Raw genomic sequence first — 121,896 nt, forward strand, 5'->3', positions numbered from 1 at the left:
GGGGGGAAACACAATTCATCGCGCCTCGAGACGGTCGGCAAAGAAATGTTGTCATAGCCGACGGGAGTGACGAACACTGTGGTAACACACGGATCGTGGTTTAGAAAGTGTCCTATTCCATCCATGCATCCGGACTGCAGTGCAGTCACGTTCAGAAGTAATCAACACCGTGACCCAACTAACGAGGAGACGATATTGTGCGGCTGCCTGATCCCTGAAGCTCCTTTCCCTGACAGATGGATATCTTTTGGTAATTAAGCCGGTAAAAAGCATGCAAACACACACACACACACAAACTGACACGCTAGTTTGATATGTGACGGAGATGTGAATGAGATGAGGATGTGGAAGACGGGGAGGGAGAGTAAGGTCAGCTGTCCTATGGGGGAAAACATAACCGAACACATACACAACTGCACCCACAGTGGCGTGCGCGCAGTGCAAAACACACACACACACACACACACACACACACACACACACACAGCTTCTTTCGTTTCTTAATTAGCTCAAAGCCCTGATGCCTCTCAGTGTGGTGCCACCGCTTGTGTTACTTAAGATTTCAGCTCAACATCTTCCACTGCTCTTATCTCTCTCTCAACACACACACACACACACACACACACACACACACACACACACACACACACACACACACACACACACACACACACACACACACACACCCTTGCTCTCATCTCCGTATGCCTTTCTTAATTCATCACTTCTCCGCCTCTTGCTCTGGATCATCTTCCAGCTCTACTTTCACCGGCAGTTTTATCTTTTAGGTTTCGCTTTCTCTTTTCGACACGCCCCCTTTTTCTCCATCTGCCGTTTCGATTGGCTCCGGGAGGCCTCGCCGCCCGCCTCCCGCCTTTGTGATGATCGCCTGGCTGCCTCGCAGTGCATCGGGCCTGTCCTCCCTTTCTCACCCCCGCGTGAGAGCGATAGCAGCGTTCACTGGAGCACGCCCGATGCTATCTATCCGGCGGCGGCGTGACATCCACTCTCCGTGTGACGCATTAACGAGCCCCGGGGGACGTCACGCCCTCCAAAAAAAAACCCACAGCATCCGATACACTCCCGTAAAAGCGCACAGAAAAGTGCATGGAGCATCCTATCAATTTCATTTTTACATCTTTTTTGTTTTTTGTTTGAAGGATCAAACGCCCAAGCTGCACGTGGCTGGAAGTCCGTGTCGGAGCGTTGCCATGGCTACGCGATCGTTGATGATGAGCTGGCGGCGCACCTGCCGGGAGGGAGAAGCGCGGTATCCCGGGTCGATGGGCGAGCATCATCATTTGTGTGTGAGTGTAGATAAAGGCAGACAGGCAGATGTTGCTGGTGGGGGCAAAAAGAGAGAGAGAGGTGGAGCTGTTAGCGAGCAGAACCTTGATCCTCTTGAGTGCCCAATTCTCTCTCAGTATTTTAAAGCTCCCATGTTGTTTACCCCCGCAGCAACCCTTATCATCATCAAAGCCTGTAAGTGACACTCTCCAAACCAAAGTATTTGTGCAAAACAGACACCCTCAACCCCACCTCCTCCTCCTCCTCCTCCTCCTCCTCCTCCTGCCGCTGCGCCTCCTCCTTCAACATCACCATGGTAACTGATTGCCACATTCTCCTCCGGCTTGGATTCCTTAGAAACACAAACACCCGTTGGTCCTGTTGTTCCACCGATGTAGTTTTTTCTCGTTTTGGCTTAATTTTTTTTTTGGACTGCTTTGAAACCAGAAGCTTCTCTAGTAAACATTGTGGGCTATTCGTCCATATGCTTTTCTTTACAAATGTTTCCTATCCAATCATCCCCTTCAACGGGCTTTTCACTGTAAAGATATCCCTGCCCCAAAATGTGTCTGACACCATTTGATGTATTTGAATGTTCGGATCTGATGAGCCGACCAATTGAATAAAATGTGTCTGCAGATCAGTTGAATGATGTAACGGTGTGATTTTGAGAATTATGGGGTAAAAATGGTTAGATTGATTATAAAAACAGCATTAGACAAAATTCTGTTTTTCAGCTACCGGTTCCATCATATCGCAATCTCTTCCTCTGTCACATTTTTTTGTAATATCTTGAAACTACCCCTCTTGTGTTCCGTTATTTTCTGTTGCTGGTAAAGTCTGCGATGTGACTCATTCAGCCAAAAAGATCCACATCAATGAACAACTGATTGCAGGAGAATAAATGCTACACACAAGTATGATGAAAACACACAAATACACACTGGAGGGTTTATAGTCTGCAGACACGAGGCTGCATTGCACGCACACAGAAACATGCGTGCGCCCACAGGTCGCTGCACGCTCCACAACACAGACACACACACACACAGTGATGAAACTTTTACTCCACTTAGTCTGAAGTATTACCCGGCTATTCAGCTGCTCTCCCACTCTCCATCCCTCCCACTCTCCATCCGCTCCATTTGATGTGTTCAAAATAAAGACACAGCAGAGTCATTTTTACAGCACGATCTGTGAAAAAAAAAAAAAAAAAAACAATAAAAGAATAAAAAAATATCTCCTGCTGCTCGTATTGATTTGGAAGATCTGCTCGGTTCACGTCCTCGATCTCTCCTGCTTTGCTTCTTTGTTTCACTCACACTGGCAAAAAATAAAACTACCGCCCTCACTGCTTTGTCTCAACTCGGCTGCGTCTCTCAAACAGTCTGGGGAACATCTGTCAGTCAGTGACAGCTCGGAGGATGTGGTGGGGCGTCAATGCCGATATGTGAAATATACCCCAATTACCCCCCCCCCTTTTTTAAATTTCATCATTAATGTGTGATTTGGAACTGTTTTGGAAACATGCCGTGCTTACAGCAACATTTATCTAAAGCTGAAGGACGTGTGTGTATTCTCATAACCTCCATGATGCTCCAGTCGATCAGAGTAAGGCTTCTTTAATTCAATCAATATTTTCATATCACACTTTCCATTCAAGCAGCGCAGAGCTGCTTTTATAGAATCACAGCCCAGAACAAAGAAAAAAGATTGGATCTATTAATAATTGTTACAATCAATCAAACGCTCCACCACCTGTGGGAGTTATACTCATGTGTCTCCAACGCAAGTCAACTCATTTCGGCGTTTTTTTTGGGGGGGGGATCAAGTGTCATTCTCCTGCTCGGGTTTGCAGTGATTGGCCTCATTCTGCCACGTTTCAACCTTTGAGAAGTACCTCACGCTGCTGGCAAAAATATTTTAAATGTTTAAAGAGAATCTAAAAGTTGAAGAATAGATTCAAAGTTAAATATTATAACTGAAGATGTCAAGAGTTTCAATGCGATTTCAATAATTCACAAAGACTCCGAATGTCAGTCACAGAGAAATCGCTCTCAGGTTTGGTGTTAAACTCAAACATTATTAAGACTCATGTATCCATTTATTTATGATACCACATACAAACTTCTATCTCGGGACGCGACTGGCAGGCTGCGCCTCGCCTCACACATTGCATCCAAAATGATTTCACACTAATAGCCCCCCCCCCCCCCCCCCCATAAGCAGTAACTCTGCTGAACTATGCACAACAGCAATTGCTTGTGTTTCACTGAGCACGACGAAGAGGCAGCAGCTAAACCCTGCAGAACTACCGACAGGACAAACGTCATTTCAGGCAGCAGTCGTGCAGAGCCCCCCCCTCCCCTTCCCCCTCCGGGTGCTCCACAAAGAGGGTCCACGCGCCAGCACAAAATGCATAAAATCTGCTTTCAATCACAAAAACGCCTCCACGGCAAACAAGCCCATTCCCTAAATGAAATACAAGCACAGCAATATGCCAGTCTGCAGCCCCAGTCAATAAAGCGTGGCAGATCTACACTCTGAATAAACCAGCCGAGCTATTAGACGGACAACGTGGGATTCTCCTGCAAGCCAAATACAATAAACAATAGTGGGTCCTGGGTGTTTGTATCATGCACGAGGACGCGGATCAAAATGCGTTTTATGCTCTGAATGTGAACAAGAACGTCTCCTTAATACCCCACGACTTCTAAGTCTAATCCTACGCAATGAGTCCACTACTCAATCTCACAGGCTGCGTTTGTGCACACATATAAAATCCTCTAATGTAAGTGCAGTAACCTTTTTTCACGGGGGACAGCATGTAATCATTGACCATTTATGAAAACGCTAAAGATACGAGAAAAACGACACAGGTAAAGGAAACAAATATGGCCTCGGAGGGTGAGTGATTTCAGCCTGTTGACGAGTTGGAAGGCGTGTGAGGGATTTTTCCTTCATGTTTCCTCGTCTCTTCCTCCTCACGCTGCAGACTCCGCAGAGGACTCGTAGGCGCCAGTTCAATGCCTTGTTTCAAAGGCGAGAGGGTTCGTAAGATCCCGCCTCTCTCTCTCTCTCCGCTGCCTTCCCCTCCCCCCTCTCTCACCTTCTGGCTGGATGGCAACGATGGGTCACGCTGCCTCCACCGAGAGCTTCGTCTGACAGATCTACACAAACAAAACGAAAAAGGAACGCCGACACTTGGCGGTTTGTGGCGCGTTGTTTACCAAACCCCGGCAGGATGGGAGGTAGACAACATTCTCCCAGTTACTTGCAGTGTATCTGTGCTAACAAGCGTACCCTGGAGGACACTGTGACACGTGTAAAATGTTTGAAATGGTACACAGAGAGAAAACGGATTCAAGGGAGATCGTCTCAATAGTCAAAAACATCAGGAAGAACAAAACACTGCAATTCTCCTCATCAATCTTCTCCATGACTCAGCAGTGTGACGTTCAGTATCAAATTACAGTATCAGTATTCAGAGCAAAAGGAACTGTGAAGAGGAGAATTTGTGTTTATGCCGTGTGTGTGTCGATCGTGTTCAGCTCTACGTGAAAGAGAAACGTGTTAGTAAAGAGGTTTGACTCCGATGCTCAGTCAAGGTGACTTCAGCGTGTTTCAGCTTGGTTTGAAACGGTGGTGCAGGCTGAGATCTCAACGTGCGCTCAAATGCTCAGCTATCAAAAGCAAGAATATTCTGCAGGACGCAATGGAGTTTCTGCAGGAAACGCAGGTTTTAATATTCATGAGATGCTCACAGGTCGCTCGTGATGACGGCGCGAAAGGCCACTTTGAAGAACGTTTTGGTCCAAAAAATATTTCAAAAGCGTAAGTAAATGACACACATGGACAGCCGGTAGGAGCAAAAAGAGAAACATTTTCAATTCTGGTAAGAGACAAGGAAGATGTGATTATAAAATGACCAAAGAGTGGCCTCCCTGGCAAATGTTAAATCTCCTCTCAGCTGCCGTTTGGTGCTTTGGCGTTAAAGGTTAAAGTGATAAGACAGTAAAGACACAGGCGGGAAATTCTCAACAACAAGCTTAAAAAAATGTCCTCCCTTGTAAACATGAAACGTATTGATCGCCGAGCAAAGTACGTTTCGCCAGACAGCAGCGGGAGGAGGAAAAAAAAAGTGAACGAAGACAACTTTTCACATTGAATGGTTTCCCTGTGTGTCCGCGCTGGAGGAACGCTGTGAAATAAGCTACAGGGCGGCGAGGACGCGACTGAGAGGCTGTTGGCGGTTTCAGGTGTCCAGAGGGGCCTTGGGGGTGGGGTGGGGCTTCCAGACAGGTCAAAAAACTACTGCAGTGCTAATCTACTTGGTGCCCGTTTCCACTCTGCACTTGTCCTTTTTTTAATATTTATCTTTTTTTAAGCCGCTCTCATCTCGTTCTCTCTTTCTGTTCATCAAAATGCTCCACCAGCCTCACCGATTTCCGCTTATTTTTCCTCATTTTATTTAGCTGAATGACGGCTCAGGCTCGACACAGATGAATAATTACTCACCTCAAGGGCAGAATCTTCAATCAGACTTTGAGGGTGTGTGTGTGTGTGTGTGTGTGTGTGGGTGTGTGTGAGTGTGTGATTCCTTCGGCAACACATGTCAAACGTCATGCCAATAAAGCCGATTAAGTGAATAGAAAAAAAAACAAAACGTATCGAGCGAGTAAGTGTTGAGACTTACTCGCTCGATGCGTTTTGTTTTACTGTGTGTGTGTCCTGTGTACAAACAGACACACATAAAAAGCTGTTTGTTTGTTTCTTTGGTGGTAATTCTGCCTCTGCTCCTCTAAAGGTAATTAAACACAGTTTGAGTTTGAACCTCCATCGGCGGAGGTGTGAGATTCCCCTCTTCTGCAATGTTTTTTTTTGCTCAAACAACGATCTGAGACGTACCACTTTGGCGCAGAGCTAAAAAAAAAAAAAAGCAACCAGAAAGGTCGGCGCTCGCTTTGGTGCTGATTCGATCAACCTTTATGACTGGAGCGTTAAACAGTTGGGATTGATTACGAGGCTCCGCGTTAATCTCGTTAACGCAACACAGAGGGTTGATTTCACGCCGGCCAGCAGTAAAAAAAGAAAAAAACAACTCTGCTGTAGCTGAAAGGTGCAAACAAACCTCAATTCCTCTCTGAGACCAATCTGGTTTGTGTTGCAAGGTCGAACAGAAGACAACCAGCACCAGTGTGTGTTGTGGTTGATGACTAGCAGCGTGTGGCACTGGCTCAGAATGCTACCAAATGGCCAAAAACTGTGAGTGAAGGAGTGGAAGGCTGTGAAATTGAGCCATTAATCTCCGGACTATTATTTCCTCCTGTGATATAATGCCGACACTTCCTTGCAGCCCCGCCTGCAATAAACCAATCGGATAGTGTTTTGTCGAGCTGTATTTTCATGTGGCCCGACACTGACACAAGCGCTCTCTCATTTTCCTCCGGTCCTCCACAGGTGGAGGGGGGGGATTTATTACTTTCTTGTTTGATATATAGACCACCCACCGAAGCCCATCTCCTCTATATGCGCCTGAAACACAGCAATATCGCTGTCAGGGTAAATACCTCCAAGCCTCAGCCTTGCATTCAATTTCTGGCGCGATACGAGCTACTCTGCTCCAGCAGCTTTTTTTAATATTTCCTGCCTGAGTGAATGAATGTTAAACATCTCAGGAATGGTAAATACTCCTATTCCGGCGTGCCAAGAAGTAATGCCAATGACAGAGGAGTTAGGCAGGCAAATACAACTGTGCATGTACGGAACAAAAAGATAAGGGGGGGGGCGCAAACAAAATGAATTAAGCACAAACGTAATCATTGGGGGAATTAAAAGGAATTAACTTCTATTTAGAAGTGTGGAGGCAAAAAGCAGAGTATTCATAGAAAAGACATGCTGGAATCATTGAGAAGTTTAATTGATAAAATGACAGGGTTGCGAACAGCAGGAGAAAGTTAAAGAGCAAATATGAAAACATGGTGTGTTTTTCACTGCCTGAACAGGTAGAACCGTTAGCGATACTTTACAAGGAGCTTCGCCTTGGTGCTTCACTGAAGCACATTGCACACATTAGTGCATCAACTTCTGAAACAAATCGTCACGTTTATCGTTTCACTTGGGGCAAACAAGTTCTCCTTTGGTCAGCTCGTTTCCTCGGTTGGGGGTGTAAGATTTGGTTATGTAAACGTTACACCCCCAGTTATGTTGAAGTCAGTTTTAAAGAGATGAGGTCTGGTTTCCTCGCTCTGCTCGTGCAACGAAGCTTCATGCAACTCTGTGCACGATAATGTCGCCCCTATGCAAATGAGAGTACGATGTCACCGGGCAACTTTTAGCTACTTTTGGAACTAGTGCTGCAGCTACCAATGCAAAAAGACATACATCTCGTACCAGGTGGCAGACCGGCAATCACATGAGAATGATTATTATGTGGTTATAACATTGTCTAATCAACATCTTCCTCAAAGAGGTCCGCTGAAGCACCAAATACTGTGTGGTAGACCTAAAATATCTCTAAGAGAAAATATTGTTCATACCCCATTGGAAAAAGGACTTTTTAAATTTTGATAGGGCAGGTTTATTGTTTACAGCACATACAAAAGTAAACTGCTGTGAGGAACGTCAGTCGACACAACTGCATTATTTTAAGTTTTGAACTCAGCTGAAAAACACTTGAATGCATTCATTATAAAGAAGAATCAAATGAAATGTTTTTTGCCTTTAACTCAAAAGAAAACAACCAAACACCAAAGACGTTTATTGAAATAAATGCAAAAACCTAGATGTTACCCAGTTGTGTACTTTTCAAATTATAATAAATATATACATTATATTTTTTTAAAATAGCAAACAAACTCATTGTCATGATTTATTCTTTATTTCAGATCTTAAAAGGTGTGACACAATAAAACATGCACACAAACACTGTGCTGACAGCAGCAATGAGTATATAAACACATGTGCATGTTTATTCCTCATCATCATTAGCCATAATTTAGATCGCCGCAGCCTGCATACATTTGCACGTGCACATAGAAATGCACAAACACAGACAAACACACAGCGCGGGGCAGCTGAGGGGCTAATTTGTTGAGGAAGAATTAATTAGACATTATTAGGGGGGGAAAACAATGGAGCGGAGGCAGGGTGTTTAACGGGGGGACGTCAAAGAGGCAAACCTGTCACGGAACAATAGGCTAATATCCACCCACTGCTTCCCTGCTACTGCTCAATTAATTCACCACACAATAGGACACACACACACACAAACGCAGCCAGAAAGTGCCTTTTCTGATTAGCCCCCAGGCATGTCGCTGTATTCATGTGTGTGCGCGCGTTTCTAATCGAGCAGATTATTTGGAATTGAAAGGCATCCGTTCTTCACGGCAGAGACAGCAGCTGCTGTGGACCATTTGATGAGTTACAGGACGAAACGCACGGATCTGACTTGACTAACATTCTCACGTCGAAGAGTCCGAACTCCTCTTTGAACACTTCAACCCGACTCGCGCTCCCTAAACCCCCCCCCCCCCCCTCCCTCCTCCCTCCCCCTTCCTCACAGCCACTTCTTGAGCACGGCCAGGGCGGTGTTGAAGGTGAACTGGGCCGGGTGGGTGCCGCGGTGCGCCAGCAGCAGGGAGCCGGCCTCGGGCCCGTGGCCCGCCGCCAGCAGCTCGGCGGCGGCTTTCCCGACGTCCCAGCCCCCCTCCTGCTGGTGGGCCAGCATGTGGGCGCTCAGCGGGGGGTAGAGCGCCGAGGAGACGCAGCCCACCAGGAGCCCGGCGTCCAGCAGCAGCGAGAGGAGTTCGCCGTCGCAGGAGGCGGCCGTCGCCTGGAGCAACACAAAAGGGGGGAGGGAGAAAAGTGTGAGCGCGCATGTGGTGAGATGTGATTGCGATTTTTCTTCTTTCGTCCCTGCGGAAAGATGCCAAGAGGAACAGCCGCGACTGCACAACCGGTCCATCTGCCGGATAAGCAGCTCTCATTGGTCGGGCCTTTCTCCAAACACCCTCTGGCTGTTAAAACACTCGACGTGTCGGGTAGATTTGGAGATTCACCAGCCGAACATTGTTCCGTAGTGATTCCAGGCTGTGCGTGATTACAATGTTACACGCATGAGGACAACCTGACCAGTTCAGAGGTCAAATCCCGCGTTGACCCCGGGGGACTCACCCCGGCGCCCACAAAACAAAAAAAATGCTTTGAGAAAAACATCTTTGTTTACCCGCAACAATCATGTGCGGCAGCGAACCTTTACGTAATGTTTGAATCCCATTTTCCGCCTGTTTACATCAATAAAATGCATGCAAATTCAAAACGCTAAAATGCTGCCGGGGCTGCTGGGAGAAGTTCACAGGCGGCGTGCCGGCGGGGGGGGGGGGAGGCTCCCCGGGACTCTGCCCATCTCTTCTGCATCCTCTCACCTGTTTGCTGCGCTCCATTATTGAGCCGGCACTTGTCTAAACTATACACGCTCGCACGCACGCACAACAGCCAATGCCTGTCAGGGTATTTCTGGAAGTGAGGCCGATCAATTATGAATGTGGAGCTCATGTCTTCCCTTCTGTAGTTGAGAAGGGGAGCCGGGACAGGGTGGATTTCTCTCCCTCACCTCTAAAATCTCATGTTTCAAAAACAAAAGATCACCGTACATATACGGTATATATATATGTTTTCTCATTGCACGTACGAGTTGTTCCTTCTGCTACTGCGAGCAAATCTGACATAGACAATTAACACTTAAATTTCATCATTTCGTTGGAAACATTCCTGGATGTGATTCAGCATTTAAATACAATACGAGTTCATGGTTCCTTTGGCTCCAAAGGGAGACAGAGGTTTGACAGTTATAGAGATCCAGTACAGTCGTGCATGACTAATCCCTTAATTTCTCCCTTCCATTCAGAGATGGGACTAGATGAATCACGACAAGCTGTCGGAGGGAGGGAGGGGAGAGGGGAGAGGGGGGGGGGGGGGGGGGGGCACGACGGACAAGACAGACGGAGGCATTTTTGTTTTAAATGAGAAATAAGTGAGAGACTCCACAGGAGACGGGCGGACATTCATATTAAAGGTCTCCGAGGGAATCTGAATGCACTGCAGAGCCAACGGGAGGCACAAACAACTCAACACTTCAAACTTTTGGAGCTGCAGTCGACATTGACCTATTTTGAAGCTCAATATCTTACGAAGATAATGGGTGTGATCGTATTGTTCAGAATCAGTAGTCAGCACAACAGAAAAGTACGTCAAGGCAAGAAATCGATTGGCTGCAGGAAATGAGGTAAAGTCGTTGAACCAAAATGTTGATAAAAGGTCAATTTGTATATATTTGTATATGTTATTTTATTCAGGTAGAGCCTTTCATACAGGTGAGTGCAGATCAATGTGAAGCTCAGAGAAGCGACAGCCGGAAATAAGAGCAAGTGGAGGAAAAAAACATTTCAGACAAGTTTGCTAACAAGGAGACAGTTAGGACAGGCGGTTACTTTACAAAATAAAAGGATAAATGATGAATGAAAGTGATTGTGAACAGCTAATTGCTTAAGTCATTCAAGTCATTTATCTTGAATAAAAGCCTCCCGTCTCCACGTGAGGAAAAGCTCAGTTGTTGACGCGCTAAAACGTGACGAAGCGAATCGTCTCGAAAGAACTGCTGCATCCATCATTTAAACAACTGAAAACTTTTATACTATAAAAAGTTTGTCTAACCCACAAATATGCTGAATATAAGTCTTTTCACTGACTCACACCTCACAACCCGGAGCACAAAGTCGAGCTGCAGTACAGCATTTGGTCATGAAGTATTGTCAAGCGAAAAAAGAAATGACGTTACGCTGCAATCTTTTCTGTTATATTATATAATGAATTAACAATTAATGCTGAGGGAGACAATTTCATTGCAGTCCATCCAATAGCGGAGGTACGAGCATGTCTACAAATAAGACCTAAAAGGTAACTAAGCCCAATCCTTCTTCAATGTTTTAATTGGTGCCCTTTGAAGCTTTTATTCTGAGTAAATGATGCACAAATTACTTTGACTTGATTGGACTGGAGTGGGTGCTAATGACTGAAATCACCTTCTGTGGTGTTTGGCTGTAACGAGGACTCACACCTACGGAGCACACATGGCTCCGTGTGACGCGCGCACACACACACAGACTCACTCTCTCACACACACACGCACACACACACACACGGACTATTATTCCAGGCTATTACTGTTTTGAGTCTCAGAGTCAGTTGGATTGACAGTGGAGCTGAAAATAGATGTGAAGGAGCAGACAATTGCATGTCCTTTCTACAGCACGAACGGCTCAGTCCACACCTTTTCAGGGCCGATGGTACGCAGCACATGGGGGGTGGGGAGGTTGAAATGACCCCCACTATCCATTTCTACCGTGGTATTCTGGACTCGAGTCACAATTATTAAATCTGCCAGAGCTAAGAAATGGCAAACCGGTCTCTAAGTCGAATACAGGTCACAGTCCAGTCTACTGTACCGCTGACAGACCTGTTCCCTCCCCCTCTCTCCTCCTGTGAGGCTTCTCTCCTCAGCCTCTTTTCCACTCCCCCCGGGTCTCGCCTGCACAAACAGTTCATCGCAAACAGAATCTGACTGAGGAGGGGATCCGTCCATCATGCCTCCCTTTCTTCCTCCAAAGGTCAGCAGCTTTAAGAACATGAAAACCTGTCCCGCGGCGTATGTTTATTTTGCGGTAAAGGGGTGTGTGTGTGTGTGTGTGTGTGTGTGTGTGTGTGTGTGTGTGTGTGTGTGTGTGTGTGTGTGTCAGGTTAAAAGCCCCCCCGGAACCACCTCTAAAAGGTTCAAACAACACTTTGTCTCTCTAGTGAAGCGATAACAGGAGGCATCTCCTGTCTCCAGTGAGAGTGTGTGTGTGTGTGTGTGTGTCTTCCACCATGCCGTTGCCGTGCGCAGTGAGTGAATGAACAAACACTCAGCATGACAAGACACCTGACACATCAAACGGTAGCAATAACATGCCGGCGCCCCCCCCCCTCCCCCCCGTCCCCCCCGTACTGACTTCTTGCCCTGTGAAAGACAGCCAAGTTGTCTCTCCCACTTGTCTTCAGGGGACGCTAAATATTGACTGATTGGTCTGGTCAATTTTGAACACCCTTGTTTTCTACTCCTGCCCGGCACGTCTCTGGTGTCCTGCGTGCGTCCGTCTCCTGCTCCAATCTCTGAGAGCTTGATTGGAATTAGGATCCACGCACATCGCCTGATACATAATGTACGGCCTCCGTCGATCATTTCTATCATAAAGCATCTTTGGCAAGCCGGGCCAGTGTCTTCTTCCCTTCTCCTCTCTTCCTTCTCTCTGCTCTGCTTCCTGTCCCTCCGTCCTCGCTGTCACCGGGCTTTAGGGGGGCAACCGAGCGTGCACAAACAACACACACACACACACACACCAACCTGCCCTTGCTTGCAGCACGGCATGATTGAAAGTGACAGAAAAGCTTGTGAAGCCAAAAGAATAAAAATGAAAGTGGTAAGTGACGCACATGAGCAAACAAAACCACGGTGAGCAAACACAGCAATGCCTGAACATTTTGCTGTTGAGTCCAGCTGTGTGTGCCTGAGTGTGTGTGTGTGTGTGTGCTTGTGAGTGTGTTCCATCAGCCTGGTGTTAACCTCTGGCTCCCTGCTCATCCGCGGGCCATACATCACCAGGAGGAGCAGGGGGGGAAGTAGAGGAGAGGAGGAAATAATGGGGAGGGGCTACATGTGCTTTTTGCTCACAGTGAAGGGAAATAATAGCCTGCGTGGTATTTCCCTGCATCACGGAGAACAATAGAACCTCTTCTTCATTACCGGCTCCATCTACTACGCCTTTGTCTCCCTTTCGAGTCATCTACTCTACTCCCACTCCTTCTCCTCCACCCGTGCTGGTCTCCTCTGCAGCGAACAAGAAGCTAAATAAAAAAGGAGCTCACGCCACAGCTACACAAATTACTTTTACTCCCTTACTTTTTTTCCGCCAAGTGTTTTTCTATAACAGGATTTTAATTAAAAACTAATCTTCAGAATGAATCTTGTTTTTTTTTTGGCAATCCAGGGCCATCGCTCTTATGGGAGAAAAAAAATTGTGTCAATACTGGGGAGGGGGAAACAATGTGCACCGTAATCTATGACATCAGACACAGAGCAGAGTGCGAGGGAACACACAGCGGTGGAAGAAGTGCTGGAGATAAGGCCTGTCAATCACTCAGAGTGGCACGACATTTTTATGTATTTAATTAAGGGCGCGTTGTTTTGCGTTTGATAAATATGTGATGCATTGTGGCCAAAATCTGCCTCAGGCGTGATAATGTAGACATGAAGGTAAATAAAACCACATGGTTGTCTGTGATAAATGTGTTTTATAGAAATGTGGGGGGGGGGGAACAAAAGAAACGCCAAAAGTAATTTAATAATAACAACAGTTAATTAATAGTTAAGCTCCTGTGGGGCTCTCAGAGTTTCTGACCGAATAAGCCACACTTAAATAAAGAACAAGGACCTGTGATCTGCTAATAGCCGGCTGCTGAAGAGTCCATTTGCAGATCTGACATAACGTGTTTGGACATTATGGTGAAAAAGGGTATAATTTAAATAAACAAAAAAATAAATAAAAGTTTAGAAAAAGAGCACAACGTTGTGATCTCGTGTGGCGAGTTGCTGTTGTGGTTAATCGCACTCACTCACATTCCCAGCAAGTTGCTCTGTACAAGCACTTTACCTCCAGGGTCGCAACAGAAGACAAAATTACAGATCTCGTAAAGCCTTTTTCCATGAGTGTTACAAACCCGCATGCAGTGTTTTTCTATCTCACAAGTCTTAAAACTAATTGGACGTTGCTCGGAAAGGACTTCCGTGTTTCAGGTCCAATCGGCCATGACTGTCCCTCGCCAGCAGAGCCTCCTTGGTTTTTAAAGCCCTGGCCTCCCCAATTACATATTTTTCCATTATTAAAACGGATATCCTGAACCCCCTTCTAATTTAATTGGAATGAACAGATTCCCTTTAAAATAGTTTTAGGCCGTCGGAAACAAGGAAACAAGTAGCAAAAAGAGAGAGAGAAGGGGTCTGCACGGACACTGCGAGCTGTGATCAGATTCTCTCGGTCGTGCGCTGATGTTATCTTCAGATGAACTCCGCTCGGCTCTTCTCAGAACACGGCCCACGTTCGCTCGGGGAGCGGCGAGATAATGTCTCAGAGCAACCCCCCCCCCCCCCTCCCTTCCCTCGGCGCCGTTCCCTCGCCCCTCGCTTGCTTGCTTCCCGTCTTTGTACGTCTGCGATCTCCCTTCTCGCTCTGAACAGCGATTCCACCTCCGTCTGCCTTCCTCGTCCTCACATCTAAATCACACATCTTCTCTCCGTTTCAGACTTCAACGCGCCGCCCCTCCTTTCCCCCGCGGGATAAAAGCGGCGTGTGGCTCAGGTGGGCCGACTTATACGCCGACGTTAACGTTTCATTTGATGGGGCGGCTCGGCCGTTTAACAGAGAGGCTTTCTCCTATCTGATGCAGGAACAAAGAGCGGGTCTGCTGGGTCTGAGACGCCTTCTTTGGGACAACTGCTTATCTGATGGGGGAACAGTGGAGGGCGGCCCACACAGTCTTAAACCATCACTCTCTGATCCAACGGTGGATTACCACAAGTACAGGCAGCAGGCCGATGAGCACGTGCTTATTCGAATGTGGAGACACACACGGCCGTGTTACCTACTCGTTTTCAAAATCATGCAAAAGCCGGACTACCAGAGCCAACAGCGCCCGTTACCTTCTGGGGACACAAACAAAGAGACGGCAAACAATGATGGCATCTCCCGTGGACTCTGGCTTCGTCTGCATCTGGACAAGGACAATGCCGACCGCCACAATGTAACTTACTGCATCCATGCTGTTGATCTGATCCAGAGTCTGCTGCAGGAGTTGCTCATCGCCGCTCTCGGCCATCAGCTTGAGTGCAGGCTGCAGGAGGCTCTGCCGGTCTTGGAGCAGCAGGGTGGCTATATATCTGATGCACTGGAGGGGAAAAAAGCCATGGGGAGGGGAGGGGGGATTAATGGAAAGATTGTGTTGATGAATGGATAAATGGAGGCCGGGTAGGGATAAAGGCAAACGAGAGAAAATATATGAGGGAGGCGAAAAGAGGAGATCAGGAGACAGTGGGAGGAAAGGAAAGGTAAAGGTTAATCGATGTTCCTATACTGTACATGCGGGAGCGTAATACTTTTCAAAAGGCCTACACACAAAAAACACACACACGCACCAGGCACACAGTGCTATCCAGTAATATATGGATATCACAATGCAATCTGACTTCCCCGTGCTCCGGCGGTTTCATTCCAGCAGATTTAAATTAAAGCGGTTGAGAACAGAGTAAAAGGCCTCCTTCTGCACCTCCCACCCCTCTTCCCACACTGATATTAGACAGACAGGCAGACACGAGCCTATTCACACTAAATAGCATTAGTGCTAAACTAATATCACAGTCAGCCGGAGCTGGGCACACAGAATGGCATTAGGCTCACAGCTTCCATGGTGCTCAGTATGGCATGAATAGCATTAGAAGCAGTCAGACATCAAAGAGCGGCGAACGGCCTACAACACGTTGCGAGACGCACTGAACTGATGCGAACACGTTGCAGTGGGTAACGTGCTTAAAAGCTTCAGGCTCCTGTGTTAAGATATGCGGTGAAATGCTGGCACTGCAGGGAGATATTCATAATAATGTTTATAGGAGGGGAATCGAAAATGTGTTGGGGACGGGGATTTCTTTCTGTGGCTTTTCACCGTCCTCAATGTAATCTTTGAGGTTTGAATGTGCATAAAAGGTCAGTTGAGTTGAGTCACTCTTCAAACCGATTGGTCTTTGGTTTTCAACTCTCAGTCTCAGTCGGTCCTTATTGACCCGAGGCAAAACATAAAAATCACAAATTACCCCCCAAAATAAAAATATGTTTCTATCTGAAACTCTGCACTCATTTACATGAAAAACAATGAGAGATTATTATCTGCTGCTTACCTGCGCAGGCAGCTGGTGTTTGGTGTTGTAGATGGACCGCACCATGCCGACGACCTGCTGACCCGGGTCTAATTTGCACTCTGGCGCCTGGCGGTGGGTCAGCAGGGCCGAGGTCAGCGCCACCCAGGGGTTACGCTCCGACTCTGCCCTGGAAACGGAGAGCGAGACGCAGCCGTGAATGAGGAGCGTGTCTGCGTGCAGTCCTCCGCTGAGCTCCTCGGGGCAACGTGGGCCGGTGAATGCATTCGCGGTATTAGTGAGCGTGCTCAGCACAACCGCACTGGGCATTAAAATAAAATATATGGTAAGACTTAAACCAATACTCTCCCGATGGAGATCCTGCAGAAATTACCGGGTCACACCAGACGACTGCTGTGCGTCATTGTGAATAATATAAATACAACCGCCACGTAACAGTAACAGCATCAAATCGCAGGCTGACGTGAGCTCAGACAGAACTATCGAGAGGTTTGCAGTCGATCTAATGAATGCTGACGTTGACATGCCAGCGAGGAGGAAAGATGTTTGACCACTTTACTCCTGCGGTTAATATTAAACACCTACACGCTGCATTCTCTCTCACTCTCCCTCTCTCTTTCTCTCAGGGAACGCCAGGGGGGGACCAGCCGCCGGCGCTGACAGGCGTGGCTTTGTTGACACGCTCCTTTATGAGGTCTTCAAGACCTTTGCTAATGCCTCCAGAGTAACCGATTAGCTCCCAGCGAGGCCAGCAAATGCCATCGACATTAAGGCAGTGCGACCTTCACCGATCTTTATTAATATCAGTCATAGGAGGGAGAAAATACACCTTTGGGAAGCACAGAGCGACTCATTATCTGTTAATTAGATCTCGGTTGACGGATGGATCCTGGTGAAAGTATTAATTGTATTAATATTAGCATTAGCATGGCCTGGAGTCAATGCGATAGTTATAGATGCTGCGGTTGCGCCAAAACATGTGCCTGTACATCCATCCGCCCATCTAGCAACCTTCTTATCTACTTGCCCGTGCCGAGCGCCATCATTTGGTGTGAACCGTCTCGCTGAGACAATCTGCATCGTCACATTGCCGCCACCTCGAGGGAGGTTGGTATTCCTTATTTTATCTATATCTATCCATCCATCGCCAGAGCCTCATCATCCGGTCTTTAACCTTAGAATAGATTAATCACTCACCTATCAGACAACCAATGCACCACTGTTAAACAAGTGATGAAACCGGCCAGCGCTGCTCAAAGTCGTGTGTGTGATTAACATGACGAGCAGCACATTAAATGCCTGGAAGGGAAAAGTAGGGGATTGGAGATGACAGGATGAATCCGGTGCAAACGAGGGCTTTGTTTCACTCCGGGTGTTTTCACACGCTTAAGGGAAGAAAGTAACGTGCTGATAAATCTCTAGCTATATGAGGAGAAGCAAAAAAGAAAAACACAAAAGGCTGGAACCCTGATGTCAGATTAGCCGCCCGAAGGGTGTCTTAAGACTTGTTAGAGGAGAGAGACCCCGTGATACAAGTGTGTGTGTGTGTGTGTATTTATGCCAAAGTAGATGGTGTGTGTGATCGGAAGAGCTTTGAAAGGAGGAAGACGGAGACAGCAGCGAGGACAGCAGGGCTCCTGTGTGTGACCATCGCCATCAAAGCCGGCCCTCTATCCGGCTACCGGGGGATGGGGGGGGGGGGGCTTCTCCTTCGGATGATGATGCGACCACGGGAGCACGCTCGTGTGCCGTTTGGCACGCGGCTGCTTCCTGTGCTTTACCAGGCGGGGCGCCGGGAGGCTCTGCTGCACGAGACTCCGCCAATTCCGTCACAGGGTGCAGCGTGAGTCACAGCCAGCTCTCCATCCGTGCTTAGAATCATGACTCAGTTTTGGGGATAAGCTTTCAGATCCAACTCATATAGCTCCCAGAACCGCCCCGCGCAGTCTCACTGGAACACATTTCTACAGATCCACGCAGTAAACGGTGCAGATTGAAAGTCTGACCGAAAGCCAAGGTTAACGATGTGTCTCGGAAAGCTCAGATCTAAAGCGGAACATTTGAAGGTTACTCTGAGTTTTGGTTCCTAAAGGATGACTGCTGGATGCAGCGTCCGTAACACATAAAATGCACTCTGAATACAGATCAGCCCGAAATTTCCGGCTCTTAAGCTTCAAAGAGGAACACTACATCACAGCACGCTGGTCGCAGCAAATTAACTCCAGCGGTTTAAAATGAGGCGGACTGAAGCGGCGAGCCAAAAGAAAATCCATAATCGGAAGCTCAGTTCGTATTCAGTGTCGTATTTGAATTTAAATCAGAATTGCAGAACAACGGTCCAGCTGAAAGAAGCGATCGCGGCAGGCGATGTCCCAGCAGTGGCGATTTGACTACAGCTGTTCTGCACTGTCAAAGTCAGAGAAGTTGCGTAGTCCCGGCACCTAATCCCATCTCTCCTCCTGCTTCTCAGTGGAAACGACGCTGGCTTTACACAAGCTCGATACAAACTCTGCAGTCGCTAATGGACTGACGACTTCGAAAGCGCTTCTCGCACGTGCTGCGCATTCTTTTCACTGTGTTTTGTTACACGCGATCCGGGAAGACGGCCTCCAGCCCCGCCGGACACATCAGAGGCAGGTCGGGAAGTCACTGCAGGAACGTGGTCCCCTTATCTGACAAAGGACAGTTCATTTAGTGTCCATCATGCTGACACACACACACACTTATAAATAGCTTTGTGAGTTTCTTACAACGACTGGAGAAGAACTCTTTAAATTGCTGATGGACACGGTTTTAAACACCGTCTGCCTGCGCCGGAAGGAATAAACTCCCGACACCACTCGCTTTTAATCAAGAACAACGGAGAGGAGGAGAGCAGTCAAAGCATTAGGCACTAGCCAGCACCGGATGAGGCTCATGAGGCGCCAGCTGGTGCAAGAAGCCCAGAACCCGAAGCTTTGCGAAGACGCCCGTTTCTATTTCCGACCAGTCTCTGTCTCCAATTCCCACTGTCGGGGAAAATGACAACACATTGCAGAGAGGCCTATCGTTATGGCGACGTCTTCAGTGCTAAAGAGATAAAATCACGTGTCTTACACTTCCTCGTTCAACATCGGTGGCCATGCTTGTAACAGGAGGGCGAGCGGCTGAAGGTCCTCCCACTTTTCCGCAGCTTCCAGCAGCTCCAGGAAGAGGGCGTAGCGTTTCTCCTCGTTCTCCACAGCTTCTATCTGGACCTGGGAGGAAGGGTGGAGAAAAGGGGAAGAGGGTGAGAAAGGGAGTTAAAAGAGCAGAGGCCCCCTGTGAGGCTGCTAATTATAACATGACACCAGTTCATTGAGCACAAAGCGCAAATTAGGTAAATGAAGAGTTGACTAACTAGAGTGGCCATCTGTTTCTTTCAAATCCTGCAGCTCGAGCGATGTTGTGGATAAATATGTTGATAGATGGCGGCGTCAAGTGGATTTCGGTTATTTTTAATATCTTGGATACTTCCACCAGACTCGATCCAAAACGAACGCTCCACAGAAACGGGGAGGCAGCTTCCATCGATTTCAAATGAAACTCTCGATTGGGATGACAACCTAATGATTGCGCCACAGTTTATGGGAAAAGGCATCCTGCCAGAAACAAGAGCCCAAATGAACTGAGCGAATCACAAACACTCAAACAAGACGAGCATCAAAGCAAACTTTACACCAGCGCCAGCCAGGAGGGAACCCGGGCGGCGCGCCTCGTGGCACGTTTCACCGCTCGCTTCAAAACAACGTCACCTGTGGCCAAACTTATTTTATTTCATTTCGAGGAAGAGAGAGATCGCGAAGGGGAGTGTAAGAGTGAAAAGGAATGAGGGGGGTGGGGGGGGTTAATATGGGGAAGAAAAAAAAAAAAAAGAAAGGAGGAGGAGGCGGAGGGAAAGTAATTAATTTTCTTCTCAAAGGTTGGCTTCTAGTGTGATTTAACAGTTCAGAGCGCGGCTGATTTCTGAGGGGAAAACTACAACCTGCCAAAGCGTGGCTGCTGCAAAGACGGGCTCTGTCTCACTCACTCTCACACACACACACACACACACACACACACACACACACACACACACACACACACACACACACACACACACACACACACACACACACACACACACACACACACACACACACACACAAATATCACCCGCAGACAGGCTCATAAAACATAGTTTCAGCCTCAGTGGTGGGATGAAATTTATAAGACCGGATATCCATGTAATGCCCGGCGCTATTTCACTGGCTTAAAAGGTCTATACACAGTCTAATTTAAACATTTTAAGACACTAGCAACAGTCTGCGGATGAACCTGTTAACACGGGCAGTTATTACGGCGGTTTGATAATGAAGCTGGGTTAGTACAGGAACTACTACTACTACTGCACTTCTATCAGCGCTGGTTTCGATCTACAGCAGCTCCAAATGACTCACATTTGAGTTTCTCAAATTAAGACGTCCCATTGAAGATAATTTAATGAAATGCCTTTGGAGGCAGTAAAACACTTTTTCTTAGAGCGGATGAATACGTACATTAAGATGGCAAAGAGAACCAGGGGCCATTCTAATTCTTAATAAAATGACGACAACCTTTCTGTTTCAAACAGTTATCGATTGATTATTGATAATGCTGGAAAGATTCTGTGGCTTGGAGCTCCTGTGGCTGCATGTCGCATCTGCAAAACGGCACACCTCTGCAAGCTTCTGAACGAAACATATAGCCGAGACATTTGTTAAAAAGCCCCAGTGGAGCTCTGCGGTGAGTCCCTTTACCACGTGGATCTTCGTGCAGAAGTGGAGGAAGCCTCACGTAATTTATTTTCTGGTAACTACTGGAGGCAAACAGATGTAACTGATTGAGTGTTAATGAGAAATATAAAACATAAAAAGCACTCATTTTAGTGATTTAAATTAGCCACAAACATCCACTCATCACAATTTTAGCAAATATGCATCTAATTGCAAAACCCTAATAGCCATTTTACATTGGAATTATAAATTGCAGTCTTTAACAAAGAGACAAATAAAGATGTATATGGAAAATATAAAGAATCTTCACTCTTAAATTAGAAAGTTACAAACCTTTACAAGATCCATAATCCTGTATTTAAAAAGCACCACCAACCTTTATTATTTCTATAGGATTAATTATTAAAGAACGCTGAAGATCGGCTGATGTCCTTAATAAAGTACTGATACCGGTTTTAAGACATCGGTGGTGTTGAACCTCTAATTCACAAGTAAATGCTTATGCAAATAAGCAGCAGCACCGCAGGTCCTTGCACAGTGGTGTAGTGAAGCGTCTCACGTGGGGGGATGGAGCAATAAATGAGCAAAGCTGGAGCTCGGGACCCTCTGGAAATGGAGGTCATTTGGGAAACAGAAATGGAATCTTAACTACCTGTAAAAAGCCCTCGCTGCAATCTAAAGCTCTCAAATCCATCACTGAATGTAAACCGCAACCCAAAGCCTGTTCATCATTGTTATTGCCGTACTCTGTTATGAATGCTGAATACTGAACACTCTCTAGCTGTTGAGGCATTTCATAAAGTTTTATGGCCACATTTATTAATCTTTTTGATATGTAAGGGAGAATGCTTTGTGAAGACGCCGGTTTCTGTTTCCGACCAGTCTCTGTCTCTGTTCCCACCGTAACAATCAACACTCGCCTACAGTGGGTCACAAATGAATGGCTGAAAATGACTACGTGGCTGCGGGGCTTTCATTGACTTAACAGTGAGGGATGGTAATCAATTAAATCCAGTGATTAAAATCAGCGTTTCCTCTGTGGTGCAGAAAGGGCAGGAGGGCAGAGCGAGGAGGGAGGAGACAAGACCGTCAGCTAAAACCACGACACGAAGCTGGCAAATTGGATCGGACAAGTCGGTCAGTCAGTCATTGTATATTTTTCCCCTTCCGCATCCATCGAGGACTTTAAAACACTTTCCAACGTTCCCATTGTTGTCCATCTGTCCATAAAAGATCAGCTACAGAAGTGGACAGCAGGGTAATTGCCAAACTGTGAACAAATACTATACATTTGTCTTTTTTGGCCCATTCCCACTTCCCCATTTGGAGGAAAAGTGTTTAAACATTTACACCGAATAAAGCTCCAATAATATTTTACTACATTGGATAACTGGCCACTACAGACCTGTCCAGCCATAGACTTCTCTTCTCTCTCGCCAGAGTGCTGTTGTCTTTATTTACTCTGATGGAAGCTGCAAGCGCTACTCACCAGCTAACAGAAGTTTCTTTCTGGGCCAGGGAGCGGTTATTCTTAACCAGCTGCATCCGTGTGTGGGCTTAAATCGGTTACATTTCTTTAAAATCTCTGTTCAGAGCTGCTGTAGTCCATCGACTCTGTCCAATGAGCTGCTGTTAGCTTATTTGGCTAGCTACGAGAGCTATGAACGGTAGCGGTCCCTGAAGAATGTCGTTGCAGCCATTGAAATCGCTGTTGTCTTTAATCATTAGTCTGACTGTCGTCATTGTTTCAAAATGGTCAACTACCCCTGTTACTGCTTTTGAGTAATAGTATTAAAACAGACTTTGGTCGTATTATTTACAAAACTTGGACAGTTTGATTAATCAATAATGAAAAAAATGTATATTCATCACAATCGACATCACAACAGGTTACAAGCTTGAAACCACTCAGCTTCAAGAGCAAAAAAATAACAAGTACAACATGTTAAAAAGCAGATGTTTACATGCGCGCGCACACACACACACAGGCAGGGTTGACACTAGGTGTTTTCAGGAAGGAAGCAGCGCTAATAAAATAATGCCACCCCTGTGCAACACACTGGCTTGCTGTGATTGGAAGCAGGCATGCTTTCAGGCAAAATAATGCCAAAAGAAAACATGGAAATGAAGTAAGCAGTCGGGGAGGCTGGAGTAAATTAATCTTGACAAGTGTAGCGGTTACCAGCAGCTAAATTATTACTTTGACACCCCCTTCAACTGAGTGAAAAATGAAAACATCAAAGTGTGTCGATTGACTTTCCGAAGCGAAGAAGACTGACTAAAATGTCATTACTTCTAAAGTTTAAAGTAGTATAAACTCACATGTCACATGTACATTTTTGGACCAAAACGCAATTACAGAAGTTTGTCTGAAAATCTCCACTGATTAAAAACTGCAGTGCAGTCCGTTGTTCAGCGTGTGAAAAAAACAGAAACAGAGTTTGAGAGTACGTGTGTGTGTAAGACAGACGGGAGCCGCTTCGGGGCAAATCGATAGGCAGAGCAGAACACACACACACACACACACACACACGGTTTCACCAAAGGATAAAAATGGAGATGAAGTAAAAAAAAGACTGTGTGTGAGAGAGAGAGAGAGAGATGAAAGAGGAGTCACCTCTTCCTCTTGGGAATGACGAGCATGAGATACTCGTCATTCAGATACACACACACACACACACACACACACACACACACACACACACACACACACACACACACACACACACACACACACACACACACACACACACACACACACACACACACACACACACACACACACACACCATGCAAACAAAGCATGTGTGCACACAATCAAAAACAATGTCCTGAATACCACTAATACCGAGCTTCAATAAGCTGCTGTGAAATGATTTCCTTTATATGTCACCGTCTTTCCCACGGAAATAAACTCTCACCCTGTAAATATTTCAGCATCAAAATGCTTTACTGTCGTCTTTTGAATTTAAAGTCACACTTTAATATCGTGGATAATTTTAGACACACACACACAGCTTAAAGGATGTGGGTTTTGCCCAGAAGACAGAGACGTGGTGCCCTTTACAGTGATCTTTTGAAATTACCATTTTGTCATTTACTTCGTGTACTGACACACACGAAACAAAACAAGTATAATGTGTATGTGCAATCCTCAGAGTTGTTTTTCGGCAAGCAGCATTTTGGTCTGGCCTCTGATGAACAGTAGCATTACGCAATCAAGATCATAGATGAGAAAGCTGGGATAAAATAGTCAGTCAGAAAGAGACAATTAGGGGTCTGCCTGGCGAACTCCCCCCCGCCCCTCCATGTCCAAGAACCTCCACAACTGATTAGACCCACTTGGGTTCAGTCTGTGTCAAAGCAAATAAAGAAAAATTGCCAATTTGTTGAGAGAGATAATACAACAGTGGTCATTTATTTCTCTTTTATTTCATCTAAAATGCAATGCATGCAATGCATAAGAAATTATAATTATAAAATAAATATTTCATTAAATTGTATTCTGTTGTTACTTTTTCATCGCTGACACGCGTGCAACATTACTGATAACATAAATTAACATATCGGTGTGCGAGTGGGTTTTTTTGGCGGTGTTTTTGGTACAGTAGATTTTTTCACACAAATATTCAGTGACACAGGAGCTAAAACCTTTTAGCATTCAGTAATAGTTTGGTAACTAAATAATCGGGGACTCAAAACCAATTTCAACCTCCAATAACAACAAGTTTTCAGAGAAACTAATGCTCAAGCATATTAATATTCATTATCTATGGCTTACTTCCGTCAGGAGGAAAGAAAGCGTCGGCGGTGATTGTTGTGGTGAGGTTGAGATGTTTCATGAATCTCAAGCGTTTGATCCATTTATCACAGCGGTGTTGAACGAGGCGTTGAAGGGGCAGTGGGTGTCCCGAAGCCACAGAGCACAGAATTAAATCTTACTTTTGACGGATCTGTGAATCCACCAGCAGAAGGGAAATAGGCCCTTTGTTACAGCACACCATGCCCAGGGTTTCCCCACAGCTGTTTATAGTGGCCCAACGCCACTAAGTTATTGACGCCCACCGGCAGGGCGTTAAAGCGGCTTTCCGACGTAACGCCCACAGCGAGACAGACAGGGGCCCACAGTGAAAATGATACATTCAACAAGCGAGGCAATTGTTTATACAGTGATCTACAGAGTAAATAAATAGCAGTGAATCGATTACGGAGAGGGACCCGTCAGCCTCACAGACAGTTTGTGCGCGTTCCCGTCATTAATCAAAACACTGTGTTGGATTAAAAAGAGTTATTTGTAGTGGGGATGTGTTGAAGACAAACGGCTCGATCCCTCACTCTGCCGGGGACGTCGCAACTCCCAGCGCCTTCTGAGACACAACGATCCGTGGTGCTGGTCGAGCGCAGAGTTGAAGTTTGTTCAAGGTTGGATGATTTTCTCCTGAAGCTTTAATGTCAAAACTTCCTATCGGAGGTTCAGTTTGGAGACAGTCAGAGCTGAGCCCCTCCGCCTGTGCGAACAAAACATCCGCTGGCTGGAAAAGTCTGATTGAGGACGGCTACTGGCTGAAGCGTGTATGCACCGTATGTTCAGAAAAGTCACCAAAGGCCTCAAAACCACACTTTGAGAACCACGGATATCTGCCAATCTAATGGTTATTCATCCAACCGCTTGTTGAGACAAATCCGTCTGGGCCCAAGACCAACAGACATCCATACAGCACCACTGCTTGACCTTCGACCTCACATTACACTACTGTAATTGCATGCGATATCAGGAAATCCTCTTCAAACAGACAGTAGCTGCTAGGACAATTAGATGGAAACTGGAGGCCAACAGGAGTGTTTACTGCAGCTTGGATTACTTCAAAACAACCCAGTAATGGGAATTGATATGAGAAACCAAAGTAACGGAAAAGGATTCTGATGCCACCACTGTCACCCACTCATACTGTCAGTACAGAACAAGCCCAGCAGACGCCCAATTTGCACACCAGTTGTCATGTACGGAGAATACAGGCCATGTCGGTGCGACCATCAGCGGTCGCCATGGACGCGTCTCCCGCTCGCCATGATGGCGGGCGCCATAATTTGCACCTTTCTATCAGATTACTATCAGGATAAATGGAGGATAGCATGTTTTATTTAATGCCATGGTGTAGAAAATCTTTCAATGGTGTCAGATTCCCCTTTTCATCTTCAGGTAGCTGTTTTCTGGCAGTTTAACCATTTTTTTTTGTGGATTACATGATGGTCAAAAAACAGCTGTGATATGATTTTTATGCCTAATTTAATTTCTGGACCCAAACGGCAACAGCAATCTTTGAGAGGCCCCGGGATTACTTGACCCACAATTTGTCCCTACGGCTCTAAGTGACCGATTATTTAATACGGTTTTAATTTGTTTATTCATTTCATCACATTAAGGCCGATTATTTCATCCAATGAAGCATTACCCTTGAACCTGCACAAAACATAAAACTCTTACTTTTGCTGATATGCTTACTTAATAAACTTTGTTTCGAATTTATTCTGACTTGTGAAACAGAATAAATCACAAAGTGGGATGCCAACAAAAACACAAAACAACAAAGAAGCACTGGCCATATCTTTGAATGCATATTTTCAATTTGAGAAACCCCGTCTCTTTCTAAATATCTGCAGCTCAGGCGACACTGCGCCGCGTAGCTGATGAGGTTGTTGGCCTCTCTGAGTCAAGTCAAAGATGCTTTCTATCCGCCTGAATTCGTATGAGCTGTTAATAAAAGCCTCGTCAACTTTTGCCCCCATCAACAAAACTGCCCGCCGATCTCCTCTGTGACTTGGCAATTATCTCAAGTTCTTGACCTGAGCAGGAGCGCGGGGTGGGTGGGGTGGTGGGGGTGGTGGGGGTGGTGGAGGGGAGACGGGGGACGGGTATGTATCGGCGTCGGCGTGTGGGACTGGGAGTGCTGGTGGAGCCGTGGGATCCACGTATCTGCGGGTCTGGCCTCTACCAGAGTGCGGCTCATCAATATTCATCGACCCGCTCCGGCAGAATGAAGTCGCACACTTGGGGGGGAGCAAGCGACTTGGAGAGAGGGAGGGGGGGGGGCGATGATGACAGAGTCCAGGTTTCAGTGCAAAATTAGAGCAAAGAGAAGCAAACACCAAAAGGACGATGCCTCGGGGGGGGCCGGGGAGTTTATTACGGCTTGAAAGTGAAACACACAAAAAAACATGCAGAGGAAACACAAGCGTAAAGATAAAGACAGGCACGCCCGTAGAGAACAAACAAATGTGCGCACACACACACACACACACACACACACTATTGTGCATGCAAATGCATGACATGACAAGGGGAGTGCAATGACAAACAAATGCGGCTCTCTAACCCCCCCCCCCCTCCCCCCCATCTATTTGTTATGCTTTTACTCTCTCTCTCTCTCTCTGTAGTCTGAGAGTGGCGCCACGTTGTATAACATGACACCTGAGTATACATAATGGTACACGCCTCAGGAGTGGAAGTAGAAGAGGATAAGAGACGGGGGGGGGGGGGCTCATAAGACAAAATACAGGAGGGGAAGAGCAGATAAAGGGACGAGAGGAAAGAACAAGCAGACACACAAGCTCGACGTCGCGACTGTGACAAGCTCTCGTGCAAAAGCCGCCACTATGTGTGAATATTAAACCCCTCCTTAATCACGGGCTATTTTCAAGATGGGTCAAGGCCAAGGAGACGGGGGGGGTGAGGGGGGGGATGCTAAATGATGTAACACACAACAAGCAGCAAGTTTCTTAGTGCTCAAGTGCTTAAAGAGCAGTGGAATTAGTTTGGCTGCATCCCACCCGTTGAAGTGAAGCCTTTATTAGGTGCTTAGTAGCGGCGAGCTCGCCAAAAAAACCCAGAGTGCCCCTCCCCCCCCGTCTTCTCAGATTGCGCCATCTTTCTCCCTCCTCCTCGTCCCAGCTGCCCTCTCCTCCTCTCACTTCAGCGGTCCTCGGGCTCTCTTCTCCTCGTCTCCCTCTTTCCTTGTTTACTTTACACTGCCTCCTGTCTGGGGTTTTCTGACTGCATCGGCAGCCATCCCACCGAGAGGACGGAGCGTTGAGACTTGTGCTCTCCCCTCCCGGTTTCAAATTGTAAAAGTAAGAAAGAAAGGGAGCGTGAATAAACTTTTTTCTGGGATGAGGGGGACAGATAAACGCCGGTAAAACCCGTGGATTCATGGCTGGGGCTCGGCTATCACGCCACTGACCCATGACCTGTTGCATTAGAGAGTGGCTATTAGATAACGTGCTCGACCCTGTCACATTTATTATTTATCTACTTGGAAACAGACTCGTCTCTCTCTCTCTCTCTCGTCTCGCACAGCCCTCCCCCTCCAGTCCAGGCTCATTTACTTTCATCAAACGAACCAGCTTCTCTTTTCCACTCGGCTTTCACCTCGGCTCTGAGCTCTGTCTATTTTTCTAGCGTTTTCTTCACTTTTTTTTTTTTTTTAAATCTCCCCGACAATCCCTGGCGGGACAAATCCTAAAGTTCTGCGACATTTTTCCAGTTTTGAACACCGTTCACACTTTTGACAGACAGGCCATCCAGCCGTTTGTCAATATGTAATATTTGAGTCTGACAATTATCAACTGCAGACAAAACAAATGATTCTATCAACCTTCAACACTCCTGCTTACGTTTGTATTCCAGTCGTATGATAGAAATACAGCAGCTACTGTGCAGCTCTCCTTGTCTTCTTCCACTTATATTCTTGAACACGTGTCAGGGCTCAGGCTTATCTGCTCACTGGGGAGTTTCCTTTTATTCAAACAGGGGCCTTACAACCTCATCGCACAACCAGTGGAGAAACAAGGACTGACCTACAGTCATATAAATGCTTCCCTAGCCTATTGTTACCTCCATGTGGACTATATACCAATGCACATTGTTGGCCTCTCTGTGTGCATGCATGCAAACAATTCACGTTAATACATTGCGACCAGAAATGGTGAAATTCTGTAATTTTCTGCTTAATTGGTGGTTGCAGTGTAAGACAAGAGAACGCAAAAAAACAGAGAAAGACCATTAAGGGTGCAATGAGAATCGAGGAAAGGCGTTTGAAAGTACTTAATGCTATACGTATACAGACAACAATCCGTCCAAAGCAGCGATAAGATTCCCAAATGGAAAATAGTCCAGACATACAAGAAGAAACAGAATGTGTTTGTCAAACTCAGAATCTCAGCCGTGATCAAATCAAACTGTCAACAACATTTGAAATCTAAAGAAGAGAAAAATAAATGAAAACGTGCATCAGCGGGAGCTCCGTCGGGATGCGGGAGCTGCAGGCTGAGTGCAACTCCACGGCTCTGCTCATCCATATTAGACCGACGGCGCTCGGCAAGGCCAAACAGCACAGCACCAAAACAAGGGTGTCACAGCAAACGATCCGTGACACTGACAGGGGGGCGTGGGGCATGTAGCATGAATCAGCTCTCATCGTTGATGAGCTTAGATGACTTTTCATCCACACAAACGAGCGCGCACACACACACACACACACACACACCGGGATGAATCTTCTCGCTACCTTCCCATCCGCCCCGGGACATTCAGAGCGCACACAGGTGTGGAGACCTTGATGCAACGGCCCGGCTGCCTGGACACGTGCGCGTCGTAACCCCCGATGAGGGCACTGACACGGCATTCAGCACGACGATTACTATCGTCACACTAAAACATCGAGGATTCATCGAGCAGCAGCTATGCAAGTAGTGGTACTCACCCGTTTGTCTCAGAGACGCAACAAATGACCTAAAGCATATTGATATTTGTAACATTAAGGCCAAATGCAACACACACACGGACACACACACACACGGACAAAAAAAGCCGCTTCACTGTTGACAGTGGTGACATTTGGATGCCCTGCTGTTATGACTAATCATTCAAAATGAGGGCAAAAAAATCTATCCCGGGCTTCACCTCCAACAGCCTCCCTCCATCTCCTTACTACCTAAATGTCAGCGTTTCTATTGGGCTCATTACTTCCTCCTTTTTATGCGTCTTCATCTGTGCCGGAGTAGTGTGTCTCTTGTACTATTTTTCGGTGCCGATATCATCTCAAAATCTTCCCCTCTCTTTGTGTACGTTTGGGATCCATCATCATTCCCCCCCCCTCTCTAATTCTTTTTCTAGTTGTTTACCTCTGATCCATCATTGCTGGGTGCGTGCGAGGCAGCGGCTTTGCATCATCCAGTGGCCTTTTCCACCGACACGGCCCGGCTTGACCCAGTCTGGGCTGAAAAAGCACCCGCCATAATGACATTTGTTTGGTCTTTTCCCAAGCCCAGCGTGCTGGTTGTGCACGCACATTGGTCTATGAGGGTGTGTTGTTTAAATAAGGCACTGTATATGGATGAGGGTGCACGGACAGCAACATGAAGAAGGGGCGAGGATGCGATGTGAGGAGAACACAAGACTTCTCGTATCCTAACAGGCTGTGAGGATCTGAGGGTTTTCTTGAGTCAAAGCGTCAAAGACGTGTGTGCACAAGGCAATATGGCGAGGATGGAGGATTCCACCGTAAGTGAATCAGTTCTGTAAGAATACACAACGCAGCCTAGAGACACCGCCAAGTAAGTCGTCAGTAGACTGGCAAGCCAAGAGAAAGAGCTTGAGAACCGATGAGCTTTGAACTGAATCACCTGTGATTATCGGAGATGCCGGACAGAAAAATCTGGATGGCTCACGTAACGCCGATGTGTTATGTATGTGAGCTTTTGGCAAAATACTGTGATTGTCCATGGTGTGACCTCTGGGCTCCAGCCCACTGATACCCTTCGAAAAGGACCAGCAGTTCAAGGCCGTGGATGGACGGGTGCATTGTAAGGCGATACTTAAAGAGGCTGCATCATACTTTCTCAGATGTAATGTGAAAGTGGTCATTTTGCTACTCTGCAGTTCACCACCAAAAGCTCTGCACGCAGTGGAGAATTCAGCAGCAAGGCGAGAACATTGCCAGAGACATGACTTATAATGGATGGATGACGATGCCGCTTTGTGAAGCTGGAGGCAACTGTTTGCCGACAGGAGCTCAAACTGCGTGAGTTTTCGCCTCCTTCTCCGCGGTGGCCCAAAAGTCTGCAGGTTTACATAAGGTGGTTTAAATGAGTCCGCGCTGTTTGTGACTCACAGGCGGCAGACGAGGCCGCGAGCCCCGTTGTGAGAGATGCGAGGGCCTGCTGGCAGCTGATCAGACAGCTTATTAACAGCAACAAATCGGGGACAGACATATTTAGCGCGTTATTTACAGTCCACACTGCACCAAGCTGGGACTTATTAACGTGATAATGGAGGACGCACGGTCTTTAAGGTAATTCACTTTCCAATCAAAGAAACAGTTGCACATCTCTGAAATATGCTTATGAACTTGTTGTCGGGAGTTAGACAAGGACACGAATGCCACTCTTGTGTCTGTGAGGTTAACATGATGCTACAGCCGGCGTTGGTTCATTTGAGCTAATAATAATAATAATAATAATAATAGTAACCAAAACTAGTCTTACTGTGTTTTAGTCGAGTTTCCTTCATTCTTGTCTCCTCTATGAGTGAAAGTCAACATCAATTCACTTTTGGAATCAAATTCATTCGGATACTGCTGCAATGGCACAATGTGAAAGCGCCATTATTTGTCTCCACGCACACTACTTCCCCCGAGAATCCCTGGTTAGTATTCATCTTCTGCAATTTCGTGATCCACATTTGATTCATTCATTTTTTGCACGTATCCCCACGTCTACATCAATATTTTTCCTGTTTTCAAGAACCAAAGAAATCTATATAATGCAAACCTAGCATATTGTCTGTCATTTATCAATGACAATTAACCAGGCTGATTTGGAGCAGATTAAAAAAGATGAATGAGAGCAATTTCTGCTCTGCATAATTTGTCTATCCATTCAAAACATTAAAGAAGGACAACCTTTAATTATTAAACCGTATACATCGTTTTTCTCTTAACTGGCCAGAGAGAGAGAAGATGGGGGGGAAAAAACGAGTTAAGACATTTAGACATTGCGAGTGTCTGCACATGTATCTTAACGCATGAAAACGACTTTACATTATTCAAGTGTGTGTGTGTGTGCGTGTGTGTGTGCAGCTGCCTTTGGGTGTGGAGCATATAAAAAGTTTTAAACTTTCACTCACCTCACCTGGTTCATAAAGTTTGGTTCAATTGCAGTAAGTAAGATGTAAGATGTTGATTGAGCCACTTTACCGAGCAACGTCTAAAATTTAGTAAATCGACATTCTTCAGGATGGCAGAGGCCCTGTCGGGTGCTAGTTAGGCGTGAGGTACTGGTGAGGATCTCTGATACAACGGTTAACGTGTGCGTGTCCCTCTCAGGCAGCCAGTGTATCCTTTTCCTTCTCCCACATGTTGTTGTCCGACTTCACCACCACCTCTTCTTCATTTTCTGCTTCAAAGCCAGTCAGACCGGAGCACCGCAGAGTCTCGGCCGCGGCCTCGGGGCTCCGACGCCGGTGCCAGCACCGCTTGCGGGTGGTGCCGTCCGAGCCAACATGATCACTGTGCCACCAGCAGGGCTGCAGCCGGCGGAGACGAGTGTCACTCCAATTAGGGAGCACAAAAAAAAAAAAAAGCATTGAATTCGTGCTTCGGCGCACATGTGGACGCGTAAAAGCTATGCAACTACCAAAAAATTAGACTAATCAAATGTAATGAGGGATTTGGCTAGAAAAACCCTGTTCACACGTCGTGGGGCCTTTTGGTTGCCCGGGGGAGAAACAAGAGAAAGTGGCACTTCATCTGAAACAAGTCTCGCTGGGAGAGCAAGAGACTAATTTAGGACGAGTTCAATTCATCTTTAACAAGATGAATTAACTGATCCCTGGGATGTACATAGCCTCAAGAGCGCACGTTTGCACCCGCCTTTGTGTGTGTGTGTGTGTGTGTGTGTGTGCGGAGTGCACCCAATTAGTTAAAGAGCCCGCACCCACACACACACACACACACACACACACACACACACACACACACACACACACACCTGTCTACCTGCACTGACAATGGCCCTGCGGCTGCGCGCATGCATTTACACATTAATTGACCAGCTTGGGCCTTTAATTAGTCAGTCAAGAAACTTAATGACGCTGGATGGTTGGTGACACCGGGGAGACGGGTGGTCGGCAGGCAGAGCCACCACCTCCTTTACAGCTCAGAGCCCATGATGTTACATGATGGGAATGTATATGTCATTACATTACTGCGTCTAGATGGAGTGTGGGCCACTTATCCATCCTCTTACAAAATAATCACCTCTACGCTTCTACCCGTTTCTCCGTCCACTTGTCTCTTCCCTTTAGCCTCAATCTTGAGTATCTCTTCAAAACCTACGGCCCAGCGTTTGATGTTACGGCCTCGGAGAGAAGAAAACGAGAAAAAAAAAAAAGATCCATCTCTGGCTCCCATCGAATCAAGTGGCAGTGTTGTAAAGTTGTTTCTCAAGTAACGCATGCCGGCCGACTCTTCGAGTGGGGCTGATGAGCCGCGGCCGCCTGAGCGTTTTCGAGCGCAGCGGGTTACCTCTCTGCCTTTGAGCACCGCCTGAGTTCTGTAGAGCAGCAGAAGACGCACGTCACTGTCCCGGAGGCTGAAGTTACTCTCCAGGATCTGCAGCACGTCAATGCGGGGCCGAACGGGGAGCGCCGCATCGCCGCAGAACGGATGCAACCACGCCAGGAGGTCATCCGAGGTCACCGCGCTGTCACTGAGGGAGAGGACGAGGAGGACAGCGGTCAGACCGGCACGAAGTGAGACAGAGGGACAGAGGTTTCTTCATACTAGCATCGCCTCTTTGCTTGACATTTTCTATTTGGGCCACCATCTTTTTGCCTGTCATGGTTCTTTTACCATCCGGAGGATGTTTGCCCTCATGCTGTGTGCGGATGATCTCATCAGAGCTCAATGTGACAGCCGAGGATGTGGTGCGTGTTGAGTCTGAGAAGATAACGCGGTGAATATCGTTGCCTCGTCCAAGAGCGACAGTGTAGTGCGGTTCCAGGCACGTTCATGCATTCACGTGCAGTGGTTAACAGAGCACTGTGCATTTAAATCTCCTGCTTAATTGGTATTTCTTTCTGGCAGCACACGGTGGAAGTGGAAAGAAAGACAACAAAAAACACTGTTGCTTTTCCTAATGCATTAACACTGTTCTAGCTAGAAACTATTTGTGAATCAATCAATCGATGAATTGGCAAAAACAAATCAAAAGATTTTGTCAAATAATCGCTCAATCATTTTGTCATTTTATTTCCTATTAAATGCCATGAACTTCCCTGGTTTCAGCTTCTTAAATGTTTGGATCTACGGCTCTTTTTTAGGATTACTAAATTTGAAAAAGTCCTGAAAAACAGTGACTGGCATTTCCCATAATTTATAGACAAAACGTTGACAGGGTTTATCAATGATAGATATAATTCTTATTTGCACCACTAATCCACACAAAGCAAAAAAAAAACAACTGAAAGGAAATCTCTCACTGACAATGAGGAATCATTTTGTCAGAGATGCATTTATTTCACTTTGTTCTCATCGAAGAAAGTTTGCTGCTGCTTTTGTTGTTCAACTAGCAGACAGACACTTTACTGGCATTTGACACACAGCAGGTGTTTCAGGCTTTGAATAGAAGCTGAGAGAGAATAAATAGAGCGACAGAGGAAGAGAAACATTTTGGAAGAACGTTCAATCAATGTGGGACAAAGTGTGTGTGTCTGTCTGTGTGTGTATGTGTGTGAGAGTGGATTACCTACCCACTCTGCACATTATTGTGCACCGCGGTCACCATGGCCTCCAGGACCCTGAGGGGTTGTGGGTAATTTGTCAGGGCGTCCGGGTCTCCACTGTTAAACAAACCACAGCTCAAAAATCTCGCAAAATATGCTAATCAAGATACAATTTTCAAATGTCCGCAGCAAAGAGGGAGAAGAACTGAGGGAAAGAAACAAATCAAAGGCTTTCATCTCCAGAACGTTAAAAACGTATCTGCCAGCAATTAAACGTTTTATGCAAATACAGCTCTGTAAAAAGAGTGCGAGAGACATGAAGCAGGAGAAATAATTTAAAATCGTCGACATCGTTACAGCTCAACGGGCATGTTGGTTGAATTCAGCAAAAAATGCTTTAACACTTTAATTATTTAAGGATGATTAAAGAGGGTTGTACTTCAACAGCACAAAATACTAGCTGAGCTTAAACGAGGTAATGTGGGATCTGGTCATTGGTGGTATTTCCTGTTGTGACTGTAGGTTCTGCTGCACTATGCGCGTGTGTGTGTGTGTGTTTGCGCTGTGTCGCAAAAGGAGAGCGATTTTTCACAAAGACAGAAAGTGAAAAAAACGGTAATTTCCCCAGACTCCACTCTGCTTTGCAGCCGTTTTAATGTAGGTACACATATACACAAAGGCACCAGGCACACACACACACACATACATACATATAAATTGATATATTTTCAAGACAAGACAAATACATGCACACAACATACCACTGGTCTAGAAAAGGGCGGAATGACGACGCAGCATTTCCTTTATAGCATTTTACTACTTACGGCCAACACACACACACACACACACACACACACACACACACACACACTCTCAAGTTATGACAGATACAAAAGATGGCCATTAGTGTGAGGCCTGCTGCGCCAGACTGAAGGCTTTGTGAGAGCCAAAAACAAGACCGGCTCATTCATACCTGCCAAGCACAATGCTTTGAGAAAGCCCTGCAACGACAAGACACGCGCACGCACACACACACACACACACGCACACGCACACGCACACACGCACTCATGCACGCACACAGTCCTACATGAATGCACAAAGGGATATTCATTATGCACAAACAGAGTGACATGTTCAAGGTAACAGCAGCCTTTGGTGAATACATAAGGCTGTGTGTGCATTTTGCACCTGACACACAGAACACACACACGCGTGCGCACACACACACACACACACACACACACACACACACACACACACACACACACACACACACACACACACGCATGCATGCACACACACAGGCTGAGTGTGTACTGTATTTGTGTGTTGGTGGAGGAGCAGAGTGAGATCTGGAGGGGAACAGCTGTATCAGGCTGCATTAATTATTAGAAGATAATGACTCAGAGAAAGGAGAAAAGTGCGTGAGCTAAAAAACAGTCTTTTGTCCGTCAGGGATAGTGGCCACGTGTCTGCGTAACTGCATATGTTTGAGTGTCTGGGCCCGTGCATGAGATTCTTCCGGTGTGTAGGAGTGTGTGTGTGTGTGTGTTTGCCATCTATCTGCACCACGCGTCATTGAGCACCCATAAAGAAGCGGGAAATGAGGCAGGAATATTTAATCGAGGTGATTGGCATTAATTCATCAGGCCAATCAGATGGCCCAGAGAGATGTCAGGTCCTGTCAGTAAAACAAAGGCTCGCATCGGTCCGTCAGCGAGCGCAGTAAGGGCATTGAGAAAAAAAACAATAAAAGAATAAACTCTGAAGTTAAGGCTTCCATTTCAGCTCACGTAACATTGCTTACATTCTGTGGTTTTTGTCTGCGAAGAACAACAAGACCCAAGTATTTTCCATTGCCCTGAACTCTTGCATTTTCCGAAACATGTCGGCCTGAATCATCGCTGCCTTCCTTTTGAATGCAGCCAACAACAAGACACCGATAAAATGCCGCCAGTCCAACTCCCACAGGCAGCTACTGTAAAATCAATTCAACCCTTCGGGCATTTGTTATGACAGTGGCTTCCCTGCAAACCCGCTGAGCTCGGAGTGGACCAACACACAGAACATTTTGCGATAACAACCAGCAGAGATCAGGTCGGGTGGGGTGTTCGGGCAACCTTCAATAATTTGAAAATGTTACATCATAAAGCCCTCTTAAGGGGTGGACAAAGGTATTTGTGTTAATCATACCAGACAGGTGTGAAAGGGCTGCAAGTAGAGGATAATGTTTGAAAAGGCGCCGTAGCAAATGTAGAAGACATTTGTATAAGGCAAAAAGGGAAATGCTTGTAAAACTTGATTTTCCTCCCGCTTTCGTTAGCTTTGTCACGCTGTGGGTTATCTTCGGTAGCACACAGTGCACAAGCCTACAGCAGTGTAATTTTCTCAGTGCTTTACTATTATTAACGACTGAACAACTCAGGGCTAGCAGTGGGCCTATCAGTGTGCAACACCATTTATGATTTATAACCCAGTGAAAACACCAGCGATGCCCACAGAAAGGACAAAAAGAACCGTGTTCTGACTCAAGAAGCAGAGGGTGAGATTTTATCTGAATGGTGGCAGACGCAGAACGTGTTAGTGGCGCATTAAGTTTGTTATTGAACTGAAGAGAAAGCCAGGAGAGCGCTTTCCTTTCGCTTCCACTCTTTACGCTAAGCTACGCTAAACTACGCTAATCTCCGGGCTCCAGCGCCACATGTATGGCTCAGACGTGACGCGGCCGATCTAAATTGCGGGCCAAGCAAGCAATGAAGTGTAATTAGAAAAATGGCGTGTCCTTAATTGTGTCACTGTGCGCGTTCTCAAAGGGCTGATGTTTTTAAGGAAGCAGAGATATATTACCTGAGTGCAGCCACTACTCGCTCCATGGCGTCACCGAGCACCGTTTTCACAGACAGCTCCATGGGTCCAACAGCCACACGCAGAAGCTCTCCAACGCGATCCAGGGGCTGTCCATCAGTTGCCATGGTGACTGCCAGCTCATGTACTTTTGACCTCTCGGATCGGGACAAATCATAAAGTTGATCGTACCTCTGGAATGAAGGGGGGGGGGGGGGTTATGGTGTGAGAGATATTTTTGACCTTTAAAATATATTAAATAATAAATATATTAAATATATTAAAAGTGAAAGGGCGAGACTAATTTATACTAATTTAGAATTTTCAGACTTGTTAAAAACATTTAGAAAATACAAATGGGAAAAAAATAGTAATGTGAAATGGCAAAAGAAACGGAAGCAAAGAAGGGCAGAAGAGCAGCGTTGAGTGAGTGGAGTCGGTTGTCGAGTGCTCGGCTCTCTAAAGGTATTAACCCAGACCTCAACCTTCTCACTCTCCCCGCGGTCCTTCTCCTCTTTGCTTGTTTTTCTCCCTTCCAATAAAAAATTTCCTTGATTTAAAACATTTTCAGCACAAATCCTCATTCTGTTTTCCTTCATTGTTGCCTTTCTATATTCCTAACATATTGTCCTCGTCTGTGGGCAGAACTCTCCTCTTTGGGTTGACATTTGCATGTAACAGTCAGAGCAGCTACAAGGCGCTTTGGTCTGGTGGGTTGCTCGTCACTGCAGCGACCCAAGAACACGTCTGTAGAGGATAATGTCCGCTCTGGAGGTTAATACTTAATACTGGACGGGCTTTGCTGGGTAAATGCGGCCGTGCAGATACTGTGAAAACCAGGGGTTGTAAAATTAGATGCAGCGCGCTGCTGCTGGTACTGCACGTCCCTCTTGTTTGCCAGGAGAGAGACAAGCGACGGGGACAGATGTTGCCGTCTCCAGTTACCTCAAGATGGCAAACTTTTAGAAAGCAATTCAGAGAGCACTCGTCTTTGGGAAAACAATCACCGAAGAAGAGCTTGCGTTGATTCCTCGGAGACGTCGACAGTCGAGTCAAAGCAGGCTATTGATATTCATGCTATATGGACATCATTCATGATATATGACAGTCATATTATATTCATAAGTGGGTTGTCCTGGCCGAATACTGATGAGTTTTTTTTTTTTTTAGATAATCTTCACAAGCCAATTGTGATTCAGTTTGGGACCATGTTCATCTATTTGATAGATATAGATCTCTTGAAACAGGCATAGAGGAAGTGCAGGACAGAGCTGCACGATAAAACACCGCTCTCAAAGCGGTGCTCGGGTGTGTTTAGGGATATTGACACTGACATAAAGGACACAGGTGGTAGATGCGAGGCTTCTTCCCAAGAGGTCACGTTTAGAGAAAAATAAGAAGATGGAAAAGCAAATTTCGGAAAAACGGAAATTATTATTGGTGGCAATTTTGGTACCAACCAAACACCTGAATGTCCCCAGTTTGCCCTCAGTGGAGGATACTTTCTGCCTTTCACTTCCCATCCCTCGCTCCTCTCGCTTACATTGGTGAGCTGCTGCTCTTTTCACATACAGGTTGAAAATGGCCTGAATTACTTCTAAATGTGATGGGAATTCGGCACGCTCCATTACCGAGAAGGATAATCAGCACGGCCATGGGTTTTATACACTATTTGATCCATTGAGCCTAATACCAAAGGAAAACGAGAAGGTTATTTTAAAATCTCTACTTACTTCTACACAATAACCGCAGCGTGTAATTTGCTGTCTGTCTTTGTGGCAGTTTAAGCGCTGGGGCACATTCCTCTACGATCCACTATTATTCCCAGCAGCTGGTCACGTACACTTGATAAATGACCACGTTGTAGCAAACAGAGCCTACACGGCTCCTTCTATCTATCTTTCTCTACCCATCTGCCCTTTTGTGGTACTTCTATCCTTTGTATCTATCTCTAAGGATATAATCACTTCCTGCACTAGAAGAAGGGGAGATTTTGCAAACTGGTGTGTGTGTGTGTGTGTGTGTCTGCATATGTAGATTTAGCATTGGCTGTGTCTCGTAATGCCTGTATCTTCTCCACCATTATGGAGGGTAAATGCTTCTAAGCACCGATGAATCACTGGGTAAATATCGTAAACATGCACAGTGTGGGGGTCAGAAAACGATCAGTTCTCTCGGGTGTCTCATAGTCGCCTAGCAACACTGAGCTCCCCAAATAACAAGCTCCTCTCTCTAGCCCCACATTGATTTTGTGTGTACACACACACACAGCTACAGGGAGGTGACGGTGGGGCAAGTCAGCACGACTTTGCTGAGTGACATATAGCATGGTGTGGATACTTTACACAGGGCTCATTTCAAACAGATTTACATTAATACATAGCTTAATGTAACCCAGGAATACGCACACACAGTCTGAATATCCCACGTTTTTCAAAACATTTTTTAACCCAGCATATTTAGACTTTTTTCCCCAAAGAAATTTAAAACAAATATTTTTTGACTTTTTTTCATGACATCTTTCAACCCAACATCTTTTAACTTTTTTAAAGCAACATTTTATGACTTGATAGTTGATTTTTATGGGGGGGGAAATGTATTTTTTCTATTGGGTCATTAACGTGTAAATCAACAAGATGAAAGACACAAAAACTAAGCATCAAATTTAATCTGATCACTATGTATATAGCGTATGCTAAATGTTGGGTCAAATGTACAAGAAGAGATCTTCTCCCCAAATAACGTTGGAAGTGTCTGGCAGATGGGGCGTACCTGCTGGCAGTCTTTGAGGGACAGAATGAAGGGGTGGCTCAGGGTGTCCAGGTGGGCCTGCGACTGCCGCAGGTGCGTCAGAGCCTCATCAAAAGTCATCTCGGCTGGGTCCTTCCGTAGAAGCTCCCCGCTGCCATCGCCGCCTCTCTTCCTGCTCTTCTCGCCCAGCTGGCGCAGGGCTTTGGTGGCTCGCTTTATCACCTCCGACCTCGCCTGGATGCTCAGCTGCAGACAGAATAGGATGGATGGGAGGCACACCGGGACGGAGAGGAAGGACGGGATAAGGAGAGCCAATTGGGGTAAGGGTGTGGGTCAAATTGAGGGTAGAGGGGAAAAGAGAGGCGCACAAGTTATGTACCGTGCATTCATTTCCAACTTAACGAGTTGACGAGCCTTAATCTATTCACAAGAATATCAACAGGAATTGGGGTGGCATCTGTGCGAGGAGTGTGTGAGAGAGATAGCTCAGCTCACAGCACGGTGTGATTGATTATATTCAGTAGGGCAGAGTGGGGGGCTTTGGCTGTGGGAGGGTTTTACTCTCTTCCATGGAAGCATGCACATTCACACCAGTGAAGACACTTACAAATCCCCCACCCTCACATTACCACCTACGTCAGCCACACACTCAGACACATGCAACTCATACGTCTGCCTTGGATAGATATCACAACTGAGACGGACAGGATGATCACTCAAATAGAGTTTCCTGACAAACCGGCACCATTTCTCTCAGGGGAAAGTTTGTAGAAGTTTTTTTTCTCTCTTTTGTTATGTGTGTGTGTGTGTGTGTGTGTGTGTGTGTGTGTGTGTGTGTGTGGAGGGGGGGGGGGGAGAAGTAGATATAAAAGCTTACAACCAACATCAGTCAAGGCCTTCGGGCAAGAATGAAAACCGGCTGGAGGTTGAGTTTCCACTAAAGAGGCTATCTGATATCAATGCTTCAGAGGGGAAAGTGCCATCGCTGCTTCAGGTGAAATAAGTCAGAGTCCTCCATCTCGCCCTTTGGCCATGCAGGAATTATCCCATCCATTGTGGGTGGGGGGGGGGGGGGCATGGAGGTGTGAAAGGTCAAATACATTCCTCCAACAGTGAGAGGGGAGGGAAGTTGGGGGGGGCATTTTACTTTGAGGGTTCAAAGGGGAGAGAAAAAAAGGAAAGGCAGTGGGTTTCTGAAGGTTAATCTGCATGTTTAAAAGCAGCAGTGGGAAAATAGTGCCCGCTGGGAATTTGAGTTTAATTGGCGCTGAAGTGGAGTGGGATCAATTAGCTCCCTTGGAGTGTCTGCGAAAAGAGACAAAAGTGGAAGAAAAGAACGGTCTGGGGCTGGCAGTGTGCCAGTATGAACAAGAAGAAGAGGGGAAAAAAGCAATGGGCTGCTATTGATAAGGTGCTCTGAGTGACTTCCCCCCTGCAATACACCTTTTCAGATAAGATTTTTTAAATCACGACTGCAATCTGTGCTTTAAGTGAAGTGTGGATGTGAACAGAATAATGCTTTTGAAATTAGAAAAAAATCAAGCCGAGGGGCACGAGAAAGGAGTGTGCGGACGATGAAGATGACAGTGATTGGATATCCCCCACGATCCCTCCTCTCAAGACAATATTAACCTTGTCTGGGTCCCTGCCGGGGAACACACTACCTTGTGCTGCAATTATGAATCGCAAACCTCACACCGGTTCCTGTCTGAACCTCCTTCACAGTTTTCCCTCTTTGGTGACGAGCGTACGGTGATTCACGTGAAAAAAAGACATTGCATCTCATGGCTAAGGTCGATGGACTGAAATTGGAATTTCACAAGGTCTCGGCAGGATTTGACTAAATTTAGGCCTACCTGTTCGGCTGCATCGGGTGAGAAGGTGACGTTGTCCAGGAAGTCGACGGTGTCAGCCGGGACCAGCCTGTCCAGGTATTTGGCGCAGGTGTCGTACGCGTGGAGGTAGTCTTGTTCGTTCTGAGGGGCTCTCTTCAGCAAGTGCGGGTCTCCTTTCCAAAACAGCTTCTGCAGCCACGCCGCGTGGACTGCACTGGGGGACACTGTGGCCCCCCCACCTCCAGGCACAGGCAGCCGATTAGCAAGTTTGGAGATGGACAGTACGTTCTGACTGGTCAGAACTGGTTGTAGAGTCACCAGTGGATCCGACGTTTCATCGGTCAGCTTCCGGTAGTTCAAACCTACGGGGAAAAAATAGTTTACCATTTAGAAAAAAGTCTGCACTAGACAATTCTATGAGATTTTTATTTAAAATGACACTGAACACATCCTGATTGTGTTTTTCAATGCATTTAACTGACTTGTAGAATCTGTGTTAGTACATATGTATTTACTTAGCAAGGCAGAACAAAAAAGGTGCATTGTGGCGGAAGAATTAGCATTCAAACTACTAGAGCACGCCCAACAAAACACTGCTCAAAAGTGGCCTTTTTCCTGCTGCAATTACATGCGACATGTGCAAAGCATACAGCACTTGCAGGATAATTACTGTGATTTGATAGGCAGATGTTGTTGAATTTTCCATTACATGACAGAAATGTGCAAAGAGAAATGCACGGGAGAGAATAAAAGGTTTATGTGAACAATAAAGAGCGTGTGGGAATGGCAGTGCCATCTGCATGTAAAGGTGCACAGCTTGTGGATCGGTCTGAAAACGCCACATTGTCTGCCACTGCAGTACTGCTGTGTTTGTGAGAGAGAGAGAGAGAGAGAGAGCAAGTGGCGTTCTCTTGGTCTCAAGCATCAGACAGACACATTACTGTGGCAACACCACAGGCTGTCTGGGCCTTAAATATTTAACACATGTCTGCCTGTTGGAGGCAGTATGGGAGGACTCCGTCAACGCTGCTCGGAAAGCCTCACATGTTCTCTCACACACACACACACACACACACAAAACTGTGAGAGCGCACACACACACACAATACTTTCAGACAAGCCCAGACGGACACTTAAACCGCAGATAAGAGTTACATGCACTTACACTTGTACACCCTCTCTATGTGTGCCTGTCTCTCCCCCTGCCCCAGGTCATCCTCTTCCTCGGGGGAGCCCTGCTCAGACAGTCACCCGCTACTGTGTCTGAAACTGTGTGATGAATATTGGACACACAGCACCTGTCTCTACATTGTCTGCATGCTTTTTCAGCCGGTGCAAATGAGTCACTTTTAAGTGGATTTTGCTGCAGTGTTCATGTGTGGATACACAGACTGGTGCTAGTTTGCATGTGTTGTGTATGTGCCAGCACACAGTATCATATGTATATTTGTGTGAGGGTTAATGTGTATATTGTGGGCTTTCTTTTGCTGCAGTTGGGCAGAAGTGAAGAGTGAGCAACTAGAGCATGGCACTGCAGCCCTGATGACCTTGGGATTCCTCCTCATTTTGAAGCAGTGTGTACGGAGCTCGAGTAGGAGCGAAGCCTTCATGTTGCATTTCTGCCGTTTCTGCTGCTGGCTCAAAGAAGGAGATGCCACCATTAAAGTTATTAATTAGTGATTGCCGCGTTGCATTTAGGCGAGCCATTGCCAAGGTTATTTTATCATCAGCCATCCAGGGCAGATATACAATTCTGTGTGATAATTTATTATATTTAAAAAACATGTACTGTGATTCATTCATATATTGTTATCACATTATCACAATTAAGTTGTGTAAACGATTAAATACCAACGATCAGAAAATACCTGGTGGAGCCAAATCAAACTGTAGCAAATAGCTGGAAATATTCATCTTCTTTTTCCTGTTCAGTTTTACTTTTAGAAATCTGCAATCCTGTACTTTTGTCTTGAAATTAAAGAATCATTCAAAAACTAGTAATTCGAAAACATCAAGTCAAAATAAGCCATAACAATCAGTTTCTATTGTAGAGATATGATAGTAGTGACGGTAGTTGTGTGAATAAAACTGAAATGAAGTAGATGCAGCGCAATCTTAGAGTAAAGCACTTTTTTCGTAGTTAATGTAGAAATGGATGACTCGAGGCGCACACGTGTGTGCGATAAACAGAGACACGTGTCACCGGTAAAATCCGCGGCGTTATCTGGGGCCGGGGGAGGAGGTGAGGCGTGAAAACACAGCTGACACCTGGCTGACCTTTACTGAACTTCCGCGACAGGTGACACCACCTCCACCCGCACACACGGGCGAGCCGGTGCACTGTAGCCGGACCGCTGAACCAGCGACACGCTCCAGCCTGGAAACACAACGTCCTTGGAGAGGGCGCCGCTGCCACGGGAAACCGCCTGTCGCTGTTTCACCAGCCCGGGCTGTTGGGTGGATCGACACTTTATCCAGAGGTGGATTGCTCCCCTTGTGCGAGTAGTTTTGTTTGTGTCAATCCTGATGCTTTTCTATTTTGGAAATTGGCGGAGCAAAAGAGAATTTCAGTAAGAATTAGTGGAACGACCGGCGAGGAGAAGCGTCAACATGCATTCATCCGTCATCCATCGCGCCGAGAAGGATTTTGCTCACTCGGGTAGATTTTTTGACATTAAAGGCTTCCAGCTTAATTTCCCCGTATGATATCAATGCATTAAGCCGGGCCCAATCTAAGGCTCCTCTTTTTTTTATGCGTCTGTTTTCTCCATTAAAAAGCATACATTCTTTGGCAAATGGGTGATTTTGTTGATTGAGATATTCTAAGCGGTGGCTTTGTCGCGCCAAAGAAAATCAATTCCTTTCTTTACAATGCATACATCTTGCATAGATGATTGCGTAAGCAAAATGCGGATGAATTTGTGGCGGAGGGATTTGTAGTTGCTCATACAATTTCAAAGAATAGACTTAATCAGGTTTTCGTTGCGAACCGCATCCGTCGGTTGAAGAGGTTGCATTTTTATGAGCTCAAGCAGCGCGTTATTGCTTCCTTTTGTTCTGACTGTGAACCACCTACTGGTCGTGTGGTCGTGGCTCCATCTGCATGAAAGAGGAAAAAAAAAAAAAAAAAAAGAGGAAAAAAAAGGCTCTTACCGTTGGCGACAGTTCGAAGCTTCTTGAGCAGTTTGACGTGGGAGTCCGGCTTGATGGTGGTGGTGACGTAGGGCTCGCAGCCGGCAGCCTCCAGTAAGGTGTAGTAGTAGAGCAGTCGGCCCTGGTCGCTTCCCTCCACGGTGGGCAGAACGTACTTGGTCATGTGGCCGTAAAAGGCCTCCGGGTCGCGCTTCAGAGTGTCAAACAGGCCGAGGGACTTGCTCCGGGATTCAATGGCATCGGTGGAAAGACTAAAGGGCATGAGGGGAAGGGGGGGGGGGGGGGGGGGGTGAAAGAGAACAAAGCAATGTTACGTGTTTCCACAAGGAACATGTTATTTCATAGCCATACAAACACATTTTTGACACGTAAACACCTGTTGTGTGAGATATTATCCACCGTGTCCACAGGATGTAGAACACTTGGCAGTAAGCTTCTGGCATCATAAACAGCGGCTTGTTTGAAAAAGAAAAAACTAATTAAGATCCAAGTTGTTCACATAAGCAGCGATAACCGCCGCGCCGGAAAAAGATAAGAGAAAGCGTAATGACGAAAATATCATCCAAAAAAAAGAGAAGAGGGAGATATCCAGCACTGTAAAGTGCTCGTACAGAAACAGGACAGATCCGTGGGCCTTATCTCCAAAGACACAGTCCCTCGAAAAAGAGATGAGGCCTATAGATTGCTACTGAGAATAGTGAAAAAGGAAATGACGAAGAGCGAGACAGAAAACAGAGGGTGAAGATGTGACGTGGACATGCTCCGAGAGCGGAAAACGTCCGCGACAGAGAAATAGACAACAGCAGGAGGTGGTGTGAAGGATGAACGGACGAGTGAACGGAACGCGGGAAAAACACCGGCGAGAGGAGAGGAGAACCGCAGGCAAGAGGTTGAACAAGGGAAGAAGCAAAAAAACACGAGAAAGCAAAAAGGAAAGCAGGTGGCGGTTTGTCACCGAGAGGCTCTGAGCCATCGGTGTCTGTGTGCGTGTTTCTGTTAGAACCAAACGACATCGACGAGGACAACTGCTCCTCGGGGCGCTCCATCAGAGCTCCCCGGGAGGCTCTCAGGCCCAATCCAGAACAGAGAGAGCCAACAACAAGCTCCATAATGCAAACAACACCGATCGTCCTCGTCACAGTGGCTCCACAGAAGCACCAACGATCTGAGCGAAGACTCTCACTCCCAAAGCCCAATCGGAGCCTGGCGTTTCATTATTTAATCACATTAGCGCATAAGTGACTGAAAGCACCACGGCGTGAGAACGGCGGCGACAGCGCGTACCGGGAGGACTGTTTGAGTGGTGTTAAAAGAATGAGGGGGTCGGGCCCTCATGTCATGTCAAGACTCTGCTTTCACTTTGGCCCCTCCTCCTCTGTCCAGGTACAAAGAGCACCGATGCTCGCATCTCTCTCAGTAAACGGCCCAGCTCCCCTACTCGCACGCACGCACGCACGCACACGCACACGCACAGTGGAGCTTTAAAAAATAAATAAAAAATCCGGAGCCTCTCATTACGACTTCTTGTTGTTCGTTCTGAAAAGCCACGGCGGATAAAGAACCGATTCAATGGGGCGGAGTAGTCTCACCACGTCTGGCATTAGCATATTCCGTCTCCTGTCACTTCCACCGTGTTTAAAGAAAATTAGGCTCTCTGTGTTCTTAAACTCAGGAGCATATTTAATTGCCGTGTTAATCAGAAAGACAGAATGAAACTCGGTGGGGGCTTTGGCTGAGCAGTGAGGAGTAATCAGCAGTGTTGTTTGAATATATCCAAACTGTATTTATTTATTTTTGTTTGATTTGTGCCGCTAATATGTGTACAAAAGACGGTCCAGCAGGGGGTAATAAAAGGTTGTTTTTTTTTGCTGCACAGTACAATAACTCGACAATAGCAATCGACAATTTGACTTGATTACGTGTTTCTTTGTGAAGCAGTGCTTCTGTGCTTATTACACATTTGCACACACAAACACACCTGCAAACACACAAGTTTCATCGTTTCATTAGGAAAAGAGCCACCCACTTTTGTGAAAAATCCTTACATATTATATTGGAAGGGTGACGTCTGTGCGATGAGGTCAACTTCTTAAATACAGTCCAGCGTGAATGTCCAAAATGTTCTCTCCCCTTTTAACTGAATTTAGGCAACAACCCATTATGGATTAATATATCTGGCACTTTAACTGCGAAATGCCGTTTTTTGCTGCCAGGTATTGTACAGTGAGCTCATAAGAGTTTTTCTTTTTTATAATAAATAGCCACCTTGTGCCCAAGGAAGTCATTACTTTTACCGTCATTTGGTCATTAACCAAAAGCACAAAACAAATTAAAAATGTTGACTTTACGATGTCTAGAGAAAACTGGCGGACGAACGAGCTCCTGAAGCTGCCATCCATCGAGGCCTGCTGCTACCAGAAAAACATTTCTTTTAATAAAACGTAATTACCACAAAAAAAAAAGCATGCACATGTCACATGGCAGCGGATCACATGCTGAGCTCACGGCGTTAATTCACTGACTGCTTTCCTTTCAACCGTCCGACTTCACAGCCCGGGCGCCGTGCATTTGTATCTGTTCATTCAACTCTGTCGACCGGGCGTTTTTGCCGTTTTCTTTTACCTACTATACCATATGCAGTGGCATTCTTCAGACTGAGAACTGCTTCCCTGGTCCCCCCCCCCCCCCCAAATGGCTCAAAGAATCGTGCTCAGAATCGTGCTCCAAGTCACGCTTCAGGCTTAAACCTTGCACAGCATCGAAAATCCCTACAGTAAGTATCAGAACCAACGGCAGCTGCGCAGAAGAATTTACAGTACTTTTCCTAACCCGTGTGCAGCGCCAGTATGCGGCCCTCATTCCGCATGAACGACACAAATATTCCAGGAAAGAAAGCTCATCGGCGTGCTGAGCTCACGCGCATGAGCACGCAGCGAGACGCCTGCTCGCCGTAACTTCATTTGAGATAATCAAATATATGTCTACAACAGTGTGATGCAAACAGGGTGTACTATTCCTACAAAGCGGGTGGCGCGTCAACAGCCTCACGCGTATGAGGAGAGTCTCATTTGCAGGAATGACTAGTCATTCATTTGCTGATGATTCATGTTTCGCTAAAAAAACTAAAATCCAAATATGCAACATGGCCGTAAGGAGGAAGCACGCGGAGAAGAAAGCAATCAGAGATTTGTGAGGACAGGTGTGAATGCAGAATGCAGTCCTTTAAGGCCGCAAGGTCGCTGAAAGGTGAAGGTCGCTGGTTTAGACCAGAAGTGCAAAGCAGAGATATGTGTGAAGAGGAATTGGCTGAAGTGAATTAAGGGGATTCAGGTATCGCAAGTCAATACCTTCAAGCCTTCTTGCGGGGGGGCCTTACATGGATCTGGGACACACTCAACTAAAGAGTTATTCATATACACCATTTGTCATGAAGCTATGACATGTACGGTGTGTAACACCGCAAATGTGCGACGTGACTTGAACTCGTCTTCACCGGCTGTGCCGTCTTAATGGAGCCGGTAAAGAACTCAAAAAGGTGTCCTCGCCGTCCCTGAGGAGTCCTCATTAGGCTCAAAGCAAAACACCTCTTCTGGATGAGTCGGGCGGGAAGCTGCCGCAAAAGACTGTTTATTTCTCATCACGGGCAAACGCCGCTCGGCGGTAAAAGTAGAGCGAGCGGTCAGCTGCTGCTGTGGCTGCGTGTTAGCAAACTGAAGCGGGGAGCTCGCCGTTTGGAATCTGTGATGTTTGTTTGGGTACTCATTATTTGATGAAAGTGTCGTTCCCCGGACATATTCGTGGACTAACTGTGGACCTGAGGGGGGGGGGCGGGGGTCCGATCCGCTGGGACGTTAAGGGACCAGCTGTGAGACAGAGTAAAAAGTCAACACCCCCCCTTTCTGTGTAACAGCTGTCATTAAAATGTCAATAAACCCAGGTGGAATGTTCCTAAACGGCCCCCACGCACATCCACAAAGCCCTCCATGCAGAGAGGGGCATCGATTCCTCCCGAGCGTTTACTCTGTGTTAATAGGACTGTCTCAGAGACACTCCGGCTCCATCATCCATCTCTTCTTCCTCCATCAATCCATCCAACCCCTCCACCCCTCCCAGCCTGCACACACCGATTCGGTGGGTATTTCTCTAGATGCAGCGTTTTGTAACACTTAACGGCGACGGCTCCGCAGCACTTTCTACGGATTTCACCTCGAGTACATTTGTGCATTTCTCCATTTGTCACCTTTGATCGTATTACTATTAATACATGCGCCGGTTTCATTTCAGGAGCTGCAGATCTCTACAGTGTCACCAGGACTTCAGTAAACAGCCCACTGACGTCAGAGGACTCGTTCATCTCTGCTTGCAGCTTAAATGTCCGACATCATTTCATCTTCTTTTTAAATGACAAATCAATGCAACTTAAGATTCTGAATCACCATTTCATTTTTCTGAAGATGAAGATGATTCCTCGTGCACAACATCAGGAGGATTGGTGAAGCAGCCCGTCAGGTGTTCATCCAACAACCTGGACTCTCTTCTGGATGGAGCCTGTGCGTCTCCCGTTGGACCTCCAGCCTACGTCTAGACCACGACACTGGACAGGATTTGTTCTGCACTTTTCGCATATTTAGTTATTTGTTAGTTTGAATGCACTTATTGCGAGCCGCTGAGAACAAAATCAATGTCAAATGAATGTAATGCAATAGGAGGGCACGTCTTGATTCCAAGTACCGGTTTCAGAGCTGGACAGAATGAGTGAAAGGAAGCACTTGCCTACAGGAATCAATACCAGTTTAAATTCCATCTCACACCCCTGCTTCTGTCTGCGTGCATCTTTTCCTTTAACTTTCCCCTCTTCTGCTCTATTTATATCAGTCGCTGTGTCCATCCATCCGTCAAATCAATACACATATTGCAGATGCCTCTCGCCAAGATTATAGTATGAATATTCTTCACACATTTGTCATGATCTTGAGATTTTGGTGGAAACTCACACACACAGCAGCCGTGGTGGGTTCGGAGGAGGAATAGGTTGTAATTTATCGTTAAGTGGAGCCCATAAACCATTTCCTTTATATCAGAATGCGACAGCAGGGTTATTTATCACAGACGCAAACACGTGCAGGCACATCTGCTGAAAAGGCATTCTATTAAAACAAGAAAAAGGTGCAGAGCTAGTCAGATCCTTAGCGATAAAGTCAGATAGGAAATAGATTATGGAAATAGACCGTGACACACTCGAGCGCACACATACAAACACATATTCACAACATGCTTGATTAACTCACGCGGTGCTTTGAGTAGGCTTTAAGGTAGGAGGTGTCACTCAGAACTCGGTGGCTGTGTTGTTCCTTAAGTTATTAGCTTTGCAATTCAATTTTTTATGATTTGTAAATAGACGACTATGAAGACTAAAATGACACAAGAATAAACCAGAGCAGCTTTATAGCTTTAAAGAGCATTTCTAGTGTGCATTGACTGACGTAATATCGCAAACTGATGAGATGAGGAACGCTCAGGGAGGCTCATGTGAGCGTGTTTTTATTTTCGGTTTGCGTGTTTTTGTTTGTGCGCGTGTACCCGCTGTCTGTAAAGAGGAACTCAAGGTGAGTCATGTAGACCTCCCACAGAGGAACGCTGTAGCGCTTAGCCAGAGACAGAGCGATCCTGTACACGTCCTCCTCCAGCGTCCTGGAAACACACACACATGGAGAGGAGAAAACCGTAATCAGACTCAATCTGCAATGAAGCAGAATCACACCCACTCGTATGCATAAAAAAACATGCATGTAAGATCATTTACTCAAAGTGAAGTCAATCAGTCGGAGGAACGTGGTACGTATTATTCCTTTCAAGTCCACTCGCTACTTACTCCGAGAGGCCGAGGATGGTCTCCTTCTTGTAGTCGGCGTCGGAGCTGAAGCGCTGGACGTCCACTCCGCGGCCGAGCCCCTGGAGCACCTGGGCCTGGGTGAAGTCCCTCAGGCGCTCGTTGTACACGTGCAGCTGGCCGATCATCTTCTGCAGCTCCTCCGGCCAATCCGAGTAGGCGGACACGTGCAGTGTGACCAATCGAATCAGCTCCTTCGGGTCAGCCTTCGAAAGGAGGAATAGTAAATAGTTTACTCGCAAACTGCTGATGAATGTGTCATTTCATGCCGGTAGCCTCACGCGGGAAAATTTGATGGAGCGGACATTTGTGCTGACGCTCAGTTTAGTAATCCTGACAATTATTAGACTGTATTACGATGTCCTCTGAATGAAAGCAAATGCAAACTGGATTTGCAAATCCCATGTACTTTGCTGTAGGGGGAAAACTTACCAGTTGTCAATTTAGATTTTTCTTCCAGTCAAATTCCATTTAAACCTCAAACATCGTTTTCGATATAATTAGATAATAATAAGATGTTCTAAAGAGTTTTTATGGATTGGCAAAAGTGTGACGTTCACCTGCTTTGTAAAGAATAAAATCAGGTTTGGTCTCACGTACAAAGGTTGTGTCCGTCAGAAATAAGATTGCAACTGTCCCCCTTCCCTTCAATTTAGGGAAACGCCTACTTTAAGCACCCCTGACCCTGGATTAACATTAACATTAAAATATGCTGAAAAGGGAATTGTTAATATTACAGATCTATGGAGTGGCTCCAAACATTTAAGGAATTAAAACAATACTCCCCAAATTCAAAGAAAAAAGAAATGTAAGCACAAATAAATCAAGCGAATCCCAAGAAGGCAGAAGAGTATTTTGAGGTAACACTATTGGAGATTTAACTATAATGTGTCATGAAACCACTGCAGAGGAAGAGGCTGCAGCGAGACGACGGGACGGAAACTGCGGCCACCTCAAAAGACACATGATTTAGTTCCAGCACAGAGAACAACAGAAGCTGTTGTTCGCTTTCTTTTTTTCTCAACCTTTTGTTTGCTCGCAGCGACTTACTTGTGGAGCGATCCAGGAGGTGCACCACAGTGCACGAGCCATCAATTAACTGCCCTTAAGGCTCCTCATTATGGGATTCAAACAAGCAACCCTGCGCGGCATCTGAAACTGCACACGTCTTCTGTTCCTTTGCAGTGGCAAACTAGTACTAGTTGGCAAACTATTTTGTTAAATGGCTTTAATTCTCTGCAAAAAAAGAAATACTCTGCAATAAAAGAGAAAAGATCCTGGACCTTCTACTATAACTTGTCAAATGTGCCTTCTAGGGAGACATTGACTCAGTCACCCCATTTAAAACCGGGCAACTCTTGACTTGCCTTTTCTCCCTTCGCGCCTGGAAAATATGGGAAAACGTACCAGGAACCATAATTGCAACTGTGATTCAGGCCTATGGGGAATTGGACGGCGGATACACATTTACGCAGGCGGCGGTAGGTGAATGTTGCCTCTCTCTCTCATCACCTCTGTTCTAATTAAATGTGCCCCTGAATTTGGTTTTTGGCATCTTCAGAGTTGTCGCCCAGCAGGATGAGATGGCTTATTTGCTGATATTATTTGCATAAGGTAATTACGCCGGCTGGAGACATTTTTTGTGTGTCTATAATTGTGTCCCTTCCTCCTCTCAGCATGTGTGTGTGTGTGTGGGTCTGTCCTATGTCATGGTGGCAGTTCAAAAGCAGGACAGGAGAAGAGTTAGAAAGAGCAGAATATTAAACGTCTCAATAGTCAGTGGGGGAGGAAATAAACCGGGAGATTGGAGCAGGAAATCAATGGGCGGCAGGAGGGGAAAAGTCGGGTGTTTTTTGTTAATGCGGGTATAATTTAAAGAATTCAGATGAGGAAAAATGACACACAAAGGAGAACATAGAGAGAGAGAGAGAGAAGAAAGTCTGCTGTGATGGACGGGCCGATGTTTGAAGAGCTTTATTGAAATAAGTCTTTCATGACGAAATTCTGTTTGCAGTCTCTTTCTCACTCTGTCAATCATCTGCAGTACTTTGTCCTCCGGGCGAGCTGGATTAAACCTTCCATAACCTCTCCGAGCATTGTTTTGCCGTGCATATTTCAAAATCGCCCTGAACTCTTTTGAATAAATATTCTTTTCAATTCTATCAAGTCTTCAAATTAAGCAAAAACAACACTTGTACTGCTCACTGTCTATTCATCTTATAATTACTTGCTCATCTCGTTTCAATGCATCTTAAAAAGCCACTTGTAGTCTTTGGTGCGAGGGACCGACGTTTAAAACGCATGTCCAGTTGCATAAGGCGGCATGTGATGATGCGCAGCTTGGAGGAAGCCGGCTCTCTCCAGCTCCCTCTTAGCGGTTCCAGCGCTGCCTCGGGCTCTTTTCTCCAGCCTTCCTCCTTCCTGTGATACCGCTCGAGAGGCAGGAGTGTAAAAATAAAAAAGTCCCAAATCTTTTCATCCACGCTTGCTGTCTTGTTGAAACTCTTAATGTGCCGCGTTACCTTTTTCCAGTCTCGACCTTGCAGACATCGGCCTTTTCCAAATGCTGTCTGCTTAAACATTTAAGTGACTCTAATGAAACTATTTGTCAATGTAATCATAGAAATCAACTAAATTGTATTACTCATTATTCCTTTTTACCAACTACTGTTCCGCTTGTGATTGTGGATAATATGTTAATATTTTTGACCAAAATATACATTGATATCTACATGTTATTTATGTATTGACACATTATACTCTCCTCATTTCAGTCACTGTTGTTATTTTTTAAAATAAAAACAAAATCTTCGCAGGTTATAGAGCTAAATTATTAACATGGGAGATCTCCGTCCGAGCTAGTAGAATAAATTAATATTAATTGCTGTTAAAATCAAAACACTTCATTTGCTTTCAATTAATTTCCTAAAAAGGGGTTTGAGGGTTAAAAGGCGGAACTCTGTTGCACTCTCAGTATAATTATCATTCCGCGTGCGAGTTTCCCTGACATCATCAAACTCCATAGCACATACATAGTTTTTAACACCGGTTTGTGTGGCGAGGAACACACAAACACAGCATAGAGGCTCCCTACCTCGCGGGTTAGCTAGTAATGATCTTAATGAGATACGTTTGTATCGTGCTTAACACTTTGCTATACAGTCAGTGGCGTCATTAGCACTAATTCTGTAAGTGAAATACGCAGTATGTGCACATTATTAGGCATGTCAGACTCTAAGGGGGAGAGAAACAAACTTGCATTGTCACAAACAGGAGGAACTTAGCACAGCCAACCCCAGTGCATCTAATCCAAAGGTCCAGAGTTGTCCACTGCGTAGCGCAGCTCCACCGGGCTCCCGCGGGTCAAATCTAGGCCGCTAATGACTGTGGTACGAGCGTTCAATTGGCACCAGTGCACACATTTGCAGAGAAAGAGGAAAGTAAGTCATTGAGTTGGCGGTGATTTTCTATGACGTGGCGGCCGTTCGGTCTTCACTCATCATCCCAATCAATTTGACAACGGGGAGTCGGCACAGGCAAGGTCGACCTCGGCCGTCGCAGCTTTCAACAAAAAGCATCCGCGCTGACCGCCGGAAACGTGTCGCTAGATGAGTGAGCAAAGTGCGGTTTTGCTGAGAGGGAAACACTTCATTCATCTTTGCTCCCCTAAACGATTTGTCTCTGCTGAGTGCTTTGCTAAACGTCGCGTCTTATTTTTCCGGTCAGAAAAAAAACAAAACACCGTTTACAGTTACCTTCAGATGCAAAAGACAAACTGATATACTTAATAAAAGCTGCGCATTCTATTTCCAATTCACTGACTCCATCGGAGCGCTTTTATTACTAAAGGAACTGTCATAATGAGATGTTCAGCGAGCTGGGCGGACTGTCTACGTGATGCCGGGCGTGCCTGGCACAGGTGCGCATGCTTTTAATATATGAGGCCCCGAGAGCGCCGAGTGATCAATACTCGGCCACTGCACGGGGAGAGATAAATGGTTTCAGTGAAAAAGCTCAACGTCTTTACTCCGCATACGAGTGCAGGTAGACGTGCCTCGACACTTGCATAAGCTTGGGCTACTGCGCGTTACTAAGAGCCCATCTGTGTTGGAAAAGAGCAGCTGAGGCGAAAAGATGAAAACTTCCGCCGCGAGCAGGTGGAAATCAGCTCATTAAGCTTCGGGGGGAATAATGGAAAGCTGGCATCCGTGTCATTGAGGCCCGGCGCGCCTCCGTTGTGCCTCGGAGCCGCTGTCGTCTGGTTGGGCTTGGAAGTCGATAGTGGGCAGAACAGAATCTTCTAGAGGCGCAAAGCTGTCTGATGCAGTCCTCCGGAACCAGGGGCGCCAATCTATGCGCTTAAGGTCCCCGTGTGTTGTTGACTTCAGACGTTGATACGCGCGCACGCTCGAATATCATTTGAGACGTCTCGCTCCGGCGGTTCGCAATTTGATTTGCAGAGATTGGCCTTTGTAATCTCAGAAATGATCCTGGAAACATACAGTAAGACCGACCCTGGGAAAGACTATTACAAAACAAGACTATAAGGACAGTATCTTAGTTCACCTGCTTGAAAAATAGATACAAAATGAAATGATGCATAAGGGCATAGAGGCAACTAAGGGCTATTAATGTAATGTTGTGACAGCTGAGATATTAGACTGACGCAGGGAACATTGGCTTGTTTTTCCAGGGTCTGAATAAAAATACTAAATGTGACAAAATCAGCCTCAAATTAATCACCAATTTTGGCAAATGTACTAGGTAAATATGAAAATATATTAAATTGGCATTTAAGGGATTGAAGGGAAAGTAGGAAGAGAGGTTGAATAAAAAGAACGGCAGGGTTTCAAATTAAAAGATCACTTTCAATTTGTCACAACGCGGTTCATTTTCATAGCCTTTGGCTCTATTGGCTTTGACAACAAAGTCACCAGAGCATTACTCGCGTCTGGGAATGAGGCAATTTTACAAAAAAAGAAAAAAGGTCTGACAAAGCAAAATTACACGAATAGTCAGAAGATCAGGGAAACTCGCTAAGAAGTGAGGTATTTTCCATAATCATTCAATTTGGAGGCAAGAATCAGTGATTCATTGGTGATGATTTACAGCAATAAGGCAAACGTTCCCACAGGGATTAATGAAGCACAACAAATGCATTTCTTATATTGGAATATAGTTTTGTCAATTTAATTGGGATGCATCAGTAGAACTAATGCATCCCAAATAAAAACAAACAATGAACAAAAAAAGTCAAAAAAGTAAAGAGGATTGTCATTGATGTCTCACAGCTGTCAGTCACAAAAGATGTTTTCGGGCAGCGTGAGCTCCCAACAGCTTCACATCTACAGAGCGGTGAGGGAACAGGCTGCTGATAGAGGCTTTGGAAAAACGCCAAAGACCTGAAAAAAAAGGAGCCCTCAGAGGGCTGTGTTCCCATTTGCAACTGAATTACTTTTGCGTCTCAAGTGTTTGGTCCTGTTGCTCGGATATGAAATTCACGTGATGGCGACGAGAGAACGGAAAAAGTGTGAGAGCGTCGGAGGCAGCGTTGCTGCTCCTCAAGTGGAGGGTGGGAAAGCACTCGGAGAGAGCTCGACACGCCACAACGCAGACGCAAGTACAGGCCCAACACACACACACACACACACACACACACACTACGAACGAAGGGTTGCACAAAAACAATTCCAAATGTGCGCACATGAAGAAAAAATATTAAAATAAACACATGCTCGTGTGGTACAACATGGTATTCTCCCCCAAACCTATCATAGCAAAGCAATATATATATATATATATATATATATATTGTTAATATATTCTTTTGCAAGCACTATGTCATGCATATCTGAGATAAATAAAAATAAAAAAATCACACGCCGTACAAATTGTGCCCTTAAAAAAGATAAGAGAAAGCGCTAGAGCTCAAGAAAACTCTGTAAAGTCAAGATAGCATTGTGGCTCCGAGAGCGAGACGCGCATCTGTTGGGGGGAATAATCTGAACGCTGTAGGAGGAGGAGCGATAAAACATAAAACGCAACAGAGAAAAACCGACGAGGAAACACAAGGAGTACACGCTAAGGGGGGTCGGTGGGACAGGGCGATGGAAAAAAAAAACGGGATTGAAAAAAAACAACAACAAAAAAACGACGGTGGATGTGGAGGAAAAGACCAGCGTAAAAGCGTAGGAAAGGTTTTCTCTTCTCGGTTTTTGAGGTGAAAGTTGCCGCAGCCTCGTCAAAAAGACGGCGACAACCACAACAATAACAAGCATTCTGGTGGAGCACACCAAAGAGGAAGGGGGGAAAAAAGGGGGACAGGTACACAAAAAGGTGACGGTACAAAGTGCAGAGCGGAGGAGGGGAAGCGGTATATATATTATTAAGTTAATGGACGTGAACTTCACTTTAGCAAGCGGGGTTGGGGAGTGATTACTGCCATTAGGTGGCAGGGAGGATGTGTGTGTCTGTGGGTGTGTGAGGGTGACTCATGTCTGAGTGTGTGAGCTTGAGTTTTTTTTTTCGTGCCCAGGTTCTGACCTTGAATGTCAACTAGGATACACTTATCCACTTTCTCTGCTGGCCTCTTTGCCTCTTTCCTTTTATTATTACAGCATTTTACGTCCACCTGGGCCAAAGTCAGTGAGAGCCGCGGTCCACTCGAGGAAAAGGTCAGAACCATTTCTTCTTTTATTCTCCATAACCCCCCCCCTGCTGCTCCTCCCCTCTTCTTCCACTTCCCGCTCGTATGTTCTCCTGCTCTTTTCTTGTTTGCATACCAATTTTCACTCACTCACTCACTCAGTTTGTTAAAAGAAACATCTTCTGGTTACTTATTGCTCACTTTGTCGAGGGAAAAAAAACACGTGGCGTTAGCGTGTCCCCATGTACGGCAAATACATCTAATTAATCAGTATGTGTGTATAGACACATATTCCAGAGGTGACTTAGAGCATAAGTAATTGCATTACTATGCCAATGAGTAAAAGGATCATTATAGTCATTTCCCAGTTTGATCCATTATGAGGCCAAAATGCAGTGATTAAAATGTATTTGAGATAAAATCAATGTTCAATACTACAGTCCCAATGGCATGATTACCATAGAAAAGACATTCATCCAACGTATGTGGGGGTGTTTTCTTTAAAAAAAAAAAAAATCCACTGGAGAAGTTTAAGATACTGTCAGACAATAAGATGACCGTGCCGACCTTAATTTTACTTGAAGGAAAGCATTAAGCAAAATGGATAATGTATTCCCCTCATCTCCGTGTTATTGTCGTGTTTGCAAGTGAGCAACATTGAAAATTTATGTTAAAACAAGTTATCCACAGGCTCTTTAGTCACCTGCTGTTGCTTAAGTGGAGATGATACAACACATTGTGGGGAAATGCATTTACATCTACACCATATTACCACAAACTAGAAATGAACACACATCAAAATGATCTAACCTCCTGTTTAGACAACAAACGGGACGTCTCGCGCCTCACAAGCGCTCTCATTCTGGTCACGCGAAGGTTCCGTGCTTGCGGCACATTGTGCTGCACTTTGTCTCTATCCAGAGACCGCTTAGTAAACCCACAGACTCTCCCTTCACGGGGAAGCAAGGGAAGCAGGAAACGGGAGCATCCTGGTTATGGCGGAGCCGCAGTGTGCGTTCATGGGCCAAATGTAACCTAAACATACATTAACTTCCACTCAAGTGCCAGCGCAACAGCCATCTCTCTCTTGCTCCCTTTTGCACACACACACAATAGAGCACAAAATAGAAAAGGGACCTCACTCCTGGTCACTCTGACATTGACTTTCAAAGCACCTGCTCTGCCAGCTCGTCCAGAAGCAACGGAAACGGACTTGGAACGGCAAAGCGTCCGGTCCCCAGCTGTGAAACGCTCCGACTAAAAAGGCCAAAATAGCACCGAGCCTCCATCGCCCGTGAATGTGCGTTGGGCACAGAATTTTTGGTAAAGAAAAGTATCTGGTGTGCAGAACCTCCATTTCAAGCATCATTCATACCCATGTCAAATTGGAGAATTTGTCACTTGCCATCTTGTGCATTCCGCCCAATACCTCCACTCACACACATGATTGGTATTCCATGCGAACCTGGTAGAGAGTGTGCTTCTTGTCCTTGAAGCAAGGTGTGAGGAGAGAGTAGATCTGCAGGGAGTAGTAGTAGGCAGCCAGCTGGAGCGACAGGGCAGAAGGACACTGTTTCTCAAAGCACCTGTTGGCATCCAGTACCTGCATAGACGAGGGGGGAGGGAGCGTGGGGGGGTGGGTGATGGAAGGAAACAAATAATCTTAATTTAGTCCACAGAGACACAACACAATCCACTGTCGTAGCCTCCGTCTCACATTTCATCGGAGCCATCAGAAGACATTTACTGCTCCTCCGACAGCCGGGACAAAATGGACAGGGGGCCACATATCGATGGCGTGGGAATGTTTTATAGTGTGCGTGCGTCGTGTGAGATACGACGTGCGCTGTGTGACCGACGTCGCCATGTCACGCCTTTGATGAAGTGCCACTGTTGTCATGTTAGTCGGCGGCATTGCGCCGGTGTCTTTTAAGTGCGACTTTGATTGACACGCTGATGACGACAACTGTACAACACAATAGCTCGTCTAGAAGGGCAAGGAATGTGGACTCCTTCAGTCTCTATGAAATACAGTCACACTTGTATCAGCAGAGCCTGATATAATGTGCCGAAAATAGCTGTGTGTGTGTGTGTGTGTGTGTGTGTGTGTGTGTGCGCGTGTGTGCGCGTGCAACTTGTGTCCACCAACCTGAGGCAGGGCCAGTAAGTAGGACAGTGCTAGCATCATGTCCCTGGGAAATGCATCGTTGGCCAGCTGCAGCAAAACTGGAAAAGGTTGGAGATTGAGCGAGAGAAAGAGAGAGAGAGAGAGAAAAGACTTTAACTCAAGCACTGAGGATTAACCACTAACCCTCCCCCCACGACAAGTTTCATTGCACGTTTGTTGACTTCAGACGACAATGCCTGTCAGCACACACCTCTCTGTGGGCCAGACAAAAGAGAGGGAAGGTAAAAATAGAGAGGAGAAGAACAGGGGGAAACAAAGTCGAGAAGCGTCATTAAAAATCCCCCCCGGAGTTCTGTCCATCTTCTTTGTGGGCGGATGTATGCATGCCTGTGTTTGCATGTGCTGTGTATAAATGCTGTTTGGTTGTGTGTGCACGTGCATAAGTGCGCATGTGCGCATCCACGGCTTCCTGTAAAGGGAGCTTTTCATTATTCAAAGAGTAAGTACATGCCCACTTCTAATAAGTGCTCTTCAGATGAGTCCAAACTTCATCGGAGTGCACTTTAAAGTCGAATCCCCTGAATGACAAATAAACCTATGCATATTGACTGACATTTAATCATAAGGATCCAAAAAATGTTCTTTAACTGGTTCGGACGTGTCCATTTGAACCGCTGATCTGGCAGAGCAAAGGAAAGTCGACTGTGAATAAGCAATTTGTGATTAAAGGTCATACTGCCGTAGTGTACTTCCACTCACGTACGTGACTGCTTTGTACAAACAACAAACTTTGGAATGCTACCGTCCATTAAGCTCAGCACTGCTAAGCATTAAGCCTCACAGACAGAACAATAACTGCAGGTCCTCGAGCTGCATCACACACCTCTTGCAATGAGCTTTAATGTCGCACAGCTGTGGACTGGAATTCCATTTACTTTTTGTATTGCATTGTGGGGCATGGTATGCATCAACACGCTCACAACAGCTCAAACAGACCAGCGCACTTGATGTAAAGCCCTATTTGTGGGGGACTGGTATTTCCAGGGGGCATAATGGGATATGACCCCCTCTGTACAGGGTAAGGGAAGCATTTTAATAGAATCTACAGACATTATCCTCCAGGTATGATTTCAAAGTTTTTGTGTAAATATCCGCTTATATCAAAAATATTATGCTATATGATTTAATATTATTAGACTGTTTAATTATTTAAGGCTATTTATGTGTATATAATACTAATTTTATCAGAAAACCTTTGTGTTCAAATATGGTATGTCAGTAGTTTTGTACTTGACAAACGCACAAATGACAAATGACTGATGCAACCCAGGTCACATGCAAAAAGGCATGATACATACAGGAAAACTCCTTAGAGTTAGTGTGTGGGATGGAATTGGGACACAACCCGTGCATTCGATGTCCCTGAGGCTCAAGGGATTTGGGGTTGAGATGACACTTTGGGCTCAGCAATGGACTTTTGTCCAACTGCCGGTGGCTCGAGGCCACAACAGGCTAACGCAGGGATGCACGAACCCACCAACACACTCACACAAGAGCAGATAAACGGCAAAATGCTGTAAACACACGGACTCCCCGAGTTATTCGAGGGAAGGGGGGGGGGGCAGAGAGTAGGGAGGAGCGGAGGCAGACAGAATCACTTTGTAGTCTCAGACCCAACGAGAACAAAAGCCTGTGCTGGTGATAAGAGCCGCAGACAAAATAGAACGGAGAGGAGAAAAGTGGAGGAAGCCGGGGGGAGGAGGGGAGTGGGGGGGGGGCGCACACCGCAGTATAGAGAAATGCACACATGAATTCACACATGCACATACGGCACACAGGCCGATACCCACCGTATACAGTTGCCGGTTTGGAGTCTGCTCGTGTGAGCCGAGGGCGCACCGATGCGCCATAACAGCTCTCTTAAGCGGAGTGCCCCCCCCCCCCCCCACACACCTCCTGCAGGGTTTCAATGAGCTACACCGCAGAATGAGCTGATTACACGCCTCTCTAAAGCCACTGATACCATCGGGACAGGAATTACCAGAGGGGTAAACACACACACACACACACAGAATAGATAACATAGACTTAAAAGCATACTGTGAGAGAGGAAAACAGACAATGTGTGTGTGTGTGTTTGTGTGGCCCCACAAACATGCACGCACCCCCAAAAAAGACACAAACACTCCTGCGTCAGCGAAATCAGGCACATTGTTAGCGTGAGACAGTGACTTATTACTATTTCACCGGTGCGTGCCGTGTAACAAACAAATGATTATAGCCTGGTCAACATGCGGCCAATGGCAGTACTTATTGCTCTGTGTGCGTGTGCTTGTGTGTGTTTGTGTGTGTGTGTGTGTGTGTGTGTGTGTGTGACTCCCACTGCTTCCCCTCACACAAACTGCCCGTTTCTTACTCCGCTCAATACCATTGGGTCACTTTCCACTGGTGTCATCATTAATTACCTCCACCTTATCTGGGCCAGGTGAAAAATCTATATATATATATTCTTAAAGGCCATCTCCTGGTCTGTTTTTGAGGACAACCGGCGTGGTCATTATTCGAAGGTTGTTATTGGACGCCACAGCGCTTTCTTTCTCGACGCGCCGCCGCTCAGGGAAGGTGACTTTTTAAGAAGTGACATATTCCTTTAAAGGACAACAGCAGAGACAGCTTGAATTTGGTTGAATGGTGTGTGTGTGTGTGTGTGTGTGTGTGTGTGCATATCGACGCATAAGCACTCTATGTTCAAAGTGTGTGTCTTGCATTCTTTATTGTCAGCGTATTAGTATTCAAACACACACACACACACACACACACACACACTTGCTGTTTATTTTCGTCGTGGCATTGATTTTGGCGAGCAGCTGTGATCCATCACGCAGCGTGGCCTTGATGTTTTCACTTCATACTATCTCTCTGATATCGCCGTGGTGACGTGTCGTTATTTACTTTTGCCGCAGGCTACAAGGGCATATATTAATTAATCGATGTGAGGCTATTCTTGCCATGTTGTCCCCCTGTCCACCACATACTGTCTCCGTGTGATTGTTGATCATGTGATGCGTTGACACACGGGTGAGCAGGAGGCGGGATCCTCACTGATCATAGCCTAGCACCCCACAATGCATTGCGTCTCTTCAGTCAGACCTCGTAGGTTAATTAACAACAATAATAACCTCCGATTGGAGCTGACCAACGAATCCACTCGCTTCTAACTGCTCCAATATTATTCATTAAGAATCTGGTCTGACGACCGACTAGGCAGAATTTTGGATTCAAATGTTATAATTCACTTGAGAATTGCCACTCTATACTTTCTTTATCTGCGTAAGCATCTGTGTGTGTTTGGCTATTTTGCCGCATGCTCACCCTCCGTAGCAGGAAACAGCGTTTTCCCTTCCGTTTTGGCCTCTGCCAATTTGCCGGTTCTCAGCAGAACCTCGGCAAAGTTCTCCTGAGGCACGTCTTTGAATGACGAATACACATCTTGACTCTAGGAGAAAAGGACAAACGAGGGTGATGAGTGGATTCCATAAAGTCATCATTGTGCCGAGGGAAACACCGGGGAGAACAGGTCAGGACACCAACACCTGTCGGATTAACGTGTTTAAGGATTCTTAAACACGTTACTTCTCGTGTGTCTGAGTGGTTAACAAATTCTCGCGTCTATCTCTGCCGCTCTTTTGTTCTTGTTTCTCTCCTCCCTCCACCACTTCACCCTCATCGTAAGTGTTGAGCTAAAAAAAAAAAACAACCCCACTGATCAGCCGATTGGTAGACAGATGGACGCGGGGAGCCATTATTGGTGGCCGGATGATGGAAGGCGGATGAGCGCTGGGGATGGAGCGGAGGAAGGGATTTGGAGAGGCACATTAACTTGCCATGAGACGAGATGTATCGGTGTTCTGTTTGCCCTCGCGTCCACTCTTTAAGCTATCCACATGATTTGTGTCTCTGAATAAGAAGCACAGTCATCGCCCGGGGCGACCATTTTCTAGGCATAAAGGTCGAGCTACTCTTCCGCTTACTTTTCTACTTTCATAACTCTGTTTTTCTTCCTTTTCTTTTTAGAGTTTTATGGTATTCATCGCCCGTCCTTCATCTAATATATACAGTACTTCTTCTTCTGTTATGGCTTTATTTTTTTAACAACATCTACGATTTTATTATCTTACCATTACTTTTGGTTTATTATTTTTGCTGTTAAGTACTATTAGTATTTCCAAAGGGCTTTCGGCATTAACACTACTGAGTCTGAAATCAATATTCATTTTGTTCAACATTGTTTTTGAAAAGCTTTATAAATCAAAAGGAAAAATCTAATCTGATTAAATGCCTTAAGCCGAGCATTTCTGCTGTTATTTAAGGAGGCCAGAGTAAAAACATAAAAATAAAAGGAGAAATAAGGACATCAGGGACACAAATGGAAGAAGAGAAAATAATGAGCCATGAAAGCTGGTCTTCAGCCACTCACCAGGTCCACACAGGCATCATCAATGAGTTCCTGATAAAAGGGGCTACAGCCTTGACGCTGCAGGTTGGAGTTCTCACACGCCCACTCCTGACTCGTGGCTCCTGTGCCGTGACCCTGAGGAGCCATCAAAACATCATTAAACTTTCACAACATGCCCACAGCTCTGTCATCTCCTTCTCTCTCCTTCTCTCTCTCACCCGAGGCTCATATCATCTTTTTTTTTTCTTCTTCTTCTCTTACTTGGTAACGTGCAACTGCGAGCCGCCCTCCCAAATCGCTGCCGGGACCAAAGACGCAGTCAATCCCCGGCCCGGCGACCGCCGAGCCAGTCCGGCCGCCGGTAACAAGCCAGATGGTAAAATATTCAATATGCGGCCCAATTAATTATGCAGGGGTGCGCTCTCGATTGGTTGTTTTCTTTAAAGGATGAGGTCTACGAAGGCTGTGAGCGAACTTATTTGAGATACAAAAGGCAGGGGCAGACATGCAGCTGGGCTTTTTCACACACACACACACACACACACACACACACACACACACACACACACACACACACACACACACACACACACGTTGTGCAGCCTGGGAACTAATGGAGTTAGAAACAAGTGGTTGGCCTGGAGTTGCTGGACCACGCACATTTAGATCCACAACTTAGTTTAATATTTAACTTATTAGACGCTCTATTGCGCCCCCCGACAGAGAGAAGCGCCTTTCGGCTTCCGGCAGGTCGCATCAATAAGAACATAACGTGTCCTCACATGCAGCGGCCGCAGGCAGTTGAGCGAGTCCTTCCACCAGCGGTGGTCGCCGACTTTGGTCAGCACGGCCTTGGTGGTCAGCCCGGTCGTGGTCAGCACCTTCATGGTCTTGGCTGTGGTCCTGTGCAGCAGGTCCCCTGCCGAGGCCACGGGGGGAGCGACGGCCTGGGGCCCGGCGAGCGACAGCGGCAGCAGGAGGGACAGAAAACATGACGGCCTCGTTAGTCCAGCGCGTCACTCGGGCGTCTCTGCAGTGGAGTGCAGTCTTTGGTTCTTCGTGCTCTTATTACTTGGCAATGAAAAAGTTCTCTGATTGCCACATCCGTGCTGGTGTGTTAGACCGAAGGACAAACGTGGAGCTCGAGGACTCTCGAGCATCTGAGAGGTATTAGACATGGTTGTGTTCTCTTTTTTTTTGATTAGGTACTTGAGAGGAGCGCTCGAATTAGAGCAGGGCTCTTTGTGACAGTTGGTTTGTTTGTGCAAAGTGGAAGAGGGAATTAGAAGTCTCTGCCTGAGAGAGCCACAGTGAGTTCTTGTGAGTCAATGCGCTGCAAGTCTCACAGGTAATGCATCATACGGCAGTGTGGGGCAGATTCATTACACAAAGATCTTTTTACCTCTTGTGAATCAAATTCCATCCAGCGATTAACTCCTCGACACAAACCCAATTGCTTGTTTGTTAAAGCACAAGTTCAACACTATGGGGAATGTGCTCGTTCAAGTACAAGGTAGTTGCTTGCCAATTCTTTTTGTTTTAATCTGGTTTCGTTTTTATTGTCGAGTGTTTGCATTTTATAAAGTTTATATGTGGTTTTCATCCTAGGTACTAATAAACCAAAGTTTTTTGAAAGTGCCATAACAACGTAGTTTATCTACTTACTTTTTTGCGCTCCAGCCTGGAGTTAGATGAGACAGATCCTTCTAAAGCCAGTTAGCTTAGCATAAAGACTGGAATCAGGGGATAAACAGCTAGTCTGGCTCTGTCTAAAGGTAACAACATCTACTTACACTCTGGTCTAATGTTTGATTTGTGAGTTTGAGGTGCTAGTAGGGTTTTTAATAACCTCTCGGGATAGCCAAGTGATTGTTGGCTGCAGCATCAGATTTGACAGATATGAGAACGGTGTCATTTTTCTCACCTAATTAGGTTTTAACTGTTTTTTTTGAATGAACAAAAATGAACAAATGAATAGTGCGTAGCACTGTGGATTGCATTCATGGGGTATTTTTGAAAATGTGCCACCAGTTTTTCATGGTTTGGTGGTTTCTGCACAATTGAATAGGGTTTTAAAAAACAAATTTAGAGAGCCTGTGGGCCGAGGCCCAATCGCTTAGTGCCTTTCATCAATACTTTATTTAGCAAGGGATTGACGGTCGGGGAATGAAAAGAAACTAAACATGCATATAGTCGAGATGTTTGTTAAAAAATAAATAACAATTTAAAAATCACCTCTAGAGTGCACGTGCACATATCCATCTAGGGCCTAAATATACACGGGCAAGGACGAGGGACATCAATACAACAACAAAAAATGACAACAGACAGCTCCAAATGAGCTCCCGTCCCCACACAAAGGGGATGCAAGTCATGAAACATTAACAGCCACTCAGGGCATCATAAAGCTGGCGGTGCTGATGGGGAAGAGAAGGCATAAATAAACCAAGCGAGCTGAGCAACCTTAACACTAGATTTACACCTCATCAAATATGAAGCAATGGGAAAACACACAAACAGTACTAAAGCCCACACCCACTCAGGAGGAGCAGACGATGCCGCTACAACTCAGGGACAAAGAGCAATCCCATTAACATGCGGGAAGGAAAAGCTACGGAGAAAAGCATGCGCAAACCTTGACTGAATCGGTCTCGTCGGCCTCTCGTCCACTCTGGGTAATAGCGGGATCCATTTGATAGTTGACAGCCTGGTACAAAACCTGGAGGACAGAGACGGGAGATGAGGACGGAAATCCAAGGATGACAACCAGCTATTTCATTGGAGAAATCTCATTCATTGAATTGTGAGTATAATTGGTATGATTTGAAAGGCGAAAATGTTGAAAGGAGGACGCTTTCAATGTGCCTCTCAGAAGAAAAAAATACATTACCATAATTTAACCTATTAGAAATGCAACTTCTGTTCCAATAGGACATGAATTTGTTTTGATTGATTGTTTGCCATGCATGAGCTGGATATAAAATGTTATATATGTATATTTTATTAATTATGGTCCAACAAAGAGAGACTGACTATTGAAGGAATACTTGTATCAGCTGCAGGTAAGACTAAATAATATAATAAAGATTGCACATTAGTTTCATAAAAATCCATATTGGTGAAACCACAACAGAAGGTGTAGAGGGACCTGGGTTTGCAGGTCGCTGGAGGCAGCCAGCAGGCCGTGGATGCTGTCGGGGGGACAGTGGGTGAGAGAGAAGGCTAAAAGCTCCTGTCGGGCCTCCAGGTCCTCGTAGCCCTCACACTGACCCAGCAGACTGCACACATCCCACGCTGGACTGTACCCTGCAGGAGGTGCAGAAGGAACCGGACAAGGGGAGGAGGTAAGGCGAAGTAAGAGGAAATAAGACAACTTTTACTCAATGGGGCCGAGGGCAGGATATAAGAGCACCTGAGAGAGGCCATTAAGCTATTGCGACGCAGGAGGTGATCAAAGTCACATAAAGATTGCTGCAGGGATAACGTTGTTTTCTGGGCCAAAATAGGATTATTTGGTTGAGTGAGGATGGACTAGTCGGCGCCACAACTTTATTTAGTCTCATTGCTCAACAAAATGTTTGAATATATATTAAGCTTATGTTCACCTTCTTTCAGACATCTAACCAAAAACCCATTTGGAAAAGCCATCAAGTTCGAGACAATCGAACCAGAGCAAAAATACAAACTCATTATTCCTGCACCGCTCAAACACGTCACCAAATAGCTGAACAAAAGTGTTTTTCATTATCCATCAGCCTCGTCACATGTCTGCTGAACCATCCTGAATCCTATCAGATAGAACACCAAGGCATATAAAGTGCACACACACACACACACACACACACACAAAACATAAGAATTCAAAGAATTTGTTGTAAAAAGCAAAAAGAAATGGAGAGGATATAATGCTGAGACACTGACACAATAACTTGCAACCTTCCTAATACACATTTCATCCCAGTCACAAAGCAACACTTCATTCCTCCAAACAGATCCAATTACTCCCACTGCGTTCGCAGGCAAGAGAACCTCGGTGCTTATCAGATTACACCTTCTCTTCCTACAGGACACCTTTTTCTCATCCACACATCGTCTACTGTTACCCCGCAACGTGGGAATACTCATCCAAGTCCTATTGGCTTTGATTCTTACGAAACGGGGTCAGACAAAACATAATTACCGCAGAGACTACTTGGAATCCCTGCAGGGAGACCCTGAGGAGCAGACCGTCTCAATAAGGATGTCATTGTTGTATTGCTGTTGTAATTATCGTTCTTTAACATGGACGAGCACAAAGCCACTCAACCTCAATTTGGGGATATCTAAGGGAGGAAGGAAGAAGCCCAAAGTGAGTGACCATAGCGGTCACCGCCTTAAAGACCACAAAGACCACAAAGTCTACCTCAGCCATGATTTTCACCTTGATTAAAGTTGACATGTTGTTAATTTCAAAGTTTTCTTTCAGGTTTATTTCTGTTTTTCTAGAAACCTGGATCAAGTTTTGATACAGGAACAGAACAATTTACTCAGGCGTGAACTTGCATTCCAGGGAATGATATTGCAATCTGAAGCTTGAGAACAGTCAACATCAGCTGGGAATTATGAACCTACGGGCAAAATACTGAAGATGAAAACAATGGCCTCAGGCGTAGTGTATCTTGATGATGTAATACCAGCCTTAAATGACATTGTGATGCCCCTTGGACAGAATGTGAGTGGATGATAGTCTATCATTTGTCCGTCAGGACTGCAGCATTTCCTTGGCATAAATAAGAGAACCCTGCTGACATACAGTAGTCCCCTCTATGATCCGAGGTCGTAAAACTGTTGCTGCTTCATTGTTCACAAGAAAAGCTAATGAAGGGTTGACAAAGAAAAGAGCTGGAAAAAATATAAACTTTTTACGACAGTTGACAAGCTTTGTGCTCATGTTCTGTTCGAAGCAAAGGAGGTGGAAAGGTAGACGGGCATGAGAGGGGGGGGGGTTCTCGTTATCTCTTCCACCGGCTTTTGTGCATTTCAGTGACGGGTCCCTCGTTCTCCGATGTCAGCCACGTACCTGCGGCCATGACGTCCTGACAGTGGATGGACGAGGCCTTGAAGTCCAGACACTGGAGAGCTTGCTCCGCCAGGAGGGTCAGCACTTGGCCTCTGCGCGTGTCCTTGTCATCACCTACATTCACAGGAAGGTATCTATTTTCAGAGCACATCAACACACAGAACTGACAAGATGTAGAGAGCTAAAACGCACGGAACAGCAAATCTCATCATCCTGCATATCACATCTGGCTTAATAACCGTCTTTATTAAATCTCTTTCTGACTGCACTCACAGAGAGGCTCAAGGTTGCAACATCGGGGCCTCTGACTTTATTAGACCGAGCCTGGGACCGCATATTAATCTGTCCGCCGTAAATTAGGTTATTGCAGTCTCAGACCTACGAGTATGAAATATTAAAATGGGGGGAAAAAAATGCTGTCTCGCTGAAAATGAAAGAATCTCAGTTTTATAATTTAGTATTGGTGGGATTGGTTGTGGTGTTAACATTCACGTGGCGTCTCAGGACAATCTCTGATCTCTGTCTGAGTTCAGTAAACAAAAGGGCGAGGACGGGGCGATGAAAAGAGGCAGAGGCAGGAGCAGGACATCTGAACAGACCTGCATGCTGCAGATCAAAGAACTCACGAGAAGAAGAATTCTGATGGCGCTGGATTGATCTGTGTGTGTGTGTGTGTGTGTGTGTGTGTGTGTGTGTGTGTGTGTGTGTGTGTGTGTGTGTGTGTGTGTGTGTGTGTGTGTGTGTGCGCGCGCGCGCGCGCGCGCGCGCATAAAGAGTGGCAGATAGGAACGCGAGGGGGAAAGCAGGGTTGGTCAAATATTTTCAGTGACCTGTGAAAGGTTTGTCTTCAAATGCTCTTAAGAACTCAATATAAAGGATGTGCATTTGTGTGTATGTGTTTATTTTGGACCGAATACTATTATCAAGACATGCTCTAGAAGGTATTTCAAGCCCTGCTAAATGAGGCATCTCGGGAATCCAATTGGAGCCTTCCCCTGTCATTCGCAAAAGGTAAGACATTTTTTTTTAAAGAACCAATTGGAAATAGTCAATTCGCTGCTACAACAACAACACAAGCTCCCGAAGCAATCCGTTCTGAGTCAGCACAATTCAATTCAATATCATAATTATTGATATATTTTAAAAAATGGCTCCCATGAGACAGAATGATTTACGAAGCATTTCTGTAGAACGAGACGGGAACCAAATCCAAAGGGTTTCTAACCGGTGTGCTGGTGATACCTGCATTAAATATGCAGCACGGAGCCCCCGAGCAATGCGCCCTTCAAAAGCCTTCCCCCCCCCTGCATTTATTTATTTAAAAATGTGTTTATTCCTCTTCTCATCTCCCTCTGTACTACACAGGAGCTGCCTGCCGACTGAGCAGCACATACAGAGGAACGCCACGAGGCCGGTAAGCAGGTTCCCTTTTGGCTGGTGACAGGCCTCAGAGAGAGAGAGAGAGAAGAAGACAGAGAGGACAGAAGAGACGAGGGGAAAAAAACCTCACACGGTGCGACAGACAGACGGAGAGGAGTCTGGCTTCTATTTTTCGGAAAAAAAGACAGAGAGACGGCGAGGTTCAAGTCATATTAAAGGTCACGGGACGGCACCTTTGGCTTTACCGCCGCAGCAACTTCATGTGGTGGCGGCGTTAAGAGGCGGCTGTGGAGGGCTGGGGCGGTGGCCCCAATATATTACGTAAATAAATATATATTTTTGGGAATTCATGAATTTTAAATAGGAATTTAAACTGAACCAAAACATAGCCTTGTGTGTTGAGTCATCAGCTAGCTGCAGTGTGCTTGCAGTGATACTGTAATCTCAAATGGGAGATATGAAGGCTTGCATAAGAAATAAAAAAAATATACTAAATATAAGAGAATCCCAGTTGGAACATGGTAAATAGACTGACGTTTCAAAAAACGCAGAGATGTGTAAATAACTTACAATAACTTAACAATAAGGAAATGAATATGAAGGGATAGAAAGAGTCCTCAACTTAAAGAACTGAAGTCTGTATACCAACACAAGACGGGGCTCATCACTCGCTTCCCTGGCGAGATGTGAGGCGATGTTGATTGAAAAAAGGTTCCAAATTGCAACAGAGAGAAATTTTACCGGGTCCATAGGTAGGTAGCTCACTCCAAGTTAACACAAGCAGAACAATTCTTATTTTCAGGTGACACTGGATTAAACCTATTTGATGATGTCACACTCAAAATGCTACATTTCACCGGCTGTTGAATCATCTTTTCGGTACAACATAAACAATTTTATATGTTTTTTTTATGCAGATGATGCAGCTTTCTCCAACCTCGTTCGTAAACATTACAAGCTTTGAAGAACAGTAATTTGGGGGCCTCATATAAATGTGCTGACATTCATAAAACAATGCATTAATCCTCTACAAATATCCTTACGAATACTCGTTTACACACTTGATTTAAAGGCTTAGAATAGAACCTGCCTCTGACTGTCGACTACATAGAAATTAGATAACAAAAAAAGAGCGAGGTTTAGAGAGCGCAGAGTGATGTGTCTGGGGAATAAAACGTGCTTGTTCCTTAAGTGAGGGTGTGCTTAAAGTATGGATTTTTGCTTGCAAGCCGTAACGCCGCTCATGATCCTGAGTTTCTCTCCTGCGCGAGAGCTGTCGGCGCGCTTGCTGAAGGAACCCACGCATGCACGGGGTACGTCTCTGCTCCCCGTGTGGGCGGTCCTTTTCTCACTTAATCTCATGGGCTGCATCGCGAAACCGCCACCAGAGCACAGACTTGATCAGCAAACGTTCACTGAACGCTTCCCTCATACAGCCGGTTAAACCCAGAAGAAAGATGATGGGATTAGTGCGGCGTGTGTGTGTGTGTCCGTCTGTAGATACCTGCCACTCGGAGAAGCGAGGCCAGATTCAGCAGGGTGGTGGACTGCTTGTAAGCCGTGGGGCAGTGGGCGATGCATTCTTCTATGAGAGACAGGCGGTTCGATCGCAGGCGCACTGGGAGGGAGAGAAGGAAGGCAGAGGGGGAGCGGTGCACGACATATTTGGCAAATTAGTGACTATTGAATCTGGAAAAAAAAGTTGCAGCGGACAAAAGAAATGATGGTGTGCAAATAATGCAGCTGCTGTCTGCAAAATATTAAAATGGTGTATATATCTCAAGCCGGATGATTATTGGCCTATGTTTGTAGTGATGACCATCGCTGTTGTCATTTGTTTATTTTTGCACATAATCAAATGGCATAACAAGAACAGGCCGTCCCAGACGAGGTTGAGGACATTTCTTTATTCCCTATTGCAGACATTTTATGGACCAATAAGAAAATACATTAATGATGTTATTGGCAGCCCTGCAGGATATATAAGTAAATATACATAACAAAAAACATTATGGTTGAATCCCGTACGATAGAAAACAAGATTTTTACGCAATTTCATTTCAGCCAAAATGTATATGATTTGATTTGTACATTTTATGAACTGTACTTCATTATTGAAGATTTTAGATGCAATGCATCTTCTTTGGCATTCACGCATTTTATTTGGCGTGGAGCATTGTGCAGTATTATACTGAATTTTTAGGAGGGTTTTAAACTTTTCCACAACTTGAATTCATGAAACAATAAACTTAACACAAAAATGCACTTTCATGTTTTCTTTCCTGAAAACCGGAGAAATAGCGTGTGGTGGTGCCTCCGCAGGCCTTTGAGCTTTCCCCCGCTGAGGATGTTGACGGCTCGGCATCACTTTGGGCGAGGCCAGGAGGAAATTCTGCGGAGGGTTTTAGTTACGAAGCGTTGCCTGAGGCGCTGTGGGGTGCTGCAGGAGGCAGCCTAAAATGGATTACATATGCTGCGATCCTTTCACTTTGTAGTGGCGCTTGTTAATCTGTGTGTGTGCAAAAGGGGTTATAACTCAAAAATAAATAGAATGTGTGGTTTTGTGTGTGCAGAGTACGTGTGCCTTTGGGTCAGTGCGTGCAGTCGAGGCGGTGATCGCTTACACAAAACTCATAGAATACAAAGAAAAGGATGATTGGACAGTTTTACTGCACCTCTTCGGCTTTCTTTGTTTGTGTCAATTCCTTCGCTTTTATTTCTCATACTGCACTTCCTTCCTAAACTCCCTCGTGTTCCCACTTTGTCTCTCAGGTAAGGATAAGTGGGCAGTGAAAAAATAATGCACGCAGACTGCAGGTAGAAAGAGTGGAAAAAGAAACAAAAATAAAGGGATGCAGAAAGAGAGCGGGGAGACAGCAGGGGAGGGTGAGAGAGATGGCAGTTGCTGGTTCTCTCTGTCAGTGGGTTTTATTCTGCCAGATCACTTTGATGAGGGCAAATGCGGGAAGAGCGCACAGGCCTGGGGGGCATAACAACACCTCGGTTCAGAGGTGAGGCAATGAGGGGCCAAGCTGGCTCATTCTGGCTCCACAGTTTCCTTTAACAGGGAGCCAGGCCTGGAAACCGCTGCGATAAAGGAACTTATGTTGAGCCAGAAAAGAAGGAAAAGAAGAGCGTGGAGGTGAATACTGATTGGTCAGGTTTGCAGATGGAGAGCAAGTGTAAAAAAATCATCATGTGAGTGTAGTAGAGAGTGCACGGGGCGAGCATTTTAATCCCATTTAGGCCCATCAGGCATATGTTATTTGCACAAAAGATGATCCATGAATAACCGTATATTTAGATACAGTGGCAAGAAGAAGCGCTATATAGGGGGACGAAGGGACGGAGAGCAGAAACATTCCAACACAGAGACAACAAATTCCGCACTCGTGCAGTACCTTGCAGAGGCAGGATGCTGACGCTGAAGTCTTCCAGTTGGACGAGGGCGCTGATGAGGTCCAGTTCCTCCTGGACGGCCGGAGGACAGTCGGTGATCAGCTGGAGACACGACCTGGCCAAGACAACAACTGCTTAAAACACGTGACTACCAATCAGATATATTAATCTGCACCACAAGAGGACGTCTGAAATTCTGACCTGTAGGTTTAAGGTTTAAAGTTCCACGATGTACGAGACATTGGTAGTATAGTTTTTATATTATTCAAAGTTATAAACTTTCAAAGTAGTCGTTACAAAATTCTTATTAGATCTGGAGTTTGTGAAGTTTCAACGTCAGGGGACTGCTCAAATGGATTTATTTACAAAGTCAGAACTCATTTGACGGAGCGCTTTACCCTTCTAACGCAATCCGTACTCATTATCTTTAATGGGATTATGTAGCACACCACTTAGCATATGTACCAGTGCACTGAACGTGCGAGTGTGTGTGTGGTGCCTGCTTGAGATGCAACTACATGCACTCATTTTCTGGCTTTCTAATCAAGCAATTATACAGCAAAAGCAAAATACTGCTTAGACAGATCAAAAAAATAATTTAAAAACAGAATGATTAATTTACGAATAAATAAATCCCCCATAAGAGCTTAGAGAGGAGCTCTGACGTCGGTGTCAGCTCAGTACAGAGGAGGAATCGTGTCCTTGGAGTGTGTAGTCAACAAAGCCACCAGCACGGGAGAAGAGGCCTCTCAGCATCCTTGTCGGCGTAATCAAAGCAAACCCAAGCATGCTTCTTCAAAACAGGTTGAATACACACACACACACACACACACGCGGCAAAACACTCGGCGGCTTCCCACTCTCAGAGCGCGGCTAACGTTGGTGCCAGGAACAAGAGGTTGGTCCTGGCGAACGAGAGCGGGGAACGAGTGGCTGGGCGAATGAGGGGCAGAAGGAGGCCCTGTTGATTACGTGCTGCGGAGTGTCTGCAGTGCCTGCCTGTGCTTTCTTGGAGCAGCACATCCAGCAGCAGTGTGCGGACGCAGTTATTCTTTCTTCCTTTCCGTCTCACTGCTGCTCTCTTCTAGCGAAACACATTTCTTTCGGAAGAGTTGTGTCTGATAAAAGAAGGAGCACCAGCAAAAAAATCACAAATCACCCCTCTTGGGCATATTGCTGATACTTTTCCATTTCTTGTTGAATAATAAGCATCAGCATGTTACTCACCAGAGTACCCCACTTTATTTTTTGCCATTTTCTACAAAAATCTAGAATGGAATTGAAAGTAATCGACTTGACGCTTAAACAGCAAAAAAGTTAAGAGTTAAAAGCTAAATTGAAACATTTATGCTTTTGCGATGCCTGGAAGTGATCCAGTTCTGATGGCGACATGAACATTGGCCCACCTTCCTAAAAGTACCATAACAAAACTTACAATGACAAATTGGTCTATTTTAGGTTATTGGAGAGAGCTGTGATATATTTCAGAATGTAACAATCCGAGAGCTCCTTTATAGTCGGATGATTGTAATCGATTTTCTCGCACAAGTTTTTTCTTTTTCTGCCGGCCTTTTGGTGCTCGGCAGGAAATGTAAAGTCTTCAACAAATTCCTTATACAAGTGGAAACAAAGTTGACAAAAGCAGACCGTATAAACTAAAGTCGTGGGCTATTAAAAACTAAATCATGAGCGAAACTGTGCTAAAGAAATAGAAAATTGTCACTGCACACAACACGTTTCATAATACACGTATCGCTTTAAACCCTTTTTCATGCAAGACGCTTGATTAGTTGCTGTTTGTGCGTCTTTCTTTGCCTGCCTCCACTGTGTCCATGTGAACGTCTCTTCTGCCTCATACTGCAGGATCACCTTCATATTTGGAGGGGTTTCCCGGGTTATTTTTAAAAGGGTCTTTCTGTCCTTGCCTGGCACCAATGGCCGCACGCTTTCAGGATAGATTGGGGGTGCAGTTTGTGTATGTTTTTGTCCTAGGTATTTAGTACACGGGACAAAATGTGTGTCTGTGGAGCAGTTATTTTAATCTAGAGGACACCAGCAGCCGGGTCTGTGGGGGCAACGAATTTCAGAGCGACATGCATAAGTTCAGACGTTAATTTCTGTCTCATGTCTCAAAAGCACGAGCAGCCAACACACACACACACACACACACACACACACACACACACACACACGGGACCGTTACAATAGATGATAATGTCCAAATGCTGCATGCGTTACTATAAATGAATGACGACCCAATTACTGCCCCACTTCCCCAATAGGAACAGACGGTATGCTTAGGCACCCAGCGCCCCCCATGGAGATGTGAGACCAGCAACTGGCATAAATTCACTCCCATTCAAACAAGTATTTGGTTTAAACTTCACGCAACGTTCCTATAGGAAGGAAATGAATGCAGCCACCGATATTTTACAGTCAGTCAGTAAAAGAAAACTGCATCAACAACCAGCAAGGTGAACACCTCGGATTTCATAACAACAGGTACAAGGGTGGTTAGAAGTTAAATCAAACCCATAAATGATTCAAATTATTATTGTTTGTTCATTCATATCATGCTATAGAGTAAATGTAAATGTGTGTGAAGTCAGGCTCCAAACTACTTTTTTACGAGGAGGATTCAGGACATTGAAAAAAAAAATATCAACCAGTCCTCATAAATAGGGAAATACTTTTCATTTTGCTCCTCACCTGGCGAGGCCCATGCAGGGGTCTGTAAGCGTTGTGGATGAGTTGAAGTACTCTCTAGCAGCAGCTAACACCAGTTCCAAGCTGTTGTCGTAGGCCACCTTCAGCGCGTAACCTTTACCCCGGAACGACAAACTGACAGGAACGTCCTGGCTGACCTGGAAACATGAATAGAACATTTAGAGATCAATGAGACTGCAGCACTAGGATTCATTGTGGGCAGTTTCATATATGTGGACCAGACTGTGCTCTGTGAATGTGAAGTGGTGTCATGAGTCATGTTTAATATACCTTGGAGCAGTGCATGAGCTGCCCCGCCAGGCGTAGGTTCTCCACACGGCTGGAACACAGCAGGGACTCCACAAAGACCTGCAGCAGTCAGCAAGGAGAGGGGATAGTGTGCAGGGAGAGAAGGTGTTTAACTGAACACTGCAGAAGTTGGTATTCGGTGCTTCTGGTGGAAATACACCGCTCAATGTGTCAATTATGGACAAAAGTGAGATATAGAGGAGCACAATGTGCACTTTGTCACCTTAAACTATAGCTTTTGCTCCTTTTTTTATAACGTAAATTTGGCTTGAAATTTGATTATTCCGTGTAATCTTCTCCTGTTGTTTTTACCTGGTGGCATGTCTCCGGCTTTAGACAGGTGTAGACATTCTGCTGCATGTCGAGCAGATCTTGCAGGAGACCTCTCCACGCGGTCTCGCTCACTGGAGGAACTCTGAACACATGCATGTGAACTTTAGCTCCGGTCAAGGGATCTCGACTGACATTTGTGATTTGACGCGTCTGTGTGGAGTCTTTTCAAAGTTCGTACTTGCGACCGGTGTGGCGGCACAGCTTCACCATCAACTGGTGCGCCTCCTCTTCACTGTTCTGGCTGTTCTTCACGTATAAAATGGGCTTCTGCAGGCCGTGTTTCTCCAGGACCTCCACCACACTAAAAAGCATCAGCACACACACACGCACACGTACAATCGTTGCTGTCACAGGGTAAGGTCACTGCTAATATCATCAAAAAAATCAGGGACATAAAAACCCTCTTCAATTCACATTCATCGACTCTCGCTTTCAGCAGAAGCAGAAACTGGGATAATTGGCAGTGATAGGTATCACAGTTGGAAATGCCAAAGGAAACTGGGGTAAAGAAGAAAAAAAAAATGAGATGATAAATCTAAGGGAAGGTTCAGGTGCAAAAGACAGCAGATGTGTACGCTCCAAGCCGTTCATTATTTTGGCAGTAGATAGTCATGTGTAAGACACAGTGCCGATTAGAGGGAGCAGAGCAAGATTGAAGAGCAACATGCTGAACCGCAAACGAACAAGACAGCGCCTCTTTGCAAGCGAGTGTTTGTCTGGGGGGATTTCAATGCTGGCAGTAACATATGACCAAGTGAGCGAGTGTGTGCGTGCGCGTGTGTTTGTTGCTATGGGATTAGCATGAAGCCCCTCAGAGTCTCAACAGGGTCGTCTTGCTACAGATGTTCGCTCTCTGCTGCAAGTCATTACCATGGTAAACAGGTGGATGTGTGTGTACGTGTGCAAAAGATAGAGGGAGACAACTGGCCTTGATATTAACATGTGTGCAAGTGTGTGTGTGTGTGTGTGTGTGTCTGTGTTCGCTGGTGTAAATGCATGTGTGGGAGTGTCTGCATGTTCCCTGTGCACATATTATATTTATATATGTGCCAGCAAGTGGTAGCGGCGGCAGCTGAAAACAGATTTTATTCTGGAGGCGCTCAATGAGCAGACACTTTGCATTTACTGCCTGATTCATCCGGGTAGGAGTGTGTGTACGTGTGGAAGTCACAATGCTTCAGCACAAAAAATATACATCAACACACTTTCCTGATTCCCCCGGGTGCGTTTGAATTTGGTGGCGTGCGCCTGCATGTAAATATGTGTGGATAGTTGTCTGCAATGGCCAACACAGGCTTTCCTGTTTTTGCCGCTTCCTCCTCCTCCTCCTCATCATCTATATTCACATCCCCTTCAGGCTCCCTCCCCTCCCCCCTGCCTTCATCCGTATCCTCCCTCCTTCCCCCTCATAACTTCTCTATGTTTGGAACTTCATCTTGAGGGGAGGGGTGGAGGAGGGAGGGAGGGTGAGAGAGGGGGATTTCAACCTGTAACAGAGAAAACGCCTCAGGCTGTTTGAATACCATGAGACAGACAGAGGTGCTTTGATATTGAGTGTTAGTGTGTGTCTGTGTGTGTGTGTCTGCCAGCTGACAGTATATCCATGTCTCCTCTCCTTGTTGGTGTTTGCATCAAGCTCATAACGGGAGAGGAAAGCAATAAGCATGACTACAGAGTGAACATTTCCCAAGCAACGCAGCACTAATCAACCAACGGAAGGGCTCCTCCTCCTTAACACCTTGCAAACAGAAGCAGCAGAGGAGCGTTTGTTCATTCCTGAGTGCACAACGCAAAAGTGTGTCCAGCTCCTGAGACTAGAGGAGAGGAGACGACCGCTGAAAGATGGAGTGAGCGCGTTGGAAGTACCTGAGATGCTTCTCGAGTTTGTCCACCTGATCGTGGAGGGAGGCGGTGACGTCTGTGTCTGGTCTGTGGGGCGACAAAACATACAAACAAAAACACGGTTATTTTGTTAAGGAAAAAGAACAAACATTTCGTTTTTTAATATGAAGTGTGTGTGTGTATGCCCTTGTGGGGTATTGAAACTGGTACAGCGAAGTGTATGTGTGGGTGTGTTGAAGTTGTACCGATTCCCCACTAAAAATAACACCCCATGATGCTTTGCCTTGAGGCAAAGGATTCTGGGTCATGCTGGACGGTCCCCCACTAGAGTACTGACCCTGATGAAACAACCTTCTCTGTGTGTGTTTTGTGAGAAAACCATTTCTCGCTTCTTTCACACAGACAAATCTCTTGACCTCCCAATGCATTTCTCGTCTTCTGCACTGACTGTCTCTGCTGCTCCCCCTCCAGCTCTCCCCCCATTCTAATATCCGTTTCTCCCTCACTCCACTTCCCTCCGCCCTCCCTATTCCTCTGCCCACTCCCCCACTCCCTCAGGGAGAATACACGTCACGTTCTTCTGAGCAAACCTAATTAAGCTGTCTCACAAAAAATAAAACAAAATCAGAAAATTGGGTTGAAACTATTAAGTTGTGGTTTCTCTCAGCGCAAATCTGCAATATTCTACACTGGGGTGGCAATTTAGCAGATTAGCAAATCAGAGAAATCCCTTCTGGGAGAAATGTGAAGCTGAAGGAATTGCATATACAGTGAAGGCTTGCAGCTAATCCAAACTGCAGAAGGGAAGCCTGTCTGGCAAAGTGAAATGCTACGAATGAAACGTGCTGATTTAGAGAGAAACATGAAGGATTTTATATACACTCAAATACTTGTACAGTAAAACCATATTTTGAGTAGTTAATACGCTAACTTGCTAGTTTGCATTTTTTTAAGGACTATTAAGAGAATATGCAAATATTTAGTGTATTCATAATAATAATCAACATTATTGTGTACTTTTGCATTTTGATGATTTGGCTACATTTGTTTTTTTTCCTTGCCAATAAAGTCATATTGGTAAGTCATATTATATACAGGATCCACCACCCAGGGAAGTATGTTTTGCATTGAAAAGACCACCAATTCAACTGTTTAGTACGACCCTGCTGCCAAGCCGAACCACAATACCTTGTTGCATTGCAGTTATCCCCTGCTGCGAGTGTGAAGGGGAAGCATAAGATCACAGCACACAGCAACAGCACAGCCAAAGTGAGCAATGTGAGTCCGTTGAACAGGGGCAAAGGACGCTATTGTTGAAAAGTATGCAATTAAGGTGCACACAGAGGGACACATTTATATAAGAAAACCATTTCCTTTCATTCAAAGTATTCAGACCCCTCTACCCGACCATTTTACCAACAATTGTCTCTTTTGTACTCTTGCTTCCTTCCTTTCACTTCCCATTACTACTGTATCACCCACACAGCCTCGTGGGAGACTTAAAGGACGTCTTTTCCAGGTGGAGAGAGAGAGATAGGTAGAGATGGATGGATACATAGATGGCTATAGTTGGAAAGTAATAGCACAGGTTGTCGCAGGGCTAACTGATCACTCTTTGGGGTGGGAGTTAAGCGAGAAAGAGAATGAAGAGAGGTAGAAGAGGAAAGGGTGAAAAGGAAGTGAGGCAGAAAAATAAGTGATAGTTAGGTTTATTGATGGGTCCTAGGAGAAAGGTGGAAGGAAGGAGGCAGTAGGGGTTGAACCGATGTATTGTTTTCCATTAGGCAATTGGGGACTGCTTTATTACGGTCATATCATGGTTTACAAAGAATAAATCTGTGCGTGGGTATTTGTAAACATGCACGGCTCCGTCGGCGTGTCTCACCCGTAGCCCCTCTGAGGCAGACACTCCAGGATGTCATAGCAGAGGCTGAGCTGGTCATCCCTCTCACAGCTGTAGATGCACTGCAGGGCGACGGCCATCAGCTCATCCGGGTCCCCAATGATCTTTTGCTGGCACTGGAGCGCAGGAGAGGAGAGGTCAGTGTGTGTGCGCGGTGCATATTTTCTAACGGCCACGGAGACATGTCCTTGCCTGTGCCCTTATGGGGTCATAAATACAACATTTACAGCACTGGGAGACAACACCGGCCCTGACATGGCACAAACAGCCACGCACGCTGTGTGTGTGTGTGTGTGTGTTTGTTTGGGATACTTGCGTCGGGTTTGGAGTGCTGGAAGATGATGAAGGGCAGGGTGAGGTCTTGCTCGGCCAGGCTGACCAGGTACTCTCTGAGCAGGGACTTAGCCGCGCCCTCTTTCTGCCCCTCGCATCGGTGCAGGAATGGCACCATCCACTGGGTGGCGTCTTTCACGTAGCGCTCGGGGGTGGACTGTTGACAGAAAAACATTACAGTGTTTAAAAGAACCTAAGACTGCATTTCCATTCCATCAAAGTTGTGCATTGCAATTAAACCAGAAGATGAACTATAAATGCGTCAGCGTGTGGGTGTTGAGATTTCTGCAGATGCATGTGGAGTTTGTGTAGGACCCCGCACCCACCCTGTGACAGCTCACGCCCAGGATACACCAATAAGAGGGACTGCACAAGAAAACCATTGATTTGAGAAACAGTCAGATGGTAAATGCTGGCGCGTACGTCCATAAATAAATACATCAGACGCAGGCATTTAATCTAGGAAGATGTGGTGGACACTCAAAGTCACGGACACACACACACACAGCGCCCAAAGGGAGTAGCCGGCGAACAGCATGTGTCAACTACATTCACTGGCTGCCTGCCTGTATGGAAGATCCTACTGGCAGTGGTCCTCACCGGCTAGAGCCGGCAGTTATTAGCTACAATTTAGAGCACAGCTCATATTATGTCCTCCAAGGGGACTTGTGACTGTAGTAGCTACTACACGCTCGTTTTCATAGCTCTCCCCCTGAGGTTGGATGCAGTTTGTGTTGTCCACTGTCAGAGATTTCAGAGGTTAAAACAACGGATTCACAGTGAGATGGTTAATAATAACATTTTCACATTACGCACGACTTCAATTCCACTCGTTGCCTATTCAAGGTTCAATTAGCGTACATCATATTCTTTTCAACTTGAGTGAATGATTACAGATTCCGCATCAAGGGACACCAAAGTGAAAAGTAATTTCAGGGAAATGGATTTTATTTTTATTTATTTATTTATTCCTATTTCTTCGCTGACAACAAATGATCCACACTCTGCCAGCTAGACAAAGCAGCATGTTGGAAAATGCACTTATCACACAAAGAAATATTGGGATTGACAGACTGCATTGTAAAAAAAAAAAATAGATGGTGAAATCTCAATTAAGAGTTTAGTGAATACTGTGGAAATACGTTAGACAAATTGGGTTTTGAATAAATGTGAAGAATAAAAAGTCTAATAATTAGATCTCCATGTCTGTCCTGTTTGGATCCAATAGATAAGTTCAGTTAATGTTTTTATAATGTATCTTTCGTGCCTATATAACCCAGACAGATAACGCTACATCAGCACATACCAAGTGAAAACGATTCAATCAGACTTAAATCATTAATGTCACGCTAGAAAGAACACAAATTATGGGGGAAAAAATCTGTCTAGCGAGAATGTGAAACGTGAAAGAGGCCACTTACATTTTTCATTAGCAGGTGGAGCTTGTCAATGTCTCTCAGCTGCTGCAAATCTTTAAGTGTCAGACTCAATTCACATGATGTCTCATACACGAGTGTTTCCATGGTGACCAAGTCGGCGGACAAGAGCTCCAGCCCCGGGATCTTCCGCTCCTTCGCCAGACGCACCAGCGACAGGGCACAGTCCACCTGATAGAGACAAAGAAAAGCAAATGAGGGAGGACAAAGAAAAACTAACTAAACAGTTAGTGTGCAGCATCTACATAATTTGCACAATTCTTCTTTTCTTATAAATCATAATTGTTTTCTATTAAGAGAAAACACCATGCACCTAATAACACCATGTACTTACTTTTTAGTGTGTTTTGTTGCTGAACTTTTATTTAGTATTTACTCTAATAGGTCAATATTGAAGCATCCATTGTATAAATGTACTCTGTGTGTCTAGGACTCCGTACTGACCCTGCAGTGCACCTCCCTTTTCTTTGGTGGTCACATTAAATAAACAGTGGTCGTGCAGCGTGATGAAACAATCCCTTTGAAATTCAAAGCCAACTCCGAAATGGGAGTTTCTATTTACAGCTACTCGTATTTCGTGCTATCCATTTCCCAGGCCTGTTAAAATCCAGTTAGCCCGGTCAAAGTAACGTGTGCAGCGGGCAAATAAAGACAGTTTGGAGCGTGTTGCCATGTCATTGAAAAACGGTTGCTGAGGTCGCTGAACTGGGACGCGAACAAAAACAACAACATCCCAACTAATCCGGGATGAAATAATACCAGTCAGTCATTACTAATATCCAATCATTAGTCTTGGACAATAAAACGGGGAAGAATTGGGCTTACTGCGACTCTGGGTCAATAAAATTCCCTCCAGAAGAGCAACCGGTCGATATGCTAGCACCCATACGGCGGGAAGCCAATCGATCCTCGGCCACCTGTGGATGCTGGCCAATCAATAGCAGATGCCGCCGGGCCCTGTAGCGATGATTGCTTTCTGCCCACCTTTTAGATCAGGAAAAGCCCTCCAGCACAGCGGTTAGTGCAGCTTCTAGCTTGACCCTCAGCACATGAACGCATGCACACACACACACACACACACACACATTGAATTAATAATCGTGCGCCTTCACTCGGGGGAAAAGGCACACAGGCACAGGAGGAGAGAGAACCCAAATCACCTGGAGTCAGAGTCTGAGCAATTAGATACAACAAGAGAGAGAAGTATATTGATCTAACTGTGAGTAAAGATGCTGCTCCTCCTCCTCCTCCTCCTCTTCCTCCTCCTCTGCCCTCCTGAGAGAGATCGCCAGCAAACCACAGACAATTCAGATGTGAGAATACCACACTTTTTAATTACAACCTCATCTCCAGGCTCAGGCCCTCACCATTCTCAGCGCTTTGTAACGCAACTTGTGTCCTCGGTCTCTTCAGTTTTTGTCCCTGTTGGTCTCCCCTGCCCGTCCTATATCTGCCCTTTTCTCTCAAACATCATTTTCTCCTCAGTCACCCCGACTGGCCTCCATTTGAACTCCACATCTGGCCCCTTTGCCGTCTGTGTTTGCCCGTCTCTCCACTCTGTCCTTTTGGGTCATTTCGGTACCAACCGTGTTTCAAACAACGCCCGTCTTTAATATCCTTTATTTGGTCCCTTTCACACAGGTCATTTTTGTTGTCTCATGGCCAGAGCATGAGATTACTTTTCCCTTTTACCTTACCATCCAGTCCCCCCCCCACCCCCTTTTTGTGTATGTAATACACTCTAACAAAACATGGGATGTCAGATTGCCCGAGCAATTATCCCTTTTTTTCTCCTCTGGTTGTGGTTCCATTCTCTGCTTTTTCAAACCCATCTCACAGTCTCTCTCAGTCTCTCTCTGTCTCGCTCGCTCTCTCTGCCACTGAATCATCTCGTCAATCTTCCCATTCAGCGCCTTTCTACTCGTCGCTCTGCGACTGTATTTAAAACACTCCAACTTCCTCTGATGTGGCTCCTTTTAATCAAACCCCATTTCCATCCATTAAAACGCTCTTCCAAGCATAAACGCGGCCAGATGAGGAATCGGCGGGGCTCTTCTTGCAAACAAGAGGGAACAAATGAGATGAAAAAGTAAAGAGGGCAGGAAGGAGGGGAAAAACACTGAGCAAATGGCAGCAGAGCTGCTCCAATGTCGCCCTCCGTTGACAGAGTTTGGGGCGCTCCCAAGAGGCCGATGGAGTAATGTGTCAGAGGGGGGAAAAAAAGGAGATAAGGTCAAATTGAAAAGGAACAAGTGAAGAAATGAAAGAGATGGTGTGATTTCTGAAGAGATAAACCAACACCCGATCAGTCTCTTTTTCTTTCCAAAGGAGTGGATGATGAAAGGCATAAGTCCCCCCCACTGTCTTCAAAATATGAGCAATGGACTCCCAAATCCCCCTGTCGACCGCCCTCCTTACACCCAGCGAAAAAGGATGAAACGGAGAAATGAGGGGGAAAGATATGACGGCACCCTAGTTAGTCCTTTCACAAAGACAAAGACAAGCGCCGTGGCAACCCTTGATCCATCACTGTGAAGGAGCTAGAGAGGGGACAGAGCTGCCATGTGGAGGGTGTGGGTGGAAAGAGTGGGCAGCTCCAGCGGCTACGTCCCATTACTCCACTAAACAAGTCCTATCGAGTCCTGTTTTTTCCATTGCAGCGGGAGAACGCGGATGACAGCAGCTTCGGGAACTCTTCATTAGAAGTCCATCTGGCACGTGTGATAATGACCGTCACGGATGGGATCAAAGTGACCTTGACTGATGGGGGTTGGCGACATCTCTTCCGCAGCCTGAATGCAAGCTCGTCACTTATTTCTGCCGTGACGGTGTAAGAGAGCGATGCGCGGCGGCAATTATCAAGGAGGAGGGAACCTGAAAAGGAATCTTTGCGTGGTGTGAAAATGCGTCACCTTAATGCTAAGTGCGATTCATTGAAAGCCAAGAAACTGCTTGAGTGGAGAGTCTTTGAATCCGCAGTCTGACTCTTGCTTGCTTTCTTTTTTCGCTAAAACAAGACGGAGTGCTGCTACCTGTCTGGAGCAGGAGTCAATGTCCTTGGCTCGGCTCTGGTACCAGTCGGTCAGTAGCTCGATGGAGGGCGAGGCCGTGCGGAACCTCTTCAGCTCTGGAGCGCCCTCGTACAGGAAACCGTCGTCCTCAAACAGGTTCTGGTCCAGCATTGCCCTGAGGAAGGCAATAGAGATGATAAAACAACTGCTGGAAAGGGGAGATGTCGGCCGGCGTGAACATTGTACTTTATCCCACATTTACTGTCCATACATTTGCGTTTAAGTAATGCGAGTAACATATTGATGCCGATGGGCTCGGGGGGGAGAGCCAACAGGACAGGGAAGGCGGAGAGAATTCAGAGGCAGAGATGATTTTATTGTTCTCGTGAGAATTGTGAAAATACGACAAATAATCCCAAAAAACTATAACCCTTATCGAAAAAGGATAACCCCCATCATTTTTTGAAGGGAAAAAAGCGCAGCAGAGGATAGAATACGGCAAAAAAAGGATGTGTGGGCGTCGTAAACGTCGCTGGTATCACACATCACAGTATCAAATTTTCACTCAGGGCCGAGCGCGCCACAACAGCCGACTGGTGTTATGGCTCGACACAAGCAATAAAACATTTTTTTTTTTTTTTAAAGCTTGCTAAATGAAATTGTAAATGAAGCTGGCCTCCCGAACGCAGCCAGCGAATGGCATAAATTGGCTGCTCAACAAGATTCTGTGTTAGTTTGTTGTGGTTCCGTTTCACGTTTAGACAAGAGGATGTCATGTTTCGTTTCACATAACGATGCCAGCACGAGCATCTGGCCCGTATGGAACATGAATTTTAACAATTCTACGCTTTGCTACCTTGGGTACGGAGCGATTTTGCAATTGGATCAGTGGATTTAAAGTGTTGGATTATCCGGACGCCAGGTGGACAACGCGATGAGGTCAGCGCTTCTCTCCACGGGGGGGGGGGGCTTCAGGTTACCTGCACTCCTCCGCCTCGCACCAGTCCATCTCTCTGTGTCTCTGCTCGTCCCATGGAATCAGCACCAGCTCGCCTCCGTCATCCATGCTGAGGATAAAAGAAAAAAAAAGTACAGAACAATAAGTCAAAAAGAGGCAAAGAGGCCGGAGAGAGGAATGGAAGAGGAGATACTAAATCAGAAGAAGGGTTTTAGGGAAAAGCAGCTTACTCTGGAACAAATACCCCAACAACGACCAGCGGCTAGCCAGGAGTCAAAAAGACCAAACACGCCCCCCCCAACCTATAATGGCACCTGGTAAATCAGCAAAGACATTTACTGTCTCAAACCAAACGTGGCCATAAATTACAGGGAAACTGTGGCGACAGGAGCAAGTTACGGGAAATGGGAACAGCGGAGCATAATGGGGAGAGGACCGGCGAGGAAATAACAGAACAAAAAGCACAGCGATAAACAATTCAAAGAACTTTCGGAATGACTGCGAGTCGTGCCCGGGGTTGTAAACAGTCTGGACTTTTATTTTTTCCAAACGCCATGTTGGAGCTCAGCTTTACTTCTTCCCCGTGTCTCCTTGAGTGCGACAGGTCTGAGGAAGATAAATGAGGAACACAGAGAAAAAGAAAACCGAAGTGAAGAACGACTCTGTAACCTCGCGCGTCAGCGCCAAAGGCGCTCAGAACTGGGAGACGGGCGCCCCGGACGCGGACCCTCGCACCGGGACGCCGGGAGACGAGCAGAAGCCGTCTTGTTCTCGGATTAATGCGTTTCTTCTGGTTATCCGTTTTTTCTGCAGATGGAAAAATATGCACGTTGGATGTAAAAACTCAAGTAGCTACAAATCATGCGTAGCTTTGGTGCAGTTAAAGGCCGAGCGCACGGGAGGCTGCTGCCGTCATTTAACGAGTCCATAAATTCCATCCAACCACAAAAAAAATAACACAACAACACGTGTCCGAGCAGCGGGGGAGGGGGGGGGGGGGGTGATTGATGTCAACGCGCGCAAGAAGGAAGAGGTTTTCTTCACCAACACTCACAAAACAGGTAAATCTACTCAGATTGGGAGTTTTAACAGCGAGGGCCCGGTTCGCCCTCTAAAAAGGCCCCCAGCAAGAGAACCTCCACCTCCCTCCTCCCCGTCGTTCCCCTACCCCACCGGCCCTCTTTCCTCATTACCGACAGCCCGGGTTAGAGGGTGGAGAGTAAATATTGGGTGCGCTCGGATATCGATGGAGAATGAATTATTCCGCACTCGCTCCCCCTGATCTACTTCACGTCTGCCGGAGCGAGGCGAGGAGGCGGGGCCGCGGAGGACGATGGAGATGCAAAGCAAATCTGGAGCCGGTGTTTTGGTTTATCTTTATTTCCCCCCGGGCCGACACTCTCTCAGGCTCGGGGCAAAGTTTTTCAACTAAACAGCACTGTTTCTGCATTCTTACGCGCACGTCGTACCCCTCGCATACAGGAGAATATTTTTTCCCTTTCCTCCCGCTCCGAACAGATGGCCTCCGCCTCTGCCGCAGTGGAGGAGCGGTCGGTGCACACAGGCCGGGGGAAAATAGGAAACTGCCCCACAGCGGCAGAGCCGTGATGGATGCTCACTGCAGAGCCACAACCACCTGACCTCCATACAAACATCCGACACGTCTAATGGAGGAGTGCAATGTGTGTGTGTGTGTGTGTGTGGCTGCAACGTCCTAAGAATACAAATGTTAATACATTCATGTTTTTGTTTTACTAAGCTTCAGGGGAGTCTTGTATTCATGTGCTTCCTGACAGAGATGTATATGTGGTGTATGAATAAGTTAAATATTGGCACAGGGTGTGTAGGAATAGTCGAGCATGGAGGAAGAGGGGAGAAGGGGCGAGGGAGACGAGCAAAGTGGAAATAACAAGTTGGAGGAAACGAAGAGGCTGAAATGGATGGCCGGCTGCACGCATCAGTCTGTCCCCTCAATGAGTGAACTGTACAGGTGAGGGATGAAGCGCTCCTCCATCACCTACTCCTCACATATCTTCTCCTCTCCGATCCCAGAGCAAAAAGTTAAAAACTAGAACGATACAACCACAAGCATTTTTAAGTATTAAGCGTTGTTTTCATGTAAATTTAGAATCGTCTCTCTACCCTTTTATGTCACCGCTGTATTTGCGGCTGAGCCCTTAAGCTATGTGTGTTCACTTGGAAGAAAGCTTCTAGCGGTGTGACGGAGAGAAAAAGACCTGCGAATGCACGATCTGACAGAAGTGTGATTCCACATTTAGGTGATTTTAATTTGAAATGTAGCGAGACGCGCCACTTGTGTATTCCAGAAAGCTATGAATGTTGATTTTCAGACCTCGGAGGGGGTGCGTTTCCCTGAGGTAATGCATGTTTTTTTTAACAGCGCCAGTGCCATGTTTGAAAAGTGAATTTTTTAAAAAAATGCGAATTAGAAAATAGCCAAAAGCAAAAAGTAAGTTTTTTAGTTACTCAGATTTATAAATTATCTTTGCATGTTACTTAAATGATGCTTCTTTGGAATTCAAACATAAATCTTCACCCACCCTTAAACTTTTTTAATATTTCAAATTTTTAACTTTATTCCCTTGTTTTATACTAACCCATAGCCTTATTCTTTTTTTTTTTTTTTTTGTTACTAACCCATTGCACTAGCATTTATTTTACTTTATTTTATTACTTGTGCACTGCTGTCCTGTTGTCTATTGTTACTATTGTTACACTGTCTGTCATGCACCAACCGCCAAGACAAATTCCTTGTATGTTTGACATATTTTGGCAATAAATATTTCCTGATTCCTGATTCCTAATTCCTGATTGTAAACACACAGGGGGCAATTCAAATAACAATGTTAAATTAAAGTGAATTTCCTTTCTAACAGACAAACAGGAACAGCACTTTTGCTTTGAAAAACTGGAGTAAATAAATGATTTTTTTTAAAAAGGGTACGGTAATCTTCAATCCCAGTAGTAGTGTTAGTGTCTGAACTGACGCAGCTCTTGATGCGTGTGCGTTTGTGTGCGTCTCACCAGGCTTCCGGCAGCAGGGTGGTGTACTCGTGAGGAGAGGTGGTTTCTGGGAAGTTGTGGAGGATAGCGAGCCGATGCTGGAGGAGCTCGGCTCCGTGGTACGTGAACAGGATGTCCAGCGCCTGCACGTTGCTCTCCTGTAGGTGGAAAAAATGCATGATCCTACAAATGAAACCTTTCTATGACGTTGTTTTAAAATTGTGAATTTATAAACATGTGAATAAACTACTAAAAGAAAAAGCCTCAAAATGGATTGTGATTATGACTCTCATCATTTGCTAAACCAATTTTAATATGATCAACTGGAACAGAAAAAAAAGCCTTCGATAGAAAATGCAAAGACATTCGCACAGGTGCAAGTTTAGTACTTAAATCAAACTAATGCAGTCGGATCCAACAATCCTGCAATAAATCCCACCTTCCCAACCTGAGTTATTGCGAGACTGTTATTGCATTTCTTTTGTGAGCGTATTTCACATCGATGCCAGGGGGGATGCAGACAACTAAAACAACCAAATTAAGTGAGATTATTGGCAAGGCATTACAAGAAAAGAGCCTTATGTTACCCTGGCGTAGTTTCTTGCTGATAAAACAATATTTTGGCTGCGGAACTTCTTGAAGAACTCTGCATCGTATTTCTGCTCCGCTGCGTGAGGCCCACCAAGAATCTCCTGGAGAGTGTGAACCAGAGGAAGAGCGAGAGAGAGAGAGAGAGAGAGAGAGGGGGGGGGGGGGGGGTGAGCATTACAAATGGGTATCATAGAAAGACATTTGCGAGGAAAGTTGCACTACAGATGAAAGGGTGGGGAGGGGGAGGAGGAGGGGGGTAAATCAACAGAAATGCTGTTTAACTTTCCAGCACACGGCTGTATTTCCCTTTCAGCTGAAACCATCTGAGGAAAGTATGAGAGACGAAAGGGAACATTTCTTGTGCTGGCCTTTGGCTGAGAGGGATGTTTGTGTCTATAAAATCTCTATAGCCTCCTCGCTGTGAGGGTGTGTGCGTGTCTGCGTGTGTGTGTGTGTGTGTGTCCGATGGATAGCCTTTGAATGAGCTGTATGCAGAACGAGATCCAGCCCAAGTCGGAATGATGAAAACCCCAATGTCATATTCACAGACAGCCAGAGAAAAAGGATTGGGGGCAAAAGGAATCAGACGAGTACTGCAGTTACCATGACAATGTCCGTGTAAAGAGAGAGACGTCATTATGTCTGACTTGAATATGTAGCCAGGGTAAAACCTGGTCTCAACTCTCCTGCACGGGAGAAAGTGCCGCCCTGTTCTTATTGTGCATGAAAAGGGCATTCGTCTTAATATTAATCACGGTAACTCTGAAGGGTAAGTGGTTGCAGGTGTCAAAGTTCAACTTGAAGAATCCATCTGTCTTTGCAGCACTCTATGCTTATGTACTGTAGGCCAATTATCAGAGAACAACTGTTATTTCTTTAATATCAGATTTGTCTCTCGGCTGGTTACCTCCACTCTTTAATTTACATACTTCAAAAGGCCCATCACGTAAATATCTTCCCCAACTTTGTAATATTTCTGAGGAGATTAGTGGGGTTAAGAGAGAGTATTAATAGAGAAGCCTGTGGGCTTTGGTGGGATTGGATGTGAAAGGAGAACACATTAGGTTGCTGACGGGAAAACAACAGAGCGAGGAAGAATGTTTGACAAAAGCATTAACATGGCGTTTGTATCTTTTCCAAAACAGGCAACGCAATTTCCAGGGTCGGAAAAAAAAAAGTGTCGGAAAAGCCGCTAACATGCGCAATCGCGACTTTTCACTCTATGAGCATAACTGTAACCCAAAACCTGTTCCCAGGCATTGAGTCTTCCTCCATCCATGTAACTGCAGTGAGGACACGCATTGGAGCTGCAGTTTGGACAACAGGGTGTCAAGCCGAGGGTTTTTTACATTTGCCTAGTTTATGGTTGCTTTTGGTTGCTAAATCAGGGGATTAAATAATAAGTAGATTAAAGACACATTTAATTGACATTGGAGGGAAGACATTTGGATTATCTGTCGTTTGAGCATGTTTTGTGTTAATAAAGAGACTGTGAACTGTATCACGATTTGCTGACATTTCATAGACAAACAATCAAATGAGATTAGTCCCAAAAAGAAAATCTTCACAGCCTTAATCAAATGGTCTTTTTGTAACTGTGGCGCTTTGCGATATCTCAGAATGACCCCACGTAGTGTGAGGAGAGGATTTCCGTCGGACAGATCGATGGTGCCGGATGAGTGGCGGCCGATCGTTGTTACCTCGTAGGTTTCCAGACGTTTCAGGTAGGAGAGCAGCTTCAGTCGGCTCCGACACAGCTCCTTCTGCTCCAGAGTCAGCCTGAGCATGCGCGCACACACACAAAAAGCACACATTCACACGTCAACATCCCCTGTAACATCCAAAACCCAAATGACAACATCTGGATAGCCAACACGTGCTGTAGCTCTTAATGAAGTGCGAATTGACCCCACGCGGGACGAAGCCGCAGGGATTCGCGTAACGATGCCTGGGACCGATGAGTACAATACCACACAGAGCCCTCAAGACCTAATCATTTTTTAAGGGCAACAAATCAACCCCCTTATGACCACAAGAACCCTTCGGTTGTGATGTATGGGGCGCTGTTTGTCAATGAGGTGAGCGAATGTGCGCCCCGCGAGGACCAAATCCATTTTCAATGTCGTTTAATCACGACCGTAAATAAATTGGATGACCGCAAACACCAAAAGGTTGTAAAGCTTCCACGTGCAATTCCATCACCCGAGGTACGCCCCCCCCCCCCCCCCGAGGGAAAAGGTGGGGGTGGGGGCCGCGAGGCTGAGAGCCGGCCGGTTAAATTGAAGCCATTTTCTCCCTCCCAAGCGCGATCCAGAAGGACACAGCGGAGCCCTGGTGGAGCCGCGCCCGGAGCTCCCTAAAAGCTCGCCCCGGATCAACCGCAGTGGGACCACAGGAGAGCTGACCCCTCCGCCGCCGTCTTAATCCCTAATCCCTCATTACAGAGTGCGCTATCAGGCCTTATCGGGGTTCCTCTACACAGACTAACAGAGATTAACACCGGCTCAACCAGCTCTCTCTCCGGCACATCAAAGAGGGGCGGCTTAGCACTCGTACCAGTGGTAATTATTGCTTTGCTCTGCCTCTTCAGAGTAAATGTGAAAAGAAAAAAGGGTGGGGGGGGGGGGGGCGCTGAGAGGGAATGTTAAAAAGCTAGTTTAGCCGGTCTGTTGTCCTCTTGGGAGTTTAAATGACGGCTCAATCATTTCAGCGCAGAAAAAAGAAAAAGAAAAACTAATCTCTCATCCTCAAGTTTTGAAAACCCTTTTCATTAAATCCAAAACGTAAAATCAAGTGCACTTTGAACCATGAATGCGTCGAAGACTCTGCCTAACTAAGTATCTGACTCTCATCCAAATTACTGGTCAGGGATTTAACATCAGTCATTGATTAAAAATGCCTGAAACCTTTTCTACAAGTGCACTTCACAGACGCACACTGACGGCTAATGGTTAGCCCCGATGTTTAATTCAGGCATTCGTTTACTTCTTCTCAAATCGCTGGTCCCACTGCCGAATTCCACCAACATAAACGGCGTTTAGCACGCCGGTGCACATGCAAATGGGCGACCTGCGGGGGGGCTTTGCAGAGGTTTGCAGAGATGTCCCTGATTCGCCCTCTTGGATAACCAGTCGACTCGAGGGGAAAAAGGTGGTGGAGAGAAGGGGGCCGCGAGGGAACACAAACACTGCGACAGAACAGAGATGTAGGGGATTCAACTCAAACTGCGCTTAAGACCGTTACACGTCATCACACACGCCTTCTAATATGAAGAGACTGGGCCCTGACTACACCAAGGTGTTTGCGGGTGTGTCTCACATTCTGAAGCTATCAGTTCGGCAGGTTATTAAAATCAGATGGCATCGCCCTCCATCTTTGTACAACACTCTGGATGTGCTGGTCTGGACGGAGATTGAACCACATAAACACACACACACACACACACACACACTCGCTCACACAGAGAAATGCGGCATGTGATAAAAGCGATTATCACACAGTGATGGACAAAATTGGACTGCATAAACAGACAAAACACTTCGGCTCATGTCTTCACATGCACATGGATGCCGCAGAAAAAGCATAAACGGGCGCATGTATGCAGGCACACACGCAGACACACACAAGCGCACAACCAATGCCGGAGCAAATGAGAAAACGAGACTTCTGATTGAGGTCTGAATCGGATCAGATAAGAACATAAACACCTTGCAGCAGACTGCATAAATTCTCACCCTCACAACTCCCCCCCCCCCCTCCCCACACAAACACACAACACTAGTGCTGCAGTATTGTCCGTCTCGTTGCTGTTGCAGAGAGTCAGAGCAGCAGATATAATGGCCCGTGGCAGATTCTGAATGATACTTTATTATGCATACAGAAAAAGGGCTAAAAGATAAAACTGTCTGCAAACAATATTGTTTTAAAAAAGAATGGAGCATGACAGTTAAGAATGTGGAGCAATAACCAATAACCTGAGGAAGCCTGTATCTCATGCGACATTACATTTCAGGATAAGGGAATGCAATGCCGATGGGGCTAAAGCGGATAGTAACACGAGAGGCTGGAGAAGTGCATTAACATCTATCATACTAGTGGGTCTTTAAACCAAAATGTGTGTATCCTGGAAGGCAAATGAGCACCTTCCATCCTTTTTTATAGTAAAAATCGATCGAGCGGTTTGACTGTGATGAATTGAAAATGAAACGTCACTGCGATCTTCACGACTTACTTTAAGTATTTTGTTTGGTTTTTTTAGCCCGGGGGTTAAAAATAATCCCACTTAATTTCATTGTGATGGGGGGGTTACTGGTTAAGATGAATTAAAGCACACACGCGCACACACGCGCACACACACACACAAACAAGGTCTGCGTGACAGTCAGTGGTTAAGTACAGTCCTTATCTACACACAAGAGCATCTCCCACAGAGCGGCGGTGATCGATACCGAGCCTTCTCTGTAATGGTGGTGTAGTTAAAAAGAAATTAAGAGAGTTATTATCCGTCAGACCTCGGCCGCAGCCCTCAAGGCAACTCAGGAAGTGTCAGTGGGGCATCGCGGCACCCGAACGCACACACATGTATGCACATGTATTTATGCCTGTGTGTAAAGAAATTGCGAGGCACACAAACAAAAGAGACCTAAAAGATCTGTGTGTGTTTTTTTTTTTTTTTAAGAGGGCGATTTACTGACGATCTAACGTAACGGCTTTCTTTTACGTTTGTGTATTAATGCTTAGCTTTAGCCCCTGCCCTTTCTTTTGAACAACCCTCCATCTTCTCCATCTGCCGCCGTCTACGGCTCCCGCATTAAAGATAAACTGTTTCAGGCACAATGAGCCGAACACAAAGAAAATCAAACACACAAAAGGAAATCAGGCAGTGAGCCGAGGGGCAGATATTACCGAGTTTCTGCTCGGCTTCATTCAGATACACACCCAAGGCTCACCCGTTAAGCGTCCGGGGTGAGGGCGACGCTAGAAGCGGGCACGACCCCGCCGCTGCAGCTTAAACACCTGTACGCACAACGCTCGCACAAACACGGTGGGTGTGCTTCATGGGGTTCTTTGTGTTGACATGTTAATTGTGTAACAGGTGTATGAAATCAAATTAAGCTTAAGAGTGTTTGATGATACATGGGTATGCTTATTTGCATGTAAGTGCGTGTGTGTGTGTGTGTGTGTGTGTGTGTGTGTGTGTGTGTGTATGAGGGGTGATTGGTGATCACTAAAGGGTTTTTCATTAGTCTTTTCCCCGGGCACTCAACAACAAAAGGCATTAATTACCTCCAGCAGATTACCCACTAATCTCTACCAGCGCTCCCTCCCTCTCGCTCCCTCATCCTCATTAATGTCCCGGCCTCCGTGATCCCCTCTCACCGCCGCGCGACCTCGTCAAAACAATCGGCGTTCAATTTGGCAGACCTCTCGCCCCTTTCCATACTGTGTCCTCGTCGACGCTTCATATACCGTCACAACAATCACTGCTTTGCTTTGGATTCCAGCGGAGCGGCGGGCTACCCTCGTCCTTATAGCTCATGCCGTGCATAATGATGGCTGAGTTTGAGCGGTGTAAACAGTAGGAGGAAACCTGCCGGATTGGCGGCGTCAGTTTTCCCTCGGTTCGATTTTACCACCCACCTAACAACTGTTATGGCTTTAAAGTGAAAATTATACAAAAAAAGCTTCTGCCAATTTAGGTGGCGAGACTAATTTGCAAATTCACAGAAAAGGGATTGCGGTTGCATACGGGGCCAATGAATGTTGCGTCACGTCTTATCGGCCTGACCGGCGAAACATATTGTGGAAAATAATTTTACAGCGCCAACGTGCCCATAAATTACCGGATGGCCGCGAGCTACAGGTCCTGACCGACCGAGAGGAACCATATTCCAGTCTGTCAGTGATGATGGTACATCCTTGTGGATGCAGTAAAGTTACCACCAACTCTCCAATTAGCATCAATCCTTGTGAATTGGATTGGTCTCCAATTGAGGTTCATTTGCATAGAAAGGGGCCCGTTTTGGTCGTGAATGTATGCAAATTGCAATTACACTGAATTAACACAAGAGCAACGGGAAGCTGTTTGGCAAAAAAGCTGTGCAATTTGTTTACAGATTTGTATTTAGACTGTATTCATTTCCCTGTTAGAGAAAAAACAGCTTCAATTTCAATTTTTCCCCAATTTGTTTAAAGAATATTAGTAGAAAATGTCATTGTAAATAAGCGTATGTCAAGATATTTAACTTGGAAAACGCAGCAGTGAGGGGATGAAAAGGTCAATATGCTTCATTCTCCATGAATGTCTAAAATTTTGAGATGATCGATCCAAAAGCAGGTGATACTATTCAGTTTGGACCACAATAGTAGACCAACTAAAAAGTTACAAATGAATACGATCGACTAGTAACCGTCATTCACTACTATAAAAGCCATTAACTTGCCTTAAAAAATTAAGATTAAAAAAAGTACCATAAAATAATGCGTATGAAATCATGTCTTTGTTCAGGAAGACGCTTGGCGACCGAGCTGGGGTCCTCCTGCTGAAATGTGGCCAGCCGGCCTCATTTTACTCAAATAAATACTCAAGTCACTAGAAATTCAGACCACTGTCAGCATCTCTGCCTGTTGGGACCGTCTCTTTTCATCTGCCGTCTGACTGGATAACAAAGCTGACTAAGCAACTGTCCCACTAATTGTGTACCTGCTGAAGTCGACCCTGGCCAACAGCTCTCCTCTCTTCCTGCTGTCACGTTCCTTCTTCTCGTCCAGCTCCTCGTCGTCAAGCAGGATGTCTTCGTACGAAATGTCATCAAGGTCGACGTCACCTGGCATGATGAACCTGGGCGGTGGCGAGGAAATGACGCAGGCTGTAGCTAAACTGCGGGATGAGCCTCAGCAAAAACAAACTTCGGTACAAGGATTTGCGTTGGTGCACGCGCCCACCTGCCGCCGTCTTCCCTGTTTCCTATCGCTATGAGGGCCTCCAGGTCGGTTCCCTTCAGGCCGTACTGCAGCAGCTCTTTGGTCGCGTCGACGTTCTCGGGGACCCGCTCCACGCACTCGTGCAGCACCCAGGAGCGCTTGCAGATCTTGCTCTGTGTGGGATGCGGGCAACGCAAGGAGAAGGAATGATTTCGGAAGAAGTGGCGGGACGAAATGAGATGGAGAATTTGGAGGATATGGTGTGAAAATTTGCAACAAATTGGGAAAAATTATGCGTGAAATAAGAGCAAGTGGGCTGTGTGTGATTCCCCCTTCTTGCCAACACACACATACAGTACATTTCCTACCAGGCATCTAATATACTGTGATAAATGCCAGTTTGGATCCATTCCTCCTCCTTTCCTGACATGTATCCATCCTAATGTCTTGTGTCTCTTACCAGATAATCTTGTATGGATGCGATGCTGACGGTACTCTTCCTCCACTGCCGCTGGTAGACCAGGTCAGAATCCAGATTGTACGCTTGAGCCAGAGACAAGGCTTCACCGTACTCCTCGTTGTCTATCTGTGGGATCAACAAAAACGCACACAATCAACACATTATGACGGCATGATCTATCAGAAAAGAAGTGAAGGTGAACATTAATTAGTCTTTCAGATTCGCCATATGACAGAATCATCTTTTTGAACTCTAATTAAGAAATTATTTTATTTTCTGATGTAACATTTAGGTTGGGTTATAGCTGAATAACAGATTTCCACATCAGTTTGATTCCTTCCCTGTTCTGTGTGGTACTTCACGTTTTATATTATCCCAAGGGTACCCCACTGATTAAATCTTCATCTACAAAGGATTGAATTTATAAAAGGCAAAAAAAAAAATAGCAAGAATAAAGTTCATGGCCCGGTTTCCGTCCCGCACGGACCATTTCGAATGAAGCTATGGCACCAAAATTCTGAGTACGAAATCTGGATACTCAGACGCTGAATGGGAACGGCTCTGACGTGCAGAGTTCAATCTGTGTGCCGGTGTGCAATGTGACGCAGCGCGGACGGGGGCTGCTACAGAGGGATAAGCCAAGGGGAACGGTTCATTTGGGGCTGTTTGAAGAGTATCAAAAGGACAGTGGGAGGAAAAACCTGAAGGGAGTCAGATATCGGGGCTTGCATAAGAGAACGGTACCAGTCACTTTCACACTGGCATCGGGTCGGTAACCGGTGACTCAGGTATTGCCATCGGTATCTGGACTGAAGACTTGTCTATCATACCTTCAATTGACAATATACGATCTGATTATAGCATCGATCGCTTGCTCAAATGTTTCCCAGTAGCATCAGACATAGAATTAAAATAAGTTGATAGCAGGTATTTGGTTATAAAGAAAAGTAGTGGATACTTTTGGTGGATAAAATGCTTAACATGATAAACGCACTTGTGATTATAATGTATATGCTAATATTAGCAAACAACACAAATCCCCGCACAGAGAATAGCTGCTTGTTACCATATTTATTGATTTTGTAGCCGCAGTAGTAGTTGCTTTTGTCATTATTATTATTAAATTGGCCTGCCTCAGATGTTTTTCTACAATACTGCTGAACCAGGTTTTGTGTCCCGTCAATGTCTCGCAAAATGATTTGATCCAACAACATCATAACATCTCAGTTTATACCGGCCCACACATTGCGTGCAAGAACACTGACACACACACACACACACGCACGCACACAGACACACACACACATTATCCATCTCTTTCTGTGTGTGGGAGTATAAAGAGACACATTAGCCAGACTGTGGTTCCTTGAGGGCACTAAGAACCCCACACAGTTAAACCTCTCGCAGGAGGACATCAAACACGGCTTGCTTCTCTCTGGATTCAGCTAATAAAACTGTTAGCAGCCCTGCCAGTGAGCTACTCGCGCAGGCAGGGTTACGCCACCGAACGCATCATCACCCTCCTAAACGCATGAAGGAAATAACTCGAAATCACTCAATGTGGTCCGTTCGCAGTCAGCGGGACTATAAACCTCAGCCGAGGTAAATCTCCGAGGAGCGATCGGGTCATTTGGATTTCTGTGAGTGGGTTTGAAAGCGGAAATGTCAAACTGTTCAAATATAACACAGGCAATACGCTGGCACGGACACTCGCAACAGCTGAATTGAATATGCATGCGCAGGCATACACAAACATAAAGACGATGCCGACACCCTTCCTCCTCTACGCTCACACGCCGACATGTGAACGAAAACTAAAACATTTTCGCCAGGCGAGCAGCAGCTGGGGAAGTGCTGTGCCGGCTACCAAGTGTTGCAAAGAGATAATAATGATATATTACTTTGTAACTCTCCACTGGTGGGATTGATGGCGATGACTAATGGCATCTAATGATGATGACAGTGATGAAGAAGGAAGCGGATGACGGGCCATAAAGATGACTGATGAAGCACGCTGAAACGCGGGCCCGCTGAGAGAAGATATTGTGCTTCATGACGGAGCGTGTTGTTGTCTTTGCTGCAATTTGTAGCGAGGAGCAACAACAGCCATATTTCTAATGCGGCAATTAGCATTTCAGAGAAACCCCCGGGACTGAGAAACAGCCTCAAAGCGGACTGAACATCTTGCTTGGTTTTCTTTTCTCATCAACAGCATTCTGGAGCTGAGCCAACAAAACAATGGCACTTCAAATGACTGGCACCGGGTTAACTTTGTCAGAAACCAATTTTGCAGATCAGCCAGTTATAATTCAGTCAGTGACCACACAGATCCGTGTGACGTCCTTCAGCTGCCGCTAAATCAAGCTGCCAAACGAAACAAAGACTTTCATGGTAAGTGTGATATCCACCGTTGAAGACAATCAACCATTGATCTTAAAAAAAAAAGATTAATGGCATTACAGTGAGTCACAACTGGCTGAATCACTTTGCGTGTGATAAAGGCCTTACAAAAGGGGTAGTTTAATTAGGAATGGAGTATCTTTGAAATATTTAATAGGCAATATCAATTTCTTCGCCGAAATGAATTCATAACACCGTGTGAGCCCGAGAAATGCACATTAGCTCTGGAAATTGCTTGTTTGAATTGCTAAGCTAAAGAACATTCAAATCCCAACATCAAGGCACGAGCACTTTCTCTCATAAGCACATGCGGTTTTTGTTGTGTGGGCCCCCCCATCAGTGAGCAAACAGTAACTCAGAATGAAATAAGCTACCTCATGCTACCAATCACGCATCCTATTGGACCTACTTGTCAAATAAAAGTACCTTTCCCGACAGGTCATAACAATGATGTTAAAGTTATGAAATATGAACACTATGATGGGACTTCTGCACAATGTCGCTGAGCACCTCAGCAACCAACCAACAGGCTGTTCATTAAAATCCCTGAGGCTGACGCCGGTGGCTCTGCGGGGCTCTAATTGGGCACAGGAAACGTTACCACGCTAAAGACATTCTAATTAGTGCGACGCACAATGCAGAGCTAAGGCCGATGGGAATGTCGTTAGGTCTGAGGGGTCATCGGTCATTCAAAAGAAATGTGGAATGACCCGATGTTGGTGCTAGACGATGATTACAGTTCATCCTGTAAGGAGCATGAATGCGATCGATCAGATGGTCCATTTCAGTCTGGACCACAGAGGTGACCCAGAGTGGCTGTGCTTTAAAGTTAACTTTGCCCTGCGAAACATTTCACAGGCCTAAATCACGCTTGTCCCCGTGCAAAAAGAAAAAACACAGACAACGTTGAACCGCGGGGGCTCATTATTCTCCCTTTATCTGAGACTGCACTTTTCAAGACTCCATTCAGTGCTTAAAGAAAAAGGAATTAATGCGCTCATTTAGCAGCCTACCTTCCTCTGGTACAGCTCCTCTGGCGTGGTGGACCTCAAGCTGACCAGGCGGTAGTTCTTGATGACGGTGCGGGGGCGCTTGCGCGGCGGGGCGAAGCGCTCCATCTCCGTCACGTAGTACAGGCCCTGCTTGATGTAGCCGAAGTAGCGGGCTTTGGCCGAGGACTCCTCGTCGGAGTCAGAGTCCCCGCCGTCGTCCCCCTCCTCGTCCTCGCCGCTCAGGTTGCTCTCCAGGCGGCCACGCTTCTGGGCCAGCTTCACCTCGCACTGCGCGGGAAAATAAAAGCGTTAGGAACGGGAGGGGAAGTTGTCCGGTTGTCTCTGTACATAAAAATAGATCTGTGTTAATGGCCGAAATCATAAAGCGAGGGCTGCAAAACCAAAGGAGGCCCATTTTGCCGATAATTGAGACGGAGGCAGATTTAAAGGCCTCGCCATGAAGGACTTTCCGGTGCCGGGAGTGGACTCCTTCTTCTTCTTCTTCTTCTTCTGCATGGAATGACATGCAGCACACTTCACATCTAGCTGTGCTTCAGCTGGGAAACGCAATTACTTTAACGCTGTCATGCCAGAGCAGCGCGCTGCCCACAACACAAAACAACACAAGGTCAAGCTGCTCGCTCAACAAGAAAAAAAGAAAAGGAAGAAAATCGAAATCAAAGCTGTCCGTAGTACTTTCTCCAACTTGTCTTGTTTTGCCTTAATCAATGAGGAGCCGAGGCTGCTCGCACAGTGCTCCACTCATACACCACTCCAGATGTGGCACACGGTACCATCCAGGACAGCTCACATTATCAGTCTGTGGAGGCAAAGCCTCCCCCCCCCCCATGCTCAAGGTCACTTTAACACACGCAGAGCTTCAGCTTTGGATACACCCCTCCCCTCTCTATGCTGAAGCAGGCTGATGAAACCTTTCCAAAATGTTGGCTGGTAAAGAAATATCTTTTTTTTCTGTCTCTTAATGCAATCAAGGCAAAAAAGAAAAAGGGGAGGGATGAAATCAAAGTGGAGGGTGATCAGGCATTATGGTCTTTGTAGTGGAATAAGGAGATAGAGAGATACATTTCATCACACACTTTGAACCAGTGCGCACACACACACACACACACACACACACACACACACACACACACACACACACACACACACGTGACGCTACAGCATTCTCAAACTCGGGTAATCCTAAAAGATCAAAATTGTATTGGTCTGAAAGAACAAATTGTCCTTTTGGGGGAATCCCATCTGCTAAAAGTACAAAGGATCAGAAACAGTGTGCTCAAAAGAACTTAATTTCACATCTCTAATAATTAAAACAAATAACTGACATCCCCAAAACAGACGGGTGACCCGTTTCAGCTCTGCACCTCCCTGATCCGAAAAAACAAATTGTGAAATTATTGAAAAAAATAAATCTGTAATAATCTTTTTAAAGCCCTGAAGATCTAAGATGTGTAAACTTCTCCCATACAGTCACGCGTGCTCTTGTAAAATGACTCGGTGTACCGGACCACACATTCCGCTGTCGTCACATCTACCTCCAGGCTGAGGAAGCCCCCGTCGTGTGCCGCGGTGACTCGGGGCGAGGGCTCGAACCATTCACAGGATTTCCCCAGCAGGTTGCGCAGCGTCCTGACGGAGGACACGGTGACGGAGCCGGAGCAACGAGCCAGAATCAACACGATGTCGCTCCACCAGTTCACATCCACCAGCGGGTAGTACTGCTCCTTATCTGGGACAGGTGAAGGAGAGAATTACATTTCACAGATGACGTTAGACCAGTCAATCCGGATCTGCATTGAAACTTTCCTGCACTCTTTTCTTCATTAACTTTTTGGAAATCGGCTTCCTTCGCGGAGACATATTTACACTTGTGGACGTATTCATGACTTGTCACGCGTTCGATGTAGACGCACGTAGGCTATTGCTTACACGAGCTGTCGCTGCTGTCACGACTGCCCCAAAACTGTCAAACAAAAAGACTGTAAAGCCACATATTAAAAAAAAGAAACCGCAAATACGTATAGATGCAACTACATAAAAACCCACAATCCTGTGCATGGAAACTGTGAAGGAGGGAGATATTCTTTGGCCTTGGCAGACGCTGCACGGTTATATGTGTAAAAGACTGTATAATTCAGAGCATAAGACATGTCGAAAGATCATTAAATTGTATCCAGCGTGCACTGCTGTGTGAGCAACAAAGTCGGTTCTATTCGGCCCTACGGGGATAAACTACCTTTTATTTTCTTCCTTCTCTCCAGCGAGGTCTTCCACTCCGGGTTGATCTCCTCAAATCCTGGCTGCGGGGAGGACCGGAAGGATGAAAGGACATAAGAGGAAAGGGAGGAGAAGAAGTAGATGGGGTGAGAAATGAATCTGCTAACCCTGTTTACACTTACAGAACACACACACACACACACACACACACACACAGTTGGTGTGTCAGCTCAGACCGAGCGACGAAGAACAACATAAACATTCTGCAAATATAACTTCTCTCTAAGCCGCCTTACTCAATGTGCGCGCAAATATCCGATCCTTCGCTCCACACACACACACACACACACACACACACACACACACACACACACACACACACACACACACACACACACACACACACACCTGTTGGTCCTGGCTCCATGCGGCCCTCTGTTTGAGGGAGGGGACGTCCCAGAGAGACAGGCGACCAGAGAAGTGGATGACAGCCAGCAGGGTGCCGTCGGGGCTCAGGCTCATGCGGAACACACCGTCCTGGACACCACAAATGGGCACAAACACACATTTTTGGGCCACATTCTTTGAGAGCGTGAGCTCTTAATTGGTTAATTGTTATTGAGGAGGACGGTGAGAAGAGAGCTGCGGTACCTTTTCATCTCCCTGCCTGGAAAACAATCTGAAGCTCGGGATCTTAAAGAAACCTCTCTTCTGATTCTAAGACACAAAGAGGGAATGTCAATAGTTAGTGTGTGTGTGTGTGTGTGTGTGTGTGTGTGTGTGTGTACACATGAAAAACTTGTGCATGAACATGCGTGTAGTCCCACCGCTCTGACGTCGTCCTCATAGCCGGTGACCTGCTTGTAGTGTGGCGAGCCTGAGAGAGCCCTCCAGGCTGTGATCCCGTAGCAGGAGGCCTTTGACGTACAGTCATCCCCCGACTCACAGCCTCCCACCAGCAGCAATCTGACAAGCGCGCACGCGCACACACACACACACACACACACACACACACACACGATAAGAACCTCTATTATTGTGCCCTTCACAAAACTATTTGCATGGCATAACAAAGACAGCGAATTAAGACGGTCCTTGCGATGTCTTTCTTCGGCCTGATTTACAGCCGAGGTATTCGTTAGTATTTAGACTCCTGATCCAGCTGGTTTAAAAAAAGTTATCCTACGAGGGTAAAACGTTTGGCTGGAATCAATAGTTTGAAAACACAAACAATACCACAATGACTACAGGGATTTGTGGATCTCTGTTTGCGGTGAAACAGGACAGATGCGACAACGGTCAGGAACCCGGGGATGAGGCGTGGATGGAGCAGTGATGTCCAGCTCAACACTGCCCCCTGGTGCAGAGAACTTAGACATTAAGTAAGGGGTGAGAGCCAAGAGTATATAAACTAACAGGATAGTCGATGCATTATTATGGCAGCTAATGACTCAAAGCCACCTTTACTGGTTACTGGGATACATACGGTCTCATTAAATCAGATGCGAGGAGACTTCTCGCATCCCTGGTGCAAATCTGCATATTCTTTTCATACATGTCGTATACCAACTCTGTGATCCTAATAATGAAAAGATCATAATGCCTAACTGCACATCTGGAAACATGAGTCAGAGTATATTTGTAATCTCATCTTTGCGCCACTTTATTTCAAACGCACTGCCTCCTTGATCCTGAACGTGTTCTATCTCCTTCATTATGCATACATCTTCGGCGGCTGAAAGTATTTTTTCATATCCTCACCTTGCCTTTTCTCTCTATCCTTTTCTTTCTGAGCCTGACCCAGTTTTCTCACAGGGATCATTAAAGTTTCATCTCATCTATCAGTTGGCAAACACTGACAGTAGCTGCCAGAATCCATTGAGCTGCCGAACCAAGCTTCACCGGCCAAACTAAATCTGGTCTGCGCAGACCGGGGGAACGTGGTGAAAAACAGTAAGGTCACGGAAGTGAGCAAGACAAAGTTAGCCGAAACCTCCCAATGCTGCGTGGTGAGGAGGGCCGACGGCCATATTCCATTCCTGTGGGTTCTGCATTAAAGTCTGTGGTTCATTTATTCCCGATTAAGCGAGATGGTCCCATTCCAAAATATAACAACTCATGCCCGTGCAGAAGGTCTAAATGCATTTCTGTTTTCTTTTGTCATCAACTGATGTTACATTTTTTATTATGTGTTCTTAATGTGTGCTTTAACTGTATAACCTTTCTGTAAACCAAACTTTATTTTATGGTCAAAAAAGGTTTTGCATAAAGTTTTAATGCAGTAAATTCTATATTTAGAATCCAAAGCATATTGTAGACATGCTGGTGTTTAGTGATGAAAGCCTTTGCAATCACATGGCTATTTTTAAATCCAAATATTTAAGATGTGCAAGGCATCATGTACCATCATCCTTATCATCCTACGGAAGTAAGCTCGAACTGTGGAGGCCACGTGAAAATGAATTCACGGAGGGCGTCAAGTGAAAGCTACGGCCGTTGATTAGGCTGCCACTGATAGATTAAGAGTTGAAATATAAATCTTTCAAAATATTTGAACTATATTCTTCGAGCACGTGTTGGATTTAACTTACCGGTGGCCAGGGTGGTAAATAGCCGAGGTGATCCCGTGAGAGTGGTGTGCAGAGAAACTGAAGCTGTGGTTCTCTTGGAAGTTCTGATTGGTTCCCACGCTGAGAGAGGGATAAGATAATCACAGGACAATGTCACCTATGATTTGATGCCGGCGCACAAACAATCAAAACATGGACACCCATGTGCAAAATGTTAATGGTACGACAAAGAAGATGACAGAGCAATTTAAATCTCAGCTGCAATTAAAATGACACATGGCAAAATGTATAATCTAATTTAAGTGGGCAATCTAAATTAGATTGGTGCTGGATGAGATGCCATGTCATTTGTGGGACGTCTCTCAGTGGGGAAAAGTGCAATGTAAACTGCACAGAGAAGAAGGGAAAAGGGAGGTGAATAACATGAATGGGGGGAGAGAAAGGGCACAAACAGTTTAACTTCCTCTGGAAGGTCAGGTGTTTATGCCTCGGTAAGTTGTGTGTGTGTCTGTGTGGGCGTGTGTGTCAGTGTGTGCGTGTGTGTGTGCTGGCGCAGCGCAAAAGAGAGCGAGAGAAAGAGGGGCTAAGAATAACAGATGACTTTCTGTCATGGCTCAGCTTTAATTCTGAAATTGTAATTTAATCTAATATAGAAAGTTTGAGTGAAAATATTGGAATGCGGCCGTATGAGGAGGAAGAGAGTGAGGAGGAGGAGTAGTGAGTGGGAAATCCTAAAAGGAGCAAATGTCTCCCAAACCTTAATTAGCTCTTCACACATGTGCACACGCAGTGACACCCTGATGGCTTCAAAAAAGCACCATTTATCTGCCTCTAATAGGAAAGCAAAAGCGTGCTTTCCTCCGATCGCAATTGCCACCAAGCACACCGTGTGCACAATGTCGCCGGATCGAGATTCAACACACACATGCAGTTTCATCCTGTGTGTTTGCGTGTCAGTGCACCGAGCCTCGCAATGACAGCAGCAATCATACTGAGTGAAATGAGAAACCTCAGAAATAATGGCGTATTAAATAATGCTTTATCAGAGGGAGGTTGTGGGGCAGTCATGAGGAAACCACACACGCTAACTCTCGCTGATTTCATGCACGCACTAAAGGGTGGAGCGAGTCCAATGGCATTAATCAAATGATTCAAAATGTGCATGGGGATTAGCAAGGAGGGAAATTGGTATGCATCCCTCCGACTAATGTGTCCATGTAGACAAGCATAGGGCATTCAATTTCACCACAAATAGGCTGCAATGTCATTTAAAAGGTTACAGTGTACAGTACATGCATTTAGATTAAATGGTAATAAAGAAACTTTGAAAAGCTACAGCTAGGGGACAAGGGGGCAGCTACAAAAGAAAGATATCGGCGTGGTACCTGCTGATCATTTGCATTTGAAAAGGTTTAAAATGGCTTAAATACTGAAAAGGTTTAAATTCTAGATGAAGCCAAATAACTGAAAACTTAAAGATGATATCAAATATGTGTCAGCTGAAGTTGAAGCGCTGTTAAAGTCAACCACAATAACAGATTAAAGGCAAAGAATGAATGACCTGAAGGGGCTCATAGTGTCAGTCGAAGAGGGAGCATCAGGGGACGTCGAAATGTCAATTGAAGACTCAGGTGATCACAGTGCAGATGTAAGAGAGAGTCAGGATTTTTTTTTCTACAAACCAGACCATTGCAATATATTTTTGTGGGGGTTCTAATCGGAAACAATGCTGGACGGAAGAAACCGTTGCAGGTTGTTTGTTCCTCTTAGGATATTGTGACTAACAGGAAGGTGCTTTTGGTGTGGTAGTCACGTGGTTTCCTTACTCACCTGACCAGGTAACTCTTGAGTCCGCCTCCGCATGTGATAACGAGCAGCTCGGCTGACCACTGGGCGCTAACCGCGTACTCCAGGAAGATCAGGCCCGCCGCGGCGCAGCTGAAATCCCCGGGGAAGCTCACCGCCTGGAGCGACACAAAGAGACAGGTTCAGCGGCAGCGGGAAAAGTACCGGCGGTGGATGGAAACGTGTAATTATCCATCAGTCTGTGGCCCCGCCACGACTAACAAGAAAGACACTACACATCAGCGGCAAGTGTTAAAGGACATGAAACAGTGAGAAAAAGATTAAGGAGGAAAATGCCGGGACAGGGGAGGCAGTGAACAAAAGATAAGAGACAGGAAGTGAACGAAAGACGGGGAGAAGGTAGAAACAAATCATACAGGCATACTTTCTGTCAGGTTTTTGTTTTTTTCCTTTTTCTCCTTGTTTCCTTCAGAGACAGCAGCAAGTCACCGGTGTGTGCACTTAACAGCAACAAACAGGGGGAACGGGGGGAGACGGGGGTGTGCAGACACACATACTGTAGATCCACAACAAAGCAGACGTGCACTAAAGGAACAAAGTTCACCCACTTGGGAGTCGGGTGGAGGGCCTGCGCTCGTTGCCTCTGACACGGTGGGTAGAGGAGCGGCAGGAGTGATGGATAGAGATAGAGGAATGACAGACGGACGCCGTTAAGGAGAAGGGGGAGAAGGCGGGGGGGGGAGGGGTAGACAAGCAAGGAATGCTCGAGGAGGCTGAGGAGCATTTGCACGCGAGCAAACCAAACATTTTAGACACGGAGGAGAGCGTGAAGGGGGAAAGGAGGGGTGGGGTCATCCGATGAGGTCACAGAGGAGGGAGCGGCGCGGTTACCGGCGGCATGACGAAGAGTTCGCCGCCCGTGAGGTCGAAGAGGCGCACGGTGCCGGTGCTGTCGGCGTAGGCCAGCAGGGCGCAGTCGTGGCTCCACGCCGCCCTCCGCCACTGCGGGTTCGGATCCTTCGGCACTGCGGCAGACAAGAAAAAAAAAAAAAAAAGACGGAAGACTTTGAAAGGTCAAACAGACACAGAACAGGAAGCCGAGGATTTAAAGCAGACGAGACGTCCCCGGCGCTCCGTGGCGTCCCGGTGATGAGCACGGATGGGAGAAGAAGGATGAAGCTAAAGCCATACAGCGACACAATGTGTCTAAGGACCTATGCAATTCATCGCTGGGACACCGAGGGCAATACGTCTCAATGATGGTCTCTCAAAAGACGCGGGCGTCCGCTCGCGGTGAGAGGACGTGGTAAAAAGGTGGGAGAGAGTAACGGATGGGCGGAGAGGATGGGGGAGGAGAACAGAGATCATAAATCCAGCTTGTATTGATGTATAGGCTACTGTTTTACCAATCTGCTGGCTCAGCAGGGCCGTGAATGTAACCATATCGCTGTGATAAAGCACACGTGTCGTACTTCCCCTCTGACGGAAGAGCTTAGGTGGTCTGGCAGGCCTCCGATTCCAGATCCGTTTCAATTATGAAGCGTCAGGCACTATGTGTGTGGAGGGGGGGGAACAGGGTGACCCTTTTTCTGTGTATTGTGCGGAGCCCATTCGAGTATTTGAGTAGAAAACCGCACAACTTTCAGCACAGACATCTGCATGGACAGAGGACAGCGTGGGACATAATAGGGCCGCACGTGCGCCGCGTCTGCTGAGCCATAAAGTTATGAAGAGGGACGTTGATATCAAATCACGCCGCTGTCGGCGTTTATTGTATTGAATTTCCTGGCTGAGCAACGCCGCCACAACCCCTGGTGGGCAATACAGCAAACGAACGGAGGCGTCGGATATTGTATGACTAGAATTTTAAATGAAGAACAAAAAGGGAGAAGTGGGAGGCGAGACAGGCATAGAGAGGGGGGAGGGGAGGAAATAATGAATACGGCACCCACTGAGAGAAATAATGGCTTCCAAAATTGGAAGGCCTAAGTATCAGACAGCACCTCGGGAAGTCGGCGATTTAACACACCTGTGAGACTCCGGGCTGAGGAGGCGCCGACACGAACATGGGGGCATTATGAGATTCAGAGGAGCCGAGCGTCTCCTCTGATCCCGTCTTTTGCTTCCTTTTTTGTATTTTTTCATTTCACTCTCACACTGCCTCTCTTCTTATCTCGGCCAAATTATAAATTGTATACATTGGGTTGTTCTATGGCTGAAAGGGCTCCATTTCCACATAGATGGGGAGGTTTTTTTGGAGCGCAGGAAGATTGGATGCTACTGTACATCACATAGTGATTGTGGGGCCCTGAATTTGGGGAGAATTCCATCCTACGACCCAACAGAAGCCCTTTATCTAAAGCCCCACGGACGCATTTATCAGAACGTTTGTGAATTATGTACGGAGGCGGGAGACAACCGCACTGTAACAAGAGCAGAGAGGGAAGGGGGAGGGATGCACAGGTAAGGATGAACCCAGCGCGCCAGGAGATGCATACGCACAAAGCGCTCGCACAAGCGAAGAAAAGCATTTAACACACGCCCATGCAAGCCCCTTCATTAAAAGAAAATGCCATTAAAAGGCGGGATCGCGGCAAAATCCATTAGGACAAATCTCCGTGAAATGAAATGAAGTAAAAGGAAAATGAAACGGAGATGGAGGCCCGGGGAGGAAGGGGGGGGGCTACTGCTATCCGGCACTGTGAGCCATTAGAACAACAACGTCACCGCGACGACGGCTAGCCGGGGAACAAGAAATATTACTCAACAAATATGGCGTGACAAAGACTGACTAGATGGTGAAAAGGGGGACACAGAGAGAGGTTCCAACGTGGCGCATCTGTTGCACATTTCCAAACCCCTTTTAATTGATATTTCTGGCAAGCCGGGGGCAGCACAACAAGCTGTTCACACAACATTTGCATAATAATATCACCGTATAAAGTTGTTATGGTTAGCATGTCAACTACAATTAACCATTGAGGAGTCACAGAGCAACACAATCCATCATTTGGAGTCCGATGAATAGAAATTCTACACACGGTGGCTCCAAAGTGGTGCATCTGTTGTTACAGGTCAATCTCCTTTTAGCTCGGTTTTGTTCTCCGCCCACACAGGAAAATATGTGGCTCTTTAGCTGCTAAACACTGTGGTCCCCAGACACGAGCTACGTACCAGCGGTGGCTGTGTGGCCTTCGGGGCTGGGCGGGTAGTGTACAGATTGGTATATCATGGCTTTTTGTAGGAAATAATGTGATTGATTAATGCAGCTTGAAGAGAAAACAAAGCTATAATGGACCAACATTTCACTGTGTGTCCCTCCTTCTGTATTATGCTTTTAACATTTCTAAACTTGTAGAAATCCAGGGCCTACCACTAAAAGCAGCAGGACATTTTAACAGCTAATTCGAACAACGGAGCCGATATATTTTGATCAACCACTACAGGAGGAGTATCATCTGTGTTTCTGATCTCAGACAAACACCCACACACACAACTGTACAGACTGCAAATTAAGTTTAAAATAAATAATGAACGTAATACGATTAATAAGAAAAAGGACGGGCAAGGTCTTACCTTGGCACTTGCCAATAACAGAGCCAAAGTCATCTCTCACAGACCTGAGGAGCAAACACAGGACAGGTGAAAAAGCCGTACATCGCACCCAAGGGTGCGACCACACGCACTCCGTCGCCATATACGACCGGTTATATGGGTAGGATGTAATCGCCACTGATCGTAGCTCAATGGATGTTGAGAGCAGACTCTTTCACAGAGCCCAGCGGACGAGGCCTTGAGCTGACTTAACACCCACTCGCACCAACAGATGCCATAAAGCAAGGCCATAAAACACGCTGTGTTTAAACAGCAGTGGAGCAAACGAAGGCGATATCAAGCTGAGGCGTGCGCGGGGAGACCTGATTGCCTTCGATTTAAACGGCGCGACCACAACACAATTTGGAGTGTGGTGAATGAGAACAATGAATAAGACACGCTCTGGGTTTTTTCGCATATCGGTATCTGCATGAACATTACTTCCGATTACACAGAGGAGTCGATGGGGAAAACAAGTCCTTTCAGCCAACGCTTCGCAGTAGTTAAATTCGCCTCTTGTCAGTCTCGGGAGAGCGCGGCGTATTCGCTGCATTGCTATTAGTTTTCTTTTCAATTCCTGCTCCGTTTAAAGTGTTACTTTGTGTCAATGGCGCAGATTGCAGAGTGAGCACATTTTCTCTGTGCAAAAGGGAAATTGGATTTGTGTCTGAAAATAATTACAACCACTCAAAATGAGCACAAGCATACCAAAGCGTGTGTATGCTTTGGTCTCTTGTTCTATACCGCGCGCACACACACACACACACACAAACAAATGAAAACATTTAGGCAGCGCTTGTGCTTTCATTTCAAGGATTTGCTAAATTGACAGATATTTTTACAATGACCGATTCATTTTTTCATTAATTAGTTACAGGCTGAGAATGCAGCTCTTTCAAAAAAATGATGCTCTCTATTACTCAATACACACAAAACGCCTCAAATAGCTAACAGCAAAAAGAATTCAATAATTACCTAATCTCCACACACTGGTCCTGAACAACAGCCAACAGTTTGCCGTTGCTGTGGAGAGAAGAAGAGAAAGACAGAAAAAGGAGAGAGAAGATATTGATATTTGATATTTTGAAATGAAGACCATCTAGAGTGATTTAGGAAAATACGAGTGTGTGATGGCGGGCCGGTTTGGATGGGAGATTAGGTGTGGAATAAGACGTTGGATGGCTTAAATCGAGGAGAAACAAGTATTATCGCGAGCGTTAACCACAGCGGAGATACTTTCAGGGGGAATTAAATGAGAGATGAACATTCAAGGGGATACAGAAACGAAAGGGATCAAGGATCAAGCACATCAAACTAATGGACATTGGCGGCCTCATTTGGCTGCGCTTAACGCCGTCTTACAGTGGGATCGATAGCCAATTAAAAAACAGTCTTTCTATTTGGTTTGTTTGCTGTAATGAGTACAATTAAATGACTGGTTGAGGGGGGAAGCCTGCGGGAGGAAGGCTTAGTGCATGTTGGCAACAAAGCAGCTTGCATTCAGGTATTTGAATCAAAGTGTGCGTGCGTTTGTGTGTGCGCGCCACCTTGCTAGCACCAGCTGCCAGTTGATCTGCTTGTTGGCCAGGCGGAGAAGACCGAGCGGCACAGACGAGCTGGAGGGGCTGAGGTTCACAAAATCCAACAAACACGTTGATCAGTAAATGATAAGTAAAATATCCATGTTAATCAACACAAGTATGAACGGGAGCTGAATTTCATTTCATTAGTTTAAATTCATTGAAATTAAATTTAGTTTCAAGAAATGATTTAATACAATCAAGCTTAAAGGAAAATCCTTTAAATTAAACTACCTTAATTTAGTTACACTAAACATTTGATTAAATTAGATAAGAATGTAATGTATATCAAATTATGTTAGATTAGGAATAATTAGTTAATAATTAAATTAGGTTGCATGAAAAATCAATATAAATTGCATTACATTAAAGGAAAATTATACTCCGTTACAATCAAATCAGTCAAACGTTTGTCACACAATGGGAGGGCAATCAGTCAGATTATTGAGGTGCTAGCTAACAACCTAAGGAGACGATAAGCAGGTCTTGATGCTGCAGCATTACAGAATCTACAGCGGGCCACATCTAGTCATTTGCTAACAGGATGGGCAATAAGAGCAGGGTGAGATAAGTATACATCTTCAATATAGGATAGTGCGTCTATAAAAACAAAGTTATTTCGAGAATTAGAAGTGTTGTCCTACTAGTCTCAGTTGCAAATGATTATGTACAAACTTTCCTTTTAATCTGAGTTAGCAAACAATTGAAAGCCAGAATGGGAATAATCAAGGCCATCATATGATGTAACATGTCATACATCATACACAATTATCTAATTCAAATACCACTTAAAAAACAATGAAAGTTGTTGTTATTAAGGCCAAAAAAACAACAAAAATGCTTTTGGAGAAAGGTTTCCTGTCATATTCATGCTGTACAAAGCAATTATGCCCAAAGCACAATAATTACTGTGTACATTTTTTTTATCTAATATATTTTGATTTTTTTCAAAATCTTTTTCAACCTAATATATCCAGACTTTTTTTAAATACGTTTTTTGACTTAAGATATTTTACCTTATAAAAAAAATATTTTTCAACCTAATTATAGCATTTTTTGACCTAACATATTTCAACATTCTTTTCACCAAAACATGTTTTGGCATAATTGTTTTGGGACTGTGCATGTCAGGGACTCCCGGCACACTATATAGTGATGAACTTACCTGTACCACAAGTAGTGCAGGATTAAGCGGAATGGCCCTGTAGGAAATATATCATATTTAGTAGAAAAATCACAAAGATACTATAAGCTAATTAATTTATCCAGTATAGGCCATACCCCCTCACATCCTAAATAAAGGTCAGGACGTGCCGTTAAGGACAAATAGGACCTGTAAATAAGCCTATTTACCTTGATCTAGTGCCCCCTTTCGGCATACTGGGTATCACAACTAACGTTGGGGTAGACTACAAGTGAACTTACCTGTCACTGCTTTTGCAATAAGTGACGTGTTGCGCTCCTTGTTACCTCGCAACTGCAAACGATAGAAAGTGACATGTTAGCTTAGTTGCGTCGGTGTCTTCGGGTTGACTTTGATGAAAGTATGACAGTTAATGTTAGCTAGTCCATTTAGCTTTCTATATTAAGCAAGTTATGAGGTCCTCACAGATGAAAACAGACGTTAACTTGTATTATAATCAGAAATCATGCTACACCGTATGACAGTGTTAAATAGAGATTCATATGGAAATGTGGCTCTGGTTGTATGCTACGTGGCTTTGAGCGGCACAGTTTTTTGGAGGCCGTTTTTCCAAATAAATTCTCAAGAAAGACCTACACACTGAATTGAAAATGTTTAAAATGGAAGTTTCACAGACCTGAGTGTCGGTCTCTGGCGGCCATTCGGTAATGACGAGTAAATCGTATAAAATGTTCTCATCTTCGCCTTCAATCAGACTTTCTTCAGCCATGTTTACTTGAACAGGCTGTCAAGAACTCTACGGCGAGTATCACTGGACAAAATACACCAGGAACCCGCGTCTGGAGACAAAACCCTGAAGATAGGCTTTTTCGTGGCTTAATATCTACTTACATATTATGATATTAACGTAAACATATGCTTATGTAGCTCAACTCAGCAGTAAAATGGATAGTAAAATATTTAACCTATTTTAGGAATTACTTTACCAACCGGAACCAATGTCATAAGGCTGCTCTGCTGGCGGGCTATCCCAGTTACACTACCCACTTACACGTCACATCCGGTAAAACTGCATTCGCAGCAGCAATAATGGCAGCGTTCTCTGGTAAGAATATAGCTTTATCAACTTCACGTTGACGTCGCAATCGTATTTTACGTAATCTCTAAACTAGTTTTAAAAAAGCTACGTGCTCACTGAATAATATATATTTTGTCCAACAGAAATGGGGGTTATGCCCGAAATCGCGCAGGCTGTGGAAGAGCTGGGCTGGCTGTAAGTCGAGTGGCTTTCTGTAATTACTTTAAAAATACTATCCATATCGCCATATGACGTTATGTCCATATTGTTGTCACCAGTTACAGTTGACAACTAACTTATGTGTTTCAACCATTGGATTTCAGGCTACCTACTGACATCCAGGCCGAGTCCATTCCCCTTATTCTTGGTGGAGGAGATGTACTTATGGTATATTTACTTCTTTGCTTCTGCTTGTCAAAAGAATGTTTGTACGCAGCAGGTTTGACATATATTTTACTCTTCTTTTTTTTCAGGCAGCTGAAACTGGGAGCGGTAAAACCGGCGTAAGTACCTGACATCTACTCAGTTTTAAAGAACTACTGTACCTCCGCAGTTTGCATCAACAACATCAGTCCGAATTACGTAATAAAGTGTGCAATCCTTGTCATCCTCAGGCCTTCACTATCCCTGTGATCCAGATTGTGTATGAGACCCTGAAGGATGAGCAAGAGGGCAAGAGGGGCAGATCCTCCATCAAGACTGGAGGAGCTAGTGAGACCACTTAAATAGTAGTGACTTTGTAGGTTTCAGTCAGTGACTTTTTTTTATACAAGCTCCCGATAACATTGGACAGAGCTCTGGTCCAATATACCTAGTTGGGCCAGTATGATAATACAAATAAATATAACATCAGTGGCTTCTTTCTGCAGACATTTAATCTACCTACTTGTTTCTTTGTTTTTGTTCAGTTTTCAACAACTGGCAGATGAATCCTTATGACCGCAGCGCTGCCTTTGGTACGAGGGTGAAAATGAGCATGGAATGCCACGTTTCAGCTCTGTTATTTGTCATCGCTATTCATTCACACTTTTTCCTTTCATGCCTCTACAGCGATTGGTCCAGATGGTCTGTGCTGCCAGAGCAGGGAGTTTAAAGAGTGGCATGGCTGTCGCTCTACAAAAGGGGTCTCCAAAGGTGTGTAATGCAAGATGTTCAGTAAAAGACAAATACGGATGACATGACAACATACGTGCATTTCACAGAGAACCAAATCATTATTTGATAGACTTGCATTGTATGGATCCTTTTATGTCTTTGCAATTGTTATCTATCCATGTATTTCTGTGTTCAGGGAAGTACTACTATGAGGTGACTTGCCATGATCAGGGTCTGTGTCGCATCGGCTGGTCCACCAGTCAGGCAGCTCTGGACTTGGGTACGCTCCTCTCGGCATCACAATCCCCGCGCTGTATAACAAACCGCTCAAATAAACTGGCTTAATAGAACCTAACCCAATCCGCACACACTTTTTCTTTTTTATTTCTTTCCAGGAACCGATAAGTATGGTTTTGGTTTTGGGGGGACTGGAAAGAAATCCAACAACAAGCAGTTTGACAGCTATGGAGAGGTGAAAATTGAACAGTGAATAGTTTGACATGTAAGCAATTGCGAGGATCCTTTTTTTAAAACATGTGTTCTCTTCGTTGTCTCGCCTGTTTGCAGGAGTTTACCATGCACGACACAATTGGATGCTACTTGGACCTAGACAAGGGACAGATTTCCTTCTCTAAAAACGGTGCCGTCTCAGCAGTTCTCGCTCTCATTATCATAAATACGTAAGACATCTGGGATCGGTTTCACATGGCAACATTTCTCATGTTTCTGGTTCTTGTCTTTCAGGCAACGACCTGGGTACGGCTTTTGAGATCCCTCAAAATGTGCAGAGTCAGCCCTTCTTTGCCTCCTGTGTGCTCAAGGTACTGCATCAAGACAGTGCTACAAAGTAAACAAACGGGTGTGAGAGGTGTATCGTACAAATGGTTCTTTGCTCTTTTGTTTGTCAGAATGCAGAGCTGAAGTTTAACTTTGGAAGTGAAGACTTTAAAAATGCCCCTAAGAGTGGGTTTGTTGCCTTGGTACAGGCGCCAGAGGGCCATGCAGTCAAATCTCCTCAAGCAGGTGTGTGGATGCATCATGTAAATACACTAAATGGCATTGTGAAATAGATATCATACACGTATATACAACAACAGATCATTTCTTCTAAGGCCGGTAATGCATTAGTTATTTTCACAATATTTTACAAAGGTTTAGTGTTTTTTTAAGTTATATTTTTTACCATTACTGATACCTATACATCAATATCGCCAAAGATAGGTGTCACTCGTGTGGTACAGTATTTAATAACTGTCTGATCTGTTTTGGTGCAGGCAGTGCCAAAGTGAGTCAGGCGAAGGCATCGTCGAACGCGCCTAGAGCACTGATCCTGGAGCCATCGAAAGAACTGGCCGAACAAACCCTCAACAATGTCAAGCAGTGTGGGAAATATGTAGATAATCCCAAACTCCGGTATGACGATAGATGTCAGATGTCATCACAGAGGAGATGACCAAATATCGTAAAACCATGAACTGGCATATCCACGTAAAAACAGCAATACTGATCCACAATAAAATCATTCCTGCCGCATTATTACCAGCGCTATTCTTAAATCATTGCATGGGGCTTTTTACTTCTTGGTTTATGCCAGCAGATGGAGCCAGTGCTTAATGTTATTAACCATTGACTAAATATATAAATTTGTCCCTACAGGAACCTCCTGGTGATTGGTGGCGTCCCTGCCAAAGATCAGATGGCTGCTCTGGAACACGGGGTAGGTCCCATGTAATGTCTCCAAACAAACATTCAATTTACTATTAAAAACAGAGTTGAAACGGACATAATTTTCTTTCCATGTTCTCCTCCCCTTTCTTCTTGTTGTTTGTTTTATCTAATAAAATTAGGTTGACATTGTGGTGGGAACGCCTGGAAGACTAGACGACCTTATATCAACTGGGAAGCTCAGTCTTTCCCAAGTCCGCTTTCTAGTCCTGGATGAGTGTGTACGTGCAATATGTCCTGTTGCTTGAAAATGATTGAATGGTTCCCTGCCTGCAAAGTACAAATATACTGTTTTTATTAGCTGCGTTCCATAACATTCCCTAAAGTCACTCGATGTTTGTCTCCTTTCCCGATGTCCCTTTAGGACGGCTTACTGTCCGCAGGCTACACAGACTTTCTCAACAGGATCCATAACCAAATCCCTCAAGTCACTTCTGACGGTAAAAGATTGCAGGTAAAAACGCACGTGTGACAATAAACATTTTAGCGACGACAATCTCGGATCACTTAAAACACATGTATGCACTAAACGACTCCCTCAAATGACAGTCAGAGCGGTCGAGTGCCGGATCAAATCATTGCCGTAAGACAGGGGGAAGTCCACGCGATCAGCGTCCCCTGATGTCTTCTCTTTCAGGTGATCGTCTGTTCAGCCACGCTGCATTCGTTTGACGTAAAGAAGCTGTCTGAGCGCATCATGCACTTTCCCACGTGGGTGGACCTGAAGGGCGAGGACTCCGTCCCTGAGAGCGTCCACCACGTGGTAGTGCCTGTAAATCCGAAGAACGACCGCCTCTGGGAGCGCCTCGCCAAGAACCACATCCGGGTGAGTCCCTCGTGTTGGCCCAAAGACGTGCCATGGCGTGGGGGTCGGGGAGGGAGGGATGCCGCAGGGGTGTGAATTCAAGATTCAACACACTTTTGAGCGCACATGTTGTGGTTTCTCTCCATAGAGATGAATGTGTTGACTAAGCTTTTTTCCGTTTTGATTTGTTTTGGATAGACTGATGAAGTCCATGCCAAAGATAACACCAGACCAGGAGCCAACTCTGCAGGTAAGGGCAGAAAAGAAGCCCAATTTGTTCAATTTTACCCTTGAGTGGGATGCGTTGAACATCGCGAGTGGCGATTGAGAACAAAAAAGTGTGTATTTTTACAGAAATGTGGTCGGAAGCCATCAAGATGCTAAAGGGCGAGTACACTGTTAGGGCCATCAAAGAGCACAAGATGGACCAGGCCATCATCTTCTGCCGCACCAAGATCGACTGTGACAACATGGAGCAGTACTTCATTCAGCAAGGGGGAGGTAGGAGGCGTTTCAAAGTGGGGACACGCCATTGCGCGCACACACTCCTACATGAAGATGACATCATACACGTTCAACTCAGCGGCGGCGTATGAACTGAGTGTTTTTTATTTTAATTTCTAGGTCCAGACAGTAAAAACCACCAGCTCTCCTGTGTCTGTCTCCATGGTGATCGAAAGCCAATTGAGAGAAAGACTAACTTGGAGCGATTCAAGGTAAAAGGACGCTGACTTATGAGTGACCATTTTCCGAATTGGAACCTTTCTCGCAGTTTTTGAAGATCTTCTTGTGCTCTCAGAAAAAAGAAGTGAGGCTCTTGGTCTGCACAGACGTAGCTGCCAGAGGAATTGACGTTCACGGAGTTCCTTATGGTAAATATATTCAATTTCTCGTACACAACATGCATTTCGACATACCGGTACCTTTTCTAATGCTGATTTTATATACAGTGTTCATTGAAAAATGTTGCTTTGCTGTATTTTGTATTTACAAGTCCACTCTCTTTGTCTTTTTTCTCCAGTGATAAACGTCACCCTGCCAGATGAGAAGCAGAACTACGTCCATCGTATTGGAAGAGTTGGAAGAGCGGAGAGGTGAGCATCAACTGTCTGGAAAATAAGTTTGCGGGAAATTTGTATGTTCCTCAGACATTGGGAAATCTTCATTGCAACCTGAAACGTTGACACGATGCACCTTAAAATATCAATGATTTAACCGAAGGACAGAAATATACTCATTGAGTGAAAAATCACCTAATTTCCTTTTTAATGCGCAGGATGGGACTGGCCATCTCCTTGGTCGCTATGGAGAAGGAGAAGGTTGAATGGAAAATAGAAATATGCTGATCATTCATTTTAATCCTGCAGAGTTTTTGAAAAAACAGGCCATACTAAATTTGTTCCATCTGTGCAGGTGTGGTACCACGCTTGCCCAAACCGAGGCAGAGGCTGCTACAACACTCGGCTGAAGGAGGACGGAGGTTGCACCATCTGGTACAACGAGAAAGAGGTGAACAAACTCATGCAAGCAGAGTTGGCTTTTTGAAATGGAAAAGCACCCCCTCGGTTTCGGAGAGTGTGTCTGATGTGAAATCTAATGCATTGATAGAGAAAACCCTTGTGAGCAGTGTGCACACACATTTGTGATACATGCAGTATGTCACAGTATGACGGAATACCCATCGTGGAACTCTGTTCTATTCGTGTCCTTTTCCCCACCCCGCCCTGGCCTCAAAGCTCCTGTCAGATATTGAGGAGCATCTGAAATGCACCATCACCCAGTGTGAGCCAGACATCAAAGTGCCCCTGGATGATTTTGATGGAAAGGTCACCTATGGTCAGCGCAAGAAGTTGGGAGGTATGTGTCCTATACAGTGACATATTTTATATATATTAATGACAATGATATTGATACATATTGCATGGATTGGCTGTTAATTCACCGCCTGTATGTTGCGGTTGCCAAGGTGGTAACTACAAAGGTCACGTGGACGTTCTGGCCCCGACGGTCCAGGAGCTGGCAATCCTCGAGAGAGAAGCTCAGTCATCCTTCCTCCACCTGGGTTACATGCCGAACCAGCTTTTCAGAGCCTTCTGAGCAGAGATCCAGCGAGAGAGAGAATGAAGAAAAAAGATACAAGTCTTTATTCAACCAAGCAGCATTGGGCTGTGTGCTGATCCTAAGGGTCTTTTTTTCCACCCAGGCAAACGTATAGACGCAACTCATGAATGGTTTCCTGTACATAAAATATATATTGTACGGTTTCAAAATGCCAAGTTGTCCCTGGCATCTACCGCTAATCAAAAATCTAATTTTGGGGATTTCATGTTTTTTTTTTCTGATTCTGATATGTTTGAATGAAATATTTAAGTTTAATTAAAGAGTAATTGGCTAAAAGTGTGTCTTTTGTTGAATTCATTGTGTTGGCGTCCCCAAATGCTGGGCTGGGAGTGATGAATCCCTATGATGTATCTATGTCTGATAAATAATGAGCATTGTGCATTGTGGGTTTTCCTGGTTTACCGTAGCTCATTGCTTTGACTTACTTTATCTAAAACTAATTGTGAAAGATACAGCTTTATGTTATCTAAAGCATATAGTCAATATGGTCTTTGAGTCTTTCCAAATTGACAAATA

At 45.6% G+C, this 121,896-nt stretch overlaps 2 protein-coding genes across 2 annotated transcripts; one reads left to right on the forward strand and one right to left on the reverse strand.

The window, feature by feature from the left end:
• Positions 1-8,151: 8,151 nt before the first annotated feature.
• On the reverse strand, positions 8,152-115,544 carry nbas (NBAS subunit of NRZ tethering complex). The gene is made up of 53 exons (XM_078093309.1): positions 115,233-115,544; positions 114,838-114,889; positions 114,578-114,614; positions 113,380-113,457; positions 112,808-112,855; positions 111,815-111,858; positions 109,130-109,263; positions 108,263-108,396; positions 106,454-106,552; positions 104,690-104,828; positions 104,514-104,579; positions 104,271-104,399; positions 103,882-103,945; positions 103,181-103,374; positions 101,646-101,912; positions 98,233-98,358; positions 97,794-97,945; positions 97,552-97,689; positions 92,549-92,627; positions 90,845-90,949; positions 90,279-90,415; positions 87,256-87,342; positions 86,297-86,450; positions 83,250-83,435; positions 81,812-81,985; positions 81,478-81,611; positions 79,617-79,679; positions 77,929-78,051; positions 77,730-77,832; positions 77,400-77,477; positions 77,112-77,266; positions 74,405-74,517; positions 72,508-72,621; positions 69,624-69,737; positions 67,713-67,870; positions 67,200-67,283; positions 65,347-65,511; positions 64,586-64,699; positions 63,481-63,604; positions 60,130-60,206; positions 59,446-59,583; positions 51,317-51,540; positions 51,025-51,135; positions 45,445-45,695; positions 42,313-42,653; positions 40,478-40,702; positions 37,709-37,899; positions 34,886-34,975; positions 33,660-33,843; positions 19,403-19,542; positions 16,328-16,475; positions 15,190-15,324; positions 8,152-9,121 (listed from the first exon to the last, which is right to left on the reverse strand). The coding sequence occupies exons 1-53, from the start codon at positions 115,323-115,325 to the stop codon at positions 8,846-8,848; spliced, it is 7,089 nt and encodes a 2,362-aa protein (XP_077949435.1). The 5' UTR covers positions 115,326-115,544; the 3' UTR covers positions 8,152-8,845.
• Positions 115,545-115,556: 12 nt separating this feature from the next.
• ddx1 (DEAD (Asp-Glu-Ala-Asp) box helicase 1) lies at positions 115,557-121,656 on the forward strand. The gene is made up of 26 exons (XM_040160284.2): positions 115,557-115,661; positions 115,778-115,829; positions 115,958-116,021; positions 116,108-116,137; positions 116,249-116,345; positions 116,543-116,590; positions 116,685-116,768; positions 116,926-117,009; positions 117,125-117,201; positions 117,297-117,369; positions 117,474-117,550; positions 117,638-117,752; positions 118,004-118,142; positions 118,386-118,446; positions 118,577-118,675; positions 118,819-118,908; positions 119,092-119,280; positions 119,458-119,509; positions 119,614-119,760; positions 119,884-119,975; positions 120,059-120,131; positions 120,281-120,353; positions 120,536-120,578; positions 120,673-120,768; positions 120,996-121,116; positions 121,226-121,656. Exons 1-26 carry the CDS (start codon positions 115,646-115,648, stop codon positions 121,354-121,356), a joined length of 2,223 nt encoding a protein of 740 aa, XP_040016218.1. The 5' UTR covers positions 115,557-115,645; the 3' UTR covers positions 121,357-121,656.
• Positions 121,657-121,896: the final 240 nt, after the last annotated feature.

This window comes from Gasterosteus aculeatus, chromosome 18 (genome assembly GCF_964276395.1).
Source record: "Gasterosteus aculeatus chromosome 18, fGasAcu3.hap1.1, whole genome shotgun sequence".
Lineage (NCBI taxonomy): Eukaryota > Metazoa > Chordata > Actinopteri > Perciformes > Gasterosteidae > Gasterosteus > Gasterosteus aculeatus.

What these genes read in the sequence shown, in the direction of transcription:
- nbas (XM_078093309.1), bottom strand. Translation starts at nt 115,325, where the DNA reads ATGGCTGAAGAAAGTCTGATTGAAGGCGAAGATGAGAACATTTTATAC. An exon ending in CTGCACTACTTGTGGTACAG is followed by an intron (nt 113,458 to 114,577) that starts GTAAGTTCATCA and finishes TGTGAACCTCAG; the next exon opens with CCCCTCCAGCTCGTCTGTGC. An exon ending in AGGAGCTGTACCAGAGGAAG is followed by an intron (nt 98,359 to 101,645) that starts GTAGGCTGCTAA and finishes TTGATCCCACAG; the next exon opens with ATAGACAACGAGGAGTACGG.
- ddx1 (XM_040160284.2), top strand. An exon ending in TACAAAAGGGGTCTCCAAAG is followed by an intron (nt 116,769 to 116,925) that starts GTGTGTAATGCA and finishes TTCTGTGTTCAG; the next exon opens with GGAAGTACTACTATGAGGTG. An exon ending in TCAGCGCAAGAAGTTGGGAG is followed by an intron (nt 121,117 to 121,225) that starts GTATGTGTCCTA and finishes GCGGTTGCCAAG; the next exon opens with GTGGTAACTACAAAGGTCAC.